The sequence below is a fragment of the Mesocricetus auratus genome, unplaced genomic scaffold (assembly GCF_017639785.1).
Source record: "Mesocricetus auratus isolate SY011 unplaced genomic scaffold, BCM_Maur_2.0 Super-Scaffold_100020, whole genome shotgun sequence".
Taxonomy (NCBI): Eukaryota; Metazoa; Chordata; class Mammalia; order Rodentia; family Cricetidae; genus Mesocricetus; species Mesocricetus auratus.
In genome coordinates this window covers 7,259,129-7,403,307 of record NW_024429201.1, presented here as the reverse complement: position 1 = coordinate 7,403,307, position 144,179 = coordinate 7,259,129, and the positions used below count along the sequence as shown (strand labels likewise).

The following is a 144,179-nucleotide window of genomic DNA, read 5'->3' as shown; positions in this document are numbered from 1 at the left end:
CTTCCAGGCCCCAAACTCCAGTGACCCCAGCCAGGCCTCAAACTCTGGTGATCCCAGCTTCAGCTTGAGGAAGGAAGGAGACCAGTAGATACAGAAAGACCCCACCAGCACCCACTGGAACAAGAGATGGGAAGAAGACAGAATAAGAGCTCACTCAGCAATCAAAAGACCAACATGACTCCACCAGAATCTAGGAAACCAACGCCAGCAAGACCTGAAAAGCACTACATAGATGAAGCAGAGGAGACAGACCTTAAAAATCATTTTATGAAGATGATAGAGACCCTCAAAGAAGAAACGAGGAAATCCCTTAAAGAAATAGAGGAAAAATCAAACAAACAAAATCCATGAAATGGGGGAAAAATTCAAGAAATAAACAAATCTCTCAAACAATCTAAATAGTACCAAGAAAAAAACAACCAAACAAATGAAGGAAACAACTCAAACAGTTGAAGGATTGAAAGCTGAAATAGAAACAATAAAGAAAACACAGAACGAGGGGATGCTGGAGATGGAAAAGCTGGGTAAACGATCAGGAACTACAGATGCAAGTATCACCAATAGAATACAAGAGATAGAAGGGAGAATCTCAGGTGTTGAAGACTCATTAGAGGATATACAGTTGTCAACCAAAGAAAACCTCAAAACCAACAAATCCCTAACACAAAATATCCAGGAAATATGGGACACCATGAAGAAGCCAAACCTGAGAATAATAGGTATAGAAGAAGTTGAAGAAATACAGCTCAAAGGCACAGAAAACATATTCAACAACAAAAATCATAGAAGAAAACTTCCCTAACCTAAAGAAGGATGTGCCTATAAAAATACAAGAATCTTACAGAACATCAAATAGGCTGGACCAGAAAAAGAAATCCCCCTCACCACATAATAATCAAAACATCAAACCTACAGAATAAAGAGAAAATATTAAGAGCAGCTAAAGAAAAAGGCCAAGTAACATATAAAGGCAGACCTATCCGAATTACACCTGACTTCTCAATGGAAACAATGAAAGCCAGAAGATCCTGGACAGATGTCCTACAAATGCTAAGGGAACAAGGATGCCAGCCCAGACTACTATATCCAGCAAAGCTTTCAATTACCATAGATGGAGAAAACAAAATATTCCATGACAAAGCCAGATTTAAACAATACGTGTCCATGAATCCAGCTCTACAGAAAGTGCTAGAAGGAAAACCTAGATCCAAGGAAGATAACTACACTCACAAAGACACAGGCAATATATAATCCCACTTTACAAAACACTAAAAGAAAAAGGGAGGAGAAACTACACAAAATAACTTCACTACCAATAAATCAAGCACAAACAAAAATCATCAATCAATGGTCATTGATAGCCCTCAATGTCAACGGCCTCAACTTGCCTATAAAAAGACACAGACTAGCAGAATGGATACAAAGACAGAACCCATCCTTGTGCTGCATAAAAGAAACACATCTCAACATCAAGGACAGACGTTATCTCAGAGTAAAGGGTTGGGAAAAGATTTTCCAATCAAACGGACCCAAGAAACAAGAGGGTGTAGCAATCCTAATATCTAACAAACTAAACTTCAAATTAAAATCAATAAAAAGAGATGAAGAAGGACATTTCATATTCATCAAAGGAAAAGTCCATCAAGATGAAGTCTCAATTTTAAACATCTATGCCCCAAATACAAAGGCACCTACATTTGTAAAAGAAATATTACTAAAGCTCAAATTGCACATAAAATCTCACACGCTAATAGTAGGAGACTTCAACACTCCACTCTCACTGCTAGACAGGACCTCCAGACAGAAACTTAACAAAGAAACAAAAGAACTAATAGAAGTTATGACCCAACTGGGTTTAACAGACATCTATAGAACATTCCACCCAAACACACAGGGATATACCTTCTTCTCAGCACCACATGGAACCTTCTCCAGAATTGATCACATAAGAGGAAGCATAGCAAATCTCCACAGATACAAAAAAAATTGGAATAACCCCCTGTATCTTATCAGACCACCATGCATTAAAATTAGAATTCAACAATAACACAAATCACAGAAACCCTACAAACTCATGGAAATTGAACAATGCACAATTGCACCATATCTGGGTAAAGGAAGAAATAAACAAAGAAATGAAAGACTTCCTGGAATTCAATGAGAATGAAGACACAACATACACAAACTTATGGGACACATTGAAAGCAGTGCTGAGAGGAAAGTTCATAGTGCCCCCATGAAGAAACTGGAGAACTGCCATACTAGAGAATTAATAGCACAGCTGAACGTTCTAGAACAAAAAGAAGCAAACTCACCCAGGGGGAGCAGACGCCAGGAAATAATCAAATTGAGGGCTGAAATTAATCAAGTAGAAACAAGGAAAACATTGAGAAGAATCAATGAACAAAGAGTTGGTTCTTTGAGAAAATCAACAAAATACACAAACCTCTGTCCAAACTAACAAAAAGACAGAGAGAGAGCATTCTAATTAACAAAATCAGAAATGAAAAAGGGGACATAACAATGGACTCTGAGGAAATCCAGAGAATCGTCAGGGCATACTTTGAAAATCTGTACTCCACAAAATCTGAAAATTTAAAGGAAGTGGACAATTTCCTGGATAGATATCACTTGCCAAAACTAAATCAAGAGCAGATAAACAATCTAAACAGACCTATAACCCTTAATGAAATAGAAGTCGTCATCAAAAGTCTCCCAAACAAAAAAAGCCCAGGCCCAGATGGCTTCAGTGCAGAATTCTACCAGAAATTCAAAGAAGAGCTAATTCCAATACTCCTCAAAGTATTCCACACAATAGAAGCAAGAGGCTCACTGCCAAACTCTTTTTACGAGGCTACAATTACCTTGATACCCAAGCCACACAAAGACACAACTAAGAAAGAGAACTATAGACCAATTTCCCTCATGAACATCGATGCAAAAATACTCAATAAAATACTAGCAAACTGGATTCAAGAACCCGTCAGAAAAATAATCCACCATGATCAAGTAGGCTTCATCCCAGGAATGCAGGGATGGTTCAATATTAGAAAATCTATCAATGTAATCAACCATATAAAGAAACTGCGAAAGAAAAACCACATGATCATCTCACTAGATGCTTAAAAAGCCTTTGACAAAATCCAGCACCCCTTCATGATAAGGGTCCTAGAGAGATCAGGGATAACAGGAACATACCTGAATATAATAAAAGCAATATATAGTAAACCAACAGCTAACATCAAACTAAATGGAGAGAAACTCAACACAATTCCTCTAAAATCAGGAACAAGATAAGGCTGTCCACTCTCTCCATATTTCTTCAATATTGTACTTGAAGTTCTAGCTACAGCAATAAGACAACAAAAGGAGATAAAGGGGATACAAGTAGGAAAAGAAGAAATCAAACTTTCACTATTTGCAGATGATATTATAGTTTATATAAGTGACCCAAAAAACTCTGCAAGGGAACTCCTAGAGCTGATAAACACCTTCAGCAATGTGGTAGGATACAAGGTAAACTCAAAAAAATCAGTGGCCCTATTATATACACACGATAAAGTGACTGAGAAAGAAATCAGAGAAACCTCACCCTTTATAATAGCCATAAACAGCATCAAATATCTGGGGATAATGTTAACCGAGGAAGTGAAAGACCTGTATATCAAGAACTTTGAGTCTTTAAAGAAAGAAATCAAAGAGGATACCAGAAAATGGAAAGATCTCCCATGCTCTTGGATTGGTAGGATCAACGTAATAAAAATGGCAATCTTGCCAAAAGCAGTCTACAGATTCAATGTAATCCCTATCAAAATTCCGGCACAATTCTTCACAGACCTGGAAAGAACATTAATCAACTTTATATGGAAAAACAAAAGGCCCAGGATAGCCAAAACAACCCTATACAATAAGGGAACTTCAGGAGGCATCACCATACCTGACTTCAAGCTCTATTATAGAGCTATAGTCTTGAAAACAGCTTGGTATTGGCACAAAAATAGGCAGGTTGACCAATGGAACCGAATTGAAAACCATGATTTTAACCCATACACCTATGAACACCTGATTTTTGACAAAGAAGCTAAAACTATACAATGGAAAAAAGAAAGCATCTTCAACAAATGGTGCTGGCATAACTGGGTACTGCCATGCAGAAGACTGCAGATAGATCCATGTTTATCGCCTTGTACAAAACGTAAGTCCAAATGGATCTATGATCTCAACATAAATCCAGCCACACTGAAACTTTTAGAAGAGAAAGTGGGAGATACTCTTCAATGAGTTGGTACAGGAGACCACTTACTGAACATAACACCAGTGGCACAGACACAGAGATCAACAATTAACAAATGGGACCTCCTGAAACTAAAAAGCTTCTGTAAGGCAAAGGACACAGTCAACAAGACAAAAAGGCAGTCCACAGAATGGGAAAAGATATTCACTAACCCCACATCTGACAGAGGGCTAATCTCCAAAATATACAAAGAACTCAAGAAGCAAGTCTCCAAAACACCAAAGGATCCAATTAAAGGTTGGGTATAGAACTAAATAGAGGAGGCTAAAATAGCCAAGAGACACTTAAGAAAGTGCTCAACATCCTTAGCCATCAGGGAAATGCAAATCAAAACAACTTTGAGATACCATCTTACTCCTGTCAGAATGGCTAAAATCAAAAACACTGAAGACGATTTATGCTGGAGAGGATGTGGAGAGAGGGGAACACTCCTCCATTGCTGGTGGGAGTGCCAACTTGTACAGCTACTTTGGAAATCAGTATGAAGACTCCTCAGGAAAATGGCTATTATTTATAATAGCCAGAACCTGGAAGCAACCTATATGCCCCTCAACTGAACAGTGGATAGAGAAAATGTGGTACATTTACACAATGGAGTATTACTCAGCAGAAAAAAAATGGAATCTTGAAATTCGCAGGTAAATGGATAGCACTGGAAGAAACCATCCTGAGTGAGGTAACCCAGTCACAAAAAGACAAACATGGTATGTACTCACTCATATATGGATTTTAGACATGGATCAGGAGAGTGCCAGTCTGCACTTCCAATGACAGAGAGTCTGGGAGACAGGAAAGAACATAAAAGATATGCATGGTACCCAAGAGAAGAGAAATGAGGCAAGATCCTCTGAACAGATGGGGAACACGGAGAGGAGTGGGGGTGAGGGGGAGCTGGGAAATAGAGAGGGGAGAAGAGGAAGAGAGAGTAGGTCATGGGGGAACAGGAAGGTTGACTGGGGGGGTAGGATAGGGGGAAGAGGGAATCATAGGTTAGAAGACAGACCAGGCACCATTGTGACCTCTAGTGATCTAAAGGGATGACACCAATTGCCAAGCTAAGCAATAGTGTAGAGACCACCCCGAATGCCCATTCCTGATAATGAACTTGATGTCTATAACCATCCTGGAGCCTTCATCCAGTGACTGATGGAAGCAGAGGCAAACACCCATAGTTAAACACTGAACTGAACCCAAGGAACCCAGGGACAGAAAGAGAGGAGTGATGAGCAAATTGGCAAAGAATGGGCTGGCAAAACCAGCAGAGACAGATGATCTGAAGAGGGGAGAGCTCTTGAACCCCAGACCGACAGCTGGGAGCCCAGCATGGGACTGATCCAGACCCCCTGAATGTGAGAGTCAGTGAGGAGGCCTGGGCAACCTATGGGGTCCTGAGCAGTGGATCAGTGTTTATCCCTTGAATACTAACAGACATCGTGTGTCCATAACATAAAGAGGGATGCTCTCTCAGCCTGGACTCTTAGGGGAGTGCCTGGACCCTACCCTGAGTGAAGTGACAGACTCTAGATATCCCCTATGTGGAAGGAATTGGCAATAGGGTGGGAGGATGGGGGGGATGGTGGAGGGGTGAGGGAGGGGGGGAGGGAGAGGGAACTGGGATTGACATGTAAAACAAGCTATTTAAAATTAAAATAAAAAAAGAAGAAGAAAAAAAGGCCCTCAAAGTGTGCCAGACAATCAACTCAACATAATACCTACCCCCTGACACTCTTTTTTTTTAAATCAGGTAGTCTTGGGGTTGAAATGTATCTGTTCCCCCTGAGCCCTCTATTGTTGGTTCAGCCCCCTAAACCAACATGAGTATTTCGAATCTTCTCTGCAGCTCTCCCACTATGATTTTTCATTCTTCATGGTAGTGTTGATGGTGCTGTTTGAAATGATCATGCTTGGAAACAAAGCATGCTTCAGAAAGCTACTCAGCCTACACTGGGGCTGACAGGTCCTCTGGGCTGCCAGCATGCATCCAAGATGTGCCATCTACTGTGAACGAATGACCTTCTCTGTCAGCTGCTCTTGCAGGGCCACCTGCTGTCTGTGGCCCATTTCCTACCAGCCAGCTCTAAGACCTTCAGGGCTATGGCCTCAGCCTCAGTGGGGTTTGTTACCATACGAGTGAACCAAGGATCTCGGTTTTTTTTTCTATCACAAATTTATACAAAAGTATTTTTATAAACTAAAAGTAAAGAGCAATAAATGACCTAAGGTGCTTAATTTTAAGACATAAAACTTCAATGCAAGACAATAGTATGAAGATAGAAGGATAGAATAGAATAGAACAGGTTAAGTTCAGAAATAAACTTGTAAGCATGTAGATAACTGACTTTTTTCATTTTTTAAAATTTAATTTAGAAACAAGCTTGTTTCACATGTTAACCCCAGCTCCCTCTCCCTCCCCATCTCCCCCGCCCTCCCCATCAGACCCCCCCCCAGTCACTAACCCAGTCTACACTCAAATCCCCAGGGAGGGTGAGGCCTTCCATGGTGTATATCTAGAGTCTGTCATTTCATCCAGGGCAGGGCCTAGGCCCTCCCACAAGAGTCCAGGCTGAGAGAGCCTCCATCATTGTGGGATGGGTACTCAAAGTCTAATTGTACACTAGGGATAAATACTACCGTAGGCCCCATAGATTACTTAGGCCTCCTCACTGACACCCACATTCAGGGGGTCTGGGTCAGTTCCATGCTTTCCACACAGCCATCAATCTGGGGTCCAAGAGCTCCCCCTTGTTCAGGTCAACTGTGTCTGTGGGTTAAACCAGCCCAGTCTTAATTCTTTTGCCCATCAGTTCTCTCTTTCTGACACTGGATTCCAGGAGTTCAGTTCAGTGTTTAGCTGTAGGTGTCTGCCTCTGCTTCCATTAGCCACTGAATGAAGGTTCTGTTTGCCAGAGTCTCTGGCAGTGGGATTGTATGCTGGCACTCTCCTGATTCATGTCTAAAATCCATATATGAGTTAGTGAATACCATGTTTCTCTTTTTGTGACTGGGTTACTTCACTCAGGATGGTTTCTTCTAGTGCCATCCATTTGCCTGCGAATTTCAAGATTCCATTGTTTTTTTCCGCTGACTAGTACTCCATTGTGTAAATGTACCACATTTTCTCTATCCACTCTTCAGTTGAGGGGCATCTAGGTTGCTTCCAGGTTCTGGCTATTACAAATAATGCTGCTATAAACAGAGTGGAACAGACATCCTTGTTGTATGAATGTGCATCATTTGGATATATGCCTAAGAGTGGAATTGCTGGGTCTTGTGGTAGACTGATTCCCATTTTCCTGAGGAATCTCCATACTGATTTCCAAAGTAGCTGTAAGAGTTGGCACTCCCACCAGCAGTGAAGGAGTGTTCCCCTTTCTCCACATCCTCCCCAGAATAAACTGTCATTGGAGTTTTTGTTTTTAGCCATTCTGACAGGAGTAAGATGATGTCTCAGAGTTGTTTTGATTTGCATTTTCCAGATGGCTAGGGATGTTGAGCACTTTCTCAAGTGTCTCTCAGCATTTTAGACTCCTCTACTGAGAATTCTCTATTTAGTTTTGTACCCCATTTTTTGATTGGATCCTTCGGTGTTTTGGAGACTTGCTTCTTGAGTTCTTTGTAAATTTTGGAGATCAGCCCTCTGTCAGATGTGGGGTTAGTGAATATCTTTTCCCAATCTGTGGGTTGCCTTTTTGTCTTGTTGACTGTGTCCTTTGTCTTACAGAAGATTCTTAGTTTCAGGAGGTCCCATTTATTAATCGTGGATCTTAGTGTCTGTGCTTCTTGAATTATGTTCAGGAAGCAGTCTCCTTTACCAATGGTACCTCCCACTTTCTCTTCGAAGAGGTTCAGTGTAGCTGGATTTATGTTGAAGCCTTTGTTCCATTTGGACTTAAGTTTTTGCATGGCTGAGACATGTCAGAATCCAGTTATGCCAGTACCATTTGTTGAATACGCTTTCTTTTTTCCATTGTATAATTTTAGCTTCTTTCTCAAAGATCAGGTGTTCATATGTGTATGGGTTAATGGCTAGGTGTTCAATTCGATTCCATTGGTCTGTCTATTTTTGTGCCAATACCAAGCTGTTTTCAGGACTATAGCTCTGTAGTACAGCTTGAAGTCAGGGATGGTAATGCGTCCGGATGTTGCCTTACTGAACAGGGTTGTTTTGGCTGTCCTGGGTGTTTTGTTTTTCCATATAAAGTTGAGAATTGTTCTTTCAAGGTCTGTGAAGAATTGTGCTGGTATTTTAATGGGGATTGCTTTAAATCTGTATATTGCTTTCAGTAAGATTGCCGTTTTTACTATGTTGACACTACCTATCCAAGAGCATGGGAGATATTTCCATTTTCTGGTGTCTTCTTTAATTTCTTTCTTTAAAGACTCAAAGTACTTGTGATATGGGTCTTTCATTTGTTTGAGTAGGGTTACCCCAAGGTATTCTATGTTGTTTGTGGCTATTGTAAAGGGTGCTGTTTCTCTGATTTCTTTCTCAGTCTTTTTATCGTCTGTATGTAATAGGGCTACTGATTTTCTTGAGTTGATCTTGTATCCTGCCACATGGCTGGAGGTATTTATCAGCTGTAGGAGTTCCCTGGTAGAGTTTTTTGGTCACTTATGTAAACTATCATATCATCTGCAAATAGTGAAAGTTTGACCTTTTCCTTTCCAATTTGTATTCCCTTGATCTCTTTTTGTTGTAGTATGGCTCTAGCTAGAACTTCAAAGACAAGGTATGGAGAGAGTGGACAGCCTTGTCTTGTTCCTGATTTTAGAGGAATAACGTTGAGTTTCTGTCCATTTAGTTTGATGTTGGCTGTTGGTTTGCTGTATATAGTTTTTATTATGTTAAGTTCCTGTTATCCCGGATCTCTCCAAGACCTTTATCATGAAGGGGTGTTGGATTTTGTCAATGGCTTTTTCAGCATTTGGTGAGATGATCATGTGATTTTTGTTTCTCAGCTTGTTTATATGTTGGATTACATTGATGGATTTTCGTATGTTGAACCATCCCCGCATCCCTGGGATGAAGCTTACTTGATCATGGTGGATGAGTTTTCCCTTGTGTTCTTGGATCTGATTTGCCAGTATTTTTGCATCAATGTTCATGAGGGATATTGGTCTGAAGTTCTCTTTCTTAGCTGTGTCTTTGTGTGGCTTGGGTATCAAGGTTAAAGAAGCCTTGTAGAAAGAGTTTAGCAAAGACCCTTCTGCTTCTATTGCATGGAATACTTTCAGAAGAATTGGTATAAGCTGTTCTTTGAATTTCTGGTAAAAGTCTACACTGATGTCATCTGGCCCTGGGCTTTTTTTGGTTGGGAGACTTTTGATGACTGCTTCTATTTCCTTATGGGTTATAGGTCTATTTAAATTGCTTATCTGTTCTTGATTTAATTTGGGCAAGTGATATCTATCCAGAAAATTGTCCATTTCCTTTAGATTTTCAATTTTTGTGGAGTACAGGTTTTCAAAGTATAACCTGATGATTCTCTGGATTTCCTCAGTGTCTGCTGCTATGTCCCCCTTTTCATTTCTGATTTTGTTAATTTGCATGTTCACATTCTGCAGTTTTGTAAGTTTGGATAAAGGTTTGTCTATCTTGTTGATTTTCTCAAAGAACCAACTCTTCATTACATTGACTCTTTGTATTGTTTTCCTAGTTTCTACTTTATTGGTTTCAGCCTCGATTTGATTATTTCCTGACATCTACTCCTCCTGGGTGAGTTTGCTCCTCTTTGTTCTATAGCTTTCAGTTGTGCTGTTAATTCTCTAGTGTAACTATTCTCCAGTTTCTTCATGTGAGCACTTAGTGCTATGAACTTCTCTTGTAGCACTGCTTTCAAAGTGTCCTGTAAGTTTGGGTATGTTGTGTCTTCATTTTCATTGAATTCTAGGAAGTCTTTCATTTCTTTTTTATTTCTTCTTTGACCCAGGAGTGGTGCAATTGTGCATTATTCAATTTCCATGAGTTTGTAGGGTTTCTGCAATTTCTGTTATTGTTGAAGTCTAACTTTAAGGCATGGTAGTCTGATAAGATACATGGAGTTATTCCACTTTTTTTGTACCTGTTGAGGTTTGTTACGTTGCCAAGTATGTGGTCAATTTTTGAGAAGGTTCCGTGTGGACCTGAGAAGAAGGTATGTTCTTCTGTGTTTGGATGGAGTGTTCTATAGATGTCTGTTAAACCTAACTGGGTCATAACTTCTATTAGGTCCTTCATATCTTTGTTAAGTTTCTGTGTAGTAGTCCTGTTTAGTGGTGAGAGTGGGGTGTTGAAGTCTCACACGACAAGTGTGTGAGATTCTATATGTGCTTTGAGTTTTAGTAATGTTTCTTTTATGAACATGGATGGCCTTGTATTTGGGGCATAGATGTTCAGAATCGAGACTTCATCTTGGTTGATTTCTCCTATGATGAGTATGAAGTGACCTCCTTCATCTCTTTTGACTGATTTTAGCTTAAAGTCTAATTTGTTAACCTGTGTCTTTTTATGGGCGAGTTAAGACCATTAATATAGAGGAATATAATTACTATTGATTGCCCATTCTTGTTTGTTTTGGAATGGTTGATGGTGGTGGAATTATATGTGGATTTCCACCTCTATTTTCTTTTGGCTGTTGGTAAGGTGGGATTATCTATTGCCTATGTTTTTCATGTTGAAGTTAACTTCCTTGGGTTGGAGTTTTCCTTCCAGAACATTCTGTAGGGCTGGGTTAGTGGATACATATTGTTTAAATCTGATTTTGTCATGGAATATCTTGTTATCTCCATCTGTAGTGATTGAAAGCTTTGCTGGGTATAGCAGTCTGTGCTGGCATCCGTGGTCTCTTAATGTTCATAAAATATTTATCCAGGACCTTCTGGCTTTCAGAATTTCCATGGAGAAGTCATGTGTGATCCTGATAGACTTGCCTTTTTATGTTAATTGGCCTTTTTCCTTTGCTACTCTTAATATTCTTTCTTTATTCTGTATGTTTGCAGTTTTTACTATTATGTGACCAGGGAACTTCCTTTTGTGGTCTACTCTACTTGGTGTTCTATAGGCTTCTTGTACTTTCATAGGCATGTCTTTCATTAGGTTGGGAAAGTTTTCTTCTATTATTTTGTTGAATATGTTTTCTGCTCCTTTGTGGTGGTTTTCTTCACCTTCTTCCATACCTATTATTCTTAGGTTTGGTCTTTTCACAGTGTCCCATATTTCCTAGATATTTTGTGTTTGGGATTTGTTGGATTTATGATTTTCTTTGGTAGATGAATCTAGTTCCTCTAGTGTTTCTTCAACAACTGAGATCCTCTATCCATTCTTGTATTCTGTTTGTTGTGCTTGCATCTGTAATACCTGACCATTTGCCCAGCTTTTCTATTTCCAGCATTCCTTCAGACTATGTTTTTTATTGTCTCTATTTCATCTTCCAACCTTTGCACTGTTTGAATTGTTTCTTGTAATTTTTGCTTTGTTTTTCCTCTCTTTCTTGCATTTGTTGGAGTTTTTGGTTTGTCTTTTCTTCCATTTTTTGGTTTGTTTTTTCTTCCATTTCTTTCAATTTTTTTGCATTTTTTGGTTGGTTTTGTCTTCCATTTCTTTAAGGGATTGTCTCATATCCTCTTTGAGGGCCTCTATCATTTTCATGAAGTTGTTTTTAAGATCTTTCTCATCTGCTCATCTACAATGGCTGTTCAGGTCTTGCAGATGTAGGGCCTCTAGTCTCTGGTGGTGTCATATTGGTTTTTATGTTGCTGGGTGTGTTTTCATATAGTCTCCTTCCCATCATTTCTTCCTGTGGGTACAGAAAGAGTCTCTTCCTCTCCTGGTGGGTATGTGACCACGGTTCCTTTCCAGTGGGTGGGAGTAGGTCCAAAACCCTGGTGGTTTTCCTTTTGCGTGGATGGATGCCATCCTAGTATCAAGGTCTTGGCAATCTCTGGGTAGCCTGGACCCTGGCCTGTCCCACGGGTGGAGAATAGGATTTGGATGCTGGTAGTCCCTGGATGGGATGGATCCTGCAGGGGTGGGAGCTGCAGTGTCGATAACTGACTTTTGACAAAGACAATTCTATGGCCAAAACAGTTTATTTTCAATAACATGTTCTGGAGTAATTAAATGCTGTTATATAAAACTGTAAACTTTGACTCATGTTTTGCATAAAATACCAAATTTGACTCAGAGGGATCATAGACCTAAAGTTTAGATCATCAATAGGCACCAGATGTCTTCAAAAGAACAGAGAAAAAAATCTTTATAACCTTGTGTTCTTAGATATGACACCAAACATACTAGTCATGAAAGACAAACTTTAGTAATTTTAACATTATTTAAACTAAACTTTTGTTCCTGTAAGTTCATCATTAGAATGACAACTTACAGAGTGAGAGAAAATATTTGAAATCATATATTGTGTCATATCTCTGACAAAGGACATGAATCAGAAGTGCCACAACAATTCTTTAATTCAAAAGGGAAAGCACACAGATTAATTTCAAGCATGCACAAAGACGTGATTACACAACACAGACTGCATTTAGAGAGGAGGTGCGATGGTCAGCTTGAAGAAGGCACACACCCACTCTCAGCCTTAGGACCACGATTCAGCCCAGCTTCAGCAGGGACACTAACACAAGCAGCAGAATTGAACAGCCAAAAGGTAGACTCAACCCCCATTTCCACCAGTGTATAAAAGATTAAACAATGGAGCTGGAGAGATGGCTCAGCAGTTAAGACCACATGCAGCTACTCTGGGGTGAGGGGGTGGATTCAATTCCTAGCACCTACATGACAGCTCACAACCATCTGTAAATTTCAAAGGGTATCAATGCCCTCTTCTGGCATATGTGTGCAGACATACATGGAAGCAATACGCCCATATGGGAAAATTAAACAAATCTTTTAAAAAACAAATTAAATAAAATTCATTCACCCATGCCTTTTCTCTGATAATAAGATTGATGACTACCTTATATGCCATCCTAGAGCCTTCATCCAGTAGCTGATGGAAGCAGAAGCAGACACCCACAGCTAAACACTGAGTTAAACTCTGGAATTCAGTTGCAGAGAGGGAGGAGTGATGAGCAAAGAGGTAAAGATCAGACTGGAGAAACCCACAGAAACAGCTGACCTGAACAAGTGGGAGCTCAAGGACCCCAGACTAATAGCTGGGAAACCAGCATAGGACTGTTCCAGACCCCCCTGAATGTGGGTGTCAGTGAGGAGGTCTGGTTAATCTATGGGGCCTCTGGTAGTGGATCGGCATTTATCCCTAGTACACAAATGGACTTTAGGAGCTCACTCCACACAGAGGGATACTCTCTCAGCCTAGACACACAGGGGAGAGTCTAGGCCATGCTCCAAATGATATGACATACTTTGACGATCCTCCATGGAAGACCTTACCCTCCTTGAGGAGCAGAAAGGGGATGGGATAGGGGGTCAGTGCAGGGCAGGGGAAGAGGGGAGGGAGAGGAAACTGGGATTGGCATGTAAAACAAGCTTGTTTCTAATTTAAATTTTAAAAAAGGAAAAAAATCACTCATCCATTGAAATATTGTTTAGTATTGAGAAGAAAAGAAGCCCCGTGCTGCCTAGTACTGTAGGAAGGAACTTTGAGGATCCTGTGCTAAGTGAAGTAAGCCAATCACAAAACAAAACAAGTGTCATTTATGTGAGTTTTCTAAATAGGCTGATTCATAGGAACAGAAAATATTGATTAGCAAGGGCTGGAGAAAGGAGGGGGAGGAAAGCTGTTTTGCAGGTATTGAATTTCAAACTAGCAGGGTGAAAGTCTGCTTTAGGAAAATGTTAATATACTTTAATATGGCTAAATGCTCATTTAAGATGACTATAATGGTAACTTTTGTGCTCTGTGGTTATTCCACAGTGGAGAACAAAACATTAAAGTATCATAGAAGGTCATTCCACTCATGTGTATTTATTCATGTAAAATGAGATAACATGTCCGCACAACACTTGTTAAAGAGATTCACAACAGCCATATATGTAATAGCTAAGCACTAGAAATAATCCAGATGTCTAAACAGATGTGCTTGAACCTGTATTACAAATGTTTATTTCTTTACCCTTCATTCTGGTGGTGTGGTTTTCTTTGTCCCAGTACCTTGCTGTCTTGATTATATGGAGGTTTGAAGGAAAAATGTCCCTCATAGGCTTATGTATTTCGACACTTACTTCACAGCTGTGGTGTTGTTTGGGGGAGGTCATGGAACCTTTAAGGGGTGGAGACTCACTGGAGGAAGTTCATCACTGGAGGCAGGCTTTAAGGGTTTATAACCTTTGTCCTACTTCCTGTACTCACTCTCTGCTTCCTGTGTGTGGATCAAAATGTGACCAGCCAACTCCTGCCCCTGCCCCCATGATTTCCTTGACTGTCACTGTGCCTTCCCGTGGTGATGGACACTAACCATCTGGAACCATAAGCTAAAACAGACTAGAACTGTCCCCCGTAGGCACACGCCTTTAAACACTTAGCCACTGGCTGGTGGTTCTGATTGGGTCTGTTCTGGCCCCATAGGAGGAGGTGCCACGCTGTTGAGAGTATGTCACCTGGGGCAGGGTTAGGGTTATAACCTCACCCCATGTCCACTTTGTTCTCCGCTCTTCGCCTTGTGCCCTCCATTTTTGTGTCTTTGTCTTGGGGAGAGAGAGAATTTTAAATGTTTAAATTAAATGCACATGAATCTACCATCCTCTCCCTGTCTGTCTGCTTGGGATCTATCTGCCTTCTGTCCCCTTGGTATACACATGAACCTACTACCAGGGTCATTGCTTCAAAGCCTTGTTTCCTGGATGCAAGATCTTTGAAGACAAAGATGAGCTGAGGTAAGTTCCAGAAAATTCATCTCAGATGCTGTTGTTACTAAAGAACAACATGAACCTGTGAGACAGACAGATGTGTGCTTATTTCAGGCTTGCTTCAACCTTCAGGGCAAGCCTCGAGTGCCCCACCCCTTCCATTCTCTCCTTTTATTAGAGTCTTGCTATATAGTCCGGGCTGACCTTAAACTCATGACCCTCCTGTCTCAGCCTATAAAGCAGTGCAATCAAAGGCCTGTCTCCATGACCTTATTCTTGATGATCCTGGGCTGTAAAGGAGCCTGTTGAGCTGAGAGGACTTGGACCAGTGGACTCTCAATAAAGATTTTGACTGTCATTTGCAAGGCTGCAGAATCATGGTCATTGCCACTTATTGGCAGAGACCACCTGATAAAACAGCATGCTGGACTAGATGTTTGAATATCAGGGAAGCAAGCCAGAGAGAGGACAAGAAGGGAGTTGCAAACATAGAAAATTAGGCCCTGTAAAGCAAGCCTCGACCCCCACCTCAACTATTTTGGACTGCAACCCAAGCCAAGAGGTAATTGTGTAGAAATGGGAGCACTTGCAGTTGGCTGAAGGTCACCAAAAATAGAAAACCAAGAAAGCTAATGTGTGAGAAATAATGATGGTGTACAAAATGTTTTAGAAGAGTGTTATCAGAATCAGTGTGCAGAAAGAATTTACCTCCTTCAGCCCTTAGCACCTCAGGACCATGGTCCGTCCAGCCTCAGCAGAAGCATGGACACGATCAACTTTCGTGTTGGGAGTCTCCATCCAGTTCTTCCTTGGCTTTCCCACAGCAAAACTCTGCCATCGCCCACCCTTCCCCACTCTTGACCCAGGTTATGGCCTGATGGCTCCCGCTACAGGAGACACACACAGAGCCCGCAGAATATAGATCAGTCCTTTCTGCAGAGTTTAGCAGGGCTGCCACAGCTCTTCTCAGACACCATTTGCAGAACAAGAGCTTCCTGGAGCATCAGGATGCCTCTACTCTAGCCAGGAGGTTTGGAGTAGTTACCTATCTTGCTGCCCAGCCATTGCCCCAACCAGAGTTTCAGTTTCCTCAGCTTGTAGTGTAGGCTAGCCCACGATGGCTGTACAGTGCTTTGTGGGTGCATATCATATGTTCTGTGATTGACATTTTGTGCCCTCAGGCTACTGCCTGGCCACTCCAATGGGCTAGATTTATGTCCTGGGCTTCTGATTCCCTTAATACGATTCATCTCCATTCTTTTTTCTTCATGATCTCAGGTAACCCATTCTAGTTACTCTGTTTTCTTCATCCCACAAGAGGCAGGAGAATACAATATACTTATAAAAAGACTATCTTTGATATTCACACACCTGAATTATGATCACCATACTGTGCAGATGCACAGGTTCAAGAATCATTTAAAAGTCGAGAAGGACTGCCTAGGGTGTCTGTCGTGGACTTTCACAGTGTCGAACCCCATGTCTCTGTCATGACTGCCTGCTGAGGAAAACCATCACATCAACACATAGTGCTGCCAGCTTCAATGTACTAGAAACACAGCAAAGAGGGAGAGTGGATCCCCACTGATGAAGCATGCCATTCCTGCATGCCAGGTGCTTTCCAGTCCATGAGCAGCTGGGATGTGCTCCCTAGCTGAGTCACTTCTAAGTGACTTCTTAAGCAATGGGCTTAGGACGTAAGCAGACAGTGTGAGCTGAGACAGAAATGAACGTAGGACGAGGGAGAGCTTGCTTTGCCACCGCCTCCTGTACTGCTGTGCAAGACAGAACCTGAGGTTTCTCGTGTCATCAGTCTTGTCCAGAGGGATCTCCAAGAGCCTTCTGAGTTCCAAGCCCCAATGATACAGCAGGAAAACAAAGCCAAGCAAAAACTCTCCCCTCGTTATAGAGTGAAGTTGGAGGCTGCCCTATTTTAAGTAGGGTTGTCAAGGTAGACCTGACTTGGGAAGGTGGCACTTCAGGAAACCTTCAAGAGAGGTAAGGGAGTAAGTTGGGTGGACACATGGAGACAGAGACTTCCAGGTGGAAGAAAGTGCAGAGACACAGAAACAGACATTTGAGGATGAACACGGAGACTGGGGACAGGTCCAGGGCACTAAGGTGAGGATGAACACAGAGACTGAGGACAGGTACAGGGCACTAAGGGGAACCCGGTAGTGAATAAAAACAGGAATAATGAAAACTCAGTTGTGTGGGCATTAAAAGCTTCTCAGGGTGCTTGGCATTTGCTCCACAAAACAGAAGACATTGGTTGCTTTGAAGTGAAATGGTATGACTTACAGTTTTAATTAAATATTTACTTACTTTTGTGTGTATGCACATATATACATGTGTGTATTAATATGCATCTGCCACAGCAACTGAAGACAGTTCACAAAAGTCAATTCTGTCCGTCTGCCATGTAGATCCCGGGGACTGAGCTTGGGTCAGCAGACTTGGTGGCAAGCATCCTTACCCACTGAGTCAGCTCACTGGCCCCTGAGTTATGTTTTCAGCAGATCACTGTCTCCAGGGCCCAGCATTGTCTGAAAGGACAGAGACTGGAAGACTGATGGAGAAGGTGGGTTCTGTTGCAAGATTGCAGAAGGGACGACAGCAGCTTAGACCAGAGTCAGATGAGGTTAGAGGTAGAATAGATGAATGGATTAGAGGAGGGAGGAAAAGAGAGAGAGCAGAGGTAAAGGCTTTAAGGAAGATTCCGGGGGACCCTGGGAATGAGCAATTAAAGTGAGGAAACCCGCTGTGGGAGCTGAGTTGGGAGGGGTGGATAAGAAGTCCAGATTGGATTTTCATCTTTTCAGCCTCCAGATACAGAAATTTAGGAACTAGATGAACCAGAAGGCGCTATGCCTCGCCAGTCTGTCCGTCTGTGCTCCTGGGGGTGGGGGGGCAGCATGCTGAAATCTGATGTTCTCCTTTCCTAACCCTTCCTAATGAGAACGTCAGACGGGCATTTTCTGGTGAAGAGAATTCCCCACTTTAACATGATCTGCTGATGGAGAAAGATGGAGAACCAGCATTAGCCCTGGAGACTACAAGAAATCATGTCTGGGGATGCAGCTGCTGGACCCTGGCTGGGCAGCTGACTGAACATCAAGATCACCAGGGATATGTCTAACGTAGTGACGCTCAGTGTCACCTCAGAGATACTATTCCTCTAGCGCCAGGGTAGAAACCTCAGACCCCTCCCACCGATGGTTTTCATGTATAGCCAGAATTAGTAATAAATTGTCTAGCCTCAGCCCCTAACCTTGTTTACTTGGTAAGTACCCCGAAAACAGTGGTTTCGCACTAAGCTTGAACAAAGAAAACACATGAGGTGGTCAGTTGAAAAGCTGGGTGGAAGCATCCCAAGCAAGGGCAATAGCAGCTTGAAAGAGATGTTAATATGAGAAGTTTAGTGTTAGAAACCTAACAGCAGCCTCTGTGGCCATGTACAACTTGTGGATGGGGGTAGGAATGATGCTCATTAAAAGTGCATCCCCAAATTTACTTGTTGAAATCCTGACACCCGATGGGAAAGTTTTAGGAATCTCTCTCTCCCTCTCCCTCCCTCCCTCCCTCCCTCCCTCCCTCCCTCCCTCCCTCCCTCCCTGTCTCTCTCTCTTTCTCTCCCTCTTTCTCTCTCTCTCTCCATCCCTCCCTCCCTGTCTCTCTCTCTCCATCCCTCCCTCCCTGTCTCTCTCTCTCTCTCTCTCTCTCTCTCTCTCTCTCTCTCTCTCTCTCTCTCTCTCTCTCTCTCTCTCTCTCTCTCTCTCTCTCTCTCTCTCTCTGCCATGTGATGGCACACATAAGCAATTTGCAGCTTTAACAGGGATGTATCTAGAACTCCCAGCCTCCGGAACTATAAGAGATCTGCCCAGCTTGAGCCGACAGGCACTGGGCACCATAGTCACTCACTGATTTCCCACAGGCCATGCCGTGGTCAGTATCACTGAAAGGAAGCATACGCTCAACTAGAATTGTCGCCGTATCCCTGAGGGATTCACAGACAGTGAAACAAGTGGGCCTTGTACTACAGAGGTAGATGTGTTTTGGTACGTGAAGTGCTGTGACTGAAGCTAGCTTTCTCCACACCTCGGGCCTCATCTCAAAGATGACTTGTGAGTAAAATGCCGTCCTCACTAGCTGTGTTTCAGACACGTAACAGAGAAAGATGCTGGCCCTGATAAAGAAAAACGTATTTATCCTTAACTGGCCTGATTCAGTGGCTGTCTTAATGATGGTTATGCTGTGATAAAACACCATGATCACTGAAAGAGGTCAGGGGAGGAGCTAGAGAGGACAGGGACCTGGAGGCAGGAGCTGATGCAGAGGACATGGAGGGGTGCTGTTTACTGGTTTGTTCTTCATGGCTTGCTCAACCTGCTTTCTTACAGAATCCAGGACCACCAGCCCAGAGATGAGACCACCCACAATAAATGGGACTCTTGCACATCAAACACTATTTAAGAAAATACTCTACAGGCTTGTGTATGATGGCATTTTATCAAACGAGGTTCCCTCCTCTCCAATGACTCTAACTTGTGTCAAGTTGACATAAAACTAGCCAGCACATTGGCCAAAGAGATGGGAAATGTTGTGCTAACAAAAAGTCAGGATTTGACCTTCAAATTACTAAAATAGTTCAGGAAAAAGTGAACTCCGTTATATTTTTTTTACAACTTCCAAAGAGTAGTGACTGCAGTAATCCATTTTCATTCTATGTCCTCTGGACAGGGCACTGTCATGCCTGGGGTGCCATTTTATCCACACTTACACACAGCTCCATTCTTTAGTCAGATGTTACTTAATTATCTCCTATCTGCTCTTGCTTTCCAGTGTTTAATCCAGTAGGAACATTTGTGGAAATAGGACTAAGCAGAGCTTGTTTCTAAGTTAAAGTGCCTGCATGAGATTTCCAAAGGAATGTCTCCCCCCTCCCCACCAATGTATTTCTATTTTCCCTTTCTGCTGATGACAAAAGCGCTTGCCAGGAAGTGTCTGTCTTTTTGCATGCCTTATGGCAGTGCAGCTAGAAATAGAAATTAGAATTACTTTAAATCTTGCACCATGCGGTGTTTTCACTTCAACTACATATGGTGTTGGTGGTAGAGCAGAGTGAGAGGAAGCTGTTAAAATAATATGAATGTGGGATCAGCCTCCACCGCAACATCTTTTAAACTTGTTCTTAATCTCCACAATGGGTTATTTGAAACAAAACATCTTGTTATAACATCCCCCCACCCACCCACACACCACCCCAGGCCACATAGAAAACGTTGATTTTTCCAATCAAGACCTAGGGGCATATGCAAAGCTCAGACTTACTATACAAAATACTATTCAGAATACTATTCAGAAAATTGCTGTTGTTTGAACTCACGGTTGATATAACATATGTTACAGTGCCAGTATTATAATAGTCAGTGCTGTGAATGTATCACAGAGTTGGCCTGTGTTGGAGAGTTTGTCCCTATACATACACATATGAAAACATTCACTTCTGATCCCAAGGAATGAATGTGATATTAGCAGGGAGGCCTTCAAAGAAAAATAATCTCCAAGTAACTTTTCTTTGGAAGTGGTAGAAAGAGAAAACTCCATCTTTAATTTAGCAAAGATGCGGGTACCTACTATAAAAGAGGTCCAGCACTAGAGACTTAGAAGTCTACCGATGGAACATGATTTCTGCCTCAAGTAACTGTTATCTGAACTGTGGAACAAGGAAAAGAGAAAGGGAGTTTGGGATCAAGGGAAATACTTCTAATAGCACAGGAAGAGAAAAGCCTCAGAACATTCCAGAAGGAGAGAAGTATAAAATGAATTTGTACTACCTCCTCTCCAGTTGGAGACTAAACCTCTAGCACGTGAATTTGGGGGCTTTAGGGCCCTTTCTTATCCAAACTAAAGCTGGGAGGAAGAATCAAACAGGACAGCTGCTACTCTAGCATAAAAAACTCTAGATGGTAGAGGCAATAAGGAGTTCAAAATAGAAACGATGCCTGCCTGTAATCGCAGCACCCAGAAATCTGAAGCAGAAGGATTATTAGCTGCATGTCAGCGTAGGCTACAAAGTGAGTTCTAGGCCAGCCTGGGCTTCATAGTGAGACATCTAAAAAAAATGATCGCTATGAACAGGGAAGCAGAGATTTTTTTAAAACAAATTATGACAAGCAGGCAAGTCTCTTTTAGGTGGTTGGTAGGTAATAAGGATACCCATTGTTCTTTTTTTTCTTATTGAAAATTCATGAAATATATTCTGATCATAGTTTCCCCTTCTTCATATCCTGCCAGATACTCCCCACATTCCCACCCATTCAACTCCAGGTCTCTCTCTCTCCTCTTTCTCTCTCTCTCTCTCTCTCTCTCTCTCTCTCTCTCTCTCTCTCTCTCTCTCTCTCTCTCTCTCTCTCTCTCTCTCCCCCCCACTCTCTCTGCCAAGCAAGCAAATTAAAAGAAAACAGAATTTAAAAATCAAACCAAAAATATTGAAAAAGAAGAAACACAAGCACATACACAAATCAGAAATAATAATATACAAGCAAAAGACCAGTAAAGAAAATTTTTTAATGTACAAACAAAGCAATATGAAAGAAAAATCTACAGAAATACCATTGAGTTTGTTTTGTGCTGCTCATCTACTGCTGGGCTTGAGGCCTGCCCTTAAGTGTAGTTTATATCCCTTGAGGGACTCCATCAGAGAAAACTGACTTTTTTCTTTGTAAGTGGTTGTCAGCCAGAGATAGCATCTTGATTAGAGATGGGAGATTAGACTCATTTCCCTGCATCACTGGAACTCTGTCTGGCCTTGTGCATGATGCCAGTTTCTGAGAAATCATGTAGATCACGTGGACCTGTCAGCAAGACACTGTTTTCTTTCTACCTCCACTGGCTCTTACGATCTTTTTTTTTTTTTTTTTTTTTTTGGCTCTTACGATCTTTCTGCCCCATTTTCTACAAAAAGCTAGTCCTGAAAGGAGGGGTTTGATGAAGACAGTCCATTTAGGACTGAGGGTTCCAAAATCTCTCATTCTCTGCATATTATCTAGATGTTGGTCTCTATTTTAGTTTCCGTTACTGAAAGAGGAAGCTTCTCTGGTGATGGATGAGTGAGACACTGATCTGTGGCTATAACAAATGTCATTAGGAGTCGTTTTCTTGCTGTATTCCTTCAGCAGAACAATTGTTTGCTACTTGGGTTTCCCCTAGGTTCATGGCCTATCTAGTATTCATGTTCTTGGCCACCACAGCAGTGTCTGGTATGGGTACCATCTCCTGGAGTGAGCCTTAAATCACATCAGATGTTGGCTGGTCACTCCCACAAGTTTTGTGTCACCATTGCACTAGGAATCTTGCAAGCTGGACAGATTGTAAATCGAAGATTCTGCAACTGTTTTGGTATTTACATTTCTCCTTTGGTAGCATCCAGAGTAACATCTGGATACCAAGAACTCTAGTCAGTAGGGGTGAAGGCTCTATGTAGGTACCTGCTCAACTTCTCCATGTTCAATGGGTTATGTAGGTGCTGTCTTCGGCTGTTGGGGAAGTCTTATGCTAATAAAGCACTGTCTGGCCAATAGGAATCTAGATAGGTGGGGCTAGGAATCCAGGAGGATTCTGGGTAGGAGAAACACAGGAGAGTCAACATGTAACCGCCATGGGGGTAGGAGCCCAGAACTATTCTCCGGTAAGAGACATACTTAGATTAACAATTATGGGGTAATTACTTAAAGCAGAGCTAGCCAGTAAGAGCCAAGCAAGGCCAACAGCTTCATAATGAATATAGCCTCTTGTGTGTTTATTTGGGATTGAAGCGGCTCTGGAACCAGGCTGGCGGGAAGGCTCCTCTCAAGGAAAGCTTCTCTTAACATTCGGCAATAGGGCTTTGCTGTCAGTTTATGGAGAGCCATCCATAGCCTTGGCAACAACCTGGGTTGCTTGGGGATTCCCGTGAGACCCCATTGACCAACAACTCAATTAGATATAACCATTTCCCGGTACTGGAAACTTTATTTGGTGACAAAAGATATCTAGTTGTTGCTCTGTCTTCTATATTATTTGATTATTTCATTTAGATGGTCTTTGTAGATTTATATATTTTATGAAACTTCTACTGAATTAGGTTTCCATACTACCCTTCAAATGTCCCTTAGTTTTAGCTGTATTTCCTATGGGGGGTGTTGTCATTCAAACCACTATGCAGGGTAAGGGAAGAGGAATCCCGACATCAGAATGTGTGAGTCTAGATTTCTCAGTCTGGGTGCTACAGACACTTGGAGGTAGATAAGGACATGGAGAAAGTAGGATTTCCTTTTAGTTTGAAGGAAGATTTCTCCCTCACCTCAGATGGGTTTTAATTCAAGAGTTACCACGACAGACACTGTGGTCATACCCAACTCCCACTGGATTCTTGTCTCTCAAATTGATAGGATGAATTCATGGTCAACCAGAGGACGAGTTTAGAAAGGAGTTTCCCAGGTGGGCACTTAGAGGAAAGAAGGAAGAGCTCCTACACAGCAGAGACACGTCCTAGGAGATGGGATGGCACTAAACAATTAGGCTGTGGCTTTTTATAAATCTTCAGCAGAAACTGTGTGAGACATGGAAAGGGCAAGGAACTGGTCAGCTCAGCTGGCCCAGCCTCGAGGTGACCAGGTGTGCCTCCTCTTAGTTTTGGTCATATTGCTTCCAGGAGAAACAGAGATAAGGAGAAACCAGAAACCTCCCACCTGGCATCTTGGCTCCCAGCCAGGGCACAACCAAAGGCATTTTGGTTGAAATATTTCTGGCATCCCTGGCCCTTGTCAAGGACAGAACTTCCAACAAGCCCTGGGACAGTTCCAGCTTTTAGCCTTGTAAAGACTGTTTACTTTCAGGGTTCCTTACCCTGAAACTGCTCAGCCAGTTTCTATCACCTGCTTCCATCAATAATTCTTTATTGGACGAGGGCATCCTGTGCATTTTAGGATGGCCAGTACCCTGCATACCCACAGGATACCAAAGGAATCCTCTCCTGGACTGACAGCAGCCAGGAATGTCTCCAAACATTACCAGCCTTGACCTGGGGTGTCAAAAATATCTCTCTTTCTGAGAACCACAGGCATAGAGAAAGGATCTTGGAGTGGGAAACAGATGCATCGCACACCTATGACCTTCAGTTTCTGAATTTATCACCTCCAGTGATGATAGTAGTATCCCAGCTACCGCTGAAAAACACCCCTGAAGCAGCCAGATGTTAGGAAAAACAACACTGGCCACCCTTAACTAACAGTTTTGAACTATATTTGGAGCTGGTGGAATGGTGGGATGTTGGCAAAGTCCTCTGGGTGTAGGAATTATATGGGTCCTCAGACCACAGCCAAGCTCTCAGTTTAAAATAACAAAATAGCTGGAGTCCTGGCTGTTTCTACAGGAGGACCTATGGGCTTTTCTACGGGAGGAAGCTTTTTCAATCCCAGCTGTATCCTTAACTTCTAATCATGAACTATATTCACAGCTGTTCCCCAGTCTTGATTGTCACACTCTCTGAATGTGAGTCTTGAGGTATCATATATTTTGGTGTTACCTGAAAAGATTATTTAAGAAGCAGACACAAGTGAAGCTTGGGGTCCACAGCAAATACACCCCAGTGCACCTTCATGAACCAAGCCCTTCTCTGAATACAGCTCATTGAACTGTATCTAAGAAGAGGTGCCCGGGCATCATATGGCCCTGTAAATCAGGCAAACATTCTTTAGGAAACAGCACAATCCGTCTGGAAACAATTCCCCTGCAAGCCTTGGCCTTGGGGAGTGATCCATTAGTGAAGGCCAAATGGAATTCTGCCTATTTCATGTCTGTTACTTCCCCTGTCTGTATCTAAGTCTTAACTATATCTAAGCGTGATTGGTTGGTCTCTCCTCTTCCCCCACCTTCCATTCTCCCAGCACCCCACGTCCACCCTCTCCCCCCCCCCTTCTCAACCAATTAATCTTGAAAGACAAAAATTTACAGCCTGGAACCTAGAGTCACTGTTCAGTCAGCCAACACTGGTCTCCCACTAAGGCTGAGGGTGAGCAGCTGTGATGCCCTCAAAGATCCTCACCTCCAACACCAGCCTTTCTAGTGGAAAATTCCTGGGCACTGAAGGGTCAGCTTCCAGACAAGAAATCACCCAGATATGCTTTCCTGGGCACAAAGACCTTGGTGTTCAGCCAACCCCTGTTATTGGGGGGGGGGGGAGCTCGTGTCAGTGTCTGCCACATTTGCATCCAGGAAACTCTTTACTGTAAAGGTGATTATTTTTCCCTCCAAGGCCAGGCCTCCACTCTCCCATCTTTGGAGGAATGTGTTAATAATTTGCCCTGGGGAGATGAAAGTCTTTGATACAAGTAAAATAAACACATGGAACATTGCTCAAAGTTCTTGTTTCTGCACCAGGAGTCCAGTTTCGGGCTGAAACAAGAATGGAGAAAAGTCTCATTTCTGAATTACTCTTCACTGGTGTCCTTCCTTTTATCTCCACGGCTCCTTCCTCACTTGTACCCACAAGGGCCATGGCCAGTGGTTGTGGTAAACACCTCGGTCCTCTGTCACACCTGAAAGGCCTCTGTGCTCTGGATGGGATGCCCTGTGTGGGATGAGGATCACTCTAGGTGTTGTGTTAAAACAGACTTCGTGACAGTTACACATTAGAGTGGAAGGAAACATTTAATCCAACTCTTCATTTCATGCGTATGGATACAGCGCAGGAAGTTTGTATAACTTCATAGCCATGCCTGTCTTCCAAATCCTGGCAGACTCTCCCTAGACCTGATGCTAATATATTCCCCGTATCCCAAAGACAGGCGAATCAAAGAAGCTTCCTGGCAAGATTTCCTTTGGAAAGTACTTCTTCCCCCCAAACACTGAGGGACCCTTCAGAAATACAAGCTTGGGCTGCTTGCTCTGGCGCGGGGGTTGTGCTCACACCAGTGACATCCAGCAGACAATGGGTGGTTTTCTTCTTCTCTCAGTCCCCTTGCAATTCATGGTTTCTCGGTGTCTCCCAAAGGCAGCCTAGAAAAGATGTGAACACAGCTGCTTTTCCCGTTCCTTTTTGCACGTGCAGATCTTTCAAGTTCCATTGTGATCTGTTTGTTGGCAGACTCAATGGGTTTGAAAGACTTCTTCTGGAACATTCCACAGGCTGGCAGCAAAGTTCAGCAGCCTTGTCATGAGGTTTCAACTCACTCCCCTCCACCTGTCTATACAGGAACAAAGTGAACAGACTTAAATAATGGATACTATCGTAGGCTATTTTAGGTAAATTGTGAAAAAAAAGAGTATCCACAAATGTGACTTTTAAAACAAGATTTATTTAATTACATATAGTGTTCTCCCTGCTTGTCTGCCTGCACACCAGAAGAGGACACCAAAATCACATCATAGATGGTTGTAAGCCACCATGTGGGTGCTGGGAGTTGAACCCAGGTCCTCTAGAAGAACAGTCAGTGCTTTTAACCACTGAGTCATCTCACCAGTCCACAAATCTGACTTTTAAACCCAACCATGGATTTATACACAGTGGATAAAGATTCCCATTTACAACATCTATTTCATTAAGAGAAGACTATGACTAATTCCTTCTTTAATTGTATATCATACAACATAAATTTATGTACTTTTGCTACATTATCATGATGAATTTCTTGTATATATTTATAAGGTTTGGTCTTTTCTTTTCTCTTCAGACATTCAGCTATCAGCTTTCAGCCCGATGAGCAAAAGGTCATTCTATCATTTATTTTCCAAAACTTAAAACATGACAGTAATGTTCTTTTCCTCCAAATTGTGTAGCTTTGATGTTCATTATCTTAAAATTCGTAATACACCCCCCAATCATCAAAGCTGTAAAACTTGTTTTGGCTCAGACACCTCCAGAGACTGAGTTCACTCCTTCAGTTGTCTGTCAGGTTCTCCCTTCGAAACACTCAGTCTGAGGATCCTGAGGCCCCACTCCTCAGACATGTGCTCCTTCCTCCCCTTTCTCCTCCTCTCCCCCTCATGCGTCAGCTCCACCCTGTGCAGACAGTTGTACTCCAGAACACCCAGTTCAAGAATCTTCTGTGAAAATTTTCACCGAGTTTCCAATCATCTATTTCCTAAATTAGGAATTTCAAAGACAGCATTTAATTTGTGTTTCTAAATTGACACCCTTTCTAAACTTTAAAATGCCCCTGAGGGGGAAGGGACAGTTTCATCTTTAATCCCCCGGGTAAGAGAGGCATCTTTCCTCATAATAGTTGACAGCCATGAGACTTAGAAACCTCTCCCTAAAACTTCTAACCAAAGACAGTTCCTTGACCAGTTCAACAAAATGTTAATATTCATAGATTCTGTCCTAAAGTCATGCCCTCACTTAACAGGCTTTGGGAAAGAGCAGTCACTAACGTGAAGAGTTGACACCTATCCTGTGCCTATGAGAAGATGCCATGGAGTATGGATTTGGTCATCTAAATGACCAAAACATTAGCTTCTGTTACCTCCACCTGCAAGGTTTCCATTGTATGTGTTTCCATAATTGTCTGTCCCCTCCAAGCTATTAAGCAAAATAACTTGTGGTTTCTAAATCTAGTTTGTCAAATACTGAGCTACAAATGAATATGAGCTTAACTACTGTTCTTTGCACTGAGACAAAACTCATAGGACCTCCCTCCACGAAATGCTAGCAATCCATTTATGCTTCAAAGGGACAAAGCCCTCTAAGACGGCAGCAAGGTTTGGTACTTGGAACACACAAAGGCTCGCCCAGCACTGAGGCTGCCACTCTGTCTTGTCACTTGTCCAAGCCCTGCCCTTGTCTAGCTTTCCTTTGACCCTGATACAAGCCAGGAACACAAACAGGGAGATTCTCATAATGGCTCCTTTGTGTTCATATCTTTGCTTTCACCCAGAGATCCTTAAAGGCACAAACACACGAAGCCAGGTACTCTCCTCGCAGCCTGCTGACTGCTGGAACTGGTAACTGGATTCTTACCGCTCAGATTTACTGATAACAGAATTCTCCCACCTCTGGCACTTCAAGTGTTAAGTGATTGGTCTGCCGCCAGAGAGGGAGTGAACTGGTCAGAATTCAGGCTGTTTCACAATAGGCTTGGTCTATGGAGTTATCTGCAGACTTGCTCTCTGTTGGAGCTAGAGAAACGGTTGTTGATACTCACTATTAATTGATAACTGGTTGGGACTTTCCACTAGAAAGAGATAGAAACACAGTAAGCATTCCTGTGAGCTGTTCTTTCTTTTGAATCGAGTCAATCCTGGGATTATCTTTTTGAGAAAGTCAAAACACACCTTCATCTATTCAGTATTCGTTTGTGGAATGTGCAGACATTTACAAAGTATCTCTGTACTGAAGGACTGTGGAGGATTTAAAGAACGACTCAGACGCACACAGAGAACTGGGGAACAAGATGGGCATCATAGCCATGAAGTGCACGTCTTTTATCCCAGCACTGGGAGGCAGAGGCAGGTGGATCTCTGTGAGTTCAAGGCCAGCCTGGTCTACAGAGCAAGTTTCAGGACAGCCTCCAAAGCTACACAGAGAAACCGTGTCTCAAAAAAACAAAACACACACACACACACACACACACACACACACACAGAGAGAGAGAGACAGAAACAGAGACAGAGAGAGAGACTCTTAGGTATGGCATCTGCCATTCGAGCCTGGTCTCTGCTTCTAGAATCCCTATGACCCCAGGAGCCTCACAGACCCTTCCTTCTCAGAAAACAAGGCACAAGACCTCAGTGCTCCCATGACTAGCCTGGCTCCCCAGCAGACTGGCTTAATAAAAATGAGTTATTTTCTCTTTTATATTTCCCTCCACCTGTTCAAAGACCTTAAAAGCAAAATATCATTAAATGTGACTCTTCTGTGCTCCATCATGTTACATACAAGCATATGTACACACACACACACACACACACACACACACACACACACACTCATAAAGCAGCAAGTTCTGGAGTTTGTCTGGCTCCTCTCCCTGTAAGGAGAGTCAGTGGGAGTGTATGGCCTTAACACTTCATTTCTAGAAGAAATGTATTTTTTTCTTGAAAATTTACTCTCAAGACAATAGCCTTATAAATAGATCTGATTTTGAACATTAAAAGCAATATCATTTGGGCTTTCACAAATGGAAACCTCTTTATAATATTTTCCTAGCTGTGTCTACACCCTCACTTCCATAAACACATGCTTACACATGAGCATACTGTCAAGTCAGACAGCGAGAGAATAGCGCCTTCACATATCCTGAAGCTAAAAAGAATTAATGAACCTTCCTAAATTAACCAAAGGTGCACTACTGAGATTTCTGAAGCCGAATGAAAACATTCCCATGCTTAGTCAGGACATCAGTTGTCTGCTTCTTTAATATGAGAGCAACATAGGAAATAAGGCCAGCCATTGGAAAACATGCCCCATGGCCCTTCCAATTTTGTATCTAACTCTTACCTTGCCTAAGTTCTCACAACCCTTCAGCATTAGGAGTCCAGCAGCCATCAAGGCTTAATTTGGGGGAACTAGCACCACTCCATATGCCAAAAATTTTTCACTTTGCACTAGGAAAAAAAGGGAGGGAGGGAGGGAGGAGGGAGGAGGGGAGGGAGGGAGGGAGGGAGGAAGGGGGAAGGAGGGAGGAGGGAAATGAGGAGAAGAGAGACTGGTCTTCTCTGTAGCCTGTGGGCTGTGTACAAGAAAGGCCCCATTTACAGCCTTTCCTAATGACTTGTGACCAGATGACCTCTATCCATGGAAAATGAGAATAATTTGTGAACAACTTTCTGAAACGCATGGGCCCAACCTCAGTCAGTCTTTGTGGATTGAATCGTACTCCTCAAATTCCCGCCGTAATCCTATGAGAAGGCATTTGGAGACCTCTAAGGGGGAAATACAAGTTAGGGAAGTCATTGGGGGTGTGATTCTAATCCAGACGCACTGGAGAAAGGGTAGAGGAAAAGGGAAGAGGTCAGACTCTGCGAGCAAGTGGCAAGAAAAGGCCATGTGTGGATTCAAGGAGGTGGCAGCTTGCAAGCCTTAGAGACAAGTGTCATCAAAACCGGCATCAGGCAGCACTTTGATCTTGGTCTTCTGGACACCAGAACAGTGAAATCCTAATTTCTGTCGCTTCAGTTGAGTATGACATCTCAAACAGTCTAACACACTGGCCCTGGGAAGAACAACATGCTGGCAAGAGGGATTTAAGCAGAATTACTTTCAAAGGGATCGTGAATGGTCGAGTAGGGGTGTGTGTGTGTGTGTGTGTGTGTGTGCGCGCGCGCGCGTGCGCGCGCACTCGCGAGCAAACATATGTATGCCTGACACACATGTCTGTGAAGCACACATGGAAGAAAAAGCTTGTAATTTACTCTGAAGTACACGCCTAGGTTTGTAGAATATTCATGGAAAGTAGGTTTTCAGTAGCTCACAGGCTTTGTTTTGGTCAGTTGACAAATGACCAGAGCAGTTTTCTTGAATAGAATGTGTGCTAGCCTAGCATCAGGTGATGCCCACAGCTTTTTCACGAAGAAGCTCCTTAGCTTTGGGTAGCTTGAACTAAAACGTAGGGCGTACTCTAATTTACTCTCGCACCGTGGGTTGATGACAGACTTGTTCACTTGTCTGAAAGAGAAGGAATTAGTGATTGGGCAGTTTGAAAGGGATTCTTTCCCTTTTTCTCTTTTACTTTAAAATACATTATATATTGTGAACCTACAGGAAACCAATTCCTTAGCTTATTTACAGGGTTCTAAAACACTGGGGGTGGATTCTATGCTGTTTCCGAGGCTTTCTAATCTCAGACCCTGGACACATTCTCCTAACTCCGTGTATCAGGTTCCACATCTGTAAAGTGAGCCCACTCATGGTACTCATGTCTGAGATTGTGGTGGAAGTCAAATGAGACATTGCACTTAATAAATCAGTATCTGGCACAGACTAGAAGCTTAATCAGTGCCAGGTGTGTGAGCACTATAGCGACACTATTTTTTTTACAGTTGTTTTATGGATGTCAGTGCTAACTTTAAGCCCACTCAAGGATCGTGCCTGAAGTTACACAGCTAAATAGTGGTAAGTCCAGGATTCAATCACAGATCCATTCACCTGACTCCAAGATCTAAGTGATTTGAGTTGCCCTCCAGTTCCTCTGCTTTTCCAGTCAAGGAGAGCTGAACAGCACAGTCTCACACGGAGCAGAGGAGCGCTTGGTGAGAACCCTTGATTACTCCAGGGGGAGTTGTTGCTTCCAGGCTGAGATCACTGCCTCAGGCTGAGCCATCTTAACCTTCCTCTGCGTCTCTCAGAGCCTCCTTTTCCTTCCTCCATTCAGACACTGGGGAAGAAATGGCAACAAAATGAAAAGGCCGGATAGATAAACACGTTCTAGGAAGATCCTGTGAAAGGGGATTTCTGTTTCTCATCAAATACTGACTGAACAGATCACAGACAGTCTTTTTGATGTTTCTCCCCACAGTTAGGACTAGATTCAAGTGTATGACTCATGGAAATGACCCAGGCAGGAAGAATGAGTCACTCACCTTGCCTTTTCGGATCTTCTGGCTGCAGCTTTTCCTGGGATCAGCATCACCAAGGGTGGCGAGTCCTGTGCTGCCTGCTGTGGCTGTTGGAGGCTGGGAAACTCTCAGAACATGGGGGAGTCTGGGAGAGTGAGAATCATTGAACCTTCAAAGGGCTGCCCCATAACACTCCCACAAGCATTTTCTGCCATTGGTTTGGAAGCTTCTTATCCATGTTTCATCACTTTCAACCCCCAAGTCTACCCTCACTGGGCTAATCAATCCTGAAGGGTGGGTACACACTTCCAAGATGCCTGCTATGATTCTTATCTCCTGGTTCAAGCAGGCTTGGGTTTGTACATCCTTCCAAAAGCCCCATCTCTGCTCCATTATTGTTGCTATTGCTTTGTTGGAATCTGTCCACTGTTTTTCTCCCTAGGACTGACAGCCCCCAGTTAAAACCATACTCTAGGACTCAATCTCTGGGAAGCAGAGAGGGAAAGAATTGTCACATCTCTCAATCCACTTTGTCCTGAGCCTACAGAGACTTCCCCTCATTGGATGACCTGAAAAGCCCAGGCTTGACCTCTGCTTACTCCTGATGGCTATTTCTATATGTCCTCTCATTGTTCACCCTTCGTTTTTTCCCCACTGTCGATTTGGCATCTTTGAGAGTCTGGCCAATCAGGAGTGCAATCGGCTGCAAGACAAACTGGAGACTCAGGTCTAAGCTCTGGGGCAGCCACTATTCAGTTTGGACTATTTGAAATCAAAAGAAAACACAGAAACAGAAAATATCTTAGACTTCTGAGCTTTGGAGAGAAACCAAAAATAGTAGATCTCCTTCTTTGGTAGTGAAATGATTCAATATTCAAAACTTTAAACTAATAAGAATTTTCAAAGCAGTGAGTGTAGACCAAAAGGAAACCCATGTGGGGTAGCATGCAGTTTGCCCGCCACTAACATGACTTTCTGTGTAAATCATATGGCAGAGTCTGGCTCATCCAACCTGTGTCCTCTTCTCTTTGAGCAGGCAGCTGGATTCTATTTCTCTTGCTGGCTTACAGTTAGACCAAGAGATTATTGACAGAAGCCAGAGACCCATAGCTCTGCCAGTCACACAGACCCCATAGCCAGGCTTCTCTTCCATTTACCCTCTGTTCCTCCACTCTGCCAGCCCAGGAATTCTAAAGTTGGAAGGATTTGGAGGAGAATTCCCAACACATACCACACAGAGCCTCGAGATGCACTCTGATGAGAGACAAAAATCCTCTGAGATTTGGGGAACATTTGTTTACAACATTAGCGGCAGTTGGTTCCTGTAGTGTTGGGACTTTCTCCTCCTTGTCTGCGAATAGTGTTTTGTGAGTCCATTTGATCTTTTAGTACTGAAACGTCACAAATTAGGGAAAGTGATGTTTTTTCCTCAGGCTGATGTGATTAAAAAAGAAATAATACTGATATCTTCATGTCCAAACTGTTTTCAATAAGCAATTCTACTGCTAGAGAAAGGAAGTATTGCCGGGTATAAAGCACTCTTACTGCTCTATGCAGGGTAAATTAAGGATGTCTGGGCATCAGTTGCACACTCGTCTCCATCAACAGTCTTTTCTATTGGTGGTTGACCTAAAATCCTGTCACATCTCGGTAGCCTAAATGCCTGGATGCTGAGTAGAAATCACAGTGTTTCCTCACTCTCCCTCCCACACTTCAATTCCTTTTGTAATCCGCCATCTATAACTCTTAGAATCTTTAGACTCCTATTTGTAACATTCATTCCCCCAATGGAAAGACACTGCATTAAAAGATGTAAAACATCCCATTAAAATAATTTCCTCTATTGGACACTTACTGATTTCTAAATCAGTAAGACATGCATGAACAGTAAACCAGGAGACTCATGCAAAATGCAGTTTTGAGCCCTTTGGTTTATACTCAGAGGACAGACTCCTGTTCTGGAGGGTCAACAAATCTCTGGAACACGGGGGAATGATTAAAATCAGTTAAGTGTCTTTTATAGGAACGTCATTCTTCAAATGAATTAATATGCTAGCCATGACATGCATACCTAAGATGTACTTGTAGAATCAGACAATAAAGTGAAACTCAGCAGTGATAAACTTGTAATCAGACAGGGCACCAGCTAAATTGCAAAAAGAGTAGTGTGGATTACCCTATTAATCATTTGCCCGGGTTAAAACTCTAAGACAGAAGCAACCTGAGGATGGGTTTCTTTTTTTTTCCTAAAAATGTATTTTTCATTTTACATGCCAACCCCAGTTCTCCCTTCTTTCCCTTCCCCTACACCACCCTTTCCACCCCCATCCACTCCTGAAAGGGGGTAAAACCTTCCTTGGGGAGTCAGCAAAGCCTAGAATACCAAGTTGCGGCAGGACCAACCCCCCCCCCCCATCAAGGCCGAGCAAGGCATCCCACCATAGGAACTGGGATCCAAAAAGTCAGTTCATGCACCCTGGATAGGTCCTGGTGCCACTGCCAGAGCCTGCCACCCCAACATATCAAGGACAGGTTTCTTCTGACTTGCAGTTCAAAGTTACAGCCCATCATGATCAGGAAGACATAGTGGCAGGAATCGGACAGCTGGTTATATGATACCCACACTCAGGAGACAGAACAATGAACATTGGTGTTCAGCTGGCTTTATTCTCATCATACAACACAGGTGTGATGGTTTGAAAATGCCTCCCACAATCTCTAACATTTGAATATTTGGTTCCCAGTTGATGGTGCTGTGTGGGGAGGCTTATGAGGTATGCCCTTACTGGAGGAATGTGTCTCTGGGGTGGGATTGGAGTTACAAAGCCCCCTCCCTGTTTTCTCTAGATCCCATTTGTGGTTTAAGATGTGAACTCTCAGCTTGCTGCTTCAGCCATCATGGCTGCCTGCTGCTACATTTCTCAGCCATGATGGCAATGGACTCTTATCTCTCTGGAACTCTAGGGCCACATATAAACCTTGATTCTCTAGGTTGATGCAACAGAAAAGTAACTAACACACCAGGACTCTCTCAGGTCTAGGGAATCATGCCACCCACTTTTACAGAAAGTCCTCTGGTATCAGTCCATCTATAACCACTCACAGCATGGCCAGAAGCGCCTTTCCTAGGCAATTCTAGTTCCTGTCACATTGAGAATCAGTGATATAAACCACTGAAAGCAATAAATGCTTCTTATCTCTGTCTCCGTAAACCCACTGGTTGCTGTGGTATCGAGTCTACTATGGCCATAGAATAAACAAAAATGCAGTATCCACAGAGTATGGAAGCACGTATTTTATTAAAGGGAATGACAACAAGATCCCATTGGGAATATATTAAAGGGGTTGGGGGAACAATAAGGGGTCAAGGAAAAAGGACACAATTTGTACTCTTTTTTTCCCAAGGGTTTCTTTGTGTAGCGCTGGCTGTCCTGGAACTCACTCGGCAGACAAGGCTGGTCTCGAACTCACAGATATCCACCTGCCTCTGCCTCCCGAGTGCTGGGATTAAAGGCGTGAGCCATCACCACCCAGCAAAAATGTGTACTCTTTGGAGACTTGAGTTGCACAACTGTATTAAAGAGTGCCAGGGTGCATGCTAAAGTATTCCTTCCTGTCTCCAAAGAAGATGTGTTTAGTTTTGTGATCACACTGCTCTCTGCTTGTCAAGATGTCCACCTGCTGATTGTGGTGACTCTGTGCTTCTAGAAAAACTCCTCTCCATGGATAGTTGAATGTCCTTGGAAGGGATCATCCTTCTCATCTATCCGGTGTTAACTCAGAAGCAGGCAGGAAGTCCTCATACTGGGAAGAATGTCTGACAACTAGAAGAACAGTGGACATTTCTTAGTTGTTACCTTCATTTTCTTTCTCTTCCCAGTAGATCCTTAGCATGACCCTATAAGGAAGAACAAGGTGAGTGTGGCTTTTGCTACCATCACTTTATTGCTGAGACAGTTAAGGTCACGGAAAAGTTAAACACTATGCATAAGACTATAGAGCTGGCAAAGGTGAATGTGAGCCAGAACGGACTGACCGCAGAGTCGTTTCATCTTAACGGCTGCACCGTACTGACAAGGCCAGGTGGTGGGACGTGGCAGTTACCACTAGGCTTTACAGTACACACAACCAGGCTAGTCTCTTCAAACAGTTCCTGAGAGAAGTCCTTAGGATGTCTGGAAACTGAATTATGATGAAAAGGTTTGTTTTTAAGGCACTGGGTGACAATCCTTAGCATTGTAGAGGAGGCCATTTACGTGGGGGGGGGCATCCTTGGATGGAGCTAGATGTGAAAGGAACAAGAAGAGGAAGGGGTTTGGAATTTGCACACCCGACCCCTAACAGGGAAGGAAAAGCAGTGGAATTGGCGTGGTTACAGCAGAGGAGGTGGAAGATGAGGAATCCCAATGGGAGAGAGGTGTTCAATCCAGGGGCAGCATGACCCACATCCCACTGGAATCTTTCCCTTCTGGAGAGCTAATCTGGAGGCCTCAGGGAACTGAGCAAGGAAACGTGTTCCCCTTTTCACCCATGTTCAGCCCTTTGTCGGAACTGAACTGCATCATGGGAGCTAAGGAATAGAAACACCCACGGCTCTCCCTGTGTACATTCATCAAAGAGTGGCATCATCCAGGCAGGTTCTTCTGCAGAGAATAGAAACAATAGAAGAAGACTCAAAATTTAGAAGAGATACCAACTGGGTGGCAGGACCAAGTGGTCCAGGTTAACTCCAAAAACCACATGGAGTTGCTTTGGAGGTATTCTTTTTTCAGCATTATAAACTATTTCAGGTCTTCAGCCTTTCCATACAAATTTACTCAGTTTCTACACACACACACACACACACACACACACACACACACACACACACACATTCACAACCAACTGGATTTTGACTGAGAATGTGTTAACAGGTAAGTCTGAAGTTGAGAAAAAATTTCTGAACTGTTAGAAGTTTTAAGGGCCGATAACCAAAAAGCAATAGGCAAATGAATGGTGTGGGTGTGTTTGATAGACATTTATTCACAAAAGCAGGCAATAGGCTGGATTTGTCTCAGGCCATAGTTTGACTTCTGTTACAGATCATCTTGCACCTATATCCTCCACATGTTGACCCTCCCAATACACAAACTCTTCCTCTTTTTTTGACTCAGCAATGGTTTGATATTTTTAGCGTGCAAGCATTGTACTTGTCATTAAGTTTGAATAGCTTTTATGTTATTATAAATGGACTCAAAGAGATTAGTGAAGTTTCCATGAAATCTATTTTAAGAGATATGGAAATTTATAATTTATTCCTTATTATCAAGAATACAACATTCTAAGTACTAAGTAAGGCTAAAAATAGAGCTAGAATTGCATTTTAAAAATCAATCTGGGTCATTTGGGATTACAATTAATTTGATTTTTACCTCTTCAGCTTAGTGCTTCCATATGAGACTTGAGAAAGAGCAAGTTCAAGGACAGAAACCACAGAATTAAAATCATGCTTACTCAGTCTATGCACTCCACATGGAGGGTAAAAATGACTATATAATTTGTCTTGGATGGTTTACTTGAAGTAATCAAGAAAATTGGCTTAAGAGTGGCTTGTAGGATATGTATACGATTCTAGGTGGTTATCAAATTAGTTCAGGGATTAAAATGTTGCCACCAAATTTTACCAGGTAAAAAGTAATAAATAGTAGTATGTGCCTGTAATCTCAGCACTCAAGGGGCAGAGGATTATAATTTCCAAGATAGCTTGAGCTTCATAGCATGAAGAAACAAAACACCATAAACGGTTAAGACCCCTTGGTCTTGATTCTGGCTGATGAGACAGTGGTGAAGAACTTGGAGTCACTCTGTCACTTGTATCTTGTGAGAGCCTGGGCATGCCATTTTAGCTTCTTAAGGTCCAGCCTTCTTGTGTGCAAGATGAAAACGGTGGTGTATGTTGAATGAAACATCAGTAAAATTCCTTAGAAACTATCAGGAACTCCATAGATAGTCAATAAAAGATGTTAAAAACCTGTTCCCCATTATAATTGGGTCAGGATGGCTAAGATGTTTGCTGTAAAGCTTACTACCCTGTATCATCTGACATCTACCAAAGACGTTAACACAAGAGTAAGAAAGAAAATACCAAATATGAGAAATGTCTTCACTTGGCTACTAAGTGAAGAATGGGGTGGTTAGAGAAGGGGGTGTTATCAGGGTGGAAGCAAGCAAAGCCTCCTCGCTGGGCCTCAACCTGAGGAAGAAAAGCCCAGAAGAGAGCAGAAAGCCAGTCTCAGAGGTAGTTCTATTCCATAACTATAGGGAGGGCCAGAAGTCGACAAAGCTCTTATTTTGATCTTCAGACCCCAAACACACTATTCTCTGCTTCATGTCAAGGTCTCAAATGAAGACTCCAAGAGTTTTCCTAAAATGTGTTGCACAGTGGGTCTTCCATGAGCCATGATCATCCTGGCTGGAAGTAGTTCACCTTTATGTGGGGCTAACAATAGGCTGACTAGGAATACCCAGCATCCAACACACAGAGGCTAGAGGTTAAATCTGAATGAGCCAAAAGAAGACAAAGCATTTCCAATGGTTGTGACTCCACAGGAAACACTAAATAGGATCATGTTTTATGTGGATAAATTCAGCCCCTTTCAAGATGAAAAATGGCCTGCTGTGCAATATAAACAATCTTATGTAGAGCTACTATAAAGAAACACATCCATTTCTCTTTCATTGTGTTTTATCTTGGCTACGTTTTGTTATAAACTCATGAACATGATCATTTATAAGGGAAAAAAAGTCAAGAATCCAGTGCTTAGTGGGGAGAGGTGGTGAAGGATGCTGACAAATACTATCCCTCTCTCTTTCCCTCTCTCCCTCTCTTTCTCTTCCCCACCCGGGGTGTGTGTGTATGTGTGTGTGTGTGTGTGTGTGTGTGTGTGTGTGTTCATGTATGTGTGCACGTGCATGCAGACTGCCATCTATTCATGCCTGTCTTTGCATTTTTTACATTAATGGATTTCCCTGTGTCAAATTTCAGTCAAAGCTGTTTGCTGCTCCTCTGGGACTCAGCATTCTTTCCTCACTATGTCAGTGCTATGCCAAGCAAAAGCCTGCTACACATTTAATTCAATTTTCTTTAGTTGCAGTAACTTGAGGGGCTGCAGAGATGGCTCAGGCATTAAGAGCACTTGCTGCACTTCCAGAAGACACAGTTTGGTTCTGAGCACCCATGTTAGGCAACTCACAAGATCCTGGGGATCCAATGGCCTCTTCTGGCTCCTGTGGGCATCCCACACATGTAGCATTCATCCACATGGATATATGAACACACACTAATTAATTAATTTGGAAAGTAAATAAATAGAATGACTTGAGAATTTGCTTAGGAACACAGAGGAAACACACTTTCTGCATTCAGTCATTCCATCTCAGATGCAAGTCAACAAAAGTCTGCCTTTCTGCCTCCCACCCAACTTCCAAAGTATCTTGGCAATAACTGATAACCTGTTAAGTACCTTTATGGGAGGAATAACCCAATTCAGAGATGTGGTCTCTAGGCATGCTCTACTTGTGTGCCCCTATGGAGCTTCACCCTTGATTGTCTTCTGCTAATCCAACACTGCATATCTTACCTGTTCTACATATGGGCATCTCATCAGCTTCCTGGGGCTTCTTCCTGGTGTTTTCTTAGGGAAATACTGAAAAGTCTGATTCTAATCTAGTTTCTATTCCCACCACCCATGGAAGGCATTATGTTATGCACCACAGATACCATGAGACATATTCCCTGCTCTCCAAGACACCACAGAATAGCAGGATGTACACATGAAATCAACTACAGAAATGATATGATGTATTTAGTGTGTAGGAATACATATCTAACCATGGCTGGCAGGGAAGGCGTAGAGGGAATGGTTTGTTCAAAGAGAAGGTGATATTTGACAGCCACTTATAAAAGCTAAATAAAGATTAGCCAGATAGGGAAGAGAGGGAGGGAAGGAAGAAGGAGGGCATTACAGGTAAGGAGATTAGCATGTGTAAGAGCTTGGAGGTACCAAATGGGTTGGCTAGAGAAGTTGAAGAAACTTTATGACTGAATGAAGATAGTTTAAAAACTGAGTGGCAAGAACAACATGTCAGCAGGGGCTGTTTACAGAACTTCCATGAGATGAGCAATAGTGACTTTATATTCCTACTCATGGCTCTTCCAAGTTCATTTAACAAGGCAATGTTCTCCAGCTTATGAAAGACACAAGTTAAAAAAATCAGAATGGCTCTCTCGGATTCCCCTGACCTGGGGACTGCAGCCAGGTCGACTTGCCCCTGGACTAACGACCAAGCTACCAGGAGCCTGCAGAGAGAGCGGGTCCACTCCTGCCTGCACTCAGGACAGAGGACAGAGAACAGAGAACAGAGGCCAGAGAGTATTGAATTTGCTTGCACCCATTGAAAGGAAACCCTGGTTGCCTACTCACCAGGAGAGGAAGAGGCTCTTTCTACACACATTGGAAGAAGTGATGGGGAAAAGGCAATATAAGAACACACTCAGCAACTGAAAAACAAATATGACACCACCAGAGTCTAGAGATTCTACACCAGCAAGACCTGAACACCCCAGTGCAGATGAAGCAGAAGGGATGACCTTAAAAACACTTTCATGAAAATGATAGAGATCCTCAAAAAGGATATTAGAAAATCCCTTAAAGAAATGGAAGAAAAATCAAACAAAAAAATCCAACAAATGCAAGAAAGAGAGGAAAACACAAAGCAAAAATTACAAGAAACAATTCAAACAGTGCAAGGGTTAAGAGCTGACATGGAGACAATAAAAAACACAGTCTGAAGGAATGCTGGAAATAGAAAAACTGAGGAAACGGTCAGGAACTACAGACGCAAACATAACCAACAGAATACAAGAGATGGAAGAGAGAATCTCAGGTGTTGAAGATACACTAGGAGAAATAGATTCATCTACTAAAGAAAATCATACGCCAACAAATCCCTAACACAAAACATCCAGGAAATATGGGACAGCATGAAAAGACCAAACCTAAGAATAATAGGTATAGAAGAAGGTGAAGAAACACAACTCAAAGGGGCAGAAAACATATTCAACAAAATCTTAGAAGAAAACTTTCCCAACCTAAAGAAAGACATGCCAATGAAGGTACAAGAAGCTTAAAAACACCACAACGTAAGTCCCCTCATCACATAATAATCAAGACTGCAAGCATACAGAATAAAGAAATAATACTTAGAGCAGCTAAGGAAAAAGGTCAAATAACATATAAAGGCAAACCTACCAGAATTGCACCTGACTTCTCCGTGGAAACTCTGAAAGCCAGAAGGTCCTGGAGAGATATTCTATCAACACTAAGAGATCACAGATGTCAGCCCAGACTACTATACCCAGAAAAGCTTTCAACCAATATAGATGGAGAGAACAAGATATTCCATGACAAAACCAGATTTAAACTACACATAACTACTAACCCAGCCCTACAGAAAGTTCTAGAAGGAAAACTCCAATCCAAGGAAGTTAGCTACAACCAAACAAACATAGGTAATAGATAATCCCACTTTACCAACAGCCAAAAGAGAAAAGGGGTGGAAATCCACACATAATTCCATCATCATCAACCATTCCAAAACAAACAATAATGAGCAACCAAAGGTCATTAGTACCCCCTCAATATTAATGGTCTTAGCTTGCCCATAAAAAGGCACAGGCTAACAGAATGGATCCGAAGACAGAATCTATCCATCTGCTGCATACAAGAAGCACACCTCAGCTTCAAAGACAGAGTTGAGGGTTGGGATGAAGAAGGTCATTTCATATTCATCACAGGAGAAATCCACCAAGATAGTCTCGATTCTGAACATCTATGCCCCAAAATACAAAGGCATCCACATTCGTAAAAGAAACATCACTAAAACTCAAACCGCACATAAAACCTCACACACTTACAGTGGGAGACTTCAACACCCCACTCTCACCACTAGACAGGACTACCAGACAGAAACAACAAAGAAACAAAGGAACTAATAGAAGTTATGACCCAATTGGATTTGACTGACATCTATAGAACACTCCATCCAAACACAAAAGAATATAACTTCTTCTCAGCACCACATGGAACCTTCTCAAAAATCGACCACATACTTGGCAACATATCAAACCTCAACATGTACAAAAAAGCTGGAATAACTCCATGCATCTTATCAGACCACCATGATTTAAAGTTAGAATTCAACAACAATACAAATTGCAGAAACCCTGCAAACTCATGGAAATTTAATAATGTACAATTGCACCACTCCTGGGTCACAGAAGAAATAAAAAAAGATATTAAAAACCTTCCTAGAATACAATGCGAATGAAGACACAACATTCCCAAATTTATGGGACACTTTGAAAGCAGTATTAAGAGGAAATTTCATAGCACTAAGCGCCTACATGAAGAAACTGGAGAATAGTCACACTAGAGAATTAAAAGCACAACTGAAAGCTCTAGTACACAAAGAAGTAAACTCCCCCAGGAGGAGTAGACACCAGGAAATAATCAAACTGAGGACTGAAATCAATAAAGTAGAAACTAGGAAAACGATACAAAGAATCAATGTAACGAAGAGTTGGTTCTTTGAGAAAATCAACAAGATAGACAAACCTTTATCCAAATTCATGGAATGGCAGAATGTGAGCATGCAAAGTAACAAAATCAGAAAGACCCAGGATAGCCAAAACAACCCTGTTCAACAAGGCAACATCACCATCCCTGGCTTCAAGCTCTATTATAGAGCTATAGTCCTGAAAACAGCATGGTACTGGCACAAAAATAGACAGGTAGACCAATGGAATCGAATAGAAACCCCTGATACTAACCCACACACATATGAACACTTGGTTTTCGACAAAGAAGCTAAAATTATACAATGGAAAACAAAGAAGGCATCTTCAACAAATGGGGCTGGCATAACTGGATGCTGGCATGTAGAAGACTGCAGATAGATCCATGTCTGTCACCATGCACAAAGCTTAAATCCAAATGGATTAAAGACCTCAACATAAATCCAGCCACACTGAACCTCTTAGAAGAGAAAGTGGGAGGGTACCTTTGAACCAATTGGTACAGGAGACCACTTGCTGAGCTTAACTCCAGAAGCACAGACACTAAGATGGACAATTAATAAATGGGACCTGCTGAAGCTGAGAAGCTTCTGCAAGGCAAAGGACACAGTCAGCAAGACAAAAAGGCAGCCCACAGAATGGCTAATCCCACATCTGGCAGAGGACTGATCTCCAAAATCTACAAAGAGCTCAAGAAGCAAGTCTCCAAAGCACCAAAGGATCCAATTACAAAGTAGGGTACAGAACTAAATAGAGAATTCTCATTAGAGGAGACTAAAATGGCTGATAGACTCTTAAGAAAGTGCTCAACATCCCTAGAAATCAGGGAAATGCGAATCAAAACAACTCTGAGATACCATCTTACTCCTGTCAGAATGGCTAAAATAAGAAACACCAATGACAGTTTATGCTGGAGAGGATGTGGAGAAAGGGGAACACTCCTCCACTGCTGGTGGGAGTGCCAACTCGAACAACCACTTTGGAAATCAGTATGGAGATTACTTAGGAAAATGGGAATCAGCCTACCACAAGACCCAGCATTTCTACTCTTATGCATCTACCCAAAAGATGCACATTCATGCAACAAGGATGTCTGTTCCACTATGTTTATAGCAGCATTATTTGTAATAGCCAGAACCTGGAAGCAACCTAGCTGCTCCACAACTGAAGAGTGGATAGCGAAAATGTGGTACATTTACACAATGGAGTACTACTTAGCAGAAAAAAAAACAATGGAATCTTGAAATTTGCAGGCAAATGGATGGCACTAGAAGAATCCATCCTGAGTGAGATAACCCAGTCACAAAAAGACAAACATGGTATGTACTCACTCATATATGGATTTTAGACATGAATCAGGGGAGTGTCAGCCTACAATCCCACTGCCAGAGAGGCAGGGAAACAGGAAGGACCCTAAGAGAGATATGCAAGGTACTCCAGAGAAGGCGAATGGGGCAAGATCTCCTGAGCAGATTGGGAGCACAGGGTGGGGGAGGGGAAAGGGAGCCAGGAAAAAGAGAGGGAGACAAGAGGAAGGGAGAGGAGGACATTGGGGAGCAGGAAAGTTGAGTTGGGGGAAGAATAGAGGAGAACAGGATAAGAGATACCATAATAGAGGAAGCCATTCTAGGTTTGAGGGGAGATCTGACACTAGTGAGAACTAGAGATGTACAAGGATGACATCAACTGGCTAACTAAGCAGTAGTGGAGAGACTATATTAAATGCCACTCCCTAATAATGACTTTGATGACTATCTTACATACCATCCTAGACACTCCATCCAGTGGCAGATGGAAGCAGAGGCAGACACCCTCAGCTAAACACTGAACTGAACTCCTCGAACCCAGTGACAGAGAGGGAGGAATGATGAGCAAAGGGGTCAAGACTAGGCTGGTGAATTCCAGATAAACACCTGACCTGAACAGGGGGAGCTCTTGGACCCCAGACTGATGGCTGAGAGGCCAGCATGGGACTGATCCAGACCCCCTGAATGTGGGTATCAGTGAGGAGACTCAGGCGATCTATGGGGTTTTTGGGAAGTAGATCAGTATTTGTCCCTGGATCAAAATGGACTTTGGGACCCATCCCACAATGAGGGATGCTTTCTCAATCTGGACACTTTGGGAAGGGCCTGGGCCCTCCCCAGAAGGAAATGACAGACTCTAGAGATCCCCCATGGAGGACCTTACTCTCCCTGGGGAATGGAGTGGGGACTGGGTGGGGGACTGGGGGACCTGGGGGGAGGGAGTGGCGTGGAGTGGAGGGAGAGGGAGCTGGGAATGACATGGGAAGCAAGTTTGTTTCTATTTAAATATATCATAAAAAAGTGTTAAAAAACAAAACAAAAAAATCAGAATGCCTTTATCTTGGCTCATTGCAAACAAAGGACAATCAAAACCAAAACCACACATAAATTCCCAGTGGTGATCTCTTTAGAATGGCTCATCCGGGATCCTCTGAGAGCTTTTAGCCTCATGGGAAAGGGATTCTTCCGATATCCTCCATGGTGTCTGGAGATGACAGTGTGATTATTGACTTTTGACTTCTGCTCTCCCTGCTTCCTCCCCTCCCCCATTTGCTAGTTTCTGTTTCTGTTCAGCCAGGATTGAAAGGGGAGATAAGAGATGTAGAAGAAGAGGTCTCCCTCAAGGGTCCAGGTCACACCTATACTGAGGGGTTCATCAGGAAGTTTAAATGGAGTCTCCTGCGGCATTTGTGCCTGGGGTAGAGGGTATTGGCAACATACCCCTTGGGGTCCCTCTCTGTGTTTTAATTCAGAAAGAGGTATCATCATTCTGATGCTCACATGTCTCTCTGACACCACAAGGCTGCAGCATTCAGCTTTAGCTTCCTGCCAGCAGAGTGCCTGCGTCATACAGACAACCAAGTCGAAATGAACACCAGCCAGCACCCACCCAAGCCTCATCTCACTCTTCAGGTGAACACAGCTCCAGCCTATGGCGGCTATCTTTGATTGCCCACTAATCTCTTTCAAATCCCCCTGGCATGAGCAGCCAGTAGTTGCTTGTGCTTTTTAGGTATTACACAGGTAGTGTTCACAATACTGTGACAAAATAGCCGGCAAAAACAACCTAACAAGTAAAGATTTGCTTTGTCTCACAGTTTGAAGAGGTACAGTCAATCAGAACTGAGGTGACAAGGCTGCAGGAAACAGTTGGTCAGAGTGTAGTGACCAGCCCCATCTCAGCACCCGTGATAAGCTACCATGGGCTTGCATGACCTTGTCGATCCTGTCCTGGTCAATAGGAGGTCAGATGCCCCCCTCCTGTCAAGGAACCAATCAGAAGTTAGCTGGCAGGGCTGTGCTTTATGGCTCTGGGTGTGCTTTACAGACAGTGTACAACAGTAACATGCAGAAAACACAGCAACTGCCCTGGGAGGGCCTATGGGCCATAACAACCAGTTGACCAATCAACATAGGGCAAGCCATCCAAATCTGAAAGCGCACCAATCCTGAGATTTTCATACCCCTAGACACTCCCCTTTTGCTGCCCTTTAAGGTCCCTGCTTCCAGGTTGCTCAGGGTCTTTCTCCAGCCATCCTCCATGGTGGATAGATGAAGGGCCCGAGCTAATGGGTTTAGCTCATTAAATAACTTCAATAAAAGACTCTTGCTTTTGCCTCTTGGTGATTTGGGGGTTCAGAATTTGGGCACAACAACAGTGTATCTGCAGTTAGAAAACAGAGACTGGGAAATACAAGTTCTTAGTTTTCCTTCTCTTTTTTAATCAGTCTAGGACCCCAGACCATGGAGTAGTGTCACCCACATTCAGAGTGGGTCTTCTCTCCTCAGTTAAACCTTGCTGGAAACACACTAACAAATACACCAGTGATAATGCTTCCATGATGATTCTAAGTCCAGTCAAGTTGATCGCAGATGTCAACTCCCTGAAATATTACATAAAAGTCAAATTATCCCCCAAAACAATCTGCTAAAAATCATAACCATAATACTCCAAATGTGACCTAATTCGGATAACAAGAACCCTGCAAATACCATTAATTAAGATGAAATAGACTCTCTCCAAGTTAACCACTTCTCCAAATCCCATCGACGTACTAGCTTTGTGAAATACTTTTGAGCGAATTGAAGGGGACCCAGAGTGAAAGGTGTAATGGGCTGCAGCAAATCTCAGGCAGACCCTGAGACAAAGAAAAATCAAGCATAGGTATATTGGATAATGGAGGCAATGCCAGGAGGGAGATGGGAAATCAGGCAAGAGGGAAGGCAATCAAAAAGGGAATGTTGTCAAGCTGACTCCCACAAGGGGAGACTGCAGCTTAACCCCTCGGGGAAGTTCTGGGAAGCAATATAAAACAGACGCCAGTCATTTCTCTAGATGGTAAAAGAGCCGGGGTGTTTATATATCAAACCCTCAGCCACTTATGGAGGGCAGCCACCTGGGGACACCAGCTCCAAATAATAATAGGATAGGCAATATTGTGTTGTAAATTGAATAAAGGTAGAGGATAGTCACACAGCACTGTCTCTGGCCTTTGTTGAATGTTTGTGTCTGTAGTTGATCTGCTTGTTGCCACTGATGAATGAATGTACTTCACATATGACTATGGGTTGATATTCTTTTATTCAGGGAGACAAGTAAAACTGAGTTGTCTGTTTGAAATTCACCAGAAAATGATGTCTTTGCTGAGCCAGACAATAACTGGTGAACACTGAAAGACTATTTCCTTAAATGTTATTTTTTTTTGTGCAAGTCACACTGTGAGTGCCTTCAAATATAAGCAGCATGCTTTACAAAAGGAAGGAATTACTGAAATGATAATTTAAAAATGTGAAGTACTCATTACCATGGGTGGAGGCTCTGAAAGGTACTGTCACTAAGGGAGAAACATACACAGTCAAGAATCACACAGAACATTCTCGATATCACTAGCAATCAAGAAGCCGACAAAATTTGGGTTTGCAAAAGTTTGTTTCTTCACTTGCTGTTTTTTAAGTACAAAGATTTTTATTAGAGTTCAAGAAAAACCAAACAGGGAAGACAAGCTGTGTGGCGTGTGTCAAGACCTGTCCTAAGAAGGGGGCTGGGAGGCAGAGAAGGGGCGGTGATGGAGGACATCAGGAGGAATGGGATCTTCAGGTCCTGGCCATGAGCCAGTCTGGGAAGAGAAGCGAAGGAAGAAGGAAAATTCAGGGGTGACACTGAGCTGCTGGCATGAGTCCTCAGTGGGCAGTGGTGAGGCGACAGGGGCAGCTACTGATGGACATTCTGTCACTGCAGACATGTCTGCTAGATTTATGCATAAACAGAATCCAGTGTCGTCTTGTGTGCTGCAGTCCCCCAACATTACTTTAATACTCTTCCCTGCTCGGTATATAGCAGCAGTTCTTTTGCTTTTTAGCTTAGCAGAGCTGTTAGCTTCTATGGAGCAGCAAGGAAGCTCCGTTGCTAAGGGCACTTTCCTTGCAGATCTCAGGACCTGAATCCAAGCCCCTAAACCCATATAAAAGTGAAAAGAGAGAACCAGAACCACAAAAGTTGTTCTCTGACCTCCCATGTGCACTGTGGCTTACATACCCTCCCACCCACACACACACACACACACTCACACACTCACACACACACACACACACTCACACACACACACACCCACTCACACACACACACCCACTCACACTCACACACACACACACCCACTCACACACACACACACCCACTCACACACACACACACACACACACACACCCACTCACACACACACACACCACAAATAAAAATATTAAAGTCAGGCTAGTATGTTTCATTGACTGTCCATCACTCCTGTTTAAGCCTCTCCCTGGCATATCACCACAGAGCAGCGACTGCCTCCTCAGTGCCCACTGCTTTCTGACCCGGTAGCTGTTTTCCTCTCCCAAATCCCCTCTTCTGAGCAGTTATAATGCTAGAGCAGAGCATGCCCTGGTGGACTGCAAATGTTGCATAGACAAAGCATTGAGTGAGTGAGTGAGTGAGTTTGTGAGTGAGTGTGTGAGTGAGTGAGTTTGTGAGTGAGTGAGTTTGTGAGTGAGTGAGTGTGTGAGTGAGTGAGTGTGTGAGTGAGTGAGTTTGTGAGTGAGTGAGTGTGTGAGTGAGTGAGTTTGTGAGTGAGTGTGTGAGTGAGTGTGTGAGTGAGTGAGTGTGTGAGTGAGTGAGTGAGTGAGTTTGTGAGTGAGTGTGTGAGTGAGTGAGTTTGTGAGTGAGTGAGTTTGTGAGTGAGTGTGTGAGTGAGTGAGTGAGTGAGTGAGTGAGTTTGTGAGTGAGTGTGTGAGTGAGTGAGTGAGTTTGTGAGTGAGTGAGTGAGTGTGTGAGTGAGTGAGTTTGTGAGTGAGTGAGTTTGTGAGTGAGTGAGTTTGTGAGTGAGTGTGTGAGTGAGTGAGTGAGTGAGTTTGTGAGTGTGTGAGTGAGTGAGTGAGTTTGTGAGTGAGTGAGTGAGTGTGTGAGTGAGTGAGTGTGTGAGTGAGTGAGTGAGTGTGTGAGTGAGTGAGTGAGTGAGTTTGTGAGTGAGTGTGTGAGTGAGTGAGTTTGTGAGTGAGTGAGTTTGTGAGTGAGTGAGTTTGTGAGTGAGTGTGTGAGTGAGTGAGTGAGTGAGTTTGTGAGTGAGTGTGTGAGTGAGTGAGTGAGTTTGTGAGTGAGTGAGTGAGTGTGTGAGTGAGTGAGCGAGTGAGTGAGTGAGTGAGTGAGTGTGTGAGTTTGTGAGTGAGTGTGTGAGTGAGTGAGTTTGTGAGTGAGTGAGTTTGTGAGTGAGTGAGTTTGTGAGTGAGTGAGTTTGTGAGTGAGTGTGTGAGTGAGTGAGTGAGTGAGTTTGTGAGTGTGTGAGTGAGTGAGTGAGTTTGTGAGTGAGTGAGTGAGTGTGTGAGTGAGTGAGCGAGTGAGTGAGTGAGTGTGTGAGTGAGTGAGTGAGTGTGTGAGTGAGTGAGTGAGTGTGTGAGTTTGTGAGTGAGTGTGTGAGTGAGTGAGTTTGTGAGTGAGTGAGTTTGTGAGTGAGTGAGTTTGTGAGTGAGTGTGTGAGTGAGTGAGTGAGTTTGTGAGTGAGTGTGTGAGTGAGTGAGTGAGTGAGTGTGTGAGTGAGTGAGTGTGTGAGTGAGTGAGTGAGTTTGTGAGTGAGTGTGTGAGTGAGTGAGTGAGTAAGTGAGTGAGCGAGCGAGTGAGTGAGTGAGTTTGTGAGTGTGTGAGTGTGAGTGTGTGAGTGAGTGAGCGAGTGAGTGAGTGAGTGAGTTTGTGAGTGAGTGAGTGTGTGAGTGAGTGTGTGAGTGAGTGTGTGAGTGAGTGAGTTTGTGAGTGAGTGAGTGAATGAATGAATGAGTGAGTGAGTGAGTGAGTGAATGAATGAATGAGTGAGTGAGTGATACTCCTCAAGGGGCTTGGATGGAGCCATCCTCCAGGCCGCATCTCAGAACCTCTGGTTACTTTGCATTCCTATTGATGGACTTCCTGCCATAGATGGCCAGTCCCAGCAAGGCAAGATAAGTGAATGAAGACTTCCTTGTCATGCTTGGGTCTAGCCTGGAATTTATCTTTAAATTGCCCAGTGCATATAACAAATAGAATGCAAATGAGTAGACAAAGAAGTAATCCAGTAAATATTCACCACTTAAGACCTACATCACTAATATTTTGTGATTTTCAGAGATCAGATTTATCCAGTGTTGCCTAAAAAAATGGTTAGTCTGGCATACCAGTGAAAGAGATAGGCAGTCAGAGGGTCGTAAGCCTGAATGACTAAAGGATTCAGAATCCCTGCATTCAGTTGCTTAGCGACAGAGCTCTACAAGGTGCTTTCACCTTACAGAGTGCCATTACATGACCTAGAGATGATGGGGTGGCCTGCAGAGTTGACAGGTTATAATAATGGCTTTCAGTTTTGATGGGTATGTTAGTGCTTAATAGCTGCTTGTGAAACACATTGCTATTTTATATGTATGCATCATGAAAAAGAAGAAAAAAGTTCAACACAAAAGGGAAGGAGGAGAAGATGGGAGAAAGGAAGAGAGTAAAGGAGGCTTCAGAAGACTGAAGCACCAGTTTTAAACCGCGCAGCCCCTGGTCTCTTGTTGTGAGCCAGGTTCGGTGCTAAGTTCTTCACAAAGCACACTGGCTCTCTTTGGTGTGAGCCCAGGCGGTGCTGAGTTCACACAGCACTCTGGCTCTCTTTGCCTTTATATCCACTACTTAGAGTATCAACTCTTAAGTTTCTTCCCATTACAAGCAGACATCCTAATAGTTGCTTAAGTTTAGTTCTCAAAACAGAATTCAAACCCAGCAGAGTCTAGCTTCAGAAGTTGGGCTGCTGATCACTCTGGACCACTTCCTTTACCTAGCCTGGACTCTGAGTGAACAAACGATGCCAGTGACCCTCACGCCCAGGACCTGGGTGTTGGGATAGAGATAGCCCTGAACCAGCAGATCTGAGTGACTCATTTCGTGGGAATGCAAGAGTCTGAAAGGACCCTCCTCTGTACAGTAATGAAACATCTCTAATTAGATGAAAAGTCCGAACAGCAAGGAAGAAAGCCAATCTCTGAATGGAGCTGAGTCCTTCTCACAACACCCTGATAGCCTTCTTGGCTGTATGCTAAAGTTGCTTGAGGAGCTTTAGCGTTGAAAAGCCAGTACCAAAGCCTTATCGCACTCCTGCTTAGAATCATGGAACACCAAGGGTCAGAGTGTTGAGTTAATCATAGGAAACAAAACACTAGTCACCATCCTGTAGAGTGTTAACAAATCAGTGGGATGGGAAAAATGCAAAGAGAAACTCTAATCGATTCATATAAATATCTCACCCTCATACCATGGTTTCTATACATGTGAGCTCAAGGAACCATGGATTAAAAATAACCAGGGAGGAACCGAAGTTGTATAGAACCCCCACAGCACCCCTTCTTGCCATTGTTCTCCAGACAGTGTAAGACTTATTTACATAGCATTTACATGGTATAAGTATTATAAACATACCATAAGTGTGAACATGCATCTAGAGATGATTTAAAGTGTGGAGGAAGATGCCGTTGGCTATATACAAATACTACACCATTTTACACACAGGCTTGAGAATCTGAGGATTTTTGTATCCACAAGATATCCTGAAACCAACACCTGACAGGTATTAAGGGGTGGCTGTGTGTATATACCTTGTGGTAAGAGATATTGAGGGGGGAAAAGAGTATCATATGAGTCATGAAAGCGATGAGAGGAACATGCATGCCCATTGCGGTGATTTGAATGAGAAATGTCCCCGTGGTCTTGGTCCTTGGCTGATTACACTCTGGGGAAATTAGGAGGTGCAGCCCTGCTGGAGGACAGGCGCCACTGGGTGCCGACAGGGAGAGCTTACAGCATTGCAGTTCAGTCTCTCTCTGCTCTCCCTTGCAGCTCCAGCTGTGAGTTTTCACCCTCCCGTCCAGGCAGCTTCTGCTTTGTCATCACAGGCTCCTATGCCTCTGGAACCAGAAGCCAAAATGAACTCTCTTTTCTAAACTAATGTGTCCATATGCATATGCATGCTTATATTCTTATGTATGCACGGACAAATGGTTTATTTGAAGACCCCAAGCTGGAAAAGAAAGATGGAGGCTGAAAAGACTTAGGGGAATGTTACTGCCTTTGGGGAGGTCAGCAAGAGCCAAAGCAAGTGATAGGTCAAGCTGAGGGTCTGATGTTCTCTCTAAAGGACAGCAATAGCCATTGAAGAGTTTAGTCATGGAACTCCACACATTCAGAGTTTATCTTTTAAAAATTGAGGAGAAAAACCCATTGTGTTTAAACGTAGGGAGGGATTTGGATGGGCCACAGAGAGAAAGAGAACAATCACAAAGCTTTTGTAAGACTCTGAGTGAAGGCTCTGTTTCTTGATAATGCAAAATATTTGCAGAATTTTGGGTATCTTGGAAGCTAAATGGAGTAGAGAGGAAATCTGTAGAAATCTGTAAGCGCCATGGCTCTCTAAGCCAGGGAAATGTTTCATCCACAGTTGAGATGAGTGGGTCCCTTTGCTTGGATACACACTGCTCTCTTCCTTCTGGGCTTACTCTGCGCCCCCATGAGAGCACATTGAGCTATCCTCCCCATCTCTGTCCTTTCTGCCCCTGTTCCTCCTACAGGACGCCGCTGTTTAGACATCTCTGCTTCAAGGCATAAGGTGGCATTCAACCTTGGGCTGCCCTTTCCCATCCTCGAAGGGCTTCCACTGTGCATTGGAACATGGTTGGAGAAGCACACTAATTGTGCAGGAGTTGGCCAGGCATTGCATTTTTAGCTTTTTGTGCCCTGGTTAAGTGGCTGGTCCACTGGCCTCAGTCCATTTCCTAATGGATAGGGGTCAGCTTCACAAAGCCTCACTCTGACTGGCACTAATTACCACCTTTGAGAGTTTTCATCGCCCTAGGCACAGGACTGAAAGGGCGGTGGCAGGAAAACAAACTTCTGCTTGCCCTCCTCAGGGGTGCTCCCTGGTTTCTGATCATGCCTGCACCAGGGGCTAATGGGAAGCAGACATGTTTGCCTTTCCACTTCTAGACCAGAAGTTTCTTGAAGGAACCCCAATCCTCAGCTCAGGACATGACTGAGCTCATGGCAGAGCTCAGGGTGAGTAACTTCCCTCCCGACCATGCTTGCTCTCTGAAGTCCACAACTTACCCTCATCGCTGACAGACCCCGAAGGAGATAGCTCCTCCAGTGTGTGTCTGCAGCACCCAAGCACTCAGCTAGGCAGTGTCTTAGCTCTCCTCAAAGACACGCAAGAAAAATCGCTCAAGGTCAAAGACAAGTTTTCAGAAAAGAAAGTATAGTCAGTATGGAAAGTTCAGGGCAGGAGTGAAGGCACACGCCTTTAATCCCAACACTCAAGGTGGATCTCTGTGAGCTCCAGGCCAACCTAGTCTACATAATAGACTAGTTCCAGTACAGGAGGAACTATGTAGAGAATCTCTGTAGAAGATGAAAGAGGAGGAGTAGGAGATGGAGGAGAAGGAGAAGAAGAAAAATGTGGTATGCAAAATTCAGTCATTCATCATTCACATGGGAGGTAGGCCTCTGTTTGATCCTTATAATACCTTGACAACTGACAAAGGGCAGGCATTTGCCTTATTTTATAGATAAAGAAATAGAACTCAGAGCCATTTTCTTGATCTAGCTCTACTTTTAGTACTTAGTGAAGACAGTTTGAAAACTGAAAAGCATTGTTCAGATAGATTTTTATTATCTTCTTGATGCTGAAATACACAATACCACAAACTGGATGGCTTAAAATCACAGGTTTAACTACCCCAAAGTTCTCAAGCCCAGGACTTGGAACTCCAGAAGACCCATTCTCACCTGTGAAAAACTAAGGATGAATGTGTCCTTTGCCTCTTACAGTTTCCGGTGTCGGTCACCATTTCTTCACTAGTTATTTGTTGGAGGCAATAGTTCAGTAATTAAGGACACAGATTGTAAAACCAGTCTACCTAGGAGTTCAGAAACCTCTCTTGGTGACTGTATGACATTGAACAGCATCCTTAACCTCCCTGAGTCTTGATTACCTCCCAATAACAGGATGACAGCTATGCCCTGTCTCAGAGGACGCTGCAACGATCAGATGGCTTCGTCATATACAAATTGCATAGAGTAGCATCTACACTACAGACACATTAGTTACAATCTGTCTTAGTCTGTTTCCTATTGCTGTGAGAAACACCAAAAGCAACCTGGGAAGGAAAAGCTTCATTTGATGTACATGTCCTATCATAGCTACCATTGAGGGAAACCAAGGCAGGAACTCAAGCAGGGCAGTGACCAGGAAGGGGGCACTGAAGCCAAGACCATGGAGGAATGCTTATTACCAGCTTCTCCCCTTGGCTTGTTCATCCCACCATCTTATGCCATCCAGGAATGGCACCGCCCTCAGTGTGCTGGGCCCTCTCACACCAATCATTAATCAAGACAGTGTCTCACAGACTTACCCTCAGGCAGTCTGATGGAGGCAGGCAGTCTGATGGAGGCATTTTTCCTCAATTGAGGTTCCTCTTCCCACATGACTCAAGCTTGTGTCAAGTTGACAAAGTGCTAACCAGCACACAATTCTTCCTTAACACTATGACTAATAGTGAGTTACTTCATTTCACTCGTGCATCATTAAATAATGAGATTTGGATGAGGAGAGAATAGACTTTCTCTTCTGGAAGAGGCACTTGAACCATGTACCCATTGCTAGTTAGTTTTCTGAAATCAGCAATCAATATTGTACATAGGCAAAGGATAGACACGAAATGTAATGGAAGAAAACATTTACACATCTTTCCTTAGGGCTGGTGAAATAGTTCAATGAGTTAAGACACGTAGATCAAGTCTGACAATCTGAGTTCAATCCCCAGGACCCACGTGGTAGAAGGACAGATCCAACTTCTGCAAGTTGTCCTCTGACTCCACATACACACACACAGACACACACACACACCATACAGGGTAATTTAAAAATAAATCTTCCTTTGAGTTTCTGTTTGACCCTGAAGTCTTTTGAGCCTGCTCACTCTAAAAGTTGGCTTTCCCCATAGAGTCCAGGACTTTTAAAAGGGCAGGTGTTGGAATAAACTGTCATCAAATAGGATGATGTTCAGACCAAGTCACTGAGCTGTGCAGCAATAGTTCGAGCCCGTGGCATGATTAGCGCTGAGTTCCACAGTGTTTCTTCTCGTCTTTTCACCTGCATTAAACTCTGTTTTATGGAGAACTTGTCCAGATTTCCCTACTTTCATCTCATTCGAGGAAACAAACATCTTCCCCAATAGATAAAAGTCCAATCGCAGAATGTTGGTGGTTTCACACTTGAAATTAAGTTCATTAACTTAAGCATCTCCTCCCCCCCAGGGGAAACCACAGTTCAGCTTTGTGTTCTGTGCCTTTAACTACTGTGTGAGAAGAGCTGTTGAGAGACTGACAGGCTGTTGGATGCTGATGCTGCAGAACACTCGAGTGCTAGAGACAAACTGGCAGACTCCACACCCGAACTATGATACTTAGGAGTTTGTGTTCTCTTCAAATGTGAGATACAATTGTATTTAGAGAAAATGAGTTAATTGACTGTGTTGAGAAGTGATGCGTATGCACCTGCACCCATAAACACAGATAAACACAAACACCTCTACACAATTAATTAACTATCTAATGATTAATTTTACAAAAAAAGAAGACAAGAAAGAAGATCCTCGCTTGGGGTGGGATAGCTCGTGCATAATTCCAGCACTTGAGGAAGAGACGGAGAGATTACTATGAATTTGAGGACAATCTGGGCTACAGGGAAACACGCTGTCCCAAACAAACAAACAAACAATGGCAAGAAGGACCTTATGCAGTCTAGCTGAGGGAGTGCAAAAGCCATCATGACGGACACATCCAGAACAAGACAAAAACAGAGTGAAAAAGCTGCATGCCCCTACCCCTGCCTGCTGCTGCCCAAACCAGGATGGAAGGCTGGAGCAAGCTGGCCTTCTGAAGCCAACTGGAGCCAGATGAAAGGACACCAAAGAGGGAGAGAGAATGACTCCCAAGTGCCCAGCTAGCCAGCCCCTTTCAAAGCTTCTGGGCCTTCCCAGGCTCACTCTAGTGTCCAGTTTATACTCTCTGGCTCCCTCGGGAAGGCAGATGAATGCAAAGGAGTCAGATCCAGGACAGAGCTGAACTGTAACGACACAGGTCAGAGATCTGGTGCCAACAGGCTATAGTGTGGCTGAAAATAAAAGCATCCCAACCCCCACAGCCATTTGGAGATTCCAGAGAGCCTGGGAGGTAGGAACGACGACAAAAAAAAAAAAAAAAAAACTTATCCTTGCTCTCAGCATAGCTAAAAAGTAAATAAAAGGAGACGGATGATTCTGGTGTCCTGGCAGATGGGTACCCATTATTAGACTCATCAGTGTGACCACCAGTGAGAGCCTGATAAGTTTCCCACTTCTGAGTAGCTTTTGGAGGCACAAATCAACCTAGCCACTGACTGACAGAAGCAAAAAGCCGTAATGTAATATACTTTCCCTGTGTGTTCAGCTATGATGGTAGCAAGGTAAGGTACAATGCAAAACTTTACCGTGTTGCTTGCTTAGGGTAGTGGGTTGAAAACTGGGCTGTATTCAGGGAACTCTAGGGTTCATTCACGCAGTAGGGGTAACTCCCAGCGACTCCCTTAAATTCAAATTTTTCAAATTTGTTTAGAAGTTCATCTCAACTTTAGACGAACTAAGAAAGGATGAAGAGTGACCGAATCTGTGACTCAGGAAGGCAAGGAAGCCCTTGAAACAGAATCGAGGACAGTGTGGGGCAGACAGGACCGAGAACAACGGAGTATTCCTGTGATGACTCAGCAAGACTGTAGGGCTTTGTGAGTGACTCTGAGGAGGTATCACTGGATCCAGACTCAGCTTGGTCTGAATGTAGGATGTGAAACATAACCTCCCTCTTCCCTGAAGAACTGATGTAGCCCACAGATACCTGCCTGGAAGCAGGTAGCATCCTGGCAGGCCAGGACAGAGCCCAGACCACACCCCCTTCCATGATGTAATCCCACCTTCTAGGACCCGCTTCAGACCCTGGGTATCTGCTTTCCTGGTGACAGAGTATCCTGATAGCGGTTAGAGTTTGGACTTCCACACGCACCACTACGTCATGGAGAAGAATTCTCTGCTGCTCTATAGTGGAGGGGGATAAGAGTAATACACTCGGAAGCTAATTTTTCTTTTCTTTTATTTTCTTTCCTTCCTTCCTTTTTTTTTTTTTTCTCCAGAGACAAGGTAACAGCCCTGGCTGTCCTGGAACTCACTTTGTAGACCAGGCTAGTCTCAAACTCACTGAGTTCTACCTGTCCCTGCCTCCTGAGTGCTGGGATTAAAGGCACGTGCCCCCACCACCTGGTGTTTTTATGTCCAAACTGCACAGAAGTTTAAACATTAAATTTGCTCCCATTAAATTCTTTCAACAACAGAGGAGGAGTTGGAGGCTGCCCTGAGGTCAGACCTGAGTGAGGATTCTGTTCAACTCTGTTAAAGTTTCTCAGCTCCCGTCATTACCTTCAGGTGTGTAATGGTGGGGCCTCGTCACAGGGAGGAATAACGGAGCAGCACATTGGTAACACTGAGGGATTGTGCTGCAAGTTACTGAGGAACAGCTTCCACACTGATGAGGAGGAGAAGAGCTATTAAGCCAAGGGCAGAGCCAAAATGTCCACAGAGCTCTGATGCTACGTGGATTTAAGCAAGAATCAAAACTAGCCAATCCCAAAGCATCCATAAGATTTTTGGCTCTCCCTAAAGGTTTTCAGTTGTTTACAAGGACAGTTTTCCCCCACGCCCTTTCTCCCAATCCCCCTCAGTTCTCTTCCAAGGATTCTACCTCCATGACTTCATCATATCTTTATATTTAAATTTCCCATTAAAAAGTAACCACATAGCTCATTCCCTTGGTAGTTTGGTTGAATTCTCCATACTTGAGACACGAGAACTCCATTCTCTGAACACATCACCGAGGTGAAGTACAAGCAGTGCCCCTCACAGCGGCGGTGGAAGGGACACTAAATTCAGTGCGTCAGGGATCTGCTGTCAGACGAGCTTCACTAGGCCTGAGTCCAAGATGAAGCTGAGAAAAATGAAATGGGATTTGGCTGACAGAGCGGATGATAGACACCGAGAGAGGGTTGTGAAAGGAAACGGGCCAATGGCAAAGGGGGAACTTGGTAAAGACTTGGCAAAGCTTTGTGAGATCCCTTGCTAGAAAACCATGAGCCTCGGCCTGTCCGTCTGGCGCATCGTCCTAGGAGGCAATCATTTTTGCCTGGCAAAGGTGCCTGCCAGGAAGCTGCCCCTCTGTGGGGGCCTTTGGAAAACTGGATGTGTCTGGACTCCTGCCCAGCCCTGTGGATGGGGATGAGAAGAAAAGACCCCCAGTGAGGTCTCTGAGGGCTGAGAGATGGGGGACACTCTGGTGGCTGACACTTGTGAGTCAGAGCGATGGGAAGAAGGAGCTGAGAAACAGAGGAAAAGTCATGGGGGCAGGAGGAGGTGGGAGGCAGCTTTGTTTCTTCAGTCTGGACTGTCAGGGCATGTCTCCTTCCTTGACGGGTCCCCCCGCTTGGCGTTACTCACCCATCTATTCAAAACTCAAGTCTTTCTTCTTCCAGGTGAAGGGTCTACTCTTGGTCTCTCAAATGAGCACCTACCCTCTGAGAAACCTCTTTCAGAAGTAAAAATGATAATAATGATAATAATAATAAAATTAAAAAGCTCTGGTTTTGTGTGTTACTCCAACAGGGGCTGAGCTGCTGCCTGGGAGGTGGCCTTGGGACCCTGCCAGGATTTCAGCGTCCTCTCCTTTCTCTCTAGAGCCCTTGTCACAGCGTTTTGCCTTTTTCTCCAGTTCATCGAAAGGCTTCCCTCTAGCCTTTCCAGTTCCAGGCTTACTGCCCTACCCTCCCTCTCTACGGGGGGCTGTGCCCATCTTCCCACCAGCTCCCCTTGCAAGACTCGCCAGACAAATGGCCTTCCCACTGATAATTGGCAGAGGCAAAGTTCATTAGAAAAATTCCTGCTGAGGTGGCAATGTCTGGTAATACTTTGGGGTGATAACCTCCATCACAGTATGATGTCTTCACCTGGTGCACCCTAACATTTTTCCATGCCTGGCACACATAGGAAATGTTAATCGTTTCACTACATACTGTGATAAGTTAAAGCAGGAAGCAACGGGCCCCAGGAGGCTGAGCCACTCACAACCCTGATTCCCACTATTGAAGGCTGAGAGATCCGAACCCTCCAGCTTCTGAAATCCCTTTGTGAGCATCCGATTGGGAACCTTGTCTTAACCCAGTGGCTTTAAAGTGTGTTCCAGCGAACCCCAGCAGTTTATAGTTAGCTCTCAGCATAGACAGCTGAGCAAGGGCTTACTAGTTTCAGCTGTTGTCTCTCTGCCTTCAGCTCCTTTACCTCAGAACACTGGATACATATGTGTTACAAGAGACAGAGTGAAGCTTAGAGGAGCTTGAAAATCACCGCATTCCATCCAACTAATAGTATCTTCAGGTAGCCTAGTGAAAACGACAAGGTAGTGAGGTGACATCCTGAAGACAGAAGGGTTTTCTCCTACCCTTACCCTCCTATCAGCAAATGCAGTCTTCTGAACAGACTACATGACAGGCCAGCCCCGCAGGGAATCTGTGCACATCCTACTTCTCTGGCTGTAGAGCCTCTGTTTCTTTAAAATGTCCAATCCTTGGGCCAGGTGTCATGGTGCACTCCTTTGATCCCAGCACTCAGGTAGTAGAACTCTGTGAGTTCTTGTCACTTTTAATAAATCTATATTCAGTGATCTAATAAATAAAGAAGATAAAAGCGGGGGGGGGGGCAACAGCCGAAACTGGACTGAGTAAAGTGGAGCGAGGAAGCTGAGTGCCCACATCCTTCCCGCATCCTTTTCCTTGTGCTTCCTGCAGAGAGGCCAAGGTCTCGGCTGCCACCAACTCCTGCCTCCCAGGCTTCCCCAGGAGGAGCTGCACCCTTGAATTGTGAGCCACAAGAGAGGGTCCTTCCTTCAGTTGCTTTTTATGGGTAATCTGTCACAATGTTGAGAAAAGTAACTAATGCCCTTTGCTGTCTGCATGTTTGAAAAGAGAAAAGGAATCAACAGGAGACCTCAGATCAACGTTTAGATTAGTTGGTGTTTGCTTGGGTGACATTTGTTTCAAGACATTCAAGGTAAAACATGAAATTGTTTCAAGATTGGAATTATCCAATCTTAACTTTTTAATTTTTAAATTTAAATTAGAAACAAGGTTGCTTCACATGTCAATCACAGCTCCCTCTCCCTTTCCCTCCCCTCCTCCCACAGCCTCCCACACCCCCAAGTACCCCCTCATTTCCCAGGGAGGGTAAGGCCCTCCGTGGGGTGTCCATAGTCTGTCATTTCATCCATGGCAAGGCCTAGACCCTCCCCCCAAGAGTCCAGGGTGAGAGAGCATCTCTCATTGTGGGATGGGCACCCAAAGTCCATTTGTACGCCAGGGATAAATACTGATCTACTACCCAAGGCCCAATAGATTGCCTAGGCTTCCTCACAGACTCTCACATTCAGCGGGTCTTGAGGTCAGTCTCATGATGGATTCCCAGCCATGAGTCTGGGATTCAAGAGCTTACCCTTGTCAGGTCAGCTGTTTCTGAGGGTTAAACTAGCCCAGTCTTAACCCCTTTGTTCATAAGTCCTCCCTCTCTGTCACTGGGTTCCTTGAGTTCAGCTCAGTACTTAGCCGTGGGAGTCTGCCTCTTCTTCCATCAGCCATTGAATGAAGTTTCTGGCAGTAGGATTGTATGCTGGCACTCCCCATATCTATGTCTAAAATCCATAAATGACAGTACATATCATGTTTTTCTTTTTGTGACTGGGTTACCTTACTCAGGATGATTTCTTCTAGTGCCATCCATTTGCCTGCAAATTTCAGGATTCCATTGTTTTTTTTTTTTTTTTCTGCCGAATAGTACTCCATTGTGTAAATGTACCACATTTTCTCTATCCACTCTTCAGTTGAAGGGCATCTAGGTTGCTTCCAAGTTCTGGCTATTACAAATAATGCTGCTATGAACATAGTGGAACAGACATACTTATTGTATGAATGGACATCTTTTGGACATATGCCTAAGAGTGGAGTTGCTGCGTCTTGGGTAGATTTATTCCCAGTTTTCTGAGGAATCTCCATACTGATTTCCAAAGTGGCTGTACAAGTTGGCACTCCCACCAGCAGTGGAGGAGTGTTCCCCTTTCTCCACAACCTCTCCAGCATAAACTGTCATTGGCGTTTTTTATTTTAGCCATTCTGACAGGAGTGAGATGGTATCTCAGAGTTGTTTTGATTTGTATTTCCCAGATGGCTAGGGAAGGTGAACACTTTCTCAAGTGCTTCTCAGGGATTTTAGACTCCTCTATTGAGAATTCTCTATGTAGTTCTGTAGCCCACTGTTTAATTGGATCCTTTGGTGTTTTAAGACTTGCTTCTTGAGTGCTTTGTAAATTTTGGAGATCAGCCCTCTGTCAGATGTGGGGTTAGTGAATATCTTTTCCCATTCTGTGGGCTTCCTTTTTGTCTTGTTGACTGTGTCCTTTGCCTTACAGAAGCTTCTCAGTTTCAGGAGATCCCATTTATTAATTGTTGACCTCTGTGTCTGTGCTACTGGTGTTATGTTTAGGAAACAGTCTCCTGTACCAATTCGTTAAAGGGTACCACCCACTTTCTCTTCTAAGAGGTTCAGTGTGGCTGGATTTATGTTGAGGTCTTTGATCCATTTGGACTTAAGTTTTGTGCATGGTGATAAATATGGATCAATCCGCATTCTTCTACATGCCAGCATCCAGTTATGCCAGCACCATTTGTTAATGATGCTTTCTTTTTTCCATTGTATATTTTTAGCTTCTTTGTCGAAGATCAGATGTTCATACATCTATGGGTTAATATCAGGGTTTCAATTCGATTCCATTGGTCTACCTGTCTATTTTTGTGCCAATACAAAGCTGTTTTCAGGACTACAGCTCTATAATAGAGCTTGAAGTCAGGGATGGTGATGCCTCCAGATCTTGCTTTGTTTAGTAAGGTTGTTTTGGCTATCCTGAGTCTTTTGTTTTTCCATACAAATTGATTATTGTTCTTTCAAGGTCTGTGAAGAATTTTGCTGGTATGTTAATGGGGGTTGCATTGAATCTGTAGATTGCTTGTGGCAGGATTGCCATTTTTACTACATTGATCCTACCTATCCAAGAGCATGGGAGATCTTTCCATTTTCTGGTGTCTTCTTTAATTTCCTTCTTTAAAGACTCAAAGTTCTTGCAATACATGTCTTTCACTTGTTTAGTTAGTGTTACCCCAAGGTATTTTATGTTGTTTGTGGCAATTGTAGAGGGTGATGTTTCTCTGATTTCTTTCTCAGCCCTTTTTTCATCTGTATATAGTAGGGCTACTGATTCCCTTGAGTTGATCTTGTATCCTGCCACTTTGCTGAAAGTATTTATCAGCTGTAGGAGTTCCCTGGTAGAGATTTTTGGATCACTTATGAAAAACAATCATATCATATCATCTGCAAATAGTGAAAGTTTGACATCTTCCTTTCCAATTTTTATCCCCATGATCTCCTTTTCTTGTCATATTGCTCTAGCTAGAACTTCAAGTACAATATTGAAAATGTATGGAGAGAGTGGACAGCCTTGTCTTCTTCCTGATTTTAGTGGAATTGCCTTGAGTTTCTGTTCATTTTGTTTGATTTTGGCTGTTGGTTTGCTGTATATAGCTTTTATTATGTTTAAGTATGTTCCTGTTATCCCAGGTCTCTCCAAGACCTTTATCATGAAGGGGTGTTGGATTTTGTCAAAGGCTTTTTCGGTATCTAGTGAGATGATCATCTGATTTTTGTTTTTCAGCTTGTTTATATGGTGGATCACATTGATGGATTTTCATATGTTGAACCATCCCTGCATCCCTGGGATGAAACCTACTTGATCGTGGTGAATGATTGTTTTAATGTGTTCTTGGATCCGATTTGCCAGTATTTTATTGAGTATTTTTGCATCAATGTTCATGAGGGATATTGGTCTGAAGTTCTATTTATTAGTTGTGGCTTTGTGTGGCTTGGGGATCAAGGTTATTAAAGCCCCATAGAAAGAGTTTAGCAAAGACCCTTCTGCTACTATTGCATGGAATACTTTGAGAAGAATTGGTATAAGCTGGTAGAATTCTGCACTGAGTCCATCTGGCCCTGGGCTTTTTTTGGTTGGGAGAATTTTGATAACTGCTTCTATTTCCTTAGGTGATATAGGTCTATTTAAATTGCTTATCTGTTCTTGATTTAATTTGGGCAAGTGATAGCTATCCAGGAAGTCATCCATTTCCTTTAAATTTTTGAATTTTGTGAAGTACAGGTTTTCAAAATATGACCTGATGATTCTCTGAATTTCCTCAGAGTCCGTTGTTATGTCCCCCTTTTTATTTCTGATTTTGTCAATTTGCATGTTCACACTCTGCTGTTTGGTAAGTTTTGGACAAAGGTTTGTCTATCTTGTTGATTTTCTCAAAGAACCAACTCTTGGTTGCATTGATTCTTTGTATTGTTTTCCTAGTTTCTACTTTATTGATTTCGGTCCTCAGTTTGATTATTTCCTGGCATCTGCTCCTCCTGGGGGAGTTTGCTTCTTTGTGTTCTAGAGCTTTCAGCTGTGCTGTTAATTCTCTAGTATAACTATTCTCCAGTTTCTTCATGTGGGCACTTAGTGCTACGAACTTCCCCCGTAGCACTGCTTTCAAATTGTCCCATAGGTTTGGGTATGCTGTGTCTTCATTCTCATTGAATTCTAGGAAGTCTTTAATTTCTTTTTTATTTCTTCTTTGACCCAGGAATGGTGCAGTTGTGCATTATTCAATTTCCATGAGCTTGTAGGATTTCTGCAATTTGTGTTGTTGTTGAATCCTAATTTTAAAGCATGGTTGTCTGATAAGATGCATGGAGTTATTCCAATTTTTTTTGAAGCTGCTGAGGTTTGCTATGTTGCCAAGTATGTGGTCAATTTTTGAGAAGGTTCCATGTGGTGCTGAGAAGAAGGTATATTCTTTTTTATGTGGATGAAATGTTATATAGATGTCTGTTAATCCCGGTTGGGTCATTACTTCTATTAGACCCTTTGCTTCTTTGTTGAGTTTCTGTCTGGTGTTCCTGTCTAGTGGTGAGAGTGGTATGTTGAAATCTCCCACTATAAATGTGTGGGGCTTTATATGTGATTTAAGTTTTAGTAGTGTTTCTTTTACGTATGTGGATGCCTTTGTATTTGGGGCATAGATGCTCAGGATAGACACTTCATCTTGGTGGATTTTGCCTGTGATGAGTATGTAATGACCTCCTTCATCTCTTTTGATTGATTTTATTTTAAAGTCTAATTTGTTAGATATTAAGATTGCTACCCCTGCTTGTTTCTTGGGTCCATTTGATTGGAAAATTTTTTTCCCAACCTTTAACTCTCAGGTAATGTCTGTCTTTTAGGCTGACGTGTTTCTTGTATGCAACAGATGGATGGATTCTGTCATCAAATCCATTCTGTTAGCCTGTGTCTTTTTATGGGCAGGTTAAGACCATTAATATTGAGGGATATTAATGACCATTCATTGCTCATTCTTCTTTGATTTGGCATGGTTGTTGTTGGTGGAATTATGTGTGGAATCCCCCCCCCCCTCCCCCTTTTTTCTTTTGGCTGTTGGTAAGGTGGGATTATCTAAAGCCTATCTTTTTCTGGTTGTAGTTAACTTCCTTGGGTTGGAGTTTTCCTTCCAGAACTTTCTGTATGGCTGGGTTAGTGGATACGTATTGCTTGAATCTAGTTATTTCATGGAATATCTTCTTTTCTCCATCTATAGTGATTAAAAGCTTTTCTGGGTATAGTAGTCTGGGCTGACATCCATGGTCTCTTAGTGTTGGTAGAATATCTATCCAGGACCTTCTGGCTTTCAGAGTTCCCATGGAGAATTCAGGTGTAGTCCTGATAGGTTCGCCTTTATATGTTACTTGACCTTTTTCCTTAAATGCTCTTAATATTCTTTCTTTATTCTGTATATTTGGAGTCTTGATTATTATGTGGCAAGGGGACATTTTTTGTGGTCCACTCTATTTGGTGTTCCGTAAGCTTCTTGTACCTTCACTGGCATGTCTTTCTCTATGTTTGGAAAGTTTTCTTCTATGATTTTGTTGAATATATTTTCTGCCCCTTTGAGGTGGTTTTCTTCACCTTCTTCTATACCTATTCTTCTTAGGTTTGGTCTTTTCATGGTGTCCCATATTTCCTGGATGTTTTGTGTTAGGGATTTTTTGGACTTAAGATTTTCTTTGGATGATGAATCATTTTCTCCTAGTGTATCTTCAACACCTGAGATTCTCTCTTCCATCTCTTGTATTCTGTTGGTTATGCTTGCATCTGTAATACCTGACCTTTTGCCCAGCTTTTCTATTTCCAGCCTTCCTTCAGATTGTGTTTTTTTCATTGTCTCTATTTCAGTTTTCAACTCTTGCACTGTTTGAATTGTTTCTTGCAGTTTTTGCTTTGTCTTTTTTCCATTTGATGCATTTTTTGTTTTATATTTCTTACAGTTTTTGGGTTGCTTTTTCTTCCATTTCTTTCATTTTTGTTTGTTTTTTCTTCTATTTCTTTGAGGGATTTTCTTGTATCCTCCTTTAGGGCCTCTATCATTTTCATGAGGTTGTTTTTAAGGTCATTCTCTTCTGCTTCATATGCATTGGAATGTTGTAGTCTTGCTGATGTGGAGTCTCTAGAATCTGGCATTGTCATATTTGTTTTTCTGTTGTTGAGTGTGTTTTTGTATTGTCTCTTTTCCATCTCTTCTTCTAGTGGGTGCAGAAAGAACCCCTTACTGGTGTGGTGGCTAGGGGACCAGAGTTCCCTTTTGGTGGGTGCTAGCAAATCTAATACTCTGGTAGTTCTCCTCTTCCTGTTCCCTAGTCCTGGTCCCATGAGTGAAGAAGAAGAAGATCAGGAATCTGGGGTGGGTATGCTCCCACTGGAGGTCTGTAGCCACTGGTCCTCTGGTCCCTTTGGTGGAAGAGAAGACCAGGAATCTGGGGTGCATGGCTCCCACTGGGAGGGGAGGCTCTGTAGCAGTCCCCATGCACTAGAAGGCTGTCCGGATACAGGGCTTGGTTTACCTGGTCCCGTTGGTGGAAAAGAAAAACCAGGAATCTCTCCAATCTTAGTTTTGAATTTCATATTAGCATTACCTTTGAAGGAAGGAGGCACAGGGGAGATGACTCAATGGTTGAATGCTTACACTGCTCTTTCCAGGATACCAGTTCCATCCTCATCAGGCCTGGTACCTCACAGTGGCCTGCAACTCCTACCCGAGGGATCCAGTGCCCTGTTCTGGCCTCTGTGGCACCTGCACTCAAGTGCATTACCCCCAACACATACACCCCCACACATACACATGCACACACACACATACACATATACACACACGTACTCACACACACATATTAAAAAGAAAACAAATCTTTAAAAATGCAGTATCTGTGAGAATTATGCTAGTGTGTGTTTTTGTGTAATTTATACTCTCCATCATTCGGTTCTAGGACATTGGATGTTAGAGTTTTGCATTTAAAGAATCTAAAATGCTGGTAGAATCTCACCTTTCAGCGTGGATCCACTACTTGTCATTTTTCTGGCAGTGGGATTTTGGTGACACACATGAAGTTTACTTCTTCACCTTAGATGTTGCACTATTATTACAGGTGGGGTTTTTTGCATTGTTTTCTGTTGTTTTTTCAGTTCTTTGCAGTGGCAGTGTGGATGAACAGATATGTGAACATGGGCAGAAGAACAGACTTGTTTCTGTGGCCCTTCCCTCAATTCCCTTTTGAAGGTCCTAAAAGATGTCAAAACTGTTGTTTGGTTTATTCAAGGTTCATTTGAGCCAGGGACTTTCTAGATCTCAAAAAATAATGTTGAAACAGTACAATCAAACTTTATTTCTTGCAATATCAATCCATGTCAGGAAACAAAGCCTGCCCTGTGTTGGGACCCAGCATCTGCTGAAGCCAGATGCATGCTCTTAAAACAAGGCAGAAATCAGCTCATGAAGACAGTCTATTACATCTTCCTTCCTGCTGCCTCCCCAGTGTTCCCTGTGATACATGTCTATGATACTTTGTTTAAACTTGTCAATAGAAACACTGCACTGTTGGGCTACACACAAGTTAAAACTATCCTTTCAGGGTAGCATAACCTCTTTTGGACCTTACCTCCAGAAATGGTTAACCCCTTAAGTGCCCTAATCAGAATGAACATCTTTAAGTCAACATATTATACATTTTTGTTTTAGATTTTTCATTTTTTATGTGTATGAGTGCTTTGCTTGCACATATATATGCCTGTGGAGGTCAGAAGACTGTGCCAGGACCCCTGAGCTACCATGTAGTTGCTGGGAGCCAGCTCTGGGTCCTCTGGAAGATCAGTAGGTGCTCTTAACTACTAAGCCATCTCCCTATCAGGAGACTCACCAGTCAACATGAAAAATATTAAAAATAGTTTCTAGTTATTAAAATGAATAGTATTCAAAACCAAGTATGTTAGTAGCACCCTAAGAGCCCCCGCTTTTGCCTGAATGAAGGGTGAGCCCAAGACAAGCCATGCTTTCATAATAGGAATGGTGCAACCTTGCCGTCTGGACCTCCAAGCTGCCTCTGTGTTCCACTGTGTAGGGCACTTTGTGTCTGACTCAGCAAATTTCAAGTTCATGTTCCAATATTTGGAAAAAGAGTTCCCAAATAAGAAGATTCAATTAAAGAGTTTATCTTAGAGTTGTATCTGTATTTTTCTTAGAAATTTAGAACTGTGGGTACAGTCTATAAATATTCTTTATATAACTAAGAGAACTATTTGATGAACCTTATTCTTATTTCTGAACACCCTTCATATTAGTTACTTTTCTTACTGCTGTGACAAAATACACAACAAAGGCAACTGCAGGAAGGGAGGATTTCCTCTGGTTCACAGTGTGAGAAAGAAGTCCGTCATGGGTGGGGGAGACTTGGTGGCAGGGTCATAGGACAGCTGGTCATACTATGTGTGAGGAAGCAGAGAGAGGTGAAGGCTGGGGGTCAGCTTGCTTTCTCCTTTTTCTTTGGTCTGTGACCCTAGCCCACAAGATGGAGATACCTGCTACAGATTTAACCTGCTTAGTTAAGCCTCCCTAGAAGCGCCCTCATGGACACACCTAAAGGTGTGCTTCTAAGTCCCATAGATCAAGATCCAGCCTACAAGATTCCATCCCGATACTATGGCTTCTAGACTTTTTTTTTAAGTTCTGAGACCCTGATTTTAGCCTACTTCGGAACTAACCACATTCTCCTGCTGGATGTTTCGTTAAGATAATAGTTTCAAATTTGTTTTCAGTTGAATCCTTAGGTTCCTGAGGGATGCATGAAAGCTTGGGAAAAGTGTTCCTGTCTCCCACTTTGGCTTTAGCAGGTAAACTGCCCAAGAGTTGGCAGAACCAGTGAGGAACCCTAGACTTCCTGCTTGCAGGATTTCTTCTGGGATCTCATGCGTCTCTCATCTGTGTTCGAAGAACAAAAAAGCCTTCTTGGTCTATTATGATAATTATTTAAATAAGAGTTAACCACTAAGTAATTGTGTCTAGGGTGTGTCAGGCCAAAGCCTTAGAGCAAGAAATTAGATAAGATAATTGGGGCCTAATGGGACAACTTGTGGAAAGCATAGAAATCCAAATCAAATGATGTTTCCTTATTCTCCTCTCAGAAATGTTTTAAACACTGGTTACTTTGAAAGAACCCATTGGTCCAGACTGGTGAGGTGCCCTCCCCACAGCTATAGAGCAGTACAACAGAGAATCCCTAGGGGGCAGCACTTTGACACAGGTCTCAGAAAGATTTCCAGTAGCAGGCTGTGCAGGCATCTAGGGGAGCTATTTCATTTTTCACAAACTCTAGCACACACACACAAAGATAAGAAACGTGTTCCAAGGAGGAATAAGGTCTTAAATACAAGACATCAGCAAGCCAGAGCAGACAAGCTAGCTTGAAAAGAGAACAGATTGACTCATTCAAAGGGCAGGTCTCAGTATGGCCATGCTACAAATAAGCTAGATTCTTATATGTGAATCCCAGAACTCAGTAAGCATAACTAGATGATAATTAAGCTTCAGATCTTACCTTCACTCTCTTCATTCCATTCTCTGCCATTTTGTCATTTTGCAGAATCTGAAATTCCCTAATGAATCCATGTTCCATACACGACTTCCTGTGCATAAGTGGCAGTGTTGGGGTGCTAGCTAAATAAGGCATGCACAGGGGGTGAAGGGTTTTTTTGACTAGGTCTACCCCATGTCCCATTCCTACCAATTTTAATACAAATCAGGCTGGGGAGATGGCCCAGTTCTTGCAGAAACATGAGGACCTGAGTTCCATCCCTCCATCCTCCCCAGAGCCCACGTACAAAAGCTGGAGGTGACAGTGTGTACCTGTAGCCCCAGTGACATGGGAGTAAGGACAGAGCATCCCTAGGCCTTACTGACCAGCCAGGTTAGCCAAATTGATGAACTACACGTTCAGTGAGAGACTGTGTCTCAAAAATTAAGGTGGTAAGCGACTGAGGAAGACACCCAAAGTCAACCTCTGGCCTTCACATGCACATCCACCTGCATGTACTCATGAACACATGCATGAAATTTTCATACAAAACCAAAGAATACAGATCTTCAAACTGATTGCCTTGGGACTGCTTAAGGCTAGTCTATTTCTGGCATCAGTTAGATCACCTTGCTATAATTCCTGGAGAGTCTTATAGATTCCGTCGGTGCTTCAACCTCTACTGAACTCTGTGACTCAGCTGTGAACCGGTTCATTTGCTCTCTCAGACATCAGGGAGAATCCTCAGACTCCAGCCCTATGCACATATCAGGCCCTGCCCTTGATGCCTGACAGTTCTCAAGAGGTTTATTCATGGTTCCTTCTGCCTCTGACCTTTGGGTCCACTCCAGTATCTCTACATCGGTCTTTCTCAACCCAAGAGTCATCCCAGCCCTTTTGCATCATATACAAAGCATTCAGTCTAAGTTTTTCATGAGTAAAATATTATATTAAAGGTTGCAATGCAATGATACATTGCATTAAAAGATCCACAGTGGGGGTTATGTAATATAGTTCAGGGTTTCTCAAGACCTTCTTGGCTCTCTTTTCTTCCCCTCCCTTCCTTGCTGTCCATGGGAACGTCAAGATCTCCCCCCTCTGTAAGGCCCATGAGCCCAGCTCTCCTTAGCTTCTATGTGACAGATCCTCAAAGACATCAACAAGACCTCTGCTCAACAGAATCCATGATCCTTAAACAAACCCTAGCAATATAATAACAAAATACTAGGTTCATCTATTTAATCAGTGGATTGAGATGAAAAGCAAGTCTGCCTCTACTGAAAGGTGGTACAGTGTTTTGGTTTTTTTTTAACAATGTGAACTAGAAGACAGCACCCCGATGCAGCATGGGAATAAATCAAAAATCCATCTCAGACTCAGCTCACCACCCAGAGAGTGAAGAAGTTCAACCATTTTGAATCATTATGCTGACTCACAGAGATACCTTATACAGACTCTATGAAATACAGAGGAGTCTTTCTCAAGACATATTTCAGCTTTGCAATGACTAAGGAGTGTCGTTGGCATATGCAGGGAGGTGCCGGGGATGTGGACAGCTAGAACAGTACAAAAATTCTGCAAGGACTGCCAAATTCCAAGAACACCCTCAATGGGAAACACTATTTGAGCAAGGCATGTCACCTCTGACCTTCTGCCTAGCAGATGAACTTAAATACGGCATAGTTAATTCTTTAAAAAAGATTCTCCTCATTCTCATTCTTGATTATATTAGCTCAATCTTTGTTTCAAGGTAATAGTTTCTCTGACATCCCATAATACTGCCAACATTTTAATTACAATCTTGAGCTTCTTCCTATAAGAAGTACTTCCATTTAGGGTGTCTGTGTTTAATCTTTCAGTCAAAACCATGTTTTAATCCCCAGAAGATAAAAAGAAGGAGGATTACTGGGGAGAAAAGTCTGAGGGAATTTTGCTGTAGGACATAGATGACCTGGGTCCGGGTGACCTCTGTCTGCTTCAGGAGCTGCTCCTCAGGCTTCAGAAGTCATCTTTCCAATGCTGGCATCACCCTTAAACAGCAATGGGTCCAAAAGCAGACTTCAAGTGTCTTCCTCATCCTGCAATAAGTGACAGACCTAAATAACCCACGTTCTCCAGGAACAACAGAGTTCCATGTTTCCTGACTGTTGAAGTTTGAGTGTAAAATCTGCCTGGTGAGCTTGTGTGTTTGAGCGCTTGGTCCCTGGCCAGTGGTGTGACTTTAGGAGGTGGGACTTTTAAGAGGTGAAGTATTTCTCTGGAAAAGAGCCACTACCTAGTGATCATAGTTTGACAGCTTGGCCTCATTGCCTATCATCTCTCTGCAGAGACTGGGGATTCACTAGGACTACCATTTCACAGTCCTGCTACAATGCCTTCTCCACCATGATAGACTGTGTCCCTTCTTAAGCTCTGAACCAAAATAAACCCTCTCTCATTGAAATTACATTCTTGCCAGGCAGACTGTCACAGCAGTAACAAAAGTAAGGCACCAGGCTCCTGACTTGCTCTTCTGGCTCGGGGAGATCTCATTGCCACCCATGACTCATTCACTTTATCCTCCAGTAGAGACTTGGGCTGAGACTCCTGCCATAGAGGTGGAGACCATGAGGTGTAGGGGAGGGTTTACCATGAGTCATCCCTGGGCCAGGAGCCAGGTGAACATTTGGACTCTTCTCACCCATTCTGCATTCCTGGGTGTTACAATGATGTTCTGAAGATGTTTAGGGAAGTTGGGGTTCCTTGGGATATTTTACTTCTTACATAAGGGGGGGCGCAAATCTCTACCTTAATGAACTTAAGAGAGATGGTGATTCAGAGTGGGGGTGGAGGGCCTAGATGACTGGGAAGACGAAATGGATCCTAGATTGCATCTGTTACATCAACACCATTTCTTTTCCATAGCTTTCAATGAGTCTGCATGTTAATAGAAAAAAAATCCCAGTTAGAGTGCTGGGGGTTTCCATATTCTGCATGGCTGCAGGGATTGACCTGACTGGGGAAGTGAGGTAATTAAGAAAAGACAGACACAAGGACATGTGGAAACGCTGGGGTTGAGTGCACTGGGCTCTGTGGTGGAGAAGCTGTGGTCCCCAGGAGGCTCAACTTATTTAATTATGTACAGTTGAGCAGAGACATGGGGCTATTGCACACAGATGAACAAGGAAGTAGGTTTAGTTGATTATGATGGGAAATGTATCTGTAATGGATCAGTCTTCAGGCTTCAAACACTCAGGGGAAGAAGGGGGGATGGTGGTGTGCGAGGGAGAGCTACTGTAAACATCTTCTGCACACACTATCAGCATCCACAGATGAACAAGAGGAAGGTTTTGCCATGCCCATGGGTCTAAGGCATTGGAGTCTTTGACATGGCCCTGGACTATGTCAAACAGTGCACATTCAGTCCGGACATCACCCATTCCCTACAGGGGTTACAGCTCAGTGATTGCCTAGAATGTGCAAGGCCCTATCTATGTTCAACCTCCAGTACCATAAAAAGGAAAGTCCTGTTGCCCTTTCTTTCTTCCCACCCTTATTAATTTGTGTCCAAGCTACTTTTTAAAAGTCTTCTCTTTTCGTAATTTTCTTCACAAGTCTCCTTCAGGAAAATAAAAGCAAAAGCAAAACCCTTGTCCGCTTATGAAAACAGCACTTCAGGTAGCCAGTTCTAGTTCATGAGCAAAAGGCCCTGGCCTGTTCCTAACGTGGCTAGGTCCCAGCAGTCTGGCTTGAAAAATTCGTAGGTGAAGGCTGAGCTGATGAACCGTTCAGAAGTTGCCCAGGTGGACCTGATACATCAAAGTGTGTCAACATCAGGACCTACAACTCCCTGCACTTTTCAATCCACCTTGACCTGTGCATGCTCTGGAACTGCCGGTCTCTCTGTGCTTCCTTATTCTATTGGCTACTTTTCAGTCTCTGTAAAAAAAAAAATATCACGGCCAGAAGCAATTTGAAGAAGGAAGGGTTTGGACTTAAGGTCCATCGCTGTGGAGAGGCACAGCAGCAAGTGGCCAGCATGCGGCCGGGACAGGGAGCTGAGAGCTCGTGTCTTCAAAGTAAGTGCAAAGCTGGGAGAGCAAGCTGGAAGCAGCATGAGGCGTTTCCCCTCAAGGCTGCACCCCAAATGATACACACCTCCTGCAGCAAGGCTGCAGCTCCTAAGCCTCCCCAAATAGCACCACTGACTGGAGACCAAGTGTTCAAATGTCCCAAGACTGTGGGGGACATTTATCGTTCAAACCAGCATACTTCTCAACGTTTCTTTTCCTGGAACGCATCATTTTACCTCCAGTTAACTCCTGCCCTCACATAGCATTCACATAGGCTATCAGGGGCCTCTAAGACCAGCGCCCACCCTGCCTCCACCAGAAAGTCTTGACTGGCTCTTACCACAGCCAGCCTGAGTTTTTAGGGGTTTAACCTTCTGCATGTTGTAAACTCAAAGACTGATCGACATTATTTCTTCCGTGTTCACGGGAGTGGCTTGTGATCATGGGAGTGGTGGGACTAAATTAACTGATTTCACATTAAGTCACTGAGAGTCACATCGGAGAGGCTAACAAGTCAGAAGCTCTTCAGAAAGCTTTGTATTAGAGTGGAGGGCAGAGTTGGATTATCTCAGAACTTTTACCACCTCTCTCTCTACCTCTCTCCCTCTCTCCCTCTCTCCCTCTCTCCCTCTCTCCCTCTCTCCCTCTCTCTCTCTCTCTCTCTCTCTCTCTCTCTCTCTCTCTCTCTCTCTTGCATGCACATCCTATAACTGGGTATTCAAAATAAGAAGAAAAGTTACATCTGCTTTTTGTCAAAATCAGATGATTTTTATATCTGTAATCTTGTAGCTAGAGCCACGGAGTAGATACATTTAATGACTCACTCTAGACAAACTCAAGTCTGCCCCTGAGAAACGAGGAGGGGGAACCATTAATCTTTTCTAAAGTAAACAGAGTTAGAACAGCTCCTTAATCTGAAGAGTGGAGATCCTGGACGGGGAGGCAGCAGCCACAGATCTGCCAAATTCCTTGATGAGTGGGCTGGCCCGATGGGAACTGAATGGGGCATCATTCTCTCTGTTCTTTCTGAGGGGTCTTCACAGCTTGAAGAGGGGCTTAGTAAGACCCTGTCCTGGGTTCTTATGAAGAGGGGGAGTTGGAGCTTTGAAGGCCTTGCCTTTCTAAATTTGTTTTGAGAATCTGGAGGTGCCTCTGTTCTCATGTTTCCTTCCTTGGCCTACCCATGTGGCAAGCTCACAGCCACCTCATCTATCCACTAATCCACAAGTCCCTGCTCCTCCCCCAAATAATAGTTTCTCTACTACTCTCCCATTCCTCCTGCCACTCTCTTTAACTTTCTGGTGTCTCATCCTAAACAGACACTTAGAGTCTGGAATTTTCCAACTTCTCCTTAACGATGCCTCGTCTCCCCTCTACATTCTTTCTTCATGTTATTTATTCCTACAAAACCTTGATGCCGAGGATGTTCTGAACTGTGAGTACACAAGCATGCACACACACACACACACACACACACACACACACACACACACTCTCAACACGGCAATCAGAGATACCATCAGGTATCTTCCTTTATTGTTTTCTACATTATTTTTGGGACAGGGTCTCTCCCTGAAAATGGATTACTGATTGGCTAACTGGGAGAGACAGAGATTTGCTTGTCTCTTCTTCCTGACATTTGGGTTATAGGCATATGCCAGAGTGCTCAGCTTTCTACACAGGTGCTAGGGTTGAGAACGCCAGTACTCATGCTTGCACGGCAAGCTGTTTGCCCATTGAACCATCTGCCCAGATGAAGACTCTCTTTTTTGATGCTTAGATGAAAATCATTTGGACATTTTTCTGAGTATCTTATATTCACCATTTCTGAACCTAATGGATTGTCCCTACTCCCTCCCTAGCCGCTATTTTAATAGGCACTGGTACTTGGTTTCAATCTTTTCATTCTTATAGCAACAGTATAATGAATCCAGTCATCTTTTACCTTAAACCTTCTCTGATTTACACCCACAATCATAGGTCTTTGCTTCTTTTCTGTCTCATAATACCTTTGTTATTAGTGGTTCTACTTAAAACTTGAATTTATCCAATTCATGGAGAAAATTTCCCATCAACCGTAGAGTCAAATATACTCTAGGGCAAAACCATTTCCAAAAGCCAAGGGCTTCCACAGGGTGTTGATTTCAATAACAGAGACAAAAATCTTTTAAGTCCACATACAAATCTCACAAAACTCGATGACATGACGTCAAGTCACTTAATTCAGTGGTACCAAGTCTCTCAAGTAGGCAATGAGGTTGGAGAATCCTAAAGCCTGTGAAAGTAAAGCATGCCAAGAAACAACTCCCACATACATTTCCAGAATCTTTTCCCACTAGAGCCAATGGGACAGCCACTGTCCTCTGAACAGACAGGAGCTTTCATGCCTCAATGCGCTGGTGCCTTGCTGCATTGGTATCGCACTCCTATCCTGCAGTGCCCCAAGATAGCTCTCTTAATACTAACTCAGCTCTTGCTTCTGTGGCCCCTCTGGGGTCCCAAGCTCATCTCCAAGCTCTCTTTTCTTTTCCTAATGTCTCCACCCAACAGCTGGAAAGCACCTCCCAGCTGTGTAGAACCACTGTGTGTCTCACTCATGTTTCATGTGTCCCTGTTTTGTTCCTTCCAGCAGATGGGCAGTTACCAGTTACCAACCCTTTTCACCCTCATGATGGATGACAAACCCATGCTGTTTTCATTCTTGTGTGAGGGTCCCCATAAAAGCCGTAACTTTTTTGGGGATTTTCGTAATGTTTTTATTTAAATTAGAAACATGAATGCTTCACATGTCAATCCCAGCTCCCTCTCCCACCCCTCTTCCCTTGCCCCTCCACCAGCTCCAAGTCCCCCGCCCAATCCCCACATCATTCCCCAGGGAGGGTGAGGCCCTCCTTGGGGGATCTCTAAAGTCTGCCATTTCATCCAGGGCAGGGCCTAGGCCCTTCCCCATGTGTCCAGGCTGAAAGGGCATCCCTCTATTTAGAATGGGCTCCCAAAGATCATTCATAAACCATGGTAAACACTGATCTACTACCCAAGGCCCCAGTGATTTCTGTGGCCTCCTCACTGAGACTACATTCATGGAGTCTGGATCAGTCCCCTGTGGGCCTCTCAGGCATCAGTCTGTGATTCAAGAGCTCCCCCTTATCCGGTCAGCTGTCTTTGTGGGTTTCATCATTATGGTCTTGACCCCTTTGCTCATCACTCCTACATCTCTGTCACTAGGTTCCAGGAGTTCAGTTCAGTGTTTAGCTGTGGGTATCTGTCTCTGCTTCCATCAGTCACTGGATGGAGGTTGAGGATGGCATATAAGGTAGTCATCAACCTTACCATCAAGGAGGGAAAAGCTGTAACTTAATCCCTACCAAGAAAGCACATCAAAAAGCAAGAAAGGGGAAACCCCACATCTACTCTTATTTACAGTAAAAGGCACAAGGGAAAGAAAGGATTAAGTCAGCAGTTCTAGGGTGTTCAAAGCCTCCGAATTTCAAAGAAAAGCTTACTTTCTGGAATGGTCTTTGGCCTTGGGCTATTCTGCCTGATCAGTGTGTTTGTATGCCCAGGGCCTTACCAATAGAGCTAGATAAGCTCACGCTAAGAATGTACTTTATGGTAAATGTCTGGTTTTGCTCTGGAGAGCTGGAGACTGAATAGCTGAGGTCAGTCACTGTGATGCTGATGTCCATGTAACAGACCTCCAATAAAAACCTTGGACACCAAAGCTTGGAATTTGTCTGGTGGAGAACATCTCTCATATGCTGTCACACCTCATTGCTGGAGGAGAAAGTGTCTGTGTCCCTGTGAGACTCCATTGGGACAGGACAACTGAAAGCATTGTCCTAGCTTTGGACTTTGCCACCATGTGCTCTTTTTCCTTCCCCTGACTTAAAGCCTTATCTTTTAACTGTATGTACTTATTGTTTGTATTTGGAAGGGACAGATGGAGGCCAGAGTCAACATCGCGATGCCTTCCTCAGTCAGTCTTCATCTTTTTTGAGGCAGGGCCTCTCCCTGAACCTGGAGCCCCAGGATCCTCTTGTCTCTGATTACAGGCACATACTACCACACCCTACTTTTAACATCATTCCAGGGGGACTGAACTTGGATCTTCCTGCTTGTTTCACAAGGACCCTTCCAAACAAGCCATCTCTCTAACCCATATATTTTCACTGTAACCAAGCAGAGTCACAAGCAACGTTGTGCTAAATTAGTTGGTGACGCACGCCTTTAGTCCCAGCACTCTGGAGGCAGAGGCAGTCGGATCTCTGTGAGTTCAAGGCCAGCCTGGTATACAGAGTGAGTTCCAGGACAGCCTCCAAAACACAATACAGAGAAACCCTGTCTCGGAAAAAAAAAAGAATATAATCCAACCTGACCATGGCTTTGATGCTCCCCTCGGAGGGCTTTCACTCAAATACTTCAAATTTTCAAGTTTCAAGTTGTTCATGGCTGACCTCATGCCTGTTTATCAGTCACTAAAGAGTCCCAATACAGGGGACTGGTTTTTTTCTCATCTTTTTATTCTCTGACCAACCTACAAGAGATATCCAGGAAACATTTGCCAGCTAATGTCAGAATCAAGGTGTTAAGAAAAAGATTTTAAATGTTTTCTAGTGTATCATTCACAAGCCCAAAGAGTACCAGGTTCAAGCTATGGTAACAGAGACCCTACCACACAGAGGCTTCAGTGAGCCCGATGTTTGTTTTCTTTATGAACAGTTCTTAGGTAAACAGTTTTTACTGTTGCGTAGTCTTGCTTACATGATCCCTCAGGGACTCAAGTTCTCTCCTTGTGTTCTTTTGCCATCTCTCACAGTGAGAGGTCAGTATCCCTTAGACACAGATCATATTTGCCCTGTAAATGAAGTCTTGTCAGAATGCAATCAGGCTCTTTTATTTGGGGAGGGACGTTGTCACAGGCTGACTTTCTGCTACAAAGACTTAACCAACAGAGACTCTGTGGCCCATAAAATATGATCCAAAATATTTACTATCCACTCCTACAGAAAAAGATTGTCGTGCCTTCCAGAGGGAGGGAGATATGAAAAATTAAGAACAAGATATGAGTGTCTACACCATTTTCACTCCTATGTCCTTGAGTTACAATCAGACTTCTCACAGCAGCAAGGGAGGCTGGACATGGCAGGATTTAGCTAAGGGATCAGAAAATATGTTTCATAAGGAGCCAAATAGTATCTTCAGCTTGCGATGCTACATTGTCTTTGTCATGATTACACAGCCACTTGGCACATTAAGAAAAATCATAGTCAATATATAAATAAATGAACATAACTATAAGCAAGGTAGGGAAGCAAATTTCTTTTTTTCAGTGTCTCCAGTGATCTGTGGCTGATGACTTCTATGTACAACCAAAAGTATAGTCATTGATGCTAGTAGATGGCAGTTTCTATTCATACAGCCTCTTTTTGTGAGCATTCTTGTACTGCAGAACCTAAAGAGCTGAAAAACACATTTCCCAGACTCTCTTGGTATTTAGGGTTCTAGAGGCAAACTGAATGCTACCACTTTTGACACCTGATAACAAGGGCTGAACAAGTTAAGGCAGAAGCTGTCTCCCTGGGGTTGTTTCCACCAGCAAGTAGGTTGTAGATTAGATCAGAATAGCTGTGGCAGCTGGACTCAGGCTGGTTTTACAGGTATCAGAGGCAGGTGTGAGTGCCACTCAGAGACCAGCAGGGTCAGGGGCTGCTGGAGGTCCTGGAACAGGCTGAAGGCATCTCATCTGAGAGCTGTGTCACTGCAGGAGATGTTACCTAGCACTATTCTGAGTGGGTGCTCCAGGACTTGGGCAGAGTCACCAGAAGCAAGCTACCAGTGTGCAGGACCATAGGTAGTGTCTTTCTTCTGGGAGGTTTCCTAGCCACAAGAAATATGTCAAATTTTTAAAAAGTTTCATTTTTATATTGTATGTGTGTGTGTCTGCACATGTGGAGGGGGGTATGGATATACAAGTACAGATGTCCTCAAAAGCCACAGATATCAGATCCCCTAGAGATGAAGTTATAGGTGGTTGTGGGCTGTCTAACATGGATGCCGGGAACCAAACTCTAGTCCTCTAAAAAAATAGGCCATGCTCTTAACCCTGAGTCATCTCTTCAGCCCCAAGGCCAATATCTTTGATGTTGATTTGATATACAATAGTATTTAAGCAAACTGATTTGTTTCTGATGAAGGTGTTCATATGCCTCGCCCTCTTTATCATTGTTTGTCACAGACAATGTCAACTGACTTTACTAAACACATCATATTACATCTTTGAGATCTAATTTCTTAGTTTGCCAAAGCACAGTATAAGGCACAATAACTTTTTATGGGCTTATGTAATTAAAAACAGTGGCTGCTAAATCATTTTTGTCCCATAGGGCTAAGTTGCTCACGAGTCTTTCCAGTTGGTTACTGCTATGAGCTTGAAGTCTTCTCAAAACCTGTGTGCCAAAGTCCTAACCCCTTGTGCCTCAGAATATGACCAGATTCGAAATTGGTATTAAAGGGGCATTAGCTCAAAATGGAGTCATTTCCATAGATCCAGATCCACTGACTTGTGTCCTTATAGAAAGGTATATGGACACAGATGCATATAAGGAAGGGGTCATGAAGACACAAGAAGATGGCAGCCATCCACAAACTCAGGAGAGGGGCCTCAGGGGAAACCATGTGTGCATGCTTTGTCTTTCTCATCTGGCCTCCAGAATCATGAGATTGTCAAAAAATATCAAACCTTGTTGTTTGCAACACACGCTTCATATCGCTGTGCTATGCTAGCCCTAACAATCCAACAGTGGTGGTAAAATCAACTTTCCCACCAAGTTTTATGGGAGTGTCATCAACAGCAGTAAGAAGAATGCTCTAGCTCTTGAGGGTTAGCTTGAGACATCTGGTAAGAACTTGGAGGCAAAGTTGGGGTGCAGCTCATTGGTAGGGTTTTTGTCTAGCATGTGAGCCTCACTTGGTCCTCAGCATCACATACACAAATCATCACATTACTTTTTTAAGAGTACTAGTCCCCAAGGACTGGGAAGACAAACCATTTGGTAAAACGTTGCCTTGTGGGAGTGGCCATCCAATGACTGGTTCAGCTTGAGAACCACACCATGAGAGGGAACCACCAGTGACACTGCCTGGAGGGACAGGACCCGGAAGGAGGATAGTGCAGAGACCCAGGGAAGAACATGACTGCCAAAAAGGAAGTCAATAAAATGATTCCTAATGGTGCTCATAGATTGGCATAGATTGGTGCCTAGCCCAATTCATCAGACAGGCTACCTCCAGCAACTGATGGAAGCCAAACATTAGGTGGAGCTCAGGGAATCCCGCAGAAGAGGTAGGAGAAGGATTGTAGAAGCCAGAAGGGTTAAGGAAGCCACAAGAAAACACACAGAATCAACCTGGGCTCCTAGGGGCTCACAGAGACAACCAGGAAGTCTGCATTTTCCAGTGGTGTAGCTTTGTCATCTTGTGGGACTCCTAACAGTAGGAGCAGGGGCTGTCTCTGACTCTGTTGCCTGCTTTGGGGACCCTTTCCTCCTGCTGGGTTGCTTTGTCCTTAATAGGAGAGAGAGTCCCTAGTCTTACTGCTACTAGGTATACCATGGCTGGTTGATGTCCATAGGGGGCCTGCCCTTTCAGAGAAGTGGAGGGGGTAGGAGGGGAAGAGCAGAGGCGGGGAATGGGAAACTGAGGAGAGAGGAGGGAGGGGAAACTGCCTTACAGATGTGAAAACAATACATAAATAAATACACGCTTGCTTTGTGAGCACAAGGATCAGAGTTCAATTCCCATGACAGAACATGTTTGTAATCCCAGTGTGGAAGGGGCAAAGACAGGATGATCCCTGAGATGGCGTGGCCAGACAACCTGAATCAGCGAGCTCCTGGCCAATGGGAGACAGTGCTTCAATGTTAAAACCCCAAATCCAAAAAAAAAGGTCCGAGTTAGGGATGTCACTTGACATTGAAGTCTGAAGTCTGACCTGTGCACACATGAGCCAGTATCTGTCCACACACACACACACACACACCATGTATCTGCATATGCACAGAGAGAGATTTGGTTATCTCCAAGTCAGAGACATCTCCTGACAGTTGAACAAAGTAACTTCTGATTATAGTTTGGATTCCCATGAAACTTTTGGTGGGGGAGGGGTGGGTGTCAGAAATTCCCCGGGACAGTCTTCTTGTCTATGGAATAGCAGTGTATTTCATGTAAATTAATGCTTTGACAGTCACAAATCTCATGCACACATGTTTATTTTCACTGGCATGGTTAACCCACACTGCCTGAACTCTGGGTGCTACCAATAACGAGCTCCTGGGCATGGCAGGGCATGGGCAGATGGCCACACAGGACCCACATGAAGGTCTGGGGTGTGTGGCTGAACCCCCAGCAGGCCCCCCATACTATATCACTGCTATTTCCTTTTCTGCTCATCCTCTCAGTTTCTGCCAAACTCAGGTCTCTTGCAGAGAGAAGACAGAATCTTGGGCAAAGTGGTGGTACTGGGTGGTTCTGCCCTCCCTGTCCAAGGACTCTAAAAGAACTGCGTTTATTTATCTAACCATTCGGTTTTACCCCCAATCTCCATAACCAGACAAAGAGGCAGATGAGAACTTCTTATAACATTGTGCCTTGCTCTTGACTTGGTACTGGAAACCTGTGCTCTTTCCAGCTCCAAAAACTCTGTGTGTCTTGAGCCAGGCCTGTCAATCCTAATCTGCATTTGAGGGACTTGGAGATTTTGCTTCGAGAGCATCTCCAGATTCAGAAGCTTTGGGCTGGGACAGAGGACTTGATGGCTTTAAAAAGCAGAACGCAAGGCCTGCTGGTGGGCCCCACTTTGAGTACCTGGCTCAGAGGAAGGCAGAGGTAGAGCACGTGGACACTGCTCCACAGAGACTGAAGGAGCAAGAATCAAGGCTCTGGCCCCCTGCGAAGTATCAGTTACAAGATCTGCTATTCCATCACGATGGCTTTATGTCTTCGTCTCTAGGGACTATGTCTGTTGGAAATACAAACACTCAGCCAGGCAGGTGGATCTCTATGAGTTTGAGGCAAGCCTGATCTACAGAGCAAGTTCCAGGACAGCCAGGACTCTTTCACAGAGAAACACTGTTCTGGAAGGAAGGAAGGAAGGAAGGAAGGAAGGAAGGAAGGAAGGAAGGAAGGAAGGAAGGAAGGAAGGAAGGAAGGAAGGAAGGAAGGAAGGAAGGGGAGGAAAGGAAAGGACAGGTAAGCACTCTTTGAGGGTTATTCCCTAGATCCCGCTAACACAATGGTCTCCAACAATATCTTACTCAGCTGAGACCCTGTGGAGCCATTCTGCTCCAAAGACAGCGATGGAGCTATAAAAGAAGGCTGCAGTATGATATTTCAGACAGAAATTTTGACTAAAAGGAGGGGCTATCAGATAGGAACATTTTCAGCTACAAACAATAGAAAATCTAAGAGTGATTTAATTAATATAGACACTTACCTCATCCAATAGGAAATCCAGCAGCCCAGGACTCAATTAATATCACCCCAAATACAGACTCCTTTTCCATCTTTGGTTGCCAGCATTTTATTCTGGGGCTTATAGCCTCACGGCCCCAGCTTCGGGTAACGTTTCCACTCTGCGAATGGAAGGAAGTCTATGTGTGCTGGTGCATAGCATATCTGTAATCCCAGCACTCGGAAGGCATGGGGAAATCATGACTAACAACTAATCTGGGCTACAGAGTGAGATCCCATCTCAAGAAAACACATCTTGCGGCTACAGAGATGGCTCAAAGCTTAAGAGAGCTTACTGTTTACAATCTCCTATAACTCAAGTTCCAAGGTATCTGATGCCTCTTCTGGCCTCTGTGGGCATCTGCACACACATGGTACCTATGAACTCATACAAACCCAAAATTAACCCACAAAAATAATTAATTTTTGAAAAGTAAAAGTAATTATTTTTTGAAGAGTAAAAATAATTATTTTTTCAAAAAGTGCAAAAAAAGTCTCTAAAATGAGAAGGATGGATGAGAGGGAAGGAGAGAAAAATGGGAAGAAGAGAAAGTAGCCACACCCATGAGATTTACCGGTTAAGCAGTATCCTTAGCAGAAGTTTCACGTAGACTTCTTGCATCTGATTGATTGAAAGTGGGCAATTGCCTTTCCCTAAACCAATCAGTGGTAGGTGAGTGAGTTTTCCTGGACTTAGAGCACCAAGGCTTATCCTTCTGAGCTTAGGGGAGGGAGGTACGATTCCCAATCATAAGACAAATCCACCTCCTACGAAATCTAGGAGTGGCATGTGGGGTGGATGACTCTGAGCAGGCCAAGAGAAGTGTCTGCTCCAGGAAGAAAGCAGCTCACACGCATAAAGGAGGCAACAGAATGCAGAAGCCCAGCTTCACCCAGTTACGGCGTGAGCCAGGTCCGGCCAGACACCCAGCACTCCCTGGGATCTATCCAGGACTTGATGATTACTGTGTTTTCAGGGAAAGATGTGAGAGGCAGAATGTCCAGTGGAGACTTACAAGAGTGAACGGAAGTATTGATTGTAAGCCTAGCCTTTAACGGCTGAGCCATATCTCCAGCCCAAATGGAAGTATCGGACATAAAGACAGAGCCCTGGAGGAAGGTGGCCAGAGGGAAGGCGTCTAGTTTGTAGAATAAAATAAAATGTCCAATAAGTCCATTTTAAACCTCAAAAGCCATGCTGTGAACTAAGGGTTATTTCCACATTTCACAGATCAGAGAGACCGAGAATCTTGCCCCACAAAGCTCCATCGTCTATAACTAGAGGATTTGGGATTCTAGCATGAGCGCTGCCCTCAAAGCTCTGAGCTTTCACACTGCACTCATGTGCTCAGATGAATGCCTTGTCCTGACCTCGCCCCTATCTCCTACTGGAGGACTCTGCTCTCTGGAAAACATTTTGATGTTCCTGTCTTCAGAAGTCCCTTCAAGCTAGCTCAGTGGGCCACTCACAGCGGAGGGGACAGGCAGAGGGCATCTGTGTTCCTTTATAACACTCACTTCCTAGAGCATGAGGTTTTGTGTTGAAGAGACGGCTCAGCAGGTGTGAAAACGTAACTGCCCTTGCAGAGTTCAGTTCCCAGCATCTACAGTGGGCCCCTCACAACCTGCTGTAACTCTGGCTCTGAGATATCCAACACCTTCTTCTGGCCTCCACACATGTGTACATATACCCACATGGACACACACACACACACACACACACACACACACACGTAAATAAATAATAAAATAAATCCTTTTAAAAGATGAGATCTAAGTTGACATCATCAAACACCTACCTCTAACCCAGAATATAGTTCAACTCATCCTTCTACACCATGTTTGCCCCATTGGTCATTCCAGCTCATAAATATATTAATGGTTTTGTTTGTTTGTTTTCAGAAAATGTAGAACTTTAGAACAAAAATTCACTCGAGGGCTACAATAAAAATAAGAGCATTGCATTTGCTTTCCTTAGTTGCCTAGTAATTTTCCTCCACTCTGGCTGTCAAAGGCCTTCCACTATCTCCTTGGGCATCTTGTCTGATTTGAATCCAACTCTGGCAATCATAGAACTCTGGTGGGGAGCTCTTGGGACAGCTTGTCTGCTAATGTGTTTCTGCTTCCACAGACTGAATTCCTTTGGAGTTTCCTCCAGCAATTAAACCTTTCAGATCCTGGAGAGGAGGGTCAGCACTGGGAACCCCCAAGAGAAACAGACAACATTCTTTTTACTCATGCCCTCAGTTCTGCCTACAAGAGACATCAGTCTGCCTCAGCTAGCGTTTCTGAGCTTCCCCAGTCTGAGGGTTCGCGTGTATCCTGAGCTGCAGCAAGTGCTTGGGTAGGAGGAGGATTTTCCATTCCTAGGCACATTTCCTATACACATGATGATCAAGGTGGGATATTGATCTAGATTCCAGGGATGCCCAATTTTCCCTTGTCAGAAGAAGTCAGAGGCAGATAAAATCTTTTATAACATGCTCTCACATTCATCACAGAAGGAAAGAAGGCTGTGAGAAGGCAGAGGGGAAGGATGCCAACCCCAGTATCTGCAGAGACCATGGAGGCATTCGGTCCCTATGCCACCCTATGTCACCAGTCTGGCAGGACTTTTATGGGTGAGACTGATGAGGTCCAGAGAGGCTGGGAAATATGGCCAACATCACACAGTCTATAAATGTAAAAATCTAGTAACAAACAGTATAGAATTTCATCCAGCCCCTCTCTTCTGGTGCGCCCTACACTCTCTTTGGAAAGGGCATTGAAAGTGGGGACGCTCTCTCCTGCTATTTTTGTTGCAGACTTCAAATTCTCTGAGTGTCTTGAGCAGTCCCGTGCAGATAAAATTCTTGGGGGAAACTCGGGAGCCAAACATTCTTTGACACGCCAACATGTGGTGTGTTTAATCCGTTAGCTATAGAGTTTAAAGGTGAATGACCCAGGCCCAAGATGAATGAAGAGAGCCCGAGAAATCCCTTCCCTAATTGTTGATAAGAATCCATCTAAACCGACTTCCCAGGCCCCGAGCTTCCCCTTTCAGCCTGCTGAGTGGGTCAGCCTCTGACCGCGCCAGACTTCTGGCCCACTGTCAGCCTTTCTTCTCCCATGTGTCAGCTCAGAACTGGAGTTGTGCTGGTCTGTGAGTCACTGGGGCAGGCTGGGGACACAGGCAGTCCTGACTTTTCTGCTAGCTCCACGTACTTGGGAACATCCTTCTCTTCTTACGTCCCCGCCCATTTCATTCCAACTTCTGATGCTCTGCCGGAATGTCACAGTAGCTAATGCTATTCAGCAGACTCAGCTCTCAAAATGAATTATTTGATGCTAAGCACAGGCATGACATACTAACAGCCACCATCGCCGTGTCGTCCTTTTCTGCCGACCTATTAGCTCGATTTATTAATAGCAAGTATGTGCCTGTATTGCATTTCTGTGAGTGTTCAACACCCTAAAGAAGCTCTTTAGCTATGAAACCTCTTTGGGTAGAATGAGATTGAAGGTGGTGAAAGAGTCAGAAACAGAGGGAAAAGAAAATCCTTACTGTGCATCAAGTAAACCAGCCCAGTGCTCCAAAAGAAATGGTGGGAACTACAGGCTACAAGCATTGGCCTCTAAGCTGAAGAGAGCCGAGTTCAAAACCTAGGCCACCACTTGCATTTGGATGGCTGTGGGGAAGACATTACATTTGTCTGAGAATTAGAATTCTTGCTTTTGAAGAGGGTCGTAGTGGCATACCCCGTAATCCCAGCACTGGGGAGATTGAAAGAGGAACTCAGATTTGAGGCCAGCCTGAGCTACAGAGCAAAACTGTCTCAGCCACACCAAACAAACCCTGTCAACCTTCAAATGGTGCTGCTAATTTTGACTTTCTGCTGTGGCGGGGTTTTAAACAGACTGATCGTGACAGCCACAATCGTGTTGATAAAGCATGGTTCATCAGGGGTACCAGTCTACCACAGTAACACACTTACAGTTCTTTTCCATTCCCCTACAAAACACAGACAGATTCCCTCCACATCCCTTATGGGAGCTCAGCCCTTCCTGCCTGCTTGCTTGTCAGAGTGTAAAATAAGATGACTTGAGACTGGGGTGCGAAAGTGGGGTGCTGTGTGTCCAATGACTTCCTCTTCTTTTTTTCTTTCTTTCTCCACCATCTTTCTCTCTATATCCTTCCCTAAAAGGTACAACTCTATAGACCAGAACTAATGAACTTGCAGCAGGAGCTGAGCACAAGACATCATCTGGATTCCTTGAAGTTGGTCCAGACAGGCTTCTTGATGTGGGGAGGGGCATCCATACTCATGGAGAAGGAGAAAAAGAGGTCTGTGGCATGGTCAAAAGGCAGGGATTAGCTGTCTGGATTGCTGGGGTAGGTCTTATGACCTTCTCTGTGTATGCTCTGACCTTACTGGCTAAGAGACCAAAAACAAGCAGCAAATTCCCCAATGACTTAAGCGCACAACCGTATCTAGGTACTGGGGACCAACACAAGCCAGATGCCTTGGTAGGCCGGTACGTGCAAGTCCCGAAGAGAAAATACAGAAACAGACAGTGCCGCTGGCAATTCCACACAGGGGCCAGGTGCCTCCTGTCTCATAAAGCCGCTAGGTTTCAGGTGGAGAGATATGGACCCCAACTCCTTCTCTTTCCACAGCTGTGGGTTGGAACACGCTGCTGCTTTCTGTGCAACAAGAAAGAGTCTCGGTGGTAACCATGCCTATGAATGAGACGACATGTTCTTGGTATCCTTAAGAGCACACAGAAGTTCCTGAAAGTATGAGGCAGATTCGACTCTGAGGACAAAGATAAATGCACAAATGTCAAGAGAAGAAACAAAATGAAGCATTAGTAAGGGGGGAATTGTGTTCTAAATTATAACATACTAGGCTAGTCCATATATATGTATATATATATTAATAATAATGAATAGATAATATGTAAAATACAGTATAATATGTAAAAACAACACATCATATATTATGTATATGTTAATTAATATATTATATAATTACTAATACATATATATTTATGAAGAGAGAGTGGGGAGATGCTTACTATGTATATATAGCTTGGGCTGGCCTCAAATTTAAGATTCTTCTGCCTAAAAGTAAGAACACTCAGGTAAATCCAGCCAAAGAACATGCTGCCCAGGAACTTCTTAAATTAAAAAAAAACAGATGTTTTAAAAATGTTGCACTGGCTGGTTTTGTGTGTCATCTTGACACAAGGTAGAGTCATCAGAAGAAGCCTTGCCAAGGAAATGTCTCCATGAGATCCAGCTGTAAGGCATTTTCTCAATTAGTGAGCAATGGGAGAGCCAGTCCATTGTTTGTGTTTCCACCCTGGGCAGGTGGTCCTGGGTTCTATAAGAAAGCAGGCATGGCCTCTGCATCAGCTCCTACCTCCAGGTTCCTGTCCTGACGTCCTTTGGTGATGAACAGCGATGTGGAAATGAAAGCTGAATAAACCCTTTCCTCCCCAACTTGCTTTTTGGTCATGGTGTTTTGTTGCTGCAATAGAAACCCTAACTAAGACAAATGTCAATGAACTTCACAGGTTTTTTTTGTGTGTGCAATTACAGTTACAGTCACAGTTGCAGTTTGGGGAGGGTGTTGTTTGTTTGTTTTGGGTGTGTTTTATTTTGTTTTGAGGGTTTTGTTGTTGTATTGGGTTTGTGTTTGTTTTTTGAGAAATAACTTAAAGTTGGGTGGGTAGGGAAGCAGAGATGGTCTGGAAGGACTTGGGGGAAAGGATGAATATGATCAAAGTGTATTTAAATTAAAATTTTTGAGTAATAAAAATAAATTAATATGGCCATGGGGGAAAAATGTCAACATCATGGAAGATAAAAGAAGCTCTTTGCAGAACATTCTAGGTTGTAGAGAATTCAAGAGAAGGGTGGGATGCTGCTCAGTGGGAGAGAGACTGGTTGCCTAACAAGCCCAATGTCCAGGGCTGGTCCTGACTGGGGTCGGGGAAAATGGGTGTAAAGAGTCAAATAGACACTGTGTTTTATTCCTTATTTGTCCCCTCCTCCACAATCAGTTGGCAGCGTTTGAGTATAGACTGAACAATGGATCATATTTCTGTTTTAGTGTAATATTTATCATGGGTCTTTGTAACTGAATGTCCCTGATCTCAGGAGATGCTCACTGAAATGGTCAAAGATAAAATGCTACAATGTGGGCAACACACTTGTAACCTCTCAATGGCTCGCTAAAATGGTGCTGATGGTGGCGATGATGGTGGCAATGCTGGTGGTACACCATCCCTAACACTCACACTGTGCAAAAGGTGACAGTAAATGGTGATCACAGTACGCATGTTTTCTTGAAATCTTTGATACTTTTCTAAATAAAATGGCAGGCGAGAAGAAAGGGGATGTGTCACTGACTTAAAATCATGTATGGACACATCAGACAAACATAATATGTGGGCCATTACTGAATCCTGCTTGGTCAAACCAACTATCAAGAAGAAAAATCTATGAAAATTGAATATGGATTAGGTGCTAGATGGTATTAAGGAATCACTGTTTGTTGGTGTGCTAATGGTCTTAGTGTGTTAAAGGGACACAGAAATGCATGAAGAACCTGGTACGATATTTAGGACTTGCTGCTATGTAGGCTGGAAGGTAAAAGAATAGAAAAGCAAATAAGTTGGAAATAAGGTGACAATAGTGATAGCTCTTGAAGCCAGGTAATGGATGTATAGGGATTCTTTCACATTAGCATCTCACTTTTGTGTCTGAAAAATCACAATAAAGTTTTATTGAGCCGTAAACAAGAACAAAAGGTAGGAAGGATGGGTGTAACTAGAGCTCAGTGCATCTTACGTTTTACTCTCATTTGTGGACTTTATGGGGGAAAGACATGAAAGTAAAAGGTGGACTGTTAGGGAGGTAAAGAGGAAAGAAGGGAGGAGATGACAAAGGCAACAGAGAGGGTGAATATGCATAAAGTTTATTATATGCATGTAACTCTTTACTCGGTCCAATTAATACACACTTATTTTTTAAAAATATTTTAGAAATAAAAAATTATGAAGAGAGCTACTAGTAAATAGAATAAATTCTTCTGAAGGATAGGAACAAACAACTTATAAATTAATCATTTGTAAATTGCAGCCTTTCTCTATGACCTTTAGGAACATAAGCTCATTTGTTTTTTAATTTACTTTGGGTTCAAATCCCTCTCCCTCATCCCTAGACCTTCCTCCTCGCTCAATGCCAATAATAAAACAAATAAATATCACTGTCCCAAAGGCTCCAGCATAGACATTCTCATCCCTGTCTATTGACAGGAGAGCTGCTGCATTGGGGTGCGCTGTGAGAGGTTCGCAGTGACTCTGGGTTGGGCTGAGACCAGGACCTTGGACCTTAGACCTCTGCTCTAGCTGCCAGCGAGCTTGTCGTCTCTTGACTATCCAGAATGAAGGCAGCTCTAGTCTCTATAGTAACCAATCTGCCTAAAATAGGAATTATGTGGGGGAACAAAACGTTTAAAGCCAATTGGATCCATTCATCCCTAAACAATGTCAATTTAAGGGCTGTTACCCAAGTCGCTGGCTTATTGAATGGTCTCCCTGAAGGAAGTGAGAGAGGGCAGCTGTAGCAAACAGCCCATCCCATACAGAATCTCGAATGCTTTATTCCCTTCCCCCTCTTCAAACATCTCTTTTATGTCCCCGAGTCATAAGCTTTGAAGACAAACTTTCAGTCAAGGCAGTTTTACAGCCACAAGCCTTAGACAAAAGTAGAAATCTAAGTCACCGACAGGCAAAGCAATCTTCCCAGGAAGCAAGGGGACTGAGCCCGAATCCCGTGCAGAACCTGGCAGTTACAGGTAGGTCTGCCGACAGAGCTCCTCTGCAGCCAGCTTCCCTACAGCCAGTCCGTGGAAAGGGGGTGCAATAGTAGTTGGAGCTAACATGGCCCTAAAATGGGAAGTGCGATTGTACAGACTGTGGCAATGTTCACCTGTTCTACAGGGTCACAGGACAGTTTAAAGGGGTGACTTTAAGGTACAATGGCAGGTGGCAGGTGTGGAGGACATTATTTCATTTTTGTTCCCTGCCTTTGCTTTCCTTATGTCTGTCTGCTACATGTAACTTTCAGCTCCACACTGCTTTCTTTTTTTCCAACCCATACATTTAAACAGTTTTTGACTGCCAAAATATTGCCAGGTGAAGGGAATGGAATTCCTGTGTCCTGTTAAAATAGCCTAGCTTTCTTACTTTTGACTTTTTCCAAGTGAGACAGTTTAAGCAGCAGAATTCATCCTTTTCCAGTTCGTCTTCCCTCTGACCAAGAAACACGAAGCCTAGTTGTTCACTTGAGTGTTTGGAAGGAGCTGCTACAAGACTTTGCCAGAGACATGTAACTGACATGTCAACAGCTGAGGCTCAGCACGGCCAGGCTTGCCAGGTTTAGCAAGTCGAAATCAGGATGAGCAGCTCTGTTTGAAATGTAGGTAGTTGTTTAGCCTGGATAAGTTTCAAGCATCGCATGAGATCTACATATGATAAAAAATGTACATTATTTCTTAGAAAATCAAATTAAACTGGATACCTTGTATTATATACACAATGCAATTAGCTACTGTCCCGGAATATGCCCAGAAAATTGTTTCCAAACACAAAGACCTGAACTAAGAGAGGGGGTATAAAGGAGGACTCAGCACAAGGAATGGTATACACCAGATAACCAAAGTCGAGAAGAACTTTGGTTTCTGAAGGCTGGAGTATAGGGCACCCTATGTGAAGAGGCTTACACTCAGCTAAGGAGAGCCTGAGATGTCACTCAGTGGTAAATCATTTATCTAGCATGTACTGGGTTCAATCCTTAGCACTATTAAAAACAATCATCTAAGGAGGATGGGTATTATTCAGCAGGCCATGGAGTGTCCTTAAAAGGCTTTATGCAGTGGTTCTCAACCTGTGGGTTGAGACCCCTTTGGGGATTGGATGACCCTTTCACAGGGGTCACCTAAGAACATCAGAAAATAAAGATATTCACATTTTGATTCATAACAGTAGCAAAATTACAGTTACAAAGAAAAAACAAAAAATGTTGTGGTTGGGGGTCATCACAACATGGGGAACTGTATTTAAGGGCCACAGCATTAGGAAAGTTGAGAATCCCTGTACTAGTAAAAGAGAAGAGGTTACAGAGCCATGGAAAGGCTGTGACAGCATCCCAAGGGAATTCCTGATACGGACTGAACCCAAGCCAGTGTTTTTGGAGATAAGAGGACAAGCGAATCTGCGAGACGATGACTCCCACATATCAGGACTGTTGATGCACAAGTCTCTTGGCAGTGAGAAGCACAGCCCTAAGATGTCTAGCTCGGGAGACTGGGAGAGCAATGCTAATGGGCTTGGCCATGAGCACTACAATGCAGCCTGTTTATGAGTTAACTCCAATCTAGAATGTAGCAGTCAGTCAACATGTCCTAATTAGAAATCTCTCTCTTTATAATTAGTTAATTAACAGTTGGGAACCCCAATCAGGAGTCCATAACCTTCAGAGTGATTCCTTGGCCCTTCAGAAGTTTGTCTGGGTCTGTTCTGGAGGGCTTTACTGCTTGGCATCTGGTGGAGACAGGTCATGAACTAGGAGGATTGCACAGCCCCGTGGCCTGACATGAAGAAGCCAGCAAGTCCATCCATTTATCATCGACTTCAGAACTCAGACCCATAGCTGCTGCGCCTGTCAGCCTCTAATGAGCTTGACCCCTGGGGCAGAAAGATTGGCATACTCTACCTTTGAAATACCTTTGCATTTGTTTCTTGTGCCTATGGACAAATATTCCCGTGTCTGCCCAAATTTGATCAAAGCTGCCTTTTCTTTGTGGTTGTTTTGTCCTTTTTGTTTGTTTGTGTGTGGTTTGGATGTTGTTTTGAGACATGACTTCACTATACCCAGAATGGCCTTGAACTCTTGATCCTCCTGATTCAGTCCCTGGGATCACAGGGTGCTCTGTGAGTCAATCTCCCTTCAATACACTCTGTAGCACTAGGGTTGTAACCAAGAGAACTAGGAGTCTTCCCCACATTTACCTCCCGATGCCAGAGGCCATTGTACCTTAGTGGTACACAAAGGACATTAACTATTGGCTACATGACCAATTTAGCTTAAGGCCTTCCAAAAGAGACCAGTGGAAATGGATGGCAGGCCATAGGAAAGTATATCCTTTAAAATTCAACTTGCACGCTGAGCCACCAGCCCCCAAATCACCCAAACATACTATTTACTTCTTGTGTCCTGTTGGGAGTCTCCTTCCCCAGCCCTCTTTAAACTGGATTTAATCAAAGATGTTCAGTTGAAGAAACATGATCACACATGACAACTTTCTAAAAAACCTAGAAACACTTAAAAAAAATAAAGCAAAATAAACTCAACCATCCCTCCACAAATGTGAGCTTCAAATAGAAGGTTTTATTGTAAACCTTCCAGACGTCCAGGCTCCACTGTTGTTTTTGAAAGACATTCCAATAACAGATGCCCCTTCAATTGGGGCATGGTTTGACAGAAAGCAGTAGGCACAATTAAAAAAAACCTTTCTCAAGACATGTCAGAACAAATTAGCTGTGAGACTGAAACCATTTCCCATTGGGTTTAATGAAGTTAACAAGATAAGTAAATATGAGCAGGGTACAGTGTCATGTCCTTTACTGGGGGTGGGGCTCTCTTAGACATTGATAGCAAACATGGACTCTTATTTGATTATTTTAAAATATCACAATGCCCTCACTCTATGTCTTTATTTTCTTCTTGAGGAACTACTGCAAGATGAACTGTCTTTGCTCTGTTTACTTACCTAGAAATCAGGGTTACTGTATTCTGCATGCTATTCCCATGTGGAGTGTGTACACTAACAAATTAGGAATTGGAAACTGAAGGAAAAGTTGAAGACATTTTTCAAATGGCATTTGATGATCATGCTCACTTTTCATTTTTCAACTTCCCTTGGTCTGATTAGCATAAATAATTGACTCGACAGCAAATTAGAGGAAAGGTTCCTCCCCTGGCAACTTAGATTTTAAAGTAAACTTCTAAAAAGACTAAGTTTGTTTGCTTGCTTTTTGTTGTTGTTGTTGTTTAGCTCCTTGTGATTACTATTTTCATAGCCTTGAAGAGCTAGGCATGCAAAACTTGACGTCAGCTGGTTTCCAGGACCAACTCTGTCACTTTATTTTTCTGGTACTTGGTCTGAACAAAAATGAACAGATTCTTTAATTATATAAAGTCCATTAAGTATTTCATAAATAGTAGAAGCCCTGTTAAGAATATTCTATACATCATCTAATTAATGCAGCAATAAACTGTTAAAGAATTAACTTTAGATAACCAATAGTTCCCAGTGTCTTAGCTAAGACAGTGGAATCCAGAAACTTTAGATAACCAATGGTTCCCAATGTCTTAGCTAAGACAGTGGCATCCAGAGTGGCCTATCTGTCCAATAACAACTGGCTAGTGATAGAGCCTAAGCCAATTTGTTTGGAGGTGCTTCAGGCTTATAAGGGAGACTCTCAACTGCTAACTTAATTAACTTTGAGACCAGAAGTTCTTCCTACAGTCGCATTGCTTCTCCAAGTGCAAAACTCTCTTTTCATAGTTCCTTCACATAACCACTCTATGATACTTTGCAAGGTGCACAGAAGAAAGGATGGCTGCCTTACTCATGCTTCACTTTGTGAGGATAGTGGTTTCCTCTTTACATGATACCAAGTCACCTCACTGAAATGAACTCTTATGCTACTGCCTGAGACCTAAAGCCTCAGTAAGTTTTCTGAAGCATGATTTAATCAGTACAAAAATCAATTCAACTCAATCAACACGAGACGTGGTAAATTGGTGTAGGATCAACCACATTATCTTGCAATCCCTGGATGTTAACACCAGGAAATTTACAAACCACTAGCATTCATGGTGGAAGTCTGGACTTGATCACCCTCTAAAAGGAAACCTCATAGAACATTGGTGTCCTTCACCCTCAGCCTGCCACGTCTACTTTTCCCTCTTCTTGACTTCACAGCTGATCACAAATGCCTTTCACTAGAACCTACTCTTTTAATCCTGGCTGCCATAGATAATTTCTTGGTCCCCAGTCAGTGTGTCTACAAATCCTCCTATGGTGATATTTTGTTTGTGCTTTAACAAAGAAAGCTAGTCTGAAGGTCAGAGTTTGGAGCTAGTCACCAGTTGGCCATAGAGGCCAGGCAGTGGTGGCACACACCTCTAATCCCAGGACTTGGGAAGCACAGGTAGGCAGGTCTCTGTGAGTTCAAGGCCACCCTGGGATACATGAAATTGATTCCGTCTAAAAGAGAAACAGAGCCATGTGGTGGTGGTTCACAGCTTTAATTCCAGTATTTGGGAGCCACGCACTTTTAATCCCAGCACTAGGGAGGTGGAGACAGAAGTGACATGGCTGGCTGGAGAGAGCAATGCAAGGTGGGAGGAGACAGGAGCTCATTGCATTAAACCTGAAGATTTGTGGAGACAGGATTGCCCACTTTGGCCTGAGGATTCTGTGGAGGTAAAAGGTCTCTCTTGTGGCTGGCTCCTTTACTCCTCTGATCTTTCAGCATTTACTCCTATATCTGACTCAGGGTTTTTATTATCAAGACCAATTAGAATTCACACTACAGGGTCCAGAAAGTCCTACTTCAGTCTTTCCAAGTGCCAACTCTTGCTTCTCACTTGGCTTCTGTACTAATCACTTTTCTGGTGCTGTAGTAAAACACTATGACCAAGGAAGTTTATAGGGAAAAAGAGTTTATTTAGGCTTGTGATTCCAGAGGGTTAGAGTCCATGATAGTGGAGTTAAGGCATGGTGGCGGCAGCAGTAGCTGAGAGTTCATACCTTGTACCACAGGCAGGAAGCTGAGCTTTGGGAATGGTGTATGACTTTGAAACCTCAAGGCCTATACCCAGTGACATATATCCTCCAGCAAGGCCACAGCTTCTAAACTTACCCAACAGCCCCTCTAACTGGGAACAAGTATTCAAACATCTGAGCCTATGGGGGACATTCTCATTCAAACTACCACAGGCTCCTGATGCATAAGGGAAATTGAGGCGATCTGGAAGGACTCCAACTTCCTGACCCCTTCAGACTGCCACTCATCAGTTTCTGCCTTGAACCACACTCTTCCCCTTCCACCTTCTTTCACCGCACCACAGGCTTCTCTCTTAAGCTACCTACTGGACTGGGAGTTACTGTACACTCCTCTCACCTGAAACATCTGCCTTTGATCACAGGCTCCCCAGCTCCTATAAATCCTGATTTTCCTTTCCTCACCAAACCCTTCAAAAATGCAACCTCACTTACCATTCCTCCTTCCTCATTACCCTGTCCTCGATTTTCTGCAATCTGGCCTCCATATCTTCTTGAAGCATGGGTGACCCCAGTGGGTCCCACTCTCGGGTTATGACTCCAGAATCCCAACCATGCTCTACTTTTGTCTGTGTGGATGACAATGGTTCAAACTCACCTGACTCCCATGAGCCTGCACTTCCATAATTCCCTTCTTAATGTCTTCTTCATTCATTTAAGAAAATGCAAGGAAATGGCTCAAAGGTTAAGAGCACTGGCTACTCTTCTAGAGGACCCAAGTTCAATTTCCAGACCTACATTGTAGCTCATAAACATCTCTAATTCCAGTTCTAGGGTACCTAATGTCCTTCCACAGATACATGCATAAGGTGGTACACAGACATACATGCTGAAAAGATAGCCATACACATATAGACAAACAAACAAACAAATAAGCACAAGTGTTCTGGTCCTGCCATGTGCTATCGGTGGCACAGATCTAGGGGTGAAGAGAGCTGAGCCAGTGCTTATTCTCACAGATAATGCTGCTTAATTGGAGACACACTGCCAGACAACTAAGAATGAAGTATATGGGATTCTTGGTTTTCAGGGCAGCAATGCGAACACTGAATTATTAAAGAACAATCCATGGCTCCTAGAGGAAGGCAGGGCCAAGTTCCAACAAGTCTCATGGTCATCAACCAGTCACTATCCACTCTTGTTTTATGTGTATTTCTGTTTAAAGACACCCAGCTGAATATATTTTTTCTCTTTTTTTATTATTTTAATTTTAAATAGCTTGTTTTACATGTCAATCCCAGTTCCCTTTCCCTCCCCTCCTCTCGCAACCCTCATCATCACCCCCCCCATCCTCCCACCCTATTGCCAATTCCTTCCACATAGGGGATATCTAGAGTCTGTCATTTCACTCAGGGCAGGGTCCAGGCACTCCCCTAAGAGTCCAGGCTGAGAGAGCATCCCTCTTTATGGACACACAAAGTCCATTTGTATGCCAGGGATAAACACTGATCTACTGTCCAGGACCCCATAGATTGCCCAGGCCTCCTCACTGACTCTCACCCTCAGGGGGTCTGGATCAGTCCCATGCTGGCCTCCCAGCTGTCGGTCTGGGGTCCAAGAGCTTTCCCCTGTTCAGATCAGCTGTCTCTGCTGGTTTTGCCAGCCCATTCTTTGCCAATTTGCTCATTGCTCCTCTCTCTCTGTCACTGGGTTCCTTTCAGCCCAATATATTAGGTTTTCCTGGGAACAAAGATGGAGCTGGCTTAGCCGGGGATGAGTGTGAAGGTGGCAGTAAAGTCCCCAGTGGGCAGAGAACAGAGGATCCAGAGTCAGAGGGACCTCGGATGCAGAGCCACCCGGTGCCGACAAGGCCTCAAACGTAGGCGCTGGTCTTCGCTGAGCTTCAGTTAGCTCATCCATTAAATGGGAGAAGTGGGTTAGAAGAAGGCTTGGCGACTGTAAATACATGTTGCGTGTGGATTTACTACCTCATGAGTGGCTCATGACCACTGATTACTGCTACAGGTTGCAATCAGTTCCCTTTCATTCAGACTGCCTAGATTTTCAGGACTATGGCCCTGCCACCTGCCTGGTTGACTCTTGTGGGACACTGAAATATGAGCTGGTACCAAGAGTCTCTGTGGCACTTTAGGGAAGGAAACCCTCACGGCATGGACTCAGGGAGAGACTTAGAAGAAGCAGCAAGAATCTTGAGGAGGAGGAAAGGCGGGGGGGGGGGGGTGTTGGGGTGCAGAGACCATTGTTATCATGGCAGTGGGCAGAAGAAGCACGATAAGGCCCAAGGACTGGGGAGAAAGGCCTGGGAGGGGGAAGAAAGCATAAATCTGTGCAGGGACCGCAAGTGAACTGTCACAACAGGAGACACAGCCTCCTGGCTCCCAGGGTGACTCAGGCTCTCCTTGGTCCCACTTGGCTCCAAGAAGCAGGGAAAGCCCCCGGCAGGCCACTAAGAAATGCCTCTGTGAGGTCCTGGCCAGGCTGCTGAAATCAGTCCATGTGTGAAGAAAGGGGGTAAGAGAGAATGTCTGGAGACATCAGGGATCCGGTTCTTACTCTTGGTTGTCATGTGAGTCTAAATTCCAACTGAACCAAACACAAGGACCCAGATTTAACCCAAAATCCGGGCACAGTGGTACTATGCCTAAGGATGACACAGGTTTTAGACTTGCTTCCTGCATGATGGTCCCTTGTGATGACAGGGTTGGGGGCCTCTCTTTTCCAGAGGTGACCACTCTGCAGAGACTCCAAGTCTTGGAATCCCTGGTTCAGTATAAAATAAAATTCCACAAAAGTAAAAGAAGGACCCCCCAACCCGCCTCAGTTTCTGTAGCTACTCTTCCATGTACACAAAGGAAGATGTGGGGTCCTCATGGTCCTCAAGTGAACTCCTCCAAAGAAAAAGACTGCCTCCTCCCTTCCTCTACACCCCACAACAGCAAACCAGCACAGCGATACCCTTGCTTCCTGAGCTTGATTCTCATTCACTACCCACTCACCCACTCTCCCCGTTTCTCACAAATTCCTCCTCCCGATGAGTCAGGGATTAACAATTCTTGGCATCCTAGCTGAATAAATAGTGTTGTCCACAGTGATACTTGTCAGTGGCAAATTGCCATCACTCGGAGCCAAGGAGGTGTGAGTGCAGAACCCACGTCCGTCCTGGACCCTGATCCTACATGGGCGTCAGGCTACTGGGCTACAGGGTTGCTTGTGCTCTCCTCTTCCAGCTAGCGGGACTGACATACACAGAAGGGAAGAGGTAAGGAAGAGAAAGGGACAGACAGAGGGAAGGAAAGGAACGTCCGACGCTCTTATATAAACCTCCTACCTGCTCGTACCTGGAGCGGAGGTAGCATTCCTCCCATTTTGTTTCACAGATCTCCCAAGTACTGGAATGGCTAGAATTTTGACTCTCGCATTCTGATGTCCGTTGTGCCACATCAAATCACTGGTGTAGGTGGGCAAGCAGCTGACCAAAATCCACTTTTGTTCTGCTGCCTGGAGGCCTCAGGGGGCACTGCCCCAGGAGGACATTAGCCGTTGCCTTCTCTTCTTCTCGCTCAGCCTCCCCTATGTAGAGAGCTGTGTGATTTGGAAAGCTCTAGAAGACACATATCCTGAAGAGCCGTGGGCACAGAAGTGCCCCTAATACTCCCTGAAAATCCCAAATGTTTTGGCAGACACGCAGGAATCACTTACCGGCCTTAGCAGGCCCCGCCCAGCACCAGTGCCTGCCTTAGCCAGGGAACTGGAGAGTTCTCTCCGCCATGCACGCTTTCCCATTTCTCTTATTTCCGTAGCTCCAGAACCTCTGCTAATGCCTTATGGCTAATATATTAATTGTACCGAGGCATTTGCATGTATGCACGTATCATGCCTTGGTTTTATCACTTTCCTTCCCTCTGCCTTCTTTTGTCCCTCCCCCCCCTCCTTCCTGGATGGTCCCTCTATTTCCAGATACAGATACCTGTTTGAACGCTTTCAAACTCAAGGGTTTGAAGGGCCACTTACTTCCAGAGTCCCCGTGCGATCAGGCCCAACTTCTTGCAGAGAGCATGGGCAAGGCCTAGGAAAAACAGACATCCTTCCTTGAAGGCCCACAGCCGGGGAGTAAGAAGCCCGAGTCACCCACTACGCTCACTGGGCGCTTAGCATCCACTAGGCACCACTCTGCTTTCTGGAAGCCCATCCTTCTTAGAAGCACGCTTGGATGCCCCTGCTGCTGCTTTGCTGTGTCCCTCTCCCAGAGACTTTCCATTCCCACAGTCTAACCCCAAGACCTCCAAGGCCACTTGCAGCATTCCTGAAGACTGAGAAGAGGGGCCTTTGTGTGCAGCCTTTTTCCTCTGGGACCCTGGAATGCATCTTTACAGGGCTTGCTGATTTACAGCCCTGCTGTCTTTCAAAGAATCCCCTGGCCTGCGTTGAGTCAACACATAAAATGAAAGGCTGGTTAAAGTTCTGTCACAAGAAGCCAGTTGTCCCTTGTGCTAGCAGGATGCTTTCTTTAACCCTGGGCCTGGCTCTGGTCTCAGAAAATGCACCATGGTCCCACAAGTGCTCAGCATCTGTGCAGGAGACCTCGCAGTGATGAGGACGATAAGCATAGCCTGTGTCGTATCCAACCTTGTTCCCAAGCTGCTAGTCTACCCTTTATTAAGTTTTGGGCTTTACTGGACTGCCTTAAACATTTGTTTTGGGGGTCACATGGGCCCATTTTCTGATTCCACACTTTGGAAACAGTTGCTACAGTCTGTGCTTACTAACCATTCTGAGGAAAAGAATCCATTCATTTATTTGTTCATTTGCCCATTTACTCAATGATCTTCACTCTGCTACAGAGTTAAGAACCCAGAAATAGGTGAGTAACACTGGCTGATGCCTCAACCCTGCTCCAGGCCAAGCTACGCTCTCCCCAACTGACAGCTGGTGACTCACAGTTGAGTTCTCCCTGGGAGTTGTCTTTGGTCAAAGGGAACTCTGTCCCATGGGGAAATGGCTTTTCTTGGGACAGCTAGCCTCCAAGGCCTGGTTGAGGGAGAGGTCTCTGCCTCTGGGCCCGGGCTTCTTTGTCTCACTAAACTCATGCCATCCTCTGAAGCAGAGTTTAAACTTCAAGGATCTTAGAAATCTGAGCCCCATCACAGCTACATCACAGGCCACCTCCCATCACCGGCATCTCCTCTGCCCTGACTCTTGGCTGCAGTTCCCAGGGACAGACCTGCTCCAAGTAAGCCTTCTGTACATAAATTCCCAACTCTGAGAGCTAATCCCAGGGAACTTGTCCTGAAACATTTGCCATCATGAAGCGTACATACTAGAGGAGAGAGAAGAAAAACAAAACAAATAATCATTCATAGTATGGGAAGCGTGACATGGCTGTGGGAAAAACTAGAGCAGGGCCAGGGAATTCCCAATATGGAATAGAGGATCAATGGGGTCCAGGGTTCTGCCTGTCTCTATCTCCCTGGTGCTAGAGTTACAAGCTGGAGTCACTAAATCCAGCTTTTTTGTATGGTTTTGCTTTTTATTTTTGTTTTTGATGTGGTGCTGGGCATCAAATTCAGGTCCACATGCTGCTTTTTTTCCCCCTTTTGGTTTTTCAAAACAGGGTTTCTCTGTGAAGTTCTGACTGTCCTGGAATTCACTCTGTAGACCAGGCTGGCCTTGACCTTGAAGAGATCTGCCTACTGCTGCCTGCCATGTGCTGGGATTAAAGGCGTGTGCCACCACCCGGTTTCCACGCGCTTCTGGAGCAAGCACCTCATCAACCAAGCTATGTTCACAGGCCCCACGTTTGCCTTTTGGTACTGGATGTGGACTCAGCTTCCTATAACCGCCTTTGTCTCCAGTGTTGCACATGGAGGCCACTCATCATGCGGTACCTGCTTGCCCTCCTGAACATATACAAAGCGGCTACTTTCCAGTTTGAGTATCTCAGAGAGAAAACAATCATACAAGGTAAAATAAGAGGAGACAGAAATGGTTGCTAATGCCAATGAAGAGAATACCCCAGGTGAATAACATTGAAGGTTCCAAAATGCACTAAACATTGTGCCATAACTAAAACTGCAGAGATTTGGAAACCAAGAGGGGCAGAATATTTGCAAGCTATACTTCTATCAAGGGGCCAGTCTGTAGAACATGTAAGAAACTTTAAAACACACACACACACACACAAGCAACCCAATGAAAACTGAGGGTAAGGGTTGGTTCATGTAGGCAGGCATTTCTCAAAAGAATGTGCACAAATTGTGGTCAGATAGGTGGATAAAGTTGAATATTACTTATCGTAAGGGAAATAGCACTTCACCCAGTAAAAATCGTTCTTATCAAAAAGAGAAAGGTAATAAGCAGGTGCCACTAAGGTGTGGAAGAAAGAGGACTTGTGTGCAGTGTGGGTAGAAATGTCAATAAGGCATAAAGCAAACAGTGTGGTGGGCCCATCAGAAAATGCTTGGGCAATCCTACTGCTACATCAATAACTAAAGGAATTAAAACCAGGACGTCAAAGAGGCGCCTCCACTCCTGTGTTCACTGCAACACTGCTCAGAATAACTGAGAAATCAGAATAAATAGGCACTATGAATGAGATTCAGCCTTACAGATAATGAAATCCTGTCATTTGCAACTGTGAAATAAACCAGACACAGAAAGATGAGTACCACATGACACATATATGGAACATTTAGCCAGGCATGGCAGCACCCTGTAAACCCCAGCACTTTCGAGGCTGAGGCAGGAGGACCAGTGGTTCAAAGCCAGTCTGGGCTTTGTTCAAAAAGGAAAAAGTCAATCTCGTTGAAGCTGAGTGGAATGGTGAAGCCTTGGCCCTACTTCAGGCACACACACACACACATACACACACACACACACACACACACACACACACACACACACACACACACACACACACACACACACACATAGGAAAAACCAGCCAACAACTGGAGGCAGTCAGCTTTCCAGCATGACCTAGGGCATTTGCCATATGAGGAGTAAAAACAGGCTGATGGCAGAAAAGTTTTACGACTGAAGAATAGCACTTAGCCCAAGGAAAGGAGAGAGCAGCCCCCAGTTGAGACCCTGTTCTGAGTGAAGGGCAGGGTGGGAGCACACATACATATTGGGCAACAGAATTCCTGCCATTATACCAAGCGCCAAGGGATGCAGTGTAAGGTGAGGACATTTTTCAAACATAGAATTAGCATGCATAAAGGGATGGTAAGATTTTGCTTGTGATTTGTAAAGTCCCTTGCACAAACTCCCCCAAATTAGGAGCACTTAGCTTAGGATATAATAAACCACTCTAAGAAGAACCGAGTCATATGAGGAAAGAATTGCCCTGACTGGGATGACTTGTTCATTGTCCACACCTTCCCTATGTGCTGATTGATGATTCAACTCCAAATCTCACTTTTAAGCCTTTGCCTTTTAGCATGCTGGACCACACCAGCTCTGTCTGGACTTTCCACGAGACCTCGTCAATAGGAACCTTGGTATGGGATGGCAGGTGGGAGGAAGGGGACCCACCTTCCTGTTTAGTGTACTTTCTGCCAGTGTGGCTCCAGCAGTAGCCGCTGACTCCAGCTTCCCGAGGCTCCAGACCCCTTTCCATGCCCCTCTGAGGAACCAGCAACAGGTTGATGATGCCAGAGATCTTCGTTCAGCCCTGGGTCATCCTCAGATTAACAGGGTTCTCCTACCTCTACCTCTTGGCTCTCCCCACCCACACTGATAACTGATCTCTTTGTTATTTTTTCTCTAAACTTCAAATCACACAAATCATTTTAAAGTGCACAGAGAACAAGCATCATCACGCACGCCTTTAATACCAGCACTCAGAGCAGGCATCTCTGGGAGTTAAAGGCCAGCCTGCTCTACACGGTGAGTTCTAGGCCAGCCAGGGCTACAAAGAGAGACCCTGTCTCAAAAAAAATTAATCAAACAAACAAAAACTGGTTGTTAGCACCTTCACAATGTTATGTGAGCTTTACCACTGTCTAAATCAGTGCATGAGCAGTTATGTGTTTGCACATATATCTGCATGTGCACTCATGTACACAAAGATACATGTATATGCATACACATATTAGTGTTTTATTTCTGTATCTAATTCTACCTGTTGAAAGTGCCAAGTTTCCTCTAAGTTTTGATGAATCAAAACTTCTTCTAATCCCAGCACAGGGCTCGTTGTAGAATTCTCCTTACCTGCATGCTTTACTTTCTTCCCTTCTCCGATGGTGAGAGGCCTGACTTTGCCTTGCTTTGTGACAATGGCTTGTGGTCCTCCATCCCCTCACGCACTGGGTGCACTTACTTTCCAAGCCCAATGACTTGCCATTCCTGTGTGGCCATCTTCCCTAAACAGCCAGAACACCACCAGAACCAACGCCTCTTAAGATCACATCATTACAACAATAAAAGTGTTGATAAAAATGTTTCCTGTGGAGAAATGCTCCAAACACTACACTCCAGCAGACTCTTTGACCATGTCTCCCAGCAACTTTGAAGGACTGGCTGGCACGTTTGTCTATGCCTGTGAAACTGTCTTCTCTAAGCAAAGCTGATTTTATGGGTTTAAATCCTCGAGTTGTACAATTGCGTGACATGAGCCAACATATATTATTCAGGATTCCTGATGTAACTCACAAGAGAAAGATGGCCGCTGTTTCCTTTTGATGGTGTCTCCCCACTCCAACCCCCACCCCTTTGTAGAAACAATAAAATGCTTCTTTCTAAAGAGGTATGCTTTTTCTCAAGGCCAAGATTAGGAAGGGAAAGAGGGCCCATAGTTTTGTGGGCTGATTAGCATCATCATCTGACCATTCAAAATTCTATAGGAAATTTAAATTGATGCCTTCCTTGCCATTGACAGGAAAAATCACTTTCTGGGATTTTTGACTATAGTTTCTAGAACATACTGGAAGATCCTCTCAGCTCTCAGAGACTGTTCCTTCCTCTTTCACAGATACATTCTGGCCCGAGGTGTTTTGCAATCAACTTTCAAGAGTAACACTACAGTTTGGATCTGGAATACCCCCACACCAAGGCCCATGTACTAAAGATCTAATCCTTAGTGTGGCATTATTGAGTGGTGGCTGAAACTTTTAAGAGGAGAGGCCCGGTGGAAGGTTGTATAGGCCTGGGGGGCATGCTCTCAGAGGGAATAGCGGACCCCTCATCTCTCCCTCCTCCCCTTCTAGTACATCCCGGCCGTGTGCTCAACAGTTTGCTTTACCATGATGCCTTTCTCCCTGCCTCGATGTACAAGTTCACATGCAACAGGACCAACCAGCATGAGCTGACACCTCCAACACTATGAGCCAAAGTGATTCCTTCCTCTCTTTAAATTTGATTGTCTTAGGTATTTTGTTGTAGTAATGGAAAGCTGGTAACACAGGGAAGGGTCCTGACTTAAGGCATTTGCCCATTTTTACAGTACTGATTATCCTAACAATGGCTCCTGTCTAACTATCCATGTGATATCACTTAAGTGGGCTGCAAAGTGAGATATATACAGTTGACTCTCACAAGCTGACTCGGACCTGGATGTTATATACATATATCTATGAATGGATTATACCCACCTGTCATTTAAGCAATGCTTTCAGACTGCCACAGATTGAAAAGTGATACATGCCTAGGAAATATGGATTCAGGAAGTTAGGCCAGAGTCCTCAATTACAGGCGTTCACACACTAAGCTAAGGAGATGACTTTCCTGTGTCCATGGCTGCTGACTTCATGAAAGCCCTAAATCTACACTCTTCAGAGGTCTTATTGCTGGAGAAAAGCAGGCTAGAAAGAGAACAGGTGGACGAAAACATGAAATTCTCAGCGTTTTGAGGTCAAAGCCAATCAATCTCCTTGCTAAGGTCCATGAGGTCAGATGCCTTCTCTCTACCTGGTCAGAGATGTGAACTCCAAAAGAGCTTATATTGGCTTAAAGACTCAGAGCTAGTTGTAGGAAGGCGTGGATGCTCTCTGAGATGAAGCACCGCTGACCCCCACTGGCTGCGAAGGGGAATTGCATCTCTAGATGACCAAGTCTTCTCAGCAAGTAACTTTTTTCCAGCCAAAGGGTTGGATCTACCTGGTGCACCCCTTGACTTTTGTTGCTGTTGCTGTTGCTGCTGCCGTTGTATTTCTCCCCTGGGGTGGTAAATAATTCTACTGTCATTGCATAAGTGATAGAATTCATTTGAACAAAAATTAGCTTAGAGAAAGTTTGAAGGTTTTTCATGTGTAAAACCTTCATTTTTCACTCTCTGATCCTTTTGCTGGTAAAACACCAGGCCCTGCTTCTTTGTTTAAGTCCTCCCTGAAGATTTCAACACCAGATATGGAATTTTGCCCACCAAGTTATTTGTCAGAGAAGCCCTGCAGGTACCCAAAACAGCAAATGATGCTGGTTGCTAACATAACTAATGGAAACGCTCTATTGCTGAAGACACCATCCACTTGAGTTATAAAATCAATCTCAAACTGATCACAATATCCTCTCCCTGCTGGCTAGCGCTCACAGTGCTGGGGGATGTTGTGCAATGGCTGGGGGAGAGAACACATATCAGTGGTCTTACCCCACGTTGGACCCTGCATGCTACGATAACAACCTGCAAGCAAGTAGTGCCCACTGGAACAATATGGGCACAGCAGTTATGGAGTAACCAGTCACTTTCTGATTGGATTTGAGACCTGTTCCATTGCAGGGCTTTCATGTCTGGTACTGAAACCTAGTCAAAAGCTTACGACTAGGGAGAGCATAAGTTCTACAGGAGAACTTATAGGTGTTTCTCTAAATGGCCACGTGCCAAATGGCTTTCTCACTATTTATGCTTATACTCATGGATTTGCGCTGCTCTCAACCTAGGTCAGATGTTGTGGGTGACCCTGCTCGGATACCCCTTGTGGGAGGGGGTGAGAAAACGCAGCACCAAGGACTCAGGCACCGGATGTCAGTGAGTATCAGAGCGTGCTGCAGACTCGTTTATTGAGGAAGTTAGACCTGCCTTTATACACCTCTCCCGAGGTCCTATTGACTCAGGAGGCTGACTCTGCTTTATTTCCTTTCCTTACTGGTGTCTCTGGGTCAGGTGTCTCAGTGGCTCTAGGCTTTGAGGCAGGCTTAGCGGCTGGTTGCAGGGAGGAAGTGCCTGCTGCGCATGCGCATGCGGAGGGCTTGGGCACTGGAGACAAGGCGACTGTGGCTTGGGTAGGCTGGCCACAGTTTCTCCTACAGTCAGAGAAATTTCTTTTTGCAGTGGGTACTAATTTATTCAAAGACTCAAACCTGGCCACAGTGCTAAGAACAAGTGACTAGAGAGCTTAGTAATAGATAGATCATCTATATCAACCCTACCCACACCCTTCAACTCACAGCAGCTCTGGCTGCCTACACAAGACCTGTACAAGATCAAGCCAGTCAAAATTCCAGTATGGATAGACAGAGGCTTACAAACACCCATTCCTAACATAGGAGCTACCCTGACAGAGGATGGTTGTTGAGGGGACAGAGTCAATTTTTTCGAAGAATGTGGCCAATAGTGTTGTCTATGTCCACATTCTTAGGCACAAATTGAAGTTAGGGAGTTATTAGCAGCATTATTACTCATAATAAAAGATGACATGAAATTGGGAGGAAGATGGGTTGGTAGTGTATTGGAGAATATTAAGCTACACAGGGTAGGTTGTCATATAATATTTATTGAGGGAGAAGTTATTTACATGAGAAGCCGAGAACCAAAGGTCTGCTCGCTGTTCTCTGAGACAAGACCGGAACCCCAAGAGACAGCCAGTGTTCTTCTGCACAGCCCTTTATTTCCCACGTCCATATGCACCTGTAGCCACGTCCAAAGCAGGCGTGGTCAGTGGCACAGGTATCTAAGATCTCTCCATACAATTCCCCTTTTAGTCTAAAGAAAATATTTAGTCTTGAAACAAAACTAAATTGTGTCAATATACAAAATGTCTCAAACATATATAAAGCATATACACATAGAAGATGGTAAGGACATTTATGGATAGAATACTTTACACAATAAGACTAATTGTGATAACAAGTTATAAATCACCAGAAGATATAATAACCTACCTATATCCCATCCTAAGCATATCTATTCCATCTAAACTTAAACTTATCTGAAAGAGATGACCAAGTCTGAACAACCTTCCAATCCCAACCCTAAACAATTGAAAGCTAACTCTAACAGGTATACATTATCCTGTAATATCAACAGTAGGGAAAGGGGGCATAGTATTCTGAGAATTACTTCCTGCTGAAATGGGATGACGACAATCTCATAGAATCCTGTAGGAAAAAAATGTTAGTGTAGTGAAAGTCTTGAGAAGACTAGCTACAACATCTGCACCCAGTCTCTGTTTGGCAAGAGATGCTTGACTAAAGTTCTTGATTGAAGTTTTTGTTTTGACTGAAGTTTTTGTCTGAGGCTCTGGCCAGAGTGTAATAATAATAATAAGGTTCACCATATCAGTTAATTAGTCTGGAGTTGTCTAGAGCGATGTAGTCCCAAACCGGTTTCAGGGTGGTAATTGTCAGTTTAGATGCATCAAATTGGATCAGATGGAATCGATGAAGTGGGGCCCCATTTTCTTTTTGGAGTGTTCGAAGAGTGCTGTTAGGAAATTCTTTGTTCTCTGTGGAAAACTGAAATGTTAATGTTAACAAAGAAATTTCAACTTTTGTATGTATGTATACTGGGAAAGGAAGAAACAAGAAAGATAGTAAATATGAGGGAAATTAGACTTTCAGAGAAAGAACTGAGTATAAACAGATGACAGTCCCTAGATTTTGTTTCTTCTGTCTTATATCAATTGGCTTCTTGATATAATACAGAAACTCTGAATTTTATTTTAACAACATGCTTGGATTTAGAGGAGGAGAGCCATATCTAACTCCAAAGTCAGCATTGGCATAAGTGAATTGGCACCAAAAGAATGCTAGGAAGTAAAGAGAAATAGATTTTTATAAGAACATAAGTTGAGAGAATTAGACATTGATACCAAACATCAGATTCTTCTTTTTTTTTTTTTGATGGTTCTTTTGGCTAGCCAACCTCTCTTCTTTAGGTATCTACATGTTCAGTGTCTTCTTGACTTTTGGATATGGGTTTTCCTAGTAAGACAAGAAAACAACATGTATCTTTCCTTTGTGAGGTCTCTATACACTTTATGGACTATGACTTTGTGGATGAACTGTCATCTTTCCTCCTCCCGAGGTTTTTCCTGTTCAGATAAAATCTTGATCAATTTTGATGGAATCCAAAACTTTTCTTCTCCTGCAGAAACAAAGGTGAAACCCCTTCCCCAACGTAACACAAAAGCTAATTTCCAAACTGAGGTTATTACATCCTTGAAATACACCGGATGATTTAATTCAGAAGTTTTTTTCTTTAGTCCAGTGTCTTTCTGCAGCTGTTTGTCCTTTCTCATTAGCATTAAGAAAGTTTAATGTTAACAAAGCATTATATAATCTCTGTTTGGGGGTCTTTGTTTCCCTTGGCTGTTTATAGAGCATTTCTTTTAAAGTGTGGTTAGATCTATCAAAAACTACTTGTCCTGTGGGACTTATGGTATGCCAGTTATGTACTTCAAATATTATGTTATAATATTTGAAAAACTGTTACAATTTGCTGGAGACATAAGCTGGAGCATTGTCATTTTTATTTGTGCTGGAATACCCATAAAGGCCATCACCTCTAAGAGGTGTGTGATAACAGAATCAGCCTTTTCAGAGCTAAGAGCAGTGGTCCGTTGAAACCCCAAAAATGTATCTTTCATATGGTGCACATAATTTAAACTTCCAAATTATGCAAAGTGAAACACATCTATTTGCCAAATTTCATTTCTGTGAATACCTTTGGAATTACTGTCTGCTGGTAATAGAGTTTGATTACAGAATTAACAGGTGGGACAGTTTTTTACTATTTCCTTGATTTGTTGCCAAGTGATAGAAAAATCCTTCTTTAAGCCTTTGCTATTAACATGGTGTTTTTTATGAAATTCTGAAGCTTCTGCACACTTCCTATTAATAAACGATCAATCTCATCATTACCTTGTGCTAGAGGACCTGGCAGACCTGTATGGGATCTGATGTGTGTTACATATATATAGGATGAGTTCTATTCCTGATAGTTTCCTGCAATTGTATAAACAATGAAGTTAATTCTGTATCATCAGGAATAAATTCATTGGTGTCAATGTGTAAAATGACTCTCTCTGTATATTGAGAGTCAGTAACTATATTGAGAGGCTCTGTAAAATCCATAAGTACCATGAGAATGGCATACAACTCTGCCTTTTGTACAGAGTTGTAGGGGCTTTGAACTACTTTACTTTTATTTCCTGATTTATTACCTGCTTTTCCTGACTTGTTTGCATCAGTGTAGAATGTCAGGACATCAGAGATTGGCATTTTCTTACAATACGTGGAAGGCTCCAAATTGTTTTCTTTATGAATTTGATTCTCTCTGCTTTGGGATAATTGTTACTAATCATTCCCAAAAAGTTACTGCAAGAGCTTTGCCAATATTCATTCCTTCCCTAAGGAGGAAATTTCTTCATTTGTTAAAGGTACTATAATTTCTGTTGGGTCCCTTCCAGTTAGTTGATGAAGCCTTAATTTATCTTTTAAAATAAAATCAGAGATCTTTTCTATATATGACTCCATTTTTTTATTCTGTTTATGTGGCAGAAATATCCATTCTAATATGATATCTTCCCTTTGCATCAAAATCGCTGAGTGGTATTCTCTAGATGGTAAAATAACCAGAATACAGTCTAGTTTTGGATCCACACTGTCCACATGTGCTTCTAGTAGTCTCTTTTCCATCCATTCTAATTCTTTTTCAGCCTCAACTGATAATATCTGTGGACTGTTTAAGTGTTTGTCTGCTTTTAGGGCCATTTTTAGGTGTTTTAAATCATGCCCTTCTATTACAATAATTGTCTGTCATTGAGAAATCTATCCTAGTAATTTTTGAAGATAATTAAGAGTCTGGTAACAATCTCTCCTGATCTGTACTTTTTGTGATTTAGTTTTTTGTAGATCTATTTTTATAACCTAAATAATTAACAGAATCTCCTCTTTGTATTTTTTCAGGGGCAATCTGTAATCCCCAGCGAGATAAAATTTCCTTTACTACCTCAAACATCTTTTCCCAGGTTCCTTCCTTCAAATCAGCCAACACTATATCATCCATATAATGGTAAATTATGGATTGTGGAAATTGTTTGGTAATTATTTCCAAAGGTTTTTACACACAATACTGGCACAGAGTAGGAATATTTAACATTCCCTGTGGTAAAATCTTCCATTGAAATCACTCAACTGGTTGAGAATTGTTATAGGTAGGTACTGTGAAGGCAAATTTTTCCCTATCTTTTTCTTCTAAAGTTATAGTGAAGAAACAATCTTTTGGATCAATGATGGTAATAGGCCATCCTTTAGATATCAGAGAAGGCAATGGCATCCCAGGCTGTAGAGAGCCCATAGGCTGAATTACTTTATTGATGACTCTCAGATCTTTGAGCATCCTCCATTTACCAGATTTCTTTTTGATAATAAACACAGGGGAATTCCATGTACTGGTAGATTCTTCAATATGTCCAGCATTTAGCTGTTCCTGAGCCGGCTTTTCTAAAGCCTGGAGCTTCTCGGAGGTCATAGGTCATTGCCCTACCATTTTAAGGGTAGGGTGTTTGGTTCCTCTGTAGGTTTGGCACACATATCCTGTTTCTGTATAGTCTATATGGTTGAAATCTGTTTTCTGTAGTGCCTTACAATATTTTTTCTACTGTCATGAGCTTGTTTATGATATGTATCTGATACTGGAGGAATGTTAATCTGGGTATTTCATTGTTGCAATAGATCACAACCCCAGAGATTTATAGCAATGCTTGCAACATGTGGCCTCAGTCTTTCTCTTTGTCCTTCTGGCCCTGTACACTCAACCCATCTCGTTCTTTGTTTTACTTGAGATAGGGTTCCAATCCCTAAGAATTGGATATTTACCTCTTGTAGGGGCCATCTTGAAGGCCAGATTTTTTTAGTTATTATGGTGATATCAGTGCCAGTGTGTAAAATGCCGACAATCACCTATTATTTACTGTAACTGCTAGTTTGGGTCTGTGATCCTGTATAGAAGTTTACCAAAATATACATTTTTTGTTTCCTCCAGTTACATTTGATTCATCCTCTGTAGCTTATCTATCATGCAGTATTATTCTTTACAATAAGCAGTAGATCTTCTAATTGTCCTGGAATCCACAGTGACTGGGAATGACTGAACAACATTTGACATAGGGAACTTCGAGAGGCCCCCCAAGGAGTTTTCCAATTTTAACAGGTTACCTTGTCTGTCTGTGGTCGACCTACATTCATTGGTCTAGTGTCTGCCTTTGCCACATCTCCTACATATCCAAAAGTCTGAGGCCTTCTGTTTGAGTCATTGCTATGAGGAGCATTATTTCTAGGAATGCTTTGCCTACAATTTCTTCTTAAATGTTCTATTCTACCACGGTTAAAACATATGGTATTTCAATATCTTTTTAAAACTCTGGATATTGCCTCTCCTACCCAAGTTTCTATATCTTGATCTTTATATTCAAGGTTACAGGACCCACTCCTCCAATGGTGCTGATCTGATTTTTAATGGCCAAAGTACCTGTTTGTATTGTGGACGTGCAATCTCATAAGGTGGAGATTCTATAAGTATTCGCCTAGAATCTGAATCAGTTACCTGAAATTCTACTACTCTGGACAATCCTCCTAAAAATTCAGTGAACCTTTCTCTAGGACCCTGTACCACTTTGGTATAGGGTTGTATTTTCTCTCCTGGTTCATGAATCTTATCCCAAGCATTCAAGGCTGCTGTATGGCATAAAGACAAGATGTGTTCATCATACACAGCCTGAGCCTGTGGTCAGCATACAAACCCCCACCAAGAATCTTATCTTGGGGAGCTTCATAGCCTTTCTTTATCGTTAATCCTTGAAACTCCAGAGATTTTTCCTCTTCCCTCCATAAAGCTCTCCATTGTATTTGAGATGAATTTTCTAGCACTGCTGAGGCCAATTGGCTGCAATCCTTAGGGGTCACTCTATTTGCGGTTGCTCATAAGTTCAGGAGCTCCCTGATGGGGGCAAATGAAAACCATAAGAAACAATGGCTTCTTTGATTTCCTTCAGTGTATCAGTTGCCATTGATAAGCAACTAAGCCTTTTGGGTGTTTTTTGTTGCTGGCTTTTCAGTCATAGATACTGGGAAGACTATAGACATAACAACCTTAGGGAGGTCTTCCCATCATCTGAGAGGTGTAGATAAATCTCTTTCATGATCTGTTGCTATTATCTGTGATTCTGATGTATCAGATTGGATACTGTCTAAGACATGAAATCTATTTATCATTGTTTCCCTGAGCGCTTGAAGTTCTTGGATCAAATAAATTTCCAAATCTGTTAGTTTCTTGGATTCATCATTTACACGTGATGTCAAATATTTAATATTCTCATCCTTAGATATTATCTGAATGGCATGTAAGTTGCCTTCTAGGAATAGTGGTCTGTCTGATAGCTGGTCATTATCCTCAGACATGGAATGAATTTTTTTCTATAAGTTTTAGTCTTTGAGTTTTATTAATCGAGTCATCAGACATGAAACGAGTGGTTTCTGCTGGCCTAGTAATGTCATGTTGAATTTATCCTCTTTTGGTCATTAAGGCCGCAGTCATGGAACAAGTCCTGCCTTGCAGGTGGCTATTTTTAAGTTCTAAGTTATTTATTTTTTGGTCATTTTCCCATTGTCCTCAAGATTCTGAATTCTTGTCTCTAATTTACCAATAGTTTTCACAACTTCCATGCTCTCTGCCCTATTATCATGTCCTCTCTCCCTGGGTATTATATGAATTATGAAACTAATCGGTACCATTAGACATAAATATATTTAGGACATGTCATAATTCTCTCCTAGAATGTCATTCATATAGGAAGCAATGAGAACCCTAACGTTCTGCATAAGATTATTCGCCATTAGTATAGAGTAGTTAATATTATTACCAGCATAGTAAACTACTAGAATGCAAAGCTTACCTCCAGCGATTTTGGGCTGAGGGGTAGATTTTTACTTGCAATAACTATATTTGGCCAGCAGGTGGTGAAGGTGTACCACCAAACACAGCTCTGTTGCAGATGCTGGGTGTGTCCCAGTGGAATCTGAAAAATTCTAAGTAGCTTTTACAGAAATTTATTGAGCAAGACTTTGTTAAAAGAAAGGGAAAAGAGCCCTGCACAGATTTCGGGAACCTGTGGGGAGGAAGGGGCTGAGTTCTGCCGGCAGCCTGTAAGGAAGAACTTAGCTGTGTGAGAAATCTCGGTTTGGGATGCTGCAGTAGATGAGGAAGACCATGACTGAACACTGCAGCTGCGGTGGCTTTTGGGGCACCTGTTTGGGCGGTGAGTGGTGGCAGGGGTGATGGCAGGAGTCCTGGCAGGGCTGCAGTGTGCTCAGCTGCTCCGGGGCAGGTTCAGCAGGCTTCTTTTCTCATGGTTCCACGGCGGTAGCGGCGATGGAAAGTGGTACCTGGAGCAGCTGCAGAACAAAGGAGATGGCACCCCATTTGGCAGATGAAAAGCCTTGCCAAGCAGGAGAACGGCACTGAGTTGGGGAGCCCTGTTAACTCAGGAGGGACTCGGGGGCACTGCGTGCTAGCAGTGACCACACGCCTCACCAGCCCAAGTGTGGGAAGGTATCCCAAATCCCATGAATATCACACTCCTAACACCAGATTTCGGAGAATATTAAGCTAAACAGGGTAGTGATATAATATTTATTGAGGGAGAAGTCACTTACATGAGAATCCGAGAACCAAAGGTCCTCTGGCTGCTCTCCAAGACCAGACCCAAACCCCAAGAGCCAGCATTCTCCTGCCCTGCTTAGCCCTTTATTTCCCACGCCCATATGCTCCTGTAGCCACGCCCAAAGTGGGCGTGGTCCGCGGCACAGGTATCTAAGATCTCTCCCTACAGTAGGATCCTGAGATAGTTTGAGAGAGGTAGTGAGGAGATATGATTACAACACATTAGATACATGTACACATTTTTCAAAGATTAATTAACGTGTCCTTCCAGCACCTATTCTGGGACATTGTCACCCATGGCATATGCTCTCTTGTGATGCCCATGGTAAACCAAAAGCACGAAATATAGCAAGCAAACAGACCTCGGCCGGGCACTGAATCTTCACAGGAGCTGAAGCAGTCAATGGAGCCTGGGGACACAGCGTCCTGTAGAGAGTTAGGATGCTCCATCTCTGGGTATGTTCACAATCTGATTCCGTTCATCAATTCTGGTATTTCTAAGGCATCTCTTACCTCAGTACTTGTTGCACTGGTTAATCTCAGTTCTCCTGCCTCTGCCTCCTAAGTGTTGGGATCAGGGGCCTCCAACATCACACCCAGAATCTTTCATCATTTTCCATTGCGGCCAGACTAAGACTCTTCTTTACTGAACAAGGATCTTCTTGCTTCTCTAGGTGTCAGTTTTCAGCCATAAAATCCAGGCTTTCTTCTTAAGAACCGCTTTCTGCTCTGTTTCTCACAGGAACCCCAGAGCACTGCTCAAAGTGTTGGATTAGGTTATTTGGTGTGGCGAAAGAGGCATTGCTCTTTTAGAGAGGTGACATTCAACCTCCAGGCTTTCCAGTGCACACAGGAAAGACTTGAGAAATGCAGTTAGTCTCCAGGGACCACAGGTACCCTCATCTTCATGTGGAGTAGAGAAGATATTTGCAACCACATCCAACCCTGGGAGGAAGAAAGAAAGCAGTTGTAATCCTTCTGAGAACAGAGAAAACTAAAGGGGAGAAGGAGGAGGAGGGGGGGAAGGTAAAGGAGGAGGGAGGAAGGAAAAGAAAGAAAGAAAGAAAGAAAGAAAGAAAGAAAGAAAGAAAGAAAGAAAGAAAGAAAATTCCAGCTCAGCTGAATTACCTGATTGGATCTATTCGGTAGAGAAGCAAACCTCAGAGTGTGTATGCAGTGGCATTTCCAGACACTTAGACCATGAGTGTTCTCTTACGGTTAATAGATGAATCCCTTGAAGGAGTCATCGTGTAACAGCATTATTGAGAGGTAGTAAAAGACAGAAGGCAGGGTCTACTCAAAGAAGCACTGAGAGCATGTCCTGTGGAAATGTATCTGTCCTGGTCTCCTTTCTCTTTCCCTTTGCTTTTCTTGTCCTCAGTGAAACAGACCTCTGCCACCACAATGTGTAGCCCAAGTGCGTGAGGCCAAGTAGCCATAGATAAAGCCCTCTGAAACCAGGAGCGTACTTCTCACTACTTAATTAAAACTGCTTCCCTCTTAGCTGCTCATCCCACATGGAAGCTCACTGATATGACAGTGAGCCCGGGCTCGGTGGAGGAGGAGATGCAGGAACTCAGAACCAACCTGTGCTCACTATATTCCTTCAGCTGAACAACTTTACAAATATCTTACTTTTCCCAACAGTATTATTCCTCTGCTTGCCTTGCTGCTTCCTGGCCTGACAATATTCAAAGTATAAGAAATAAACTCTTTGTCTTCATTAACATCTATTAATATCAACAAACTACTCTGTTTTGAATGGACCGCTATCTAGTGAGCAGTAGTGAATGGGCAACTTTACCATTTCATGGCACAAGGCTCTGTGCCAGTGTCTAGGTAGATTTGCTATTTAAAAATTAAAAATATTGAAGGTTAATTTTATTTTATAATGCTAGGAAACTGTGGTTAATAGGTTGAAAAACATGGTGTGTCTGTCATAGTTAGAGACTATACAAGGCACTGCAAAGACTACCAAGAGCCATTAAGTGTGGGCTCTGAATCCTAAAGTTGACTATCTACTTGAAAGCAATAAAAGGTATCACACAGTCTGTTTGATGCCATCATTAACTGTTGAGTGCTGGGAGTTTACTTTGTTCCATCATCCGTACCAACTGCTTTCTAAACTTTATCTCTTTAAATCCCTAGAGCTTCCTTATGAGGTCGAAGCTATTATTATTCTTCTCATCATAGGGATATGAAAACATATGTAAAGTTTAAACAACTTGTCAGAATTTCATTTAGAAGTGAAACCAGATCCTGCCCTTCAACATCAGGGGGTCTGCCTGGCCAGGAAGCTCACAGCATGGGTTAGGGGAGCATGCCTGGAACTGGATCAGAGATATGTCTCCTGGCTGGACAAAGGAGAAGTTAGTCTTCTGGGGGGAGACTGGGGACTCGTGTGGCTGGCAAGGGAGAATCACAGGTCACCTGGGTTCCAAGAGTGAACCTGCTGCCTCCTGGAGGTTGTTCATGAAGGGAAACCAGCTGGCAAAAAAAAAACAGTGGTCATTAATTCAACCAAGTTGAAGTCAAGTCGTAGGATGACTGCCCCGAAAACTCACTGCTAGAGACTGGTGTCGAAGAATGTAAAACATGGCCTGATTCTTTCACTGATTCTCTGCAAGAGGTTACAAGGCACAGAGTTAAATTCTGGGCAGGAAATTCCAATAAAAAATGAGAAAGCTTCCTGGGATCTAGTTAAACTCCAGTCCTGAACATCTTCCATTATAGTCCTTATCAGGAGCTATCAAACACTAAGATATTTCTCTACTTTGGTCCAGTGGTCTAAAATGACCATCTCGGATAAATCCTGTATCAAGTCCTTTTTACTTGTGAGAGGAAGTCCTGTGTATATGTAAATAAAGCACTGTTGGCCAATAGGGAAGCAAGATAGGTGGGACTAGGAGTCTAGGTGGATTCTGGGAAATGTAGTGAAGGGAGTCATCACCATGTGATTCCTGGGAAGAGGGGGCACAAGTATGCGTTCTTGGAAAGGTAAGTCCTTATAAAAATATATATATAGTAATTATGGGTTAATAATCAAGTCAGAGCTGGCCGATAAGAAATTGAACAAATGGCCAACAGCTTCATAATTAATATAGTGTCTTGTGTGTTATTTGGGAGCTGAATGCAGCAACAGGAACCAGACAGCAGACAGGAAGACTACATGTTACACATGTGGCTTTTATTCTCATCAGTGAGCTTAGGCACCATCATCAACCACAATCATATACAGATGAGGTTCAGGGTGCTGAGTATTGGACATGGGACTTCAGACATGCCAGGTGTCTTAGTTAGAGTTCTATTGCTGTAAAAAGACACCATGATCGTGGCAAATCTTATAAAGTAAAACATTTAATTGAGGCTCACTTACAGTTTTAGAGGTTCAGTCCATTGTCATCATGGCAGGGAGCATGGTGGCGTGCAGGCAGACTGATGCTCGTGTAGTAGCTGGGAGTTCTACATCTCACAGGTAACAGGAAGTCAACTGAGACACTGGGTGGTATCCTGAGCATAGGAAACCTCAATGTTTGCCCCCACAGTGACACACTTCCCCAAATAAGGCCATACCCACTCCAACAAAGCCACATATCCTAATAGTGCCACTCCCTGCGAGATTATGGGGCCAACCACATTCAAACCACCACACTAGGGTCTTCCTCCACCACTGAGTCATGCTCCCAGCACTCCCCCCTAAATGGCTTTACAGAAGCTTCTCAAATATCACCAAGTCCAAGTTCAACCCCAGGTTATCTTCCTCTGGTATTGACTATTGTATTCTGCAAACACCAGCTAAGCAGTAACACACACCAAGCATTGTGCAAGGAGATAGGGATAAACTTTGCAGAGGTGATAAACATAGGTACCAACAGTACTTTTGCTAATTGTCTCAACATTCGTAATGGGTTGAATGTGTATAAAATATCCAAGAACCACTTTCAAGAGTAAGAAGGTAATTTGTTTCATTTCTCACTCCTTGCATGAGGATAACTGAACAAGGCCAGTCATCAGTCCTTCAAAATGGACCCCAAAGTGGTGAGTGATGATTTCTACTCTTTGCCATTAAGATAACCTCCTTGCTCTGGGTAGGAGTGCTGATACAAGCCTGCCATCTGCTGGAACCAAGCAGAACTAACGCCAGGTTCCAAGGGAATGCTGTGAGCACATGAGCAGAGTGAGTATCTCACACTGCTGTCTCCTTTAGATGTGCAGACACACAGTAACTGCTCACAGTCAGCCCATTTTTAATGACTGAAGACTGACTAAAGCAAACACAGTGAAAGAGTTTAAGAAAAAAGTTACAAAGAGACCTAAGCTCAAGTCATAACAGGATAACTTGCCATCCATGGCATGGTATTAAAAGTCTCCAAACCTCAGATTACTTGTCTGTGACACAAGCCTGAGTGTCACAGTCCAATGCCTGAAGAAACAGGGTGCATGGTTTTATGAGTAGGATTAGAAAAAATGCATGTGGAGTGTTTACTGTGGCGCACAGCACAGAATCACAAATAAACGGTGTATCTGGATAATCTAGTATTTCTTGTCATAAAGTTATTTGGGGAAAAAATAAAACAAAACTTCACAATCTGAGATTTATATAAACTAGGACCAGTCCAGTTTCTACTCAACTGAGTTTCGGAGGTAAAAGAAATAAATGAATAAATAAAGTGTGTAACATGCCTATCGTCAACACAGACAAGGCCTTTCCACCCATCTGGACACAGAGCAGGAACCAGCTGCCCACTTGCATATATGGATGAGATGCTCAAGGCTTTTAGCAACTAGTTCTGAGTTCGTTTTCTTTTACTGGAGCCTGATACTCTGCAGGAGCATAATCCGTGCACAGCAGCGAGCATCATGTACGCTTGGTGCCTTCCGGGCATTGCTGCATTCCATCTTTCTAACAGCCATGTGGGTCAGCATCTGTGTGGACCAGACATTATTATCACTGTGTTGTGGATAAGAAAGTGAGATTCAACAAACTTGAGTATAGCAGACAGACACTGGTGACTGTGTACCTAATACCCTCCTTTCTTGTTGGCCAAAGCTCAAATTTCATGGAATCACCCATTCATCTCACCCCAAGTGGCTCTGGTTTACATACAGATTTGGGAAACCAGGAGGAAACAGAATAGAAACATGGCCAGGACCTGGGATATTCTTGATGTTCTGGAACTATTTGGTTGTCAGACCTGGAGCACTTCTGTTTAGGCTTTGTAATGAGAGTTACTCTTCTGGAGGCTCTAGTTTATGCTACTTGCATTCAAAGGCTTCCTAGTGGAAATTCGGTGAAGGCCACACCCTGGGAAATGACAAGAGCGGGGATCAGCCTTTCTGCCCTCCCTCCTCACTTCCACCCCTCATCTCAGGTCCTCTGGTTAATGGCAGCCTGAGAATACAGGGAAGGAAACATGATCAGTTTACCTGGACCCTCGGTTGCTCATGGGGGTCACCGAATGGAAGGGAAGAGGTCAGAAGTGAGATAGACCATCTCCACGTGGCCCTTGTTCCCGCTGCCCAGGCTCTTCCAGACTGAAAGCCACCTCCTTATGATTTCCTACCCAGTCCTGTGTTCTTCACCTCTCCCTGCATTCCCCACCACTTTCTTCTGTGCCGCCGAATTCTCAAGGGCTTGTTGCCTCTTAGGACTTTATTTCAGAGTTTTAGGACATGGTCACACTTGGCATTAGCTGGAGCAGATTGCAGGTGCCAGAGGAGAACAAGATTTGAATATTAAAATAAATTATTTTGTACTAAGGCAAATATGGTCACGGGCCCCTCTGCTGGGGTTCCCAGTGTTAATTTCCAACCAGTGTGGGAGACAGTGATATCCCAAGATAGGAGAGCTTGGATGTGCTATATATTACCCAAGCCTCATACAAGACAGATGCCTGCATGATTTTCTCAATGCTGGCATTGTTTAGGATATTTGTCCATGTTTACTGGAATGTGGACTAGTGTTTGAGTGATAGACTTTACCTGCTTAACCCTTAGGCAGGAAGAGGAGGAAGAGGGAAAGAGAAGGAGGTTTTGTGGAACTTTATGATAAATGAGACGCTTCAGATGGTTTACAGCTATGAGTCTATAATTTCGTCATTTTACTCCTTATGTTCCCAGAATCTCGTGATTAAATTCCAGTGGGGCCAGCCACAAACCCTCCTCTGATCCAAGCATATATTCAAAAGTACCCCCACACACACACTAAGCTATGGTACTATATGGCATCCCATCATTCCTGAGTCCATTTCTATTAGTTTCTCTCTCTGTCTCTGTCTCTGTCTCTCTGTCTCTCTTACACACACACACACACACACACACACACACACACACACACACACCACCGTGCTGAGCTTGCCTCAAAACCCATGACTATAGTTTATTCTTCCCCCCTACTAGAAGAGCAAGGCTATGATGGTCCCTCTGACAGCCTTTCAGAAAATCACAATAGACAGCACCATTCTTTCTGTATAGGACTCTAGAATCAATTAATTAAGGAAAAGAGAAACACTGTACACATATGCTTATCAGCAATGCTTTTTTCTTTTTTATTTCTTCCTTTTTAAATTTAAGTTAGAAACAAGCTTGCTTCACATGTCAATCCCAACTCTGTCTCCTTCCCCTCCTCCCCCACCCCCTCATCAGGCTCCCCAACCCCCACCCAACCTTCACTCCGATCCCCAAGGAGGGTGAGTCCCTCCATGGGGGATCTCTAGAGTCTGTCATTTCATCCATGGCAGGGCCTAGGTCCTCCCCCAAGAGTCCAGGCTGAGAGAGCATCCCTCATTGTGGGATGGGCAGCCAAAGTCCATCTGTATGCCAGGGATAAATACTACCCAAGCCCCATAGATTACCTAGGCTTCCTCAATGACACCCACATTCAGGGGGTCTGGATCAGTCCCATGCTGTCCACACAGCCATGAATCTGGGGTCCATGAAGTCCCCCTTTTTCACATCAACTGTTTATGTGAGTTAAACCAGCCCAGTCTTAACCCCTTTGCTCACCAGTTCTCCCTTTCTGACACTGGATTCCAGGAGTTGAGTTCAGTGTTTGTCTGTGGGTATCTGCCTCTGCTTTCATCAGTTGCTGGATGAAGGTTCTGTTTCCCAGACTCTCTGGCAGTGGGATTGTAGGCTGGCACTCTCCTGATTCATGTCTAAAATCCCTATATGAGTGAGTACATACCATGTTTCTCTTTTTGTGACTGGGAAAGCAAATTTCTAAGAAATTGCCTATTGCCTATGATAAGAAACGTGTGTGTGTGTGTGTGTGTGTGTGTGTGTGTGTGTGTGTGTGTGTGTGTGTGTGTGTGTGTAGCCAAGGCCTGTACCTCCATCCTGGTAGTAGACTGGGGTACACTTTGCCAGGTGGTAGCAACTTGCTCAGATAAGATTGACAACCGTAGAAGGGAGAATCCATGTTCTCCTACTGTAAAGATAGTTGAATCAAATATACACCAGTAGTGTCCCCAGATTCCATAGTTAGGTAAGTCATTCTACCTCCTTAGGACAGAGTGCATTGTAGTGCCAAGAGAGGTTCAGAGTTATGGTAACTAACTATCTCCTTCCAGAAGCTATCTAGCGGTAAGAATTCCCATCCCATAGCCGATTGATTCTTAGGAGACTTAATGGCATCCAAAAGGTCTATGGCTTCCAGTGAATGAGAGCCATCAAGGGCATAGTAAGTTGTCATCACATCCAGGGTAGGGACCCTACATCATCTACAACGAAGACAATGGTGTCATTGAAGCTTCCAGAAGGGTCCCTGAGATCATCCTGTTTCATGGACGCAAGCTGAACATTTAGGACTGGCGGCTGTGGGTGGGCACGTGGACATTAGGGTCTTGGGGCAGAACGCAGCTTTTGGAAAGCAGACGAATTGAGCCACACTTGTAGTGAATTTCCGTCCCTCAGGAGCACCTGGGCTCGTTCCCATGAACAAGATGATCCGCGCAGACCGCAGCAGGACCCTGAGAAGCTCAGCTAGCACTGTGCTCGCCATGGAGATGATTCATCACAGTGACCTGAAGAATCCACGGAAAAACAGGGCATCCGGTGGGACGTGAACCTGTATCCCAAGACCACGTGCCCGAGGCAGGCCTCATCAGGTCACAAACTGCAAAATTGGGGCAAAGAGAGCGGCAGCGGCCGGACTACACAGGCAGCCAAATCAGACGGGAAGGAGGCTGCAGAGAAGGGAGTAAGAAAGTAAAGAAGGCTGTGGATGTGAGGAACGGCCGCGGATAGCACAAAGACGAGAACGAAAAGGAAACCATTAAAACTGCTTTCTACCATAAAGATAAAACAATTTGGGACAGTTTATTTGAATAAAGACCTTATTAAAGAGCCAGTGAGAGAAGATAAAATGGTGAAAGAAAGACAAACCAGTTCCTGGGGTTTGAACATGGTTAGTCACCAAATCCCTCGGGACTCCCTTCTTTCAAACCTAAACTCAGGTTTTCTCAGCTGTGACGTGCTGGCAATCCCAGTGATGAAGAGAATCTCCCTCTAGGAGGAGCCGAGCCCGTGCTGGCTAAGTTTAGCGTTTATCCCACCACCAGGGGCAGGTCAGCGACCTGGCTAAGGCACCACCTCCAGGAAGGCGGATTGACCTTAAACAGTGTTCTTTGGCTTCCAGATTTCTCACCCCCTAGCACAGCCCCCACCAGCTGCCGTGAGGTTCTCCGGGGGCCGCTTGCTTTTCTGAATCCTGACTCGGAAGGGTGCAACGGTTCCGTTTTCTTTGCTAGCCAGAGCCTAGGTATGCTCTTAAACTCCCTGACACTTGGGGCTCTCTTACTCTTTATCTGAAGCCCCACCCCACTCCATCACTCGGCTGACCTCCGAGCCAGCTCCTCTCCAACAGCATAGCTCTTTGGCCCATTCTCCTCCCCCTTCACTGCCCTGTGAGATTTACAGCTTGCCTGCCCTGGGGAGAAGTGGTGTGGGGGTGTTCTGTTAAAATAATTGTCCTTGAGCTTCCTTTTGAGTTAGTTCTTAATACATGGGTCCGAAGAAAACTTAATCCCGGGGCTATGGTGTCGGGAGATGGGGACTTCTGGGAGGGACAGAGTTCGCTCTCCTCTGCACTTTGACCACTTGAGTGGCCCACAACATAAGACACTAAATGAAGTATCTTGATCTTGGAGCTCCAGCCTTGGTTTTCTCCTTGGTGTAGCCCAGGTCGCTGACTCTGAGCTTCTGGGATGTTCTGACAAACTCAGCTTATGCAGAAGAGTTTTTCCATGTAGCCATTGCAAATAATTTATTATTTCTTATTCCTTTGGTAGTTACCAGCCTTACTTAGAATAACACAGCTCTTTATGGGTGTATTCTTTATTTAACAGTAACTAACCTGTTCGTGATCATTTTATGACCTCCAAGCTCAAAGTGTATTTATTCTCGGATGTTCTGTGACAATAGGCAGATTTGTTGCAAGCGTTTCTTTTTAATATATGGATCCAAAGAAAACTTAATCCCGGTGCTGTGGTGCCAGGAGATGGGGCCTTGTGAGAGGGGGCAGAGTTCATTCTCCTCTGCTCTTTGATCACTTAGGACCACACGGAGATGGCCCGCATCTTCAGACACTAAATGAAACATCTTGATCTTGGAGTTCGGGGGAAACTACATAAAATAGTCACTTCATGGTGCTACAGAGATGGCTCAGCAGTTAACAGCACTGCACTAACTGCTCTTCCTGAGGACTCAGGCTCAATTCCTAGCACCCACATGGTGGCTCACAACTATTTATAAATTCAGTCCTGGAAAATCTGAGGCCTCCTTCTGGCCTCCATGAATGCTGTATGCACCTAGTACACAGACATACATGTTGGCACTACACCTGCACACATAAAAGTAAATATTTCAAGTAGACACTACAGGGGCATTGCAGGGTGAAAGAGGTTCTCAGGGTTCCTAGCAGTGGCCCAGGAGTCATCATTGGCAGTGAACATGTACCGAGCTCTGCCCCAACCTCGGGTCAGAAAATCCAGGAAGCCTAGGCATTTTTGTGACCTCAGCCTATGAAAGGCTTTCTCTGGCCCTCTGAATATGGAAACAAGCATTGCAGGACTCCTGAATGTGCTGACCATTCAGGCCCCTGTGCCTTACATCTGTAGCCTAAAGGGGTTACCCTACCCCACAAGTCCATGCCACTGTTTGTTGGTGACATTACCTTTCTTGCACTCTGCCTGCTGTCTCCTGCTTGCCTAGTGACTGCTGACTGGAACCAGATTAGACAAACTAGCAAATTTCTATGTGAGTAATGTTCTCTACTGAGGTTTGTCCCTATTGGGTACTCTCTTTTAGCTCTAGGGCACCACTGAGATTTTCCATACAGCTTATAGATACTTATAGCTACTCATTTCTATTTACTTCCCTATTAAATCCATGATTTAATTTCTATCTCTTCCAGACTGACATGCTAGTTTGATGGGCAAGATAGTTTCATTGGTTTTTTTACTTCTACCATTATTGAATATTTTCTCTATTAATTAGTTCCTTCATTTATTTGATAAATATGTATTCAGTAATTACTATAGGGTAGATGAAAGTGAATAACAATGCCAATACTTTATTTTAATAATTGGTATTTTCTTTTCTTTACAAATGTTTTATTTGTACCTATTTTTCTGTGGGAACTGATAATTTCCTAAATACAATATATTTTCTTCAAATATTTAAAATGCTAGCTCTTAGGCATATTAGTGGAGGAAATTGTCCAAGAGCAGAGTTAACATCATGATTTTCATGTTACTTTAAAATGATAGATTACTGAAGAAGCACTGGCCATGTCAACTAAGTATTGGATTTTGTGAAATGAGAGTCTTCCATATTCAGCTGTTTCTGACAAGAAAAGGAGGGGTTCCTTTGTGTTAGGCAAAGGTTTGGGTCTTAGTTTGGAGAATGAGAGGTGAACCAGACCTGAGAGAAGGCATATATAATCAATTACAAAGCATGTTGGCACCTAGCATCTGGTGGGCACTCCGTGAGCACCTAGCATATACCTTTGACCAACAGTCAATGGGCTATGAGATCCAATCCACAGTCCTAAGTCAGTTTTTCACTTAGAAGAAAGCAAGGCTTCTGGTTTGGATTTCTACTAGTGTCTGGAACCATAAGATTTAATACACAGAAGTCTGGTCTGTTCAAGTGGAATAACACCACATTTCTTTAAGCTGATTTCCCTCTACAGACTCTCTCCCTACGGAAAGAGAACTTAGGGATCATCACACTGTGCCTGGCTCCCAGGTGATATTATTACTAGCTAGATATTGAAAACCATACCTTAGCTTATCAACCAAACAGAATACTTCTAGTATATTCTTTGTACCTCTAATTATTAGATTATAATTTATTTGTTATTGGGATGTTGTAATCAATGACAAGTATGTTCACAGGCTGTAGAATGTCAGATTTCTTACTTGCTTAAGTGAAGGAAACCTTGAATCTATCATTTGAAAACTTGAACATTAACTCAGATTTAGCTATTGAAAGTTACTTCTTTGTTTCGCTAAAACCAGTTATGCCAAAATTTTCACCCTGCAAATTGAGATCGCATTTTCCTCTCAATTTTTCAATTTGAATTCAACAGTGGATTTCCTTCCCTGAGGAAAAAAAAAGAAAACATGTCAGAATATAAATTCCTGAACGCTGTGGCTGTACCTATGTGACATGTTACATCAAGATAACTTGCCTAATTTTGCTGCCACATGTAGACATCAAATCTTTTCATAAACAAATAGGACCTAGTATGCTAAAGAAACAATCAGTCACCATTTCCCCAAGAAGCACAAAGCCTGTGATTGCCATCTTGGGCTGTCAATCAAACCAGTTACTCTGAGCTGTGGTTTGACTGGTTTTCTGCGCTGTAAGCTCAATAGAAATATGTTAGCTGTGTTTCCATGAAGCAAATAGTGTTTAAAATCTCTCTTTGAAAAAGACATTGTGAAAATAAATTAAAAATAATGTTCTCTCAGCACTTTGAAACTGTATTCTGGCACAACCACCTGTGAAAGCATCCCTTTATCATTGTGTGAAAGAAACCGAATCTCTTGATGTTATTAAGTTTTCAATGCCACATTGATACAGTGGGAAAAATCTCTTTGACTGGCTAAACAATAACCTTGTTTTTCATCCTACAGATGAAATCACTTTCCTTCAATGATTATTGCTTTAATTACCCACTCCCCTCCCTCTGGATCTGCTTGTAAGATGAAGGTGGTAAGATACTTCTTTCTTGATGTAGGTTAGAATTCTGTGGATATTGGGAACTTCATATAACAAGAAGTATTCAGTGCTTAAGAGTCTCCCGAGAGGAAAAGGGATCCTGGGGCAGAGCTAAAGGGAGAAGGAATAAATAGATAATACTGAGAAATACAAGACTATTCCAGACAGCTACGGTTTCCGGTTTCTGCAGAAGCCCACTTTTCTACGATCTGGGTCAGGGATCAGCAACATTTCATTAGCACTTTGTGTCGCCTCCTTAGTCTTTCTGCAGAGAAAGGTTCTTCCCAGACTTCTACAGAAAGACAGGTTGGTTAAAGGTTCAGATACCTAGCCTGTTCAGGCTCTCCCAGCATTGGACTGAACCAGCATAGTTTCTGTAGATCCAAAAAAAACAAGAAGATAGGAGTTTCTGAGCAAAGAAACTCATCTTGACTGGGCATCTACCATTTGCAGAGCAGTATGGAGACTTGAAGATTTGATGTAGAGTTTATGAAACTAAGTTCACTCCATCACAATATGCTGCTTAGGCTATGCTGCCCATATCTGAAAAGTTTCTATACCCGAGAAGCCTCTGCACTGATGCAGCAATCTAAATCAGACCAAATCAAACCAAATTATAAAAAAACCCACATTTAATGGGTACAATGTTCCCGATGGCCTTCCAGTCCCTGAGAGAGGAGACAGGATGAGTCTGCTTTGGGGAGGGCAGTTTAAATACCCTGTGGGAGTGGTCTTGAGCATCTCTAGGGGAGGAGTCATCATTTGGTGGGCTTTCTGAGATGTAGCAGGGTTTGGAGGGTATAGAGTGTAGTCTTCCTTGCCAGTCATCTGGGCCCTGCTGAGCTGTCTGAACCCCCAAATAACACACAGGACACTATACTAATTATAAAGCTGTTGGCCGTTTGCTTGGTTTCTTACTGGCTAGCTCTGACTTAAGTATTTAACCCATAATTGTTAGTCTAAGTATTTCTCTTACTGGAGAAAAGGGTCCGGACCTCTTACTCTGGCAGTCTACATGGTGTCTCTCTCTGCCTCTCTTTCCCAGAATCCTCCTTGACTCCTAGTCCCACCTATCTTGCTTCCCTATTGGCCAATAGTGCTTTAGTCAACAACCAATAAGAGACAGATTTACAGAATGACATCTCCCATCAGGAGGGAGTTGGGGAGGAGGACTTGGGTAGAACTTTCACCATAACAATGTCTGCTATCCCCAAACCCCTGAAGACACACATTGGAAAAGCCTTAGGCTTTGTAGAAAATACTATTTGGGCCTGCCTGGTTTTCATAGTCCAACTACTACAATCAAACACCTAACTGTGAAATAGGCCCATCAGATCAGTTGTCTATTGCTGTCTGATAGCAGAGCCTCCTTACAGCAACCAGGGAACTAAGGTCAGGCTGCAATGAACCAAGAGAAGACTAGGTGTTTCCAGAAAACAAAAGGGCACGTGGACTTGCTTCTGGAAGTGTGTTGAGAAAGAGAGCAGTTTAAAGAGATGTTCTAGGTTTTGTTTTGAAGTTTTCAAGGTTAAAAGATGTGAACACATGCTTAAGCTGAAGGGCAGCTTCTCAAGAAAGAATCAGGATCAGGATGAAGGCAGAAATGTATAGAATAATCAGTGGAAATCACAGTGGTGTGTGTGTGTGTGTGTGTGTGTGTGTGTGTGTGTGTGTGTGTGTGTGTGTGTAGTACTGTAGAAAGCAGATGTTTGAGAACTTGACACACTTAAGTCAGTTTACTTCACTCAAGAGCCGTAAGCACTGGACATGATATGTTATCCCAGCACTCAGGAGGTGGAGGCAGGAGGATCACAGGTGAAGCAGTTTGATCTACACAGGAGACCCTGTTGGGTAATAGCCTCATGTCATGAGAAATTGAGTCAGGCTATACAAAGTAATAGCTCCTAGCCATAAAGAATTGCTGGCTCCAGACTGACCATTCCACTCTCCCTGCAGAAACAATATGCCCAGGTATTGAAAACATGCCCCGCCCACAAAGCCATAGCTGCAACTTCCTGGCAGCTACTTAAGTATGTGTGTATGTATAGATACACGTTCCTACTTAAGTATGTGTGTATGTACAGATACACGTTCCTACTTAAGTATGTGTGTATGTACAGATACACGTTCCTACTTAAGTATGTGTGTATGTACAGATACACGTTCCTACTTAAGTATGTGTGTATGTACAGATACACGTCCCTACTTAAGTATGTGTGTATGTATAGATACATGTTCCTACTTAAGTATGTGTGTATGTATAGATACACGTTCCTACTTAAGTATGTGTGTATGTACAGATGCACGTTCCTACTTAAGTATGTGTGTATGTACAGATGCACGTCCCTACTTAAGTATGTGTGTATGTACAGATGCACGTTCCTACTTAAGTATGTGTGTATGTACAGATACACGTTCCTACTTAAGTATGTGTGTATGTACAGATACACGTTCCTACTTAAGTATGTGTGTATGTACAGATACACGTTCCTACTTAAGTATGTGTGTATGTACAGATACACGTTCCTACTTAAGTATGTGTGTATGTACAGATACACGTTCCTACTTAAGTATGTGTGTATGTACAGATACACGTTCCTACTTAAGTATGTGTGTATGTACAGATACACGTTCCTACTTAAGTATGTGTGTATGTACAGATACACGTTCCTACTTAAGTATGTGTGTATGTACAGATACACGTTCCTACTTAAGTATGTGTGTATGTACAGATACACGTTCCTACTTAAGTATGTGTGTATGTACAGATACACGTTCCTACTTAAGTATGTGTGTATGTACAGATACACGTTCCTACTTAAGTATGTGTGTATGTACAGATACACGTTCCTACTTAAGTATGTGTGTATGTATAGATACACGTTCCCAGCTCAACTAAGTACATTCAACCTTCACCCATGAAAAGGCTGAGGCCCCTCACTGCCGATACAGCAGTTTTAACCTATTGAGATCAAATTTGTCTGCCTCTCTGCCTCCATTTCTTAAGAGATCCCCCCATTCAAAATAATGTCAAAGAAGGCCCTAATAAAATGAGGAAAGTAAGGCAGAGGACACACACTGTTAACACGCACTATTAAGTCCCAACACTGAAAGTAGACCCCAGACAGTTGAGTTCCCAACAGTGGTGCAGACTGACCTCTATGGGGGAAGCTTTTGGGTAGAATGAGGTATACACACAATGACATGGTGTTCTGAAGAAGAAAAGATGCACATTTCTCTCTAGCAGAAGGCACTGAGGGAAGACCAAGGGAAACCACAGAAAAATGAAGAGGAACAAGGGAGGAGGTCACGTGCCTTGGATAGTGAGGCTTATATAAACTGACAACACGACAGCTCCATGTACTGTCCAGGGGGTGGTTTTCGGTGTAGATATGAGAGAGGGAGAGGTGGTATCTGGGAGAGTCCAGAGCAGAGAGAGAAAGCAGACGACTGCATGAGGCCAGCAGACTGCACCTGGCCATCAGAGAAGCAGCCCAGAGCAGAGCAGACAAGAGTGTGTTGGGGGGAGAGAGAGAGAGACAGAGAGAGGGAGGGAGGGAGGGAGGAAGGGAGGGAGGGAGGGAGGAAGGGAGGGAGGGAGGAAGGGGGAGAGGGAGGGAGGGAGGGAGGGGGAGAGGGAGGGAGGGGGAGAGGGAGGGAGGGGAAATCAAGAAATCGAGACAGGAAGACAAAAATGTGAGCGTAGCAGGGTTATGAGGAGAATGAGAAGCTGCGGGGGAGGGAAGCCTGTGACCTGAAGAAATTTATAATAGAGGAGAAGGTGAGAAGACCTAGGATGCTAGCATGGGCTCCAAAACATGTAACAGGTGCTGATGATACTGAGAGAGCCTGGAGGCCAGCATGTGCTTTAGTGTGCTAATACACGCACAGGTAACCGTCTGTCCGTCTGCCAGGGATAGGGAAAATGGCTCCTTTGGTAGAAAGGAACCAGCTCCCCAGTTTCTAAGGAATGCTGGCTTTTGTCTAAGTGCCAGAATTTGGGGAAATGGAGTTTTCCTTGGACCTGACAAGACTTAAGGTCCCTTCCTATCAGGAGAGTAAACCCTATAGTCAGTGCAGACACTCAGAAGGGATTACTTTCCTACCTACTGTAGCAGCTGGTGTCTTCCAATTAATGTCCCAGCTACAATTGTGTAGGCTGATGCGTGAGGGACCCAGACCAATTTTAGCAGCAAGTGTGGATATTCAGTTCCACTGCTTGCAGATTCTGGCATGCCTGCTCTGGTGTGAACTTTTGGAGAAACGGTCCAGCTTTGTTTTGGTATGTCTCTGAGGCTAGATGGTGGGGGCATATGTTTAAGCAAGGAAGTGGGTCTATCCTGAGACTGCACAGCTTGGAGTCTCACGCTTCCTGTGAAGGGGCTCAAAGCCCGTGGAGCAATGAACTCGAAAGATCTGCATCCGTGCTTAGTGTTCCTAGGAGATGGGAAAGAGAAAAATCACTAACTGGTTCTAGACTGGGTGTGTAAGTTAATGTTGCCATCCGGGCAAATCTGGCTCTGCCCCTTAAAATTGACACAGTGCCTCTGTGCTCCCTGGCGCTGTACACAGGCACAGAGGTCTCTTTAAGACAAAATTCAACCCTCTTCTCTCCCTTCTTCTGTCCTGTCTCTGAGGAGGCAGCTCTCTCTATCCCCCTCTGTCTCTGTCTTTCCTTCTATCTGTTCATCTTTGTCTTCTCTCTCCCACACACTCTCTCTTTTCCCCTCTCTCTCTTCTCTCTCCCCTCTCCCTTCCCTTTCTAATAAACTTCCTTCTCGTGTAATTTCTGCTTGATGGCATGTTTGTCCCCTGCCATGAGATCTGCCATGGTCCTACCTTACGACATATTCCTAACAGTCAGAACTCTCTAGAAGAACAGAACCTAATATATATACATACATATGATATATAGAAAGGGGGATTATTAGAGTGGCTTACAGGATGTGGTTCGGTTGGGCCAACAATGGCTGTCTATTAACAGAAGATACATAACTCCAGTAGTTGTTCAGTCCTTGAGTCTGGATGTCTCAGCTGGTCTTCAGTATGTGCTGGAGTCAGGAAGAAGTGAGCGCTAACGCCAGCGAAGGGATGGACCTGCCAGTGACAGCGAGAGCAAGCAGAGGAAAAGAGAGCAAGCTCCCTCATCCATGTCCTTTGTAAAAGCTGCCAGCAGAAGCTGTGGCCCAGAATAAAGGTGGATCTTCCCACTTCAAGAATTTGGCTTAGACGTAGGTCTTCCCTCTTTAAATCATCTAATTAAGAAAAAATTCCCACACAGGTGTGTGCAGAGTCTTAGCCCAGCCACTGATGGTTGAGCTGGGTCCAAGGAAGAATAAGTGTGCTGCTCGCCCATTCCCAGCCTCACAGAGACAATCAGACGCATCAGGGAGTCTAGTCAAGCAGGAACTCATTTATTACCACACAGCAAGCATCTTTTAAAGGAAAGAACTGCAGAGCTGGGAAAACAGCCAGTCAATGGTTTTAAAGGTCAGCCTGTCACACGCCTAGGCACCCTACACTTTACCTAGTGAACAAGAACTGTTCATGCAGTGACTTCATCTGGTTCGATTTAGGCAACCAATCATTTTTTTTTTGGTAAACAACTCAGGACTCACCCATCTGACTTACTCTCAGTGCCATCTTTGACTGGCTCATGTGCCCTACAGATTCCCCCTTTTTGTTTTAGACCATGGCCCACCTCATTTCAAAGTACGGGTCTCTTGGCACCTCCACAGAGGTTCATATCTAATAGCATCTTTTGTCAAGGTTCACTCAAAAGGGAGATATCCTCAGGGATGAACCTCTCACAATGTATGTGAGAAGTCATCAGTTGGATCTCTTGAGTCTTTGTTCTGATCAGTCTGATCAGCCTATTGTAAAGGCAAGGCCCAAAGACACAAATTAAGGTTATTACTATAAAGGAACCCAATAGGGTAGAGATTGCCTTATCTAGTAGTCACTCCCCATTTTCTCACACCTCCATTATACACAGTAGAAGGCGTCCACCCCACCACATTTGGATATGTCCGTTGCTGTTTGATTGCTCCCCAGGCATATATAAAAGTCAGTGTCCCTTAATGCTGCCCTATTGGGAACATGTGAGCAGCTTAGGGATTGGGGATCCAATACATGGAGCAGGTGGCACCCCTACAACCCTCCACATTCAGACCATCCTTGATGAAGAGAAGTCCAGTCTCCCACAGGTCACAGAAGTAGAAGAAAAGCATGGGCCACCAGGTCTAGGGAACTTCCTCATCCATAGTGCTGTTGAGGACATCTCCATTGGCGGCATTGATCACCATCCACGTCATCTTGGAGACGATGAGGGTTCTGCTGGGTGGTCATTGGAGCAGTCAGCATCAGCAGCGGGAGCATCAGAGTGGTCAGGAAGTGGGGGAGTGTCAGAACAGTCAGGAAACAGGACATCATCTGTAATTTTTAAAGAACACAAGAGCTTCTCAAGGGTCCACGCCCTTGGACATGGTTAGGTATCCTCTTATTTGGGAAGTGAGCCTTGACCACCATTGTTGCTTCCTTTCCTTGTTGGTCAACCTGTTCTTGGTCATCCTCCTGCATTGTAGGAACAGGCAGGAATTTTAGATTTCTGGTTAGAAGCCAGATGGGTGCTTCCTCCCCTATGGGGAAGACAGATCCGAATCCTCTTCCCATTGTAAATAACGCGTCTGGGCCCCTTCATTGGGATGTTAGAGGGTCTTTCCATTTGACCCTAACTTGGGAACTTAGAGTCAGTTGCTCCCTTAGAATAATTTAAAATATTAATAGTAAATAAAGCCATTCCTAGTTGTAAATGAGGCTGATTCTCCCTTTTTATTTTAAGTTAACCACATAGAGACTGTCTGAAAAAAGATTGTAGAGCTCAAGGATGTCCTGTACTGCCAACATCACAGCCAGTATTTTCTTATATTGGGCAGAACCTTGGCAGGATTGAAATCTTTGGTGGCTTGATGTTGCTTGGTATCCCCTAAAGGCAAAGTAGGTAGAGCCTGCTCAGCCCCTATCAGTGAAGATACAAATGGCTTCCAGAATAGGCTTGGTTGAGAACAAGGAAGGCATCTTAAGGGGGAGTCTCTATAAAAGAGGAGCCCATTTGGAAGGCCCATAATGGCAGTCAATACTCCCTATAAATTCTTCTAAGGGAAGAGCAAGGCAGATGTTAGCCTGAGCAAGCCATTCAACACCTGCCATTCAGAGGAGGGAGACAATGGTGTGGGGGTCCAGCCCATGGTGTCTCTGGGCTTGTGTGCCCTTTATGATGGCGTCAGCGAGCTGATCTGCCTGAGAGTAGACCCAGGGTGTTCCTCCCAAGGACGTATGGATCCATTCCAATGGCTCCCCCTCCAGGGTTAGAACCGCTGCAATCAGGGAGGCTCCAGCAAACAGCTAGAGGGACAAGGGCCTAGTCACCAAATACCTCCTTAGAGAGCATTTGTCCAAGGCCTTCTGAAAGACAAGGAGTATCTCGCAGTGTTCCTTTGTCATGGTTATACTATCATGAGATGCCTTGTCCTTTAGCAGGGCGTACAGGGGTACCTGGTCTTCTGTGGGGATTGACACCCAGGGTCTCAGCCAATTAGTCTCCCCCAGTAAGCGCTGGAGCTGGGTCAGGGTCATAGATTCGGGCACCTCCAGAACAGACTTAAGCAGGCTAGTCTGTCAGTGTGAGGTGTGACCCAAGTACTTTGAACAGGGGCACCTTTTGGACCTTTTCTGGGACAACAGTAAAGCCCCCTTTGGAAGCAATTGGAGCACCTGTGTCACAAAGCCCTCCAGATATGGTGGATCCCAATGTCCCAAAATTAAATCTCCCATATAAGCATGTATTATTGAATCCTTTGACTTTAGCGTAGGCCTTAAGAGAGTAGCAAGATACTGTTGACAGTAGGCTGGGCCATTAGCCATTCTCTGTGGTAACACTACCCACTCAAAACATTGATTATGTTTGGAATAATTAAGTGAAGGAACAGAGAAGGCAAATTTATCACAGTCCTCTGGATGTAGTGGTATAGAAAAGAAGCAATCCTTAATATCAGTTACTATAGATGTATATTCTGTGGGAATAGCAGGAGTCCAGGGCATACCCTTAAGGGGGTGCCCACTGGTTCCATCCTCTCATTTATCTTGCACAAATCTCGGAGCATGCACCAAGTCCCAAACGCTTTTTGAATTACAAACACCGGGATATTGCATGAGCTCATAGAAGGGTGGATATGTCCCAGCCTTAACTGTTCATCCACTAGTTGATGGAGTGCTAGCAGCCTAGGTTTAGTCAGTGGCCACTGCTCCACCCATACGGACAGTGTCCAACAGGCGGACACTCGGTGGGCAGTAGCCCTTATAATTGGGGAGTATACCCGGATAGACCTCTCAGGCTCCCCCTGTAGTTGTGGGGGTTGAAAAACCCTTCTCTGTGACTCTCTTTAGGTCCTTTCCCACCCTTTGTGCCTCTTCCTTTTCCAGGATATCCTCATAAAAGGCCCGATGATCTGTGGTCACAACAGCGTCCATTTGACCTAGCACGTCCTGTCCCAGCAAATTGGCAGTAAGGCCTTTGATCACTAAGGGACATATTGTAGAGAGAAGCCTTTTCCTTACCAGCCGCTTTGGTTTTTCCCCACCAGTTGCCTGGGCTCTGCCCTATTGTAGTCCCCAAATAACACACAAGACGCTGTATTAATTATGAAGCTGTTGGCCTTGCTTTTTCTTACTGGCTAGCTGTGACTTAAGTATTTAACCCATCTAAGTATTTCTCTTACCAGACGGACATCTTATTTCTCTGGCGGGCTACATGATGACTCCCTGTGTTTCTCCTACCCAGAGTCCTCCTGGACTCCTAGTCCCACCTATCTTGCTTCCGTATTGGCCAACAGTGCTTTATTGACATATACACAGGACTTCCCCATCATCTCCTCTTTTCTGTCTAAACAAAAAGAAAGGTCTTAACTTTAACATAGTCAAATTATATATAACTTAGCAGTTATCAAGTAAGAACACAGTTATAATATTGTGCTTATCAACATTCAGCAAGATTTAAAGAAAATATCATCCATCCCATCCTTGTGAGTCCAAAGTTCTATATGTAGCTTATCTTTTATCATAACTAAGGAAAACTATAATTATAACTATCTGCCTTCAACTCTATCAAAGACCACAGAAGGATAATATATAAACACTAGAACTGACAGAGACATCTTGCTACCTGGACAGTCACCCGAAGTTCCTCTGTAATGTTGGGGCATCCATCTTCAGCCCATAGGCCATAGTGTGTCTGGAAGACTTCTCAGCAAAGTAGGAAATTTCAGGCTGTCCATCTGCATTGGCAGTCTGTCAGTCATTTTTCTGTGTCCTGCAGAAAGTCTGGTAGACTCTTCCATGAAGCAGGAACCCTGAAGCTTCCAGGTGGAATGTTTGAAGCTTCCAGGTGGAAGGTACTTCCTCCTCCCGGAATACTGTCCTGTCTGTCTCTGTCTCTATCAAGTAGTGAAACTTCTTACCGCCCATAAAAAAGGTTGTTTTGGGATGAAGTCCTTCAATAAAGGGGACAGTCCAGTGGGCTTGTGTTGTCAGGGTATGAGATCTTAATTCTACCTTTAGAGAAGCTTCCTCGCTTTTTTTAATGGGCTGGAGGCTGCCCCTCTTCTAGTTTAAAGGCTTCCCCTCCAGGTCAAATTTTAATCTACAGTCCTTCTTCCAGTGGTATCCCTTCTTGCACCAAGGGCATGGGTTAGAGGGGGGCTTAGCCTCTCCTGGCCTGTTGGGGAGAAGTGTTGAGGACAGTATCTTTTAAAATGTTCCTCTTGCCCACATCTAAAGCATGTCCCTTTTCCCAGTGGCCTCGAGGACCCTTGACCTTGGGTTGCTAGGGCCTGGGTGATGGCCTCCATCATGGCAGTCATCTGTGCCTGTGAGGCCAGGGCCAGAGACTGGGTTTAGTGATGCCAGATACCTACATCTTGGGAGGCTACCACCCATCTGCTCAGGGAACTGTCTTTTAATTCCACGCAGGTCATTCTGTGATCCCTATTCATCCCTTCCCATATCAGCAGCCTGATAAATTGCTTTTGAAAGACCCCTCAGTCTTTCTCTCAGGACCCTCACCCCAAAGACCACCAGGGAGCCAAAGTTTGCTGCAAAACGCAAGAGGATTTTTATTAAGCCGGCGCGCCGGGGTTCAGCAGCCTTGGGAAGGAGTGAACCCCGAGCAGAAATTACAGCAAGTTTTTAAAGCCTAAAACCGCAAACGGGGTGATGGGGGTACAAGGGGAGTTTGGAAGTTGGTGCCAGACCTTCATGAATCACCTACGCTTGTGGCTGTCTGGCTGACTGGCTCGTTATCTGTCTCAGGCAACGTCTGTGCCCTGAGTGAACCTTGTGACCGACCTGGAACCTTGAGGTCTGGGGAATGTTCCCAAGTCCTTGAGGACTGAGGTCTGGGAAATATTTTCAAGTCCTTGAGGACCACCAGGGGAAGATGTTTAAGTGTAGCTGCTCACGTCCAAGGACAGGACAGCTTAGTAATTTTCCAACTATTGGGGGGCTAACTGTTGGGGCTCTTCACTTTCTGAGGTCTCCGGGTGGCAGCTTGCCCCAAACACTCTGTTGGTCCCGGAAAAGCTTCCGGGCTCCTGCCTCACCCCAGCTATTGGGGACGCAGTAGGTCCATCATCCAGTTTAGCCCAGGCGGAAGCCAGCCTGCCTCACCTGATCCTGATATGGCCCAGGGATCCCTGCTTGCTGAACCGCCGTGGAGTAACTGTCTCCCATTCCCAACAGCATAGCACAGGTAATAGGATTGGTGGGGTTGGCTTGTCTATTCGCCTCAACTCTTACCCTACATTCCTTCTTATAAAAGGCACACCATTTGATAAACTGAGAACTAGGGAGGACTGCCTTAGCCACATCCAGCCAGTCCTTAGGGACACACGGATGGTAGGCGCTAACTATCCTGCAACAGGGTCTGTGCCCAAGGGGAATTAGGGCCATCTTCTGGAATGGCCTTAGGGAACTCTTTAAGATCCTTGGCTTCCCAGGGATACCAGTCTAGAGTCCTGCCTGGTCCAGAGGCCAAGTTTACCGGGTAGGCTTGGGGGGGGGGGGTCCTGGTTGCTTCCTTCCATCCCTCCTTGATTGGGTAGGCCTCTGCATAAACCAGGCCTCCAGGTATTGACCTGCCATTGTCCAGTCCTTCACAGGAGTCCAGGTCCCGAGTATTTTCCATGAGGGCAGTATAGGGGGACCCAGCCTCCTTGCTCCTGGAAGTCGGGGGTGGGGGTGGGGGGACTCAGGGTGTCTGAAGTTATCTGGGCCGGATGGTTCAGCCCATTCCTCCTTCACTTCACCTTTGGCCAACCTCTCTGGTCCTTCTTCTTCTCCCTACTTACTGAAAATAGAGTTGTCCATACTGAGGGTTAGAGCTGTCCATACTGAGATACTCTTGGCTTCAGCTGAGATTTAGGTCCTCCATGCCCCAGGTTGTGGAACCATACACAGGCAGGGTCTTAGCCCAACCACTGAAGGCTGAGCTGGGTCCAAGGAAGAGTAAGTGTGCTGCTCCCCTGTTCCCAGCCTCCCAGAGACAATCAGACACAGCAGGAGTCTAGTCAAGCAGGAACTCATTTATTACTGCACAGCAAGCATCTTTTAAAGGAAAGAACTGCAGAGCTGGGAAAACAGCCAGTCAATGGTTTTAAAGGTCAGCCTATCACACACCTAGGCAACCTACACTTTACCTAGTAAACATGAGCCATTCATGCAGTGGCCTCATCTGGTTCAATCTAGGCAACCAATGATCTTTTTTTGTAAACAACTCAGGACTTGCCTATCTGACTTCCCCTCAGCGCCATCTTTGATTGGCTTCTGTGCCCAGTCATTTGAGTTTTAGTTAATTCCAGATGTTGTCAAGTTGACAACCAAGAATGTAGATGTAGTCTAGCTGACAACTGGGTATCAGCAAACATTCACACTTCATGCAGCCTCCAGTTTGGAACCTCACCACACGTACTGTTTCTTAAAAAGAACTATTGAGAAGGAAGTGGATTTAAAACACACAATGCAAAACCATATCAGACCATAAGTAGAGCCCCCTTTGTTTCAGGTAGATACAGTCTATTACCTTGGCAACCTTGGAAGAAAATTTGGAGAGCCAAATTCAGTTACATTCTTTTCAAGGGCCTCCTCTAGAACAATTAACTCAAAGAAAAAATATTGTTCTGGATATTTCAGAGCTTCCAAGAAGGGTCAGAATGGGGGAATGATGTTGCTGGAACCAACCCTCTATACAATGCTAACTTAATTCACACCACAAGACTTCATTTGAACTTGACCCAGCAATACCAAGCTAAAAGTACAGTAGAGGATGTGTGGTCTAAATTAGAACTTTTTAAAAACACTTTGGGGGATGTTCAGCAAATTCACCATCCACATAGGTCTCTGAACGTGCTGTGGGTTGGGTTTTTCCCACATTTGTTTCCTGTGTTTCCCCCCAAATCTATTGTCTTGCTGAGGAAGTGGCTACAGTCCAGACGTAAGTGGATTCAAATCTTCAAGGCTTCCACAGGAATCTAATGAAACAAATGCACTTCAGAAAATGAAAATAATTCAAAGCCATCTATTTGAGATTTGAAAATAAAGGCCACAATTTTTCTGAGCAGTGGATACTATGGTAGCTGGAAAGACCGCCACCCAGTATGAGCCTAATTAAATCCAATTATCATAACCTCTTTTCCGTATTTTATCCAGGAAAGGTAGGCTAGCCAAAAAAAAAAAAAAAAAAAAAGGTCATTCATTGAAGAGTTAGTCACCAGCTTGTGTGCTACTGGAAGGCAGTGGACTCCTTAGGGTGTGGGGCCTGCTGATTGGAAGTTACATCATTGGTGCATGTCCTAAAGGGGACACTGGGCTTCTGGCTTTTGCCTTTTTCTTTGTTTCCTGGTGTCCACAAAATAAGTAGTGTTTGTTCTGTCACATTTTTTCTTGCATGGTGATGCATAGGTCCCCAAATCAAGGAATCAACTGACCATGGACTGAAACTTCTGAAAATATGAGATAAAATATACCTTTTTCCTTTGCTGTTGTCTACATCAGGCATTTTGTCGGCATCAGAAAGCTGCCTAACACAGTCAAATTCATTAGAAATATAACTAAAATCATATTTCATAAACCTCACTGATAAGTTTTAAATGAAGAAATGTTGACCAAAAGATGGACTAAATGTTCACCAAAGTGCTAGGTAGCCATTAGCTTTTGTTTACATAAAATTAAAAAGAAGTTTAAAATTTAAAAGTTTAGCAAAAACAATACTTGCCTGTTACCATAAAATTTAATTTATTCTTATTCGTTATCCCTGTCTTTTAAAGTTGTGTCTACTTAATAAAGAAGGAACAAGAGATATCCTGCTGAAATATTTGCATTAATAGATCCAAAGTCTTTCCATTCATTCTCAGAATCTATAGAAGAAAAGTTTATAGAAGAGAACTCTATTTGTTCTTATAAGTTGCAGCTTCAGTTATCAGACGAGATGGATATTTACTGGTAATGTTACAAATAATTAACCTACCAAATGAATTCATTTGAGTCTACTTTTAATTAACAAGGATAGATGGACAAGCTGATAATGATAGATGATTGTCTTGAAGGGACCAGACCCTCACCCAGCCCTCTGATTTGGCAGCTACAACACACTTCAGAAAAGACCCAGTAAGACATAGACCTCTGACTCAGCAACATGTGTTGAGCTCCAGGCCTTCTAGTCCCTAGGAAGCTAGATAACCTCCATGTGACAAGGAATCAATCAGAAGTTAGCTGGCAGGCTCTGGAATACAGAGTGTAGCAACTGTCCTGGGAGGGCCTCTAGGCCGAGCAACTTTGCTGCAGCTGCAGCTGACCAATCAGCTCAGGGCAGGTTGCCCAAGCCCGGAAGTGCACCAGTCCTGAGACTGTTGCAGACACCAGAAACTCCCCTTGCTCTACCCCAATATATTCCCAGCCCCACTGCTGCTGGAGAGCCCTCCTGGCCTCCCACCTGCTTCACCCACTGTGTTGGATGGACAGGGAAACTGAGTTAACTCATAAAATTAAAGACTCTTTGCTTTTGCATCGGATTGGGTCTCTTGGTGATTTTGGGGTTCAGAATTTGGGCACAACACTTCTAAAACCAGTAACAATACAGTTTTTTTCAAATGAATAAATAAATTCACAAGATTTCCTTAAGACCAGTGCAAACCCTGCTTCTCTGATAGCACTTTATGTACATTACAACAGTCCCAATGGGGTGACTATTTTATACTATTTATACTATGTTGTGACTTATTTATAGCTGAAGTAATTTGTTCAGGATTGTATAGCCAGAAATATGCTGTAGTGGGATTTCAGCTCACAACTGAGTGTGAGTGTCTCTCAAACTTAGGCACTATATACACTCGCCCAACATAGCTCACATGTCCTCTATTTGAGCACATTGCTTCGTTCTGGTTTCATCTGGGTAAAATATAGGACTTATGAAAACCTGTGTCCATTGGCCTGAAGTGGCCATGTGATTAGAACATGGTGCAAACACAACAGCACATCAGGACTCCTAATGCTCATCCTCTTGCTCACATTGGAAGATGGCATCAGAAAGTCCTTCTTGTGGGTTGTCCCAATAGTCAGCAGTTAGTAGGTTTTAATGCCACTTTGTCAATGAACAAGACCTTGGTGATTCATCACTCACTGAATCTTCCTGGTTCCCTCTCTGTGTTGTACTATAGAGACACGGAGTAGGCATAGATGACAGGCCTGTATAGAGTTTAACCTTTAGTGGAGAAGTACCATTTGGGCTTTTGCTTTATTTTTATAGAGTCTCAAGTAGCCCAGACTAATCTTGAATTCACTATACAGCCAAAAGCAACCTTGAACTCCTGATCCTTCGGCATCCATCTCCAGAGTGATGGATTACATGCAGGGCCTCAGAAACAGGCCCTAAGGCAAGGATGCCATTTAGACACAGTTACAGCAATAAAACATGTCAGCAGTCCCTAAATCTGCAACCACAGGTTGGTCTTGCTATACATGGGATCAACTTGAGCAAAGTCAGAGGACATCTGGTGTGTTTAGGGTGGTATGGCTGTAGATGTGAGCAAACGTCAAACTGGAGTGGTAACTGTTTTAAAGTTAGTTTGCCAACTATAAACATATCCTATAAATTATAAACATCTGAGTAAAGTAATCATGTGTTCTTTTTTTAAAACCTTATAATTTCGATCATTTCTACTTTTAACAATTTTGCTTTGAAACTTGGGTTAACATTATGAGATAAGTTACAGAAGATTATATTGTTTATTTTTTCAGGTCTATTAAAGTGTGATTTTTGTACATTTACCCCTTAAAGTGCCAGGCCCTGTGAGCTTGACAAATGAATACAAGGTATATGCCCCTTCCCACTGCATTGGTTTGGGGGCATTTTATTTTGGGGCTCCTTCTCTGATCCCCAAATTTCCTAAAGTCATTATAACAAAATTATCATAAACTTAGTGGCTTATAACAACAACAAAAACTTATTATTTCACAGTCTAGGAACAAGAGTTCGAAGTCAAGGTATTGATAGAGTCCAATTCATTCTATAGGTTTAGGAGACAGTGGGTTCCTACCTTCTTCTCCCTCTTCCCCCAGCCTTGTCAACTTATTGGTGGCTGCAAATGACACTTAGCTGGAGGCTGTGTTGCTCCACGCTCTCCCCCCTCTTCCCTCTGAGTGTCCCTTTGAACAATACAAACCCTGAGGTTGGTTCAAACAGAGCTCCTTTGCCTCATTATAGCTGCTAAGGCTCCTTCCCTCAACAAGGTCATAGTCATGTGTTCTCAGGATTTGAACATGGATATCTTTTCTTTTTTCCTCAATATATGTTTTTATTTAATTTAGAAACATGAATGCTTCACATGTCAATCCTAGCTCCCTCTCCCACCCCTCATCCCTTGTCCCTCCACCAGCTCCTCCCAGCCCCCTTCCCAATCCCCACATCATTCCCCAGGGAGGGTGAGGCCCTCTTTGGGGGGATCTCCAAAGTCTGTCATTTCATCCAGGGCAGGACCTAGGCCCTTTCTCATGTGTCCAGGCTGAGAGAGCATCCCTCTATTTGGAATGGGCTCCCAAAGATCATTCATACACCATGGTAAACACTGATCTACTACCCAAGGATCCAGTGATTTCTGAGGCCTCCTCACTGAGACTATATTCATGGAGTCTGGATCAGTCCCCTGTTGGCCTCTCAGCCATCAGTCTGGGGTTCAAGAGCTCCTCCTTGTCCTGTCAGCTGTCTTTGTGGGTTTCACCAGCATGGTCTTGACCCCTTTGCTCATCACTCCTCCATCTCTGTCACTAGGTTCCAGGAGTTCAGTTCAGTGTTTAGCTGTGGGTATCTGTCTCTGCTTCTATCAGTCACTGGATGAGGGTTCTAGGATGGCATGTTGGGTAGTCATCAACCTTATCATCAAGGAGGGGCTATTAATGTAGTCTCTCCCCTATTGCTTAGTTTGCCAGTTGGTGTTATCCTTGTAGATCTCTGGAGATCTCACTAGTGTCAGCTCTCTCCTCAAGCCTATAATGACTCCATCTATTGTAGTATCTCTCATTAACATGGATATCTTTTCATGCCCCATTCTGAAGACCACTAAGCCCACCACCCAACTCTGTATAACAGCCTAGAAACTCTCCAGGTGATGGGTAGGAGAATCAGCAGGCTGACCTCAGCTGTCCCTCCTCACCCAGGATCCTGCACCGCCTAGCTCATCTGTCACTGTGTCTCAGCAAAGTTGCTCCAGTGTCCTAGTGGTTCAAGGCAGGAGGCAAAGCCAATCCTTGTGACTCCAGCACAGACAAGAGCAGAAGTTGCACCCATAAGTGGAGCTCATTTGAATGTTGCGCCTTTCCTATCTCGCTCATATCTTCGTGCTCAGTGCCTCTAGAAATGACTGAAACACAGGACTCTTGTAACGGTGAGTGGATGCATGATCAAATGTATGCAAGGGAGAGCCATCGAAACCCTTGCTTGTTCTCTTGCTAGGGGTTGAGTACTAGTAATGCCTGCCAGTTCGGAGGACTTAAGCCTCCCCTCCCTGGGTATCTGCTGCTACAATCAGCAGTTTCCCTCCACGTGCTGATTAACTCGATTGTCAACTTGATAGGATACCTAGGATACAAACTGCTGGGCAGTTTCTACAATGGCAGGTCCTACAATTAAGGTAGGAAGACCCCCTAATTGTGAGTGGCACCATCCAATGATCTGGGGTAACAGACTGAATAAAAAAGTGATCTGATCATCAGCATCCATCACTCTCTGCTCCCTGCAGATGCAATATGGCGAGCTGCCTCAAATTCTGGCCAACATATTTTCCCAGCCATGGTGGACTGCACTCTCAAACTGTGAGTCAAGTAAACCCTTCCTTCTTAAGTTGCTTTTTTTCAAGCATTTTGTCACATCAACAAAAAAATAATAATAGATAGGATTCCCCAATCTGTTCTCATCAACCCTTGGTTATGTTACATCACTGATATAAGAGATTGGTGCTGGGAAATTAAAGACATTTACCTATGGAATGTATTTGAGTACTGGGTTACTAAGCATATGTCTGGATGTATTCTTAAATTTTAATTGTGTTTCTCTGTGTGTGTATGTGTGTGTGTGTGTGTGTTTGCTTGT

The 144,179-nt window shown here is 43.7% G+C and overlaps 1 long non-coding RNA gene across 1 annotated transcript; it reads right to left on the bottom strand.

Annotated features, from left to right (window-relative positions):
• Positions 1-34,911: 34,911 nt before the first annotated feature.
• On the bottom strand, positions 34,912-99,566 carry LOC121133144. The gene is made up of 3 exons (XR_005869902.1): positions 99,397-99,566; positions 98,724-98,955; positions 34,912-35,529 (listed from the first exon to the last, which is right to left on the bottom strand). It is a non-coding gene; the product is annotated as an uncharacterized LOC121133144 (long non-coding RNA).
• Positions 99,567-144,179: the final 44,613 nt, after the last annotated feature.